The 138,506-nt window shown below is 41.6% G+C and overlaps 14 protein-coding genes and 1 long non-coding RNA gene across 30 annotated transcripts in view; 9 read left to right on the top strand and 6 right to left on the bottom strand.

Moving 5' to 3' along the window:
* Positions 1–4,293, top strand: part of septin5a (septin 5a) — an 11,039-nt gene extending 6,746 nt beyond the window's left edge. Inside the window, exons 6-11 of the mRNA XM_076099147.1 lie at positions 1,610–1,727; positions 1,820–1,921; positions 3,036–3,132; positions 3,221–3,356; positions 3,493–3,595; positions 4,231–4,293. Coding sequence (XP_075955262.1) covers positions 1,610–1,727; positions 1,820–1,921; positions 3,036–3,132; positions 3,221–3,356; positions 3,493–3,595; positions 4,231–4,293 — 619 coding nt within the window. The remainder of the gene's footprint in view (positions 1–1,609; positions 1,728–1,819; positions 1,922–3,035; positions 3,133–3,220; positions 3,357–3,492; positions 3,596–4,230) is intronic.
* A 28,317-nt stretch (positions 4,294–32,610) lies between these two features.
* Positions 32,611–43,650, top strand: dhx37 (DEAH (Asp-Glu-Ala-His) box polypeptide 37). 2 transcript variants are annotated; one of them, XM_076098811.1, is made up of 27 exons: positions 32,611–32,636; positions 32,879–32,994; positions 33,099–33,268; positions 34,359–34,471; positions 34,586–34,949; positions 35,042–35,190; positions 35,295–35,387; positions 35,499–35,595; positions 36,279–36,392; positions 36,508–36,724; positions 37,051–37,149; positions 37,245–37,315; positions 37,427–37,562; positions 37,658–37,734; positions 38,904–39,136; positions 39,225–39,336; positions 39,432–39,538; positions 39,815–40,003; positions 40,207–40,331; positions 40,664–40,780; positions 41,207–41,379; positions 41,473–41,587; positions 42,082–42,219; positions 42,311–42,405; positions 42,900–42,973; positions 43,099–43,196; positions 43,299–43,650. In XM_076098811.1, the coding sequence occupies exons 2-27, from the start codon at positions 32,892–32,894 to the stop codon at positions 43,373–43,375; spliced, it is 3,456 nt and encodes a 1,151-aa protein (XP_075954926.1). In that variant the 5' UTR covers positions 32,611–32,636; positions 32,879–32,891; the 3' UTR covers positions 43,376–43,650. The 2 variants fall into 2 exon arrangements, with proteins under 2 accessions (XP_075954926.1, XP_075954925.1); XM_076098810.1 differs by lacking the exon at positions 32,611–32,636 and having other exon boundaries at positions 32,654–32,994.
* A 734-nt stretch (positions 43,651–44,384) lies between these two features.
* ufd1l (ubiquitin recognition factor in ER associated degradation 1) lies at positions 44,385–49,230 on the top strand. Its single transcript, XM_076098813.1, has 12 exons — positions 44,385–44,523; positions 44,741–44,873; positions 45,833–45,865; positions 45,960–46,081; positions 46,187–46,317; positions 46,411–46,483; positions 46,575–46,643; positions 46,736–46,804; positions 46,882–46,932; positions 47,030–47,118; positions 48,276–48,360; positions 48,605–49,230. The coding sequence occupies exons 1-12, from the start codon at positions 44,521–44,523 to the stop codon at positions 48,677–48,679; spliced, it is 933 nt and encodes a 310-aa protein (XP_075954928.1). The 5' UTR covers positions 44,385–44,520; the 3' UTR covers positions 48,680–49,230.
* Positions 49,231–49,329: 99 nt separating this feature from the next.
* Positions 49,330–51,365, top strand: cunh22orf39 (chromosome unknown C22orf39 homolog). 2 transcript variants are annotated; one of them, XM_076098817.1, is made up of 3 exons: positions 49,330–49,566; positions 50,529–50,696; positions 50,853–51,365. In XM_076098817.1, the coding sequence occupies exons 1-3, from the start codon at positions 49,474–49,476 to the stop codon at positions 50,982–50,984; spliced, it is 393 nt and encodes a 130-aa protein (XP_075954932.1). In that variant the 5' UTR covers positions 49,330–49,473; the 3' UTR covers positions 50,985–51,365. The 2 variants fall into 2 exon arrangements, with proteins under 2 accessions (XP_075954932.1, XP_075954933.1); XM_076098818.1 differs by having other exon boundaries at positions 49,385–49,748.
* A 292-nt stretch (positions 51,366–51,657) lies between these two features.
* mrpl40 (mitochondrial ribosomal protein L40) lies at positions 51,658–53,807 on the bottom strand. 2 transcript variants are annotated; one of them, XM_076098816.1, is made up of 5 exons: positions 53,651–53,807; positions 53,438–53,521; positions 52,757–52,912; positions 52,257–52,338; positions 51,658–52,133 (listed from the first exon to the last, which is right to left on the bottom strand). In XM_076098816.1, exons 1-5 carry the CDS (start codon positions 53,710–53,712, stop codon positions 51,906–51,908), a joined length of 612 nt encoding a protein of 203 aa, XP_075954931.1. In that variant the 5' UTR covers positions 53,713–53,807; the 3' UTR covers positions 51,658–51,905. The 2 variants fall into 2 exon arrangements, with proteins under 2 accessions (XP_075954931.1, XP_075954930.1); XM_076098815.1 differs by having other exon boundaries at positions 53,438–53,539; positions 53,651–53,799.
* Positions 53,808–54,035: 228 nt separating this feature from the next.
* Positions 54,036–59,434, top strand: acaa2 (acetyl-CoA acyltransferase 2). The gene is made up of 10 exons (XM_076098812.1): positions 54,036–54,188; positions 55,559–55,725; positions 55,841–55,969; positions 56,150–56,266; positions 56,411–56,558; positions 56,669–56,844; positions 57,768–57,897; positions 58,021–58,091; positions 58,851–59,005; positions 59,136–59,434. The coding sequence occupies exons 1-10, from the start codon at positions 54,173–54,175 to the stop codon at positions 59,215–59,217; spliced, it is 1,191 nt and encodes a 396-aa protein (XP_075954927.1). The 5' UTR covers positions 54,036–54,172; the 3' UTR covers positions 59,218–59,434.
* Positions 59,435–60,574: 1,140 nt separating this feature from the next.
* On the top strand, positions 60,575–63,707 carry rpl6 (ribosomal protein L6). Its single transcript, XM_076098903.1, has 6 exons — positions 60,575–61,473; positions 61,572–61,670; positions 61,840–61,983; positions 63,064–63,112; positions 63,225–63,409; positions 63,524–63,707. The coding sequence occupies exons 1-6, from the start codon at positions 61,327–61,329 to the stop codon at positions 63,674–63,676; spliced, it is 777 nt and encodes a 258-aa protein (XP_075955018.1). The 5' UTR covers positions 60,575–61,326; the 3' UTR covers positions 63,677–63,707.
* Positions 63,708–64,175: 468 nt separating this feature from the next.
* On the bottom strand, positions 64,176–66,296 carry dynll1 (dynein, light chain, LC8-type 1). The gene is made up of 3 exons (XM_076098905.1): positions 66,165–66,296; positions 65,296–65,434; positions 64,176–64,557 (listed from the first exon to the last, which is right to left on the bottom strand). Exons 2-3 carry the CDS (start codon positions 65,425–65,427, stop codon positions 64,420–64,422), a joined length of 270 nt encoding a protein of 89 aa, XP_075955020.1. The 5' UTR covers positions 65,428–65,434; positions 66,165–66,296; the 3' UTR covers positions 64,176–64,419.
* Positions 66,297–69,169: 2,873 nt separating this feature from the next.
* On the bottom strand, positions 69,170–74,160 carry polb (polymerase (DNA directed), beta). Its single transcript, XM_076098902.1, has 14 exons — positions 73,956–74,160; positions 73,584–73,641; positions 73,180–73,246; positions 72,919–72,993; positions 72,751–72,809; positions 72,408–72,457; positions 72,186–72,237; positions 72,009–72,063; positions 71,854–71,926; positions 71,704–71,774; positions 71,493–71,579; positions 70,723–70,790; positions 70,393–70,532; positions 69,170–70,252 (listed from the first exon to the last, which is right to left on the bottom strand). Exons 1-14 carry the CDS (start codon positions 74,014–74,016, stop codon positions 70,158–70,160), a joined length of 1,011 nt encoding a protein of 336 aa, XP_075955017.1. The 5' UTR covers positions 74,017–74,160; the 3' UTR covers positions 69,170–70,157.
* A 111-nt stretch (positions 74,161–74,271) lies between these two features.
* On the bottom strand, positions 74,272–77,248 carry enkd1 (enkurin domain containing 1). The gene is made up of 8 exons (XM_076098906.1): positions 77,123–77,248; positions 76,543–76,633; positions 76,134–76,358; positions 75,764–75,936; positions 75,533–75,676; positions 75,229–75,371; positions 74,961–75,097; positions 74,272–74,865 (listed from the first exon to the last, which is right to left on the bottom strand). Exons 2-8 carry the CDS (start codon positions 76,625–76,627, stop codon positions 74,705–74,707), a joined length of 1,068 nt encoding a protein of 355 aa, XP_075955021.1. The 5' UTR covers positions 76,628–76,633; positions 77,123–77,248; the 3' UTR covers positions 74,272–74,704.
* Positions 77,249–78,152: 904 nt separating this feature from the next.
* On the top strand, positions 78,153–86,547 carry vdac3 (voltage-dependent anion channel 3). Of its 3 annotated transcripts, XM_076098899.1 has the most exons (10): positions 78,163–78,239; positions 81,778–81,894; positions 82,752–82,823; positions 83,041–83,090; positions 84,048–84,200; positions 84,299–84,351; positions 84,479–84,706; positions 84,841–84,991; positions 85,357–85,414; positions 85,520–86,547. In XM_076098899.1, exons 2-10 carry the CDS (start codon positions 81,780–81,782, stop codon positions 85,609–85,611), a joined length of 972 nt encoding a protein of 323 aa, XP_075955014.1. In that variant the 5' UTR covers positions 78,163–78,239; positions 81,778–81,779; the 3' UTR covers positions 85,612–86,547. The 3 variants fall into 3 exon arrangements, with proteins under 3 accessions (XP_075955015.1, XP_075955014.1, XP_075955016.1); XM_076098900.1 differs by lacking the exon at positions 81,778–81,894 and having other exon boundaries at positions 78,153–78,239; XM_076098901.1 differs by lacking the exons at positions 78,163–78,239; positions 81,778–81,894 and adding an exon at positions 81,906–82,383.
* Positions 86,548–86,626: 79 nt separating this feature from the next.
* On the bottom strand, positions 86,627–104,519 carry ikbkb (inhibitor of nuclear factor kappa B kinase subunit beta). The gene is made up of 22 exons (XM_076098898.1): positions 104,375–104,519; positions 103,123–103,243; positions 100,834–100,928; positions 97,686–97,806; positions 96,936–97,005; positions 94,989–95,077; positions 93,469–93,558; positions 93,247–93,371; positions 92,478–92,585; positions 92,258–92,387; positions 91,814–92,008; positions 91,606–91,720; positions 91,012–91,135; positions 90,768–90,919; positions 90,528–90,589; positions 90,227–90,327; positions 90,082–90,131; positions 89,880–89,979; positions 89,333–89,480; positions 88,599–88,696; positions 88,040–88,133; positions 86,627–87,925 (listed from the first exon to the last, which is right to left on the bottom strand). The coding sequence occupies exons 2-22, from the start codon at positions 103,222–103,224 to the stop codon at positions 87,866–87,868; spliced, it is 2,229 nt and encodes a 742-aa protein (XP_075955013.1). The 5' UTR covers positions 103,225–103,243; positions 104,375–104,519; the 3' UTR covers positions 86,627–87,865.
* A 7,907-nt stretch (positions 104,520–112,426) lies between these two features.
* LOC142957271 (uncharacterized) lies at positions 112,427–117,416 on the bottom strand. Of its 5 annotated transcripts, none has more exons than XR_012956093.1 (4): positions 117,297–117,416; positions 117,090–117,169; positions 116,737–116,821; positions 112,427–116,654 (listed from the first exon to the last, which is right to left on the bottom strand). It is a non-coding gene; the product is annotated as an uncharacterized LOC142957271 (long non-coding RNA). The 5 variants fall into 5 exon arrangements; XR_012956090.1 differs by having other exon boundaries at positions 117,099–117,169; XR_012956094.1 differs by having other exon boundaries at positions 117,308–117,403.
* On the top strand, positions 112,493–124,919 carry plat (plasminogen activator, tissue). 7 transcript variants are annotated; one of them, XM_076098959.1, is made up of 15 exons: positions 112,493–112,634; positions 117,376–117,457; positions 118,032–118,074; positions 118,358–118,498; positions 119,243–119,353; positions 120,718–120,892; positions 121,342–121,433; positions 121,526–121,700; positions 121,806–121,891; positions 122,036–122,101; positions 122,213–122,417; positions 122,530–122,666; positions 122,950–123,090; positions 123,250–123,398; positions 123,525–124,919. In XM_076098959.1, exons 2-15 carry the CDS (start codon positions 117,401–117,403, stop codon positions 123,690–123,692), a joined length of 1,746 nt encoding a protein of 581 aa, XP_075955074.1. In that variant the 5' UTR covers positions 112,493–112,634; positions 117,376–117,400; the 3' UTR covers positions 123,693–124,919. The 7 variants fall into 7 exon arrangements, with proteins under 7 accessions (XP_075955074.1, XP_075955072.1, XP_075955077.1 ...); XM_076098957.1 differs by having other exon boundaries at positions 118,032–118,155; XM_076098958.1 differs by lacking the exon at positions 112,493–112,634 and adding an exon at positions 116,001–116,157.
* A 1,555-nt stretch (positions 124,920–126,474) lies between these two features.
* On the top strand, positions 126,475–136,333 carry LOC142957715 (uncharacterized). Its single transcript, XM_076099669.1, is given in 20 exon segments — positions 126,475–126,532; positions 126,645–126,706; positions 130,503–130,528; positions 130,622–130,656; positions 130,748–130,779; positions 130,930–131,029; positions 131,125–131,192; positions 131,298–131,349; positions 131,439–131,540; positions 132,296–132,324; positions 132,573–132,609; positions 133,555–133,633; positions 133,887–133,917; positions 134,071–134,107; positions 134,262–134,367; positions 134,494–134,531; positions 134,706–134,749; positions 134,852–134,920; positions 135,242–135,400; positions 135,510–136,333. Coding segments are annotated over 20 exon segments (1,287 nt in total). The 3' UTR covers positions 135,633–136,333.
* Positions 136,334–138,506: the final 2,173 nt, after the last annotated feature.

Raw genomic sequence — 138,506 nt, 5'->3', positions numbered from 1 at the left:
CGGACCGTCTTGGTGAAGAGGGAGCTGAGCCGGAAGGCAAAGCTCTCAATTTACCACTCGGTCTACGTTCCTACCCTCACCTATGGTCACGAACTCTGGGTCGTGACCGAAAGGACAAGGTCGCAGCTACAAGCGGCCGAAATGAGCTTCCTCCGTAGGGTGGCCGGGCTCAGCCTTAGAGATAGGGTAAGGAGCTCGGTCATCAGGAGGGAGCTTGGAGTCGAGCCGCTACTCCTTCGCGTCAAAAGGAGTCAGCTGAGGTGGTTCGGGCATATAATTAGGATGCCTCCTGGATGCCTCCCACTGGAGGTTTTCCAGGCACGTCCAACTGGGAAGAGACCCCGGGGAAGACCCAGAACACGCTGGAGGGATTACATCTCCCAGCTGGCCTGGGAACACCTCGGGATCCCCCAGAATGAGCTGGAACATGTTGCCGGTGAGAGGGAAGTCTGGGTCAGCCTGCTTGGCCTGTTGCCACCGCGACCCGACCCCGGATAAGCAGAGGAAAATGGATGGATGGATGGACATCCAAGACTGCATGCTTTTCTGGCCACACCCCACTTAGTGATGTCACAGCAGGTGTCCTCCATCACGTGTCACCCGGGGTACATCCCAAGTCTCTTAATTGTCATTTCCTCGCTTGAACCAGAAGTTGTTCTGCGCCGCCATATTGACGGCCATCCCAAAGCTCTTATTTCTGCTCTGAGGAACGAGGAGCGAGGAGCGAGGAGGGATCTCCGAGGAGCCATGAGCGAGGACCCACGAGAACAGACTTCCAGGAAGTGTTTTAACGGCCGACACGCCCCCTCATTGTTCATCAGTTATGTGATTGGACGCTGCAGCTGATCGGACTGATCTGATTTTTCTTAATCTCACTGGAGTTTCATACCAGAGTGAAGACAGATCACAGATTAAACTCTAGTTTTATATTTGATTAGTTTTCTGATTCACCATCTGGTTTAAATAAATGTTCATTGTAGGACTGAACAACAAAAGAACCACAAACAACTTTTTTCATTTATTAGAAAGATTTGTCCTTTCATGATTTAATATTTCCCTCAATAACTTTTATTACGGATACAATTAAAGTGAGAGAGAGCTGGAGAGACTAAAACACTTTTAACATCATTTATCATCATTTCATTCAGTCACGTGAGGCTGATCATTCCTGAGTGTCGGGTTTGATGAGTTATATCATTTCAATTACCCCCGAAACATTGAGCCTAATGAATTAATTCCAGTGTGCAAAAAACACCATAATCATATTCTGGGTTATTTAATAATTATGTCACAATCAGAATTTCAAAACGTACAGATGCAAATAAGTAATAAATATTACGCAATACGTCGGTAGAAACCTGGTGGGAGGGACTAAGATGCAAGGAAAAGACGCAAGTGAAGGAAACGGGGATGCAATTAAGAGACTTGGGATGTACCCCAAGGACACCCAGCAGTATTTTTGTGTTAATCTCACTCTTATATGGCTGAGATCGGAGCAGGAAACACCTTTTCTACCTTTGTATTTTATGCATGGAGTCGTCCATTCAAACAATTTCAACAAATTCAATCACTTTACTTCCTTCTCACTCCGGGGTTTTCTCCTCCACAGGCTGCGTCCGGTGGACGTCGAGTTCATGAAGGCTCTGCACGAAAAGGTGAACATAATTCCACTCATCGCAAAAGCTGACTGCCTCACGCCCAACGAGATCAAAAAGCTCAAAGACAGAGTGAGTCCCAGAAGTGCAGCTCCACAGTGAATTCAGCATGTTTTACCGTCTGCAGGTTGGTCACTGTAACCATTCATCTGATTCATCTTTAGATACGAGAGGAAATAGACAAGTTTGGGATCAAAGTGTACCAGTTCCCCGAATGTGACTCTGATGAGGATGAAGAGTTTAAACAGCTTGACAAAGAGCTGAAGGTGAGTCTGAGCAATCGGATACCTGAGACAGAGTCCAGTTATTGAACTGGTTCACTGTCAGTGGAATAACTGTAACTTTGGCCTCAGATTGGGGTCATTTCACTTGTAATATGTTTACAGGAAAACATGTTGTCTCACTCGGGGTCAATGCCAGGATTTTAGAGTTCACCCAACACGCCCTCTCTCAGAAAATACTGACGAGACACCAAAAGGAATGTCTGTCTTCATATTATTATTTGGATTTTCTATATTTATTTATTCATTTTGTTGGCTTAAAGGGACAGTGTGTAGCAATAAGGAGGATCTATTGGCATAAATTAAATATAATACTATTAAACATCTTTTCTTAATTGTTTAATCACCTGTAAATAAGAATCATTGTGTTTTCGTTACCTTAGAAAGACACGTTTGTATCTACATATGAAGTGGGTTCTCTTCACGGAGCCTGCAGCCATCTTTCTACAGTAGCCCAGAAAGGACAAATCAAACTCTGGCTCTAGATAGTCATTCGCGTTTTCATGTTGGCCACCATAGTTCTCCTCTACACTTGGCACACGAGAAGTTTCAGTTAGTGGCAATCTGCAACCTCACCGCGAGAAGTCACCCAATCCTCCACACTGCACCTTTAAGAGTAGTCAGATATAAATATATTGAGTAATAATACTGGAATCAACTAATCAGACACTTCTGCTGATGACTAAAACTATGTGTGAAAGGATGTCACTTCCTGCTTGAGGGATGTCAAGTCATCCAGATAATAGTTTTATGTGCCAAGATGTTGGATATCTGCCTCTAAATCTTTATCTATGTGACCTTTAAACCCTTTAAGTGATCTCAAAACAAAGTGTAAGACCAGCAAAGTTTTTGGTTTGTGACATGAATCCGCTGATCGGCTTGAAAAATTTGTGTTAGAAAATTATACAACAACCTGTTTATTTTTATTTTTACATGTCTCAACAATTACATTCTTGCCTCTGAAGGTGCTCAGTGGGTTTTTGTGAATGTGTCTACCTGTGTGAATGTGTACCAGGGCCCAGCATGCTCAGGCAGCTTTCTCTGGATAGATCAGGGTTAAAAACAAAACAACAAGCCACCTTCATGTCTCTGTGTGCAGGAGTGCACCCCGTTCGCTGTGATCGGCAGTAACACAGTGGTGGAGGCTCGAGGGCAGAGAGTGAGAGGGAGACTGTACCCCTGGGGAATCGTTGAAGGTACGTCTGGACGTCATCCGCCTGTTATTAGAGTTTGAACGTCGTATACGTCGGATTATTCATTCGTTCTACGTTTGTCTTTCCTCAGTGGAGAACCAGTCGCACTGTGACTTTGTGAAATTGAGGAACATGCTGATTCGTTCACACATGCACGACCTCAAAGACGTGACCTGCGACGTCCACTACGAGAACTACAGAGCGCAGTGCATCCAGGAGATGACCAGGTATGTGAAGACGGGAGAGAGAGAGAGAATGTTTAGGAAACATCTGCTGATGTTTTCAGATTTTTGTACAGATGTCTGCTTCACCTCTCCTCCTCCTATTTTTCTTCTTCTTCTTCCTCCACTTCGTCCTTCTCAGTAAACTGGCTCAGGACAACCGTATGGAGAGTCCCATCCCCATCATGCCGCTGTCCACTCCAGATGTTGAGACCGAGAAACTCATCAAAATGAAAGATGAAGAGGTAAGAAGCAACTTTTGCTGTTTTGTATTGATTTCTGTTTTTATTTGTCATGAATGTATCCTAGAAGAGTCAGAGATCTTTGGAGATGAAGGTTTAGTACGATGTCCCCGTCTCAGATCGTGGCTAACTTCACTGAGCAACGATTGCATGAAGCACATTCACCACTGAGAGAATATTTCATGTAACTTTAAAGTCATTTAATGGTCCAACTAGTAACACATGTGTGACTAAAAGGATCTTACTTGAACTTAATGTCTGAAGTCGTTCAATGATTTATTATTAAAAAAGAAAGAAAGAAATATACTAAGTCATCATGTCCGTTTCTTACTACAACCTGCATGTATATGTACACATTTTATACAGTTCATTTACACACAATACCATACTTTCCCCATTTCAACTCTTCATCAGTAACACCCTGAATGAATTCATGTATTTACTTCCAGTATTTCTGAATTATTGGTCAGCTCCATATAATATATGTTTTCCCTCCACATATTTAAATCCACAGCAGTGATTTTCACCTTTTAAATCAGAGTCTTCATGATCTTTAATCTATTTTAGGATTAGACACACACCAGCATCAGATTCAGGATGTTTTCAGGAGTTTAACCAAACGTCCTCTCTGTCTGCAGTTGAAGAGGATGCAGGAGATGCTGAATAAGATGCAGCAGCAGATGCACGACAAAGACCAGTGATCGTCCCCCGGAGCAGAGCTGGTCTGCAGCGCCACCTGCTGTTTCTCCTCTGAACGGCAGCGAGACCTTCAGACAACACGGGTCTCACGTGTCAAGTGGCAACTCTGGCTGTACATTTATCCTCAGTTTGGTGCTTTGTATAGTTTGTCTGCCTGGACGGTTGTTTGTATGAGACGTTTTCCAGTTTGCCCACTTTGATCCCCTCGCTGTGGTTTAACAGTCTTAACATATATAATATAAATGCATACCGTATTTTCCGCACTATAAAGCGCACCGGATTATAAGGCGCACCTTCAATGAATGGCCTATTTTAGAACTGTTTTTATATATAGGGCGCACCGGATTATAAAGCGCATAGAATAGAATAGCGTCGTAAGCGTGTCTCTTGAAAGGTGCCATTTTGGGGTCTTTATACACACAAGTGGTGTTGGACTAGGAGTAAGCACAGTACCGGTGTTTACCGCGGTGCGGCTTTGTAGTTTACCAGTCGTACTGAAACATTTTGACAGAGCGCCGTGTACAACCAGTATGGATCAACCAATTAACCAATTGATCCATATATAAGGCGCTCCGGATTACAAGGCGCACTGTCGTTTTTTGAGAAAATTAAAGGCTTTTAAGTGCGCCTTATAGTGCGGAAAATACGGTAATTTAAATTACTACTCAGTGTGTCTAATTTATAAATGCAATGCTCAACTTTTTGGGGATATTTTGACAGGGTATGATGTGTGCTACCAGATGTTTTGTAAAGAGATTTAGGTTGTTGGTAATGTTAAGATTTGATGGATATTGTTTTTTACTATGTGTTTGTGAGTGTGTGTGTGTGTGTGTGTGCGTGTGTGTGTGTGTGTGTGTGTGTGTGTGTGTGTGTGTGTGTGTGTGTGTGTGTTTGTGTGTATGTGTGTGTATATCAAGACATTTCCTCCAGGTATCCGTCCATGAAACTCTCTTTCATCCACAGTGACTTTACTTTTGTTTATTTAAAGCCAACTTTTGCTCTTGTTGATTCGCTCTCTGATCCTCACAAATAATTTCATGTGACATTATTTTCACATATGTCAAGTCAAAATATTCTCTCCCAGCATTTTTATATATGTGTGCTGGCTGAGCTGAAAATGCACTTATTACCAGTGGCTAACTGTGAATGGAGAGCCTTTGACATAACGAGAGGGTTGCTGCAGAGCAGGGTGCGCGTGTGAGCATGCGCTCTTTAATCATATCCGCTAAATGCTCTGGGCCTATTTTTTACTGCTTTATAGCCGATGCCCTGCGCTCGTGTTCAAATGCATCATGACCTCCAGTTTGCTTTGTTGCCACTGCGGTAAAAATAGATCAACAATGAGGAGCGAATACTGTGTCTATGCTTCTGTTTTAAATCTCTCTCATTGGAAATGAGTCTCTGCATTCTGCTCGTGAAGATGTGTGTATGTGTGTGTGCTTGTTTATGTATGTATGTGTGTGTGTGTGTGTGTGTGCTGATGCTGAGGAACAGTACATATTTTCGCCTGAAGGCTGTGAGCTGAGCCCCGTTTATAAAAGTGTGACAAATAAAACTCTTGTTTTCTCGTCAACCTGCATCGTTTCTCTCTGAGTGTTACGGAGTTAAAGCACATTAAGGTCCAGTGAGCGAAGCGCCGACGTCCTCCGTCACTTCCGGCTGTCAGAGTGTGAGCGGCAGCGCTCAGAGCTGGAGCCATTCCTCCTCTGCACACTGCACACAGCATCTTCTCCCTGCCAGTCAGAGCGGACATCAGTATGAATGAGAGACATATGTGACTCACACATTTTGCGATGGGAGAAATACTCAGATCTTGTACTTCTCTACAAGTAGCACTACTACAATGTAGAAATACTGAAGTAAAAGTCCTGCTCTCAAAATTTTACCGAGTGCAAAAGTAATAGCATCAAAAATATACTTGAAGTACCAAAAGTAAAAGTACTCACTATGCACAATGGCTCTTTTCAGAATAATGTATATTAGATTATTAGATTATAATTATTGATGCATTAAAGCTTTAATGTTGAAGCTGGTAAAAGTAGAGCTCATTTTAAATACTTTATATACTGCCGGGTAGTTGGTTCCCCGTAAGGCTCAATAAACTTATCTTCACCTATAAAGATACATCGTAAGTTATTTCTTGTTTTTATTTTGTGTTATTTGTCAGAATCTACAAAGTAACCAGTAACTTAGGTTATCAAATAAATGCAGTGGAGTAACAAGTACTATATTTGCCTCTGAAATGTATAAATGGAAATACAAGAAAGTACAAGTACCTCAAAAGTGTACAGTGCAGTAAACCACCACTGGTAATAATCCATATTACACTTGATATATCTGACATGTATCATGATGAAGGACGTGTTTTCTTCTTTGCTGTATGATCTTAACTTTAAATACAGTTTAGATTACAGATCTGTAATTTTCCCAATAATCTAAGAAATAACATATCTGATGCTAATTACAGGGAAAATAGAAAAATGTCCTTAAAATAACTTCTTCATTTAAACCCATGTAAATATTCCTAAGTATAATTTATCCTCCTAAACTTTATTCTTCCCACATGTCATGTTTAGCTGCTGTAATCTGACTAAAAGGCTCTCTAGGTTACATAATGAATTAAAGATGATAATAACTGTAACTCATTTAACACGGTCTCTATTTTACCTCTAAGTACCAACCGGTTCTTTCCAGAGAGCTTCCTGCAGTAGAAAGTCATTCGAAATGAACGACCCATAAAATAAACACTCACTCTGCCTCTCAGAGCGATCGTAGAGACAGTTCTCTCCTGAAGACACGCAGCACTGAAGGTAAATGACTCCTCAGACCTTATGAAGACTTTTTAGTTCTATAGCTGTCTTTTACATTAATGACATTAAAACAGGGTTTCCTGACCCATCACTCACTTTATTATTAAAATATCACAGAAAGCTGTCAAGTCGGGAAAGTTCAGTTTGGCAGAATGACTCTATTCTGTTTGTAAGAGCAGGAAGGAGATTGTAAAAGATACATATCAAATGTGTTATCTTATTAAAAAAGAATCAAACTAAAATATATTTTAAGTATCGGTGCTTTGTGCCTCTGTCTGCTCATCAAGCGACCTCTCATGAGGCCTCGGCCACAGACTGCATCGTCCTGATCTTAAGGTGACAAAATGTGTGTGGACGTTCATCAGACATGAAGGAAATTTATTTTCTGTCAGTGCACTGGATGAACAAAACATCCAAAAGAATGTATTATTTGTTAGATATGTGAACACATAATGTCAATATAATAGCACTTTGTATGTGGTACTTTAGTAAATCGTATCATGTACTTGTTCGGTACTAAACTATTGGTAAACTAGTTTTAGATTACACATTAGTATACATTTATATTTGATTGTATGAAATGGATGTGAAATATTATATTTGTTTTGAAGGACATAACGGGACGGGTTGTTTGAGGGCCCAGCCAATATAGCATTCTAGCAGATGCACACTCTGCAATTGTAACTGTGAGTAGCAAATCATGTCCCCTTCAAGCCCGACAGGTAATACGCCTGCAATGAGATCTCTCCATGACAAGTGCATCTTGTGCAAAATTCATGATAAATTTATCAACAAAAATAAAAAATAAAAAATCATTTTTGATGTTTTAATCATGGTAAATGTCCCTTTCAATGATTTTGACTAATAATGTAGAAAAACAAAGATTTTAAATTCAGAATGGTCCATATTTATTTCAGGACGGCTTAGGTCAGGGGTATTCAATTAAAATTCCAAAAGGTCCAGATTGAGAATATCTCTTCGTGCAAAGATGCGGAACATTACAATAATATCTAACTTGCGCTATTTAGACAAGCATAGTTGTAGTTAACAACGTCTCTGTGTAGTCAACAACTGTCAAATCAAATAAAGAAAGTACACATCACTTATTTTTCTCAGTTTTCACATTTAACTGGATGGATTATAAATAATACATAGAAATACATGAATAAATGTTTATACCTTGGTATTGCTACTTTAACTATCACTCAGCTTTATTAACATCTCCTTATGATAAAAGATCAACGCAATCTACATTATTAAATATGAATCAATGCGATGAAAAGATTCAATATTTTTTGTTTTTATTCATTTTTATTGTCATGAGGTGTAACCCAAAAAGGAATATAAATGAATTATATAATAGCAGCTGCAGGTCAGCTGATACTGGAACAAAGACTCCTGCAGCGCCTCCTCAAGAGCAGGAAGGGGCTTCTCCTCAGGAACAATGCTGCAGTGTCTTAAACTTGCATTCTCTCTACTGGACAGCAGGGGGCGACTCCTCTGGTTGCAAAAAGACGTCTGATTATATAGAAGTCTATGAGAAAATGACTACTTCTCTCTTGATTTATGACCTCAGTAAACATTGTAAACATGAGTTTATGGTCTCAATCTCTAGTTTCAAGTCTTCTTCAACACAGCATGATGCTCATTTAGTAAATGATGGTCCACTTCTGATCCACTGATGGCGATCTCATCCCATCAGCATGGTGTCATCTGAAAACTTACATTGCAAACTTGAGACAGAGTTAGCTCACTAAACCCTGAGTGTGTAGCAGAATGTGTGTTGCTGCTGTTGTTTTCCCGTTAAGCTAGTTAGCGTAGCCACCCAGAACACTTGTGGAGCATCAGCGTTTTTTTGTTGTGGTTTTTTCTGTTCCGGTTCAGAGGTCACACAGCCCGTTGTCTCCTACATGAGCGCAGAAAACATTATATTTCTCACAATTTAAGCTTCTGCATTTTCCAAATGCACTAGTATTATTCAAACGTATTGTTCGGTTTCTAAGCCTCGTACCGAACGGTTTAATACGAATACGTATATATTCCTAGAAACTAATAATAACCGTAGCTGTGGCGCCATCATGAGGTTATAAGGTGGTATTTCAGCTGCAGGACAGCAGTGAAGGCCCAGGTATAAAATGCACGGCCCGCCACTGCATTTTGGTGACCTCGCCTGATAAAAGTAATATAATAAAAGTGCTTTTCTTTCAGGCGAACCTGAAACTTTTCAATTTGAGCTGTGTGCCATCTTCATTTAGTCTTAACCAGTAACATATACACTGATATTTACACATCTGAACAAATCTCACAAGTGTTACCTTTATTATAACATCAAAGTTATTAAAAACGTAAATACAACGGCCCATTTCCGTTTTGAAACGAAAAACGAGAATACATGGTATTTCCGTATTCTCGTTTTTTCGACTGAACGGTAAAACAGACTATCAAAACGTACGTGGACCTTGTACGTTTTGATAGTCTGTTTTACCGTTACAATATCAAGATTAAGAATAGGGCACAGCAATCTACGCAGTACACTACACATGATAGGGAAGCATCCAACCGGTCTCTGTGAGCACTGCCAGGCACCAGAAGCTGTACAACATGTTATCGCCTCCTGTATTAGACACAGCTCAGAAAGGAGGGGCATGCTGGGAGAAATGCAAAGACTAGGGATGAGAGGAAGAGAGTTGAATAATATAATTGAGTGGGGATCTAGTAATCTGGGAAGAAGGTGCTTTACAAACTTTTTGCGAGCAACGGGTCTGATGGTGAAAGTTTAGTAGTTGGGAACATAGGAACTGACTGAAACCGGAAGATGGCAGTAATGCAACAAAAAGGATGCAAGCTGCCGTTAAACACAACAGAAGAAGAAGAAGAAGAAGACATTTGAATCGAAATAAGCGGGGATTTATCCGTTCTCTTCACGAAATCAGCTCACGGTGAGGTGCAGTTATGATTATTATTGATAAAGCGGTTTGTGGTTCTGGTGCTTGTTTGCTCATAGCTCTGTAATGGTTTCACGGAGAGAAATTTGGAAGATATCTCTGGAATCTGTGTCGAATTCTCTTGCTTTCTGATGTATTGGTTGTCCGTGTTAGCCTTTAGCTGGTGTTCATAGCTTTGTCCGGAGTGCGTAACTCGCCGACTCATGGCGAAAAATACGTGATATTGTGGTACATCTTCTAGTTGATTATATTAGTTAAGTATAATTGTGTTTGGAGTGTGTACAAATGGCTTCCATGATTATGGCTTCCCCATAATCTCTTCTTTAATGGGTATATAAAATGTGTGTAACATTCATTATATTCGTTCCTGAGAAGTGCATTGTATGACACGCTGTACGCTAAACTTTCTCTGTAGACCCCCCCTGGGGGGGCTCTCTGGTCACAAATACATTTCTGAAAAAGTTGAGTTGAGTGAAGCATTAGCCTTGTATTCTGCAGAACACTGCTGTTGTTGTTCTGCACTCTGGTTATTAATGTTTCAAAGAGTACTGTCGTTCACGTTGATGATTTAATAAGCCTGTATTGGTGTTGTGTACATTGACAGGAGGATCAGTGAGTTAGGAAGGTTCCACGAGGGAACGCAGAGATTCTATTCGGAATGTTCCGTGTTCTGGTGCAAATCAGCATTCTTCACAATCGCTGTGTCTTTAGCCATAACCAAACAACCTTTGGATAGAGATGCACCATTACGGGAGAGAAACACTTTTTTCCACTGAGACAAACGGATAGAGACACAGTTGCTCATCTTCAACACAAGGAGGAGATCCAGACGATCCACATCTTCACGACTCCAGTTTGGAGAAGCAGACAGGAGTACCGGCAGGTAAGAAAAGTAATGTATGCTGTAGACGGGGTAAACATCAAAATGTATTTTAGACACCTGAAATAAAATGAATATGCGTGTATTTTAGATATAGTAGCTTCTGTGGTCTGCAAGCTAAAATGTCAAGAGTGTAGCATAGCATCTTGTATGACCAGACATTTGTGATCTTGGAAGGAACCTGTTAAGATTTCTTTGTCGATATTCACAATGAAGCCGACTGCAGTCAGTACACAGACTATCAGAGCAGGTTGGTGTAGAAAAACTAACAGAAATCCTATTATACTGCGATATACGGGCAATGCTGGAATACATACAGTATACACCTGAATGAATCAAGGAATTACATTTATTCTCTAGGAGCAGCTGCTTAATTAACCTTGTTGAGATCACCAATTCTCTAATAATGTTTGAATGCATTTGAGAGCTTATTCATTAATGGGGATAAATGAAGCGGTTGACCTGCTGTGGTTCTCAGAGACAGCAGGTAGGCTCTTGTGTCCCTCGGGACATGGCTGATGATGGGCCATTTCTAATGGCGGCCTATGGTGGATAATTCTTAGATTAGGACTGTACATCACTGAGTCATTTGTGGTGGGTCTGTCTTCAAAAAGGCCCTTGTGTCCAAAACATCATTACTTCAATAATTCAACTGCAGAGCTAATAATGTGTGTGCAGGAATTGACACTTTTTCTTTAGGTTAACATTGGAATTCTAACCTTAATGCATTTCTTTGTTGCTTTTCTCTCCACTAACTTTGGATCGTTGCTCAATGGGAACATCCATCCATCCATCCATTTTCCTCCGCTTATCCGGGGCGCGGTGGCAACAGGCCAAGCAGGCTGACCCAGACCTCCCTCTCACCGGCAACATGTTCCAGCTCATTCTGGGGGATCCCGAGGCGTTCCCAGGCCAGCTGGGAGATGTAATCTCTCCAGCGTGTTCTGGGTCTTCCCCGGGGTCTCTTCCCAGTTGGACGTGCCTGGAAAACCTCCAGTGGGAGGCGTCCAGGAGGCATCCTAATTAGAAGCCCGAACCACCTCAGCTGACTCCTTTCGACGCGAAGGAGTAGCGGCTCGACTCCAAGCTCCCTCCTGATGACCGAGCTCCTTACCCTATCTCTAAGGCTAAGCCCGGCCACCCTACGGAGGAAGCTCATTTCGGCCGCTTGTAGCCGCGACCTTGTCCTTTCGGTCACGACCCAGAGTTCGTGACCATAGGTGAGGGTAGGAACGTAGACCGAGTGGTAAATTGAGAGCTTTGCCTTCCGGCTCAGCTCCCTCTTCACCAAGAGATGTTCAATGGGAACACAGGAGCTTAAATGTCTGGGACAGCCAAGTTCACCTTCATCTTTTGATGGGTCGCCGTGTCAACCAGCCAGCATCTAACCTGGACATTATGCAGATCCTCCAGAAACTGCCAGCGGACCGGTGAAGACTCACATCCTAAAAGCAGGTTCCGTATCAGCAGCCGCATGTAGCCCAAAGGTCACACACACTTAGGATTCAGTTGCTGACTGCTGGGAGTATGACGATGGGACTCCAGGGCACATTGCACCCTAGCTCTGTGTGTGTGTGTGTGTGTGTGTGTGTGGAATAAAAAGTCCACGCCTACAATACAATGGTGAACAGAAGTTAGAAACAGTGGAGCCAAACACTTTCAGATGTAACTTTACTACATATTCAACTTGACAGTCTTCTTGTTTCTGCTCCGCTCTACTGCTTAACAGATATCGTAATATTAGACTAAATCATGGTAATGCCACTACTGAATGTGAACAAACAGTTGGTTTGGAATAACATTTGGACTTGTGACACAACATTACTTCTGAATGTGATATCTGAATATAAAGCCATGGAAGTTTTGACACTACTGAGTAAGTCGTGCCCAACATCTAGTGTTCGGAGGAGGAAGTGAATTCTGTGATGAGTTGATTGTGCAGAGAGACTCCTACAACCAATACAGTGTTTAGAATCGCGTCATCTACCAACTGTGCAACAAATATACTGATTTAGTTAGTTAGAGGTAGAAGAGAAGGGATTTTATCATTACTCTGATATGAGACGTCATGACATTCTGTGCTAGCGCCACAGTATGTTATTGTTAAAGACTAATTAAATGTATTTTAATGACATTTTTATGTAATAATATATTTGACTATCCTTTTTTTCTCTATCCGTCTATCTCTCTTTCATTCTCTCTCTTTTCTATCAGTCTGACTTTCTGTGTGTCTCTCTGACTGTCTGTCTGTCTGTCTCTCTGACTGTCTGTCTGTCTGACTTTCTGTCCGTCCGTCTGTCTCTTTGACTTTCTGCCTGACTGTCTGTCTCTCTGACTTTCTGCCTGACTCTTTATTCATACCATAAAAGAGAGATTGATAGTTGATAAAGGGTTGCATATGACTCCCTATTAAGTCCCTAGATTAACTTCTATGAGCCTCTGGTGGTGGTAGGACCTAAAGAGGACTTTTGCAACTGTTTTATAAGTCCCTAGATTAACTTCTATGAGCCTCTGGTGGGGGTAGGTCGGATAAAGAGGACTTTTGTAACTGTTTGATACACAACACAATGATTACAATCTCTGGTTGACTGTCTGTCTCTCTGACTTTCTGCCTGACTGTCTCTCTGACTCTGTCTGACTTTCTGTCCGTCTGTCTCTGACTTTTTGCCTGACTTTCTTTCTGACTTTCTGTCTGTCTCTATCTGTCTGTGTGATTTTTCTGTCTGTCTCTTTGACTTTCTGTCTGTCTCTTTGACTTTCTGTCTGTCGCTCTGATTTTTTGTCTGACTTTCTGTCCGTCCGTCTGTCTCTGACTTTTTGCCTGACTCTTTATTCATACCATAAAGGAGAGATTGATAGTTGATAAAGGGTTGCATATGACTCCCTATTAAGTCCCTAGATTAACTTCTATGAGCCTCTGGTGGGGGTAGGTCGGATAAAGAGGACTTTTGTAACTGTTTGATACACAACACAATGATTACAATCTCTGGTTGACTGTCTGTCTCTCTGACTTTCTGCCTGACTGTCTCTCTGACTCTGTCTGACTTTCTGTCCGTCGCTCTGATTTTTTGTCTAACATTCTTTCTGACTTTCTGTCTGTGTGATTTTTCTGTCTGTCTCTTTGACTTTCTGTCTGACTCCGTCTGTCTCTCTGACTTTGTCTGTCGCTCTGATTTTTTGTCTGACTTTCTGTCCGTCCGTCTGTCTCTGACTTTTTGCCTGACTTTCTTTCTGACTTTCTGTCTGTGTCTCTATCTGTCTGTGTGATTTTTCTGTCCGTCTGTCTCTGACTTTCTTTTTGACTTTCTGTCTGTCTGTCTGTCTGTCTCTGACTTTTTGCCTGACTTTCTGTCTGTGTCTCTGTCTGTCTGTGTGATTTTTCTGTCTGTCTCTCTGACTTTCTGCCTGACTCTTTATTCATACCATAAAGGAGAGATTGATAGTTGATAAAGGGTTGCATATGACTCCCTATTAAGTCCCTAGATTAACTTCTATGAGCCTCTGGTGGTGGTAGGACCTAAAGAGGACTTTTGCAACTGTTTTCTAAGTCCCTAGATTAACTTCTATGAGCCTCTGGTGGGGGTAGGTCGGATAAAGAGGACTTTTGTAACTGTTTGATACACAACACAATGATTACAATCTCTGGTTGACTGTCTGTCTCTCTGACTTTCTGCCTGTCTGTCTGTCTCTCTGACTCTGTCTGTCTGACTTTCTGTCCGTCGCTCTGATTTTTTGTCTGACTTTCTGTCCGTCTGTCTCTGACTTTTTGCCTGACTTTCTTTTTGACTTTCTGTCTGTGTCTCTATCTGTCTGTGTGATTTTTCTGTCTGTCTCTCTGACTTTCTGCCTGACTCTTTATTCATACCATAAAGGAGAGATTGATAGTTGATAAAGGGTTGCATATGACTCCCTATTAAGTCCCTAGATTAACCAGTGTAGCCAAACACTTTCAGATGTAACTTTACTACATATTCAACTTGACAGTCTTCTTGTTTCTGCTCCGCTCTACTGCTTAACAGATATCGTAATATTAGACTAAATCATGGTAATGCCACTACTGAATGTGAACAAACAGTTGGTTTGGAATAACATTTGGACTTGTGACACAACATTACTTCTGAATGTGATATCTGAATATAAAGCCATGGAAGTTTTGACACTACTGAGTAAGTCGTGCCCAACATCTAGTGTTCGGAGGAGGAAGTGAATTCTGTGATGAGTTGATTGTGCAGAGAGACTCCTACAACCAATACAGTGTTTAGAATCGCGTCATCTACCAACTGTGCAACAAATATACTGATTTAGTTAGTTAGAGGTAGAAGAGAAGGGATTTTATCATTACTCTGATATGAGACGTCATGACATTCTGTGCTAGCGCCACAGTATGTTATTGTTAAAGACTAATTAAATGTATTTTAATGACATTTTTATGTAATAATATATTTGACTATCCTTTTTTTCTCTATCCGTCTATCTCTCTTTCATTCTCTCTCTTTTCTATCAGTCTGACTTTCTGTGTGTCTCTCTGACTGTCTGTCTGTCTGTCTCTCTGACTGTCTGTCTGTCTGACTTTCTGTCCGTCCGTCTGTCTCTTTGACTTTCTGCCTGACTGTCTGTCTCTCTGACTTTCTGCCTGACTCTTTATTCATACCATAAAAGAGAGATTGATAGTTGATAAAGGGTTGCATATGACTCCCTATTAAGTCCCTAGATTAACTTCTATGAGCCTCTGGTGGGGGTAGGTCGGATAAAGAGGACTTTTGTAACTGTTTGATACACAACACAATGATTACAATCTCTGGTTGACTGTCTGTCTGTCTGACTTTCTGTCCGTCTGTCTCTGACTTTTTGCCTGACTTTCTTTCTGACTTTCTGTCTGTGTCTCTATCTGTCTGTGATTTTTCTGTCTGTCTCTTTGACTTTCTGTCTGTCGCTCTGATTTTTTGTCTGACTTTCTGTCCGTCCGTCTGTCTCTGACTTTTTGCCTGACTTTCTTTTTGACTTTCTGTCTGTCTCTCTGACTTTCTGCCTGACTCTTTATTCATACCATAAAGGAGAGATTGATAGTTGATAAAGGGTTGCATATGACTCCCTATTAAGTCCCTAGATTAACTTCTATGAGCCTCTGGTGGGGGTAGGTCGGATAAAGAGGACTTTTGTAACTGTTTGATACACAACACAATGATTACAATCTCTGGTTGACTGTCTGTCTCTCTGACTTTCTGCCTGACTGTCTCTCTGACTCTGTCTGACTTTCTGTCCGTCGCTCTGATTTTTTGTCTAACATTCTTTCTGACTTTCTGTCTGTGTGATTTTTCTGTCTGTCTCTTTGACTTTCTGTCTGACTCCGTCTGTCTCTCTGACTTTCTGTCTGTCGCTCTGATTTTTTGTCTGACTTTCTGTCCGTCCGTCTGTCTCTGACTTTTTGCCTGACTTTCTTTCTGACTTTCTGTCTGTGTCTCTATCTGTCTGTGTGATTTTTCTGTCCGTCTGTCTCTGACTTTCTTTTTGACTTTCTGTCTGTCTGTCTGTCTTTCTGATTTTTCTGTCTGTCTCTTTGACTTTCTGCCTGACTCTGTCTGTCTCTTTGACTTTCTGCCTGTCGCTCTGATTTTTTGTCTGACTTTCTGTCCGTCCGTCTGTCTCTGACTTTTTGCCTGACTTTCTGTCTGTGTCTCTGTCTGTCTGTGTGATTTTTCTGTCTGTCTCTCTGACTTTCTGCCTGACTCTTTATTCATACCATAAAGGAGAGATTGATAGTTGATAAAGGGTTGCATATGACTCCCTATTAAGTCCCTAGATTAACTTCTATGAGCCTCTGGTGGTGGTAGGACCTAAAGAGGACTTTTGCAACTGTTTTCTAAGTCCCTAGATTAACTTCTATGAGCCTCTGGTGGGGGTAGGTCGGATAAAGAGGACTTTTGTAACTGTTTGATACACAACACAATGATTACAATCTCTGGTTGACTGTCTGTCTCTCTGACTTTCTGCCTGACTGTCTCTCTGACTCTGTCTGACTTTCTGTCCGTCGCTCTGATTTTTTGTCTAACATTCTTTCTGACTTTCTGTCTGTGTGATTTTTCTGTCTGTCTCTTTGACTTTCTGTCTGACTCCGTCTGTCTCTCTGACTTTGTCTGTCGCTCTGATTTTTTGTCTGACTTTCTGTCCGTCCGTCTGTCTCTGACTTTTTGCCTGACTTTCTTTCTGACTTTCTGTCTGTGTCTCTATCTGTCTGTGTGATTTTTCTGTCCGTCTGTCTCTGACTTTCTTTTTGACTTTCTGTCTGTCTGTCTGTCTCTGACTTTTTGCCTGACTTTCTGTCTGTGTCTCTGTCTGTCTGTGTGATTTTTCTGTCTGTCTCTCTGACTTTCTGCCTGACTCTTTATTCATACCATAAAGGAGAGATTGATAGTTGATAAAGGGTTGCATATGACTCCCTATTAAGTCCCTAGATTAACTTCTATGAGCCTCTGGTGGTGGTAGGACCTAAAGAGGACTTTTGCAACTGTTTTCTAAGTCCCTAGATTAACTTCTATGAGCCTCTGGTGGGGGTAGGTCGGATAAAGAGGACTTTTGTAACTGTTTGATACACAACACAATGATTACAATCTCTGGTTGACTGTCTGTCTCTCTGACTTTCTGCCTGTCTGTCTGTCTCTCTGACTCTGTCTGTCTGACTTTCTGTCCGTCGCTCTGATTTTTTGTCTGACTTTCTGTCCGTCTGTCTCTGACTTTTTGCCTGACTTTCTTTTTGACTTTCTGTCTGTGTCTCTATCTGTCTGTGTGATTTTTCTGTCTGTCTCTCTGACTTTCTGCCTGACTCTTTATTCATACCATAAAGGAGAGATTGATAGTTGATAAAGGGTTGCATATGACTCCCTATTAAGTCCCTAGATTAACCAGTGTAGCCAAACACTTTCAGATGTAACTTTACTACATATTCAACTTGACAGTCTTCTTGTTTCTGCTCCGCTCTACTGCTTAACAGATATCGTAATATTAGACTAAATCATGGTAATGCCACTACTGAATGTGAACAAACAGTTGGTTTGGAATAACATTTGGACTTGTGACACAACATTACTTCTGAATGTGATATCTGAATATAAAGCCATGGAAGTTTTGACACTACTGAGTAAGTCGTGCCCAACATCTAGTGTTCGGAGGAGGAAGTGAATTCTGTGATGAGTTGATTGTGCAGAGAGACTCCTACAACCAATACAGTGTTTAGAATCGCGTCATCTACCAACTGTGCAACAAATATACTGATTTAGTTAGTTAGAGGTAGAAGAGAAGGGATTTTATCATTACTCTGATATGAGACGTCATGACATTCTGTGCTAGCGCCACAGTATGTTATTGTTAAAGACTAATTAAATGTATTTTAATGACATTTTTATGTAATAATATATTTGACTATCCTTTTTTTCTCTATCCGTCTATCTCTCTTTCATTCTCTCTCTTTTCTATCAGTCTGACTTTCTGTGTGTCTCTCTGACTGTCTGTCTGTCTGTCTCTCTGACTGTCTGTCTGTCTGACTTTCTGTCCGTCCGTCTGTCTCTTTGACTTTCTGCCTGACTGTCTGTCTCTCTGACTTTCTGCCTGACTCTTTATTCATACCATAAAAGAGAGATTGATAGTTGATAAAGGGTTGCATATGACTCCCTATTAAGTCCCTAGATTAACTTCTATGAGCCTCTGGTGGGGGTAGGTCGGATAAAGAGGACTTTTGTAACTGTTTGATACACAACACAATGATTACAATCTCTGGTTGACTGTCTGTCTGTCTGACTTTCTGTCCGTCTGTCTCTGACTTTTTGCCTGACTTTCTTTCTGACTTTCTGTCTGTGTCTCTATCTGTCTGTGATTTTTCTGTCTGTCTCTTTGACTTTCTGTCTGTCGCTCTGATTTTTTGTCTGACTTTCTGTCCGTCCGTCTGTCTCTGACTTTTTGCCTGACTTTCTTTTTGACTTTCTGTCTGTCTCTCTGACTTTCTGCCTGACTCTTTATTCATACCATAAAGGAGAGATTGATAGTTGATAAAGGGTTGCATATGACTCCCTATTAAGTCCCTAGATTAACTTCTATGAGCCTCTGGTGGGGGTAGGTCGGATAAAGAGGACTTTTGTAACTGTTTGATACACAACACAATGATTACAATCTCTGGTTGACTGTCTGTCTCTCTGACTTTCTGCCTGACTGTCTCTCTGACTCTGTCTGACTTTCTGTCCGTCGCTCTGATTTTTTGTCTAACATTCTTTCTGACTTTCTGTCTGTGTGATTTTTCTGTCTGTCTCTTTGACTTTCTGTCTGACTCCGTCTGTCTCTCTGACTTTCTGTCTGTCGCTCTGATTTTTTGTCTGACTTTCTGTCCGTCCGTCTGTCTCTGACTTTTTGCCTGACTTTCTTTCTGACTTTCTGTCTGTGTCTCTATCTGTCTGTGTGATTTTTCTGTCCGTCTGTCTCTGACTTTCTTTTTGACTTTCTGTCTGTCTGTCTGTCTTTCTGATTTTTCTGTCTGTCTCTTTGACTTTCTGCCTGACTCTGTCTGTCTCTTTGACTTTCTGCCTGTCGCTCTGATTTTTTGTCTGACTTTCTGTCCGTCCGTCTGTCTCTGACTTTTTGCCTGACTTTCTGTCTGTGTCTCTGTCTGTCTGTGTGATTTTTCTGTCTGTCTCTCTGACTTTCTGCCTGACTCTTTATTCATACCATAAAGGAGAGATTGATAGTTGATAAAGGGTTGCATATGACTCCCTATTAAGTCCCTAGATTAACTTCTATGAGCCTCTGGTGGTGGTAGGACCTAAAGAGGACTTTTGCAACTGTTTTCTAAGTCCCTAGATTAACTTCTATGAGCCTCTGGTGGGGGTAGGTCGGATAAAGAGGACTTTTGTAACTGTTTGATACACAACACAATGATTACAATCTCTGGTTGACTGTCTGTCTCTCTGACTTTCTGCCTGACTGTCTGTCTGTCTCTCTGACTCTGTCTGTCTGACTTTCTGTCCGTCGCTCTGATTTTTTGTCTGACTTTCTGTCCGTCTGTCTCTGACTTTTTGCCTGACTTTCTTTTTGACTTTCTGTCTGTGTCTCTATCTGTCTGTGTGATTTTTCTGTCTGTCTCTCTGACTTTCTGCCTGACTCTTTATTCATACCATAAAGGAGAGATTGATAGTTGATAAAGGGTTGCATATGACTCCCTATTAAGTCCCTAGATTAACCAGTGTAGCCTAACACTTTCAGATGTAACTTTACTACATATTCAACTTGACAGTCTTCTTGTTTCTGCTCCGCTCTACTGCTTAACAGATATCGTAATATTAGACTAAATCATGGTAATGCCACTACTGAATGTGAACAAACAGTTGGTTTGGAATAACATTTGGACTTGTGACACAACATTACTTCTGAATGTGATATCTGAATATAAAGCCATGGAAGTTTTGACACTACTGAGTAAGTCGTGCCCAACATCTAGTGTTCGGAGGAGGAAGTGAATTCTGTGATGAGTTGATTGTGCAGAGAGACTCCTACAACCAATACAGTGTTTAGAATCGCGTCATCTACCAACTGTGCAACAAATATACTGATTTAGTTAGTTAGAGGTAGAAGAGAAGGGATTTTATCATTACTCTGATATGAGACGTCATGACATTCTGTGCTAGCGCCACAGTATGTTATTGTTAAAGACTAATTAAATGTATTTTAATGACATTTTTATGTAATAATATATTTGACTATCCTTTTTTTCTCTATCCGTCTATCTCTCTTTCATTCTCTCTCTTTTCTATCAGTCTGACTTTCTGTGTGTCTCTCTGACTGTCTGTCTGTCTGTCTCTCTGACTGTCTGTCTGTCTGACTTTCTGTCCGTCCGTCTGTCTCTTTGACTTTCTGCCTGACTGTCTGTCTCTCTGACTTTCTGCCTGACTCTTTATTCATACCATAAAAGAGAGATTGATAGTTGATAAAGGGTTGCATATGACTCCCTATTAAGTCCCTAGATTAACTTCTATGAGCCTCTGGTGGGGGTAGGTCGGATAAAGAGGACTTTTGTAACTGTTTGATACACAACACAATGATTACAATCTCTGGTTGACTGTCTGTCTCTCTGACTTTCTGCCTGACTGTCTCTCTGACTCTGTCTGTCTGACTTTCTGTCCGTCGCTCTGATTTTTTGTCTAACATTCTTTCTGACTTTCTGTCTGTGTGATTTTTCTGTCTGTCTCTTTGACTTTCTGTCTGACTCCGTCTGTCTCTCTGACTTTCTGTCTGTCGCTCTGATTTTTTGTCTGACTTTCTGTCCGTCCGTCTGTCTCTGACTTTTTGCCTGACTTTCTTTCTGACTTTCTGTCTGTGTCTCTATCTGTCTGTGTGATTTTTCTGTCCGTCTGTCTCTGACTTTCTTTTTGACTTTCTGTCTGTCTGTCTGTCTTTCTGATTTTTCTGTCTGTCTCTTTGACTTTCTGCCTGACTCTGTCTGTCTCTTTGACTTTCTGCCTGTCGCTCTGATTTTTTGTCTGACTTTCTGTCCGTCCGTCTGTCTCTGACTTTTTGCCTGACTTTCTGTCTGTGTCTCTGTCTGTCTGTGTGATTTTTCTGTCTGTCTCTCTGACTTTCTGCCTGACTCTTTATTCATACCATAAAGGAGAGATTGATAGTTGATAAAGGGTTGCATATGACTCCCTATTAAGTCCCTAGATTAACTTCTATGAGCCTCTGGTGGTGGTAGGACCTAAAGAGGACTTTTGCAACTGTTTTCTAAGTCCCTAGATTAACTTCTATGAGCCTCTGGTGGGGGTAGGTCGGATAAAGAGGACTTTTGTAACTGTTTGATACACAACACAATGATTACAATCTCTGGTTGACTGTCTGTCTCTCTGACTTTCTGCCTGACTGTCTGTCTGTCTCTCTGACTCTGTCTGTCTGACTTTCTGTCCGTCGCTCTGATTTTTTGTCTGACTTTCTGTCCGTCTGTCTCTGACTTTTTGCCTGACTTTCTTTTTGACTTTCTGTCTGTGTCTCTATCTGTCTGTGTGATTTTTCTGTCTGTCTCTCTGACTTTCTGCCTGACTCTTTATTCATACCATAAAGGAGAGATTGATAGTTGATAAAGGGTTGCATATGACTCCCTATTAAGTCCCTAGATTAACCAGTGTAGCCAAACACTTTCAGATGTAACTTTACTACATATTCAACTTGACAGTCTTCTTGTTTCTGCTCCGCTCTACTGCTTAACAGATATCGTAATATTAGACTAAATCATGGTAATGCCACTACTGAATGTGAACAAACAGTTGGTTTGGAATAACATTTGGACTTGTGACACAACATTACTTCTGAATGTGATATCTGAATATAAAGCCATGGAAGTTTTGACACTACTGAGTAAGTCGTGCCCAACATCTAGTGTTCGGAGGAGGAAGTGAATTCTGTGATGAGTTGATTGTGCAGAGAGACTCCTACAACCAATACAGTGTTTAGAATCGCGTCATCTACCAACTGTGCAACAAATATACTGATTTAGTTAGTTAGAGGTAGAAGAGAAGGGATTTTATCATTACTCTGATATGAGACGTCATGACATTCTGTGCTAGCGCCACAGTATGTTATTGTTAAAGACTAATTAAATGTATTTTAATGACATTTTTATGTAATAATATATTTGACTATCCTTTTTTTCTCTATCCGTCTATCTCTCTTTCATTCTCTCTCTTTTCTATCAGTCTGACTTTCTGTGTGTCTCTCTGACTGTCTGTCTGTCTGACTTTCTGTCCGTCCGTCTGTCTCTTTGACTTTCTGCCTGACTGTCTGTCTCTCTGACTTTCTGCCTGACTCTTTATTCATACCATAAAGGAGAGATTGATAGTTGATAAAGGGTTGCATATGACTCCCTATTAAGTCCCTAGATTAACTTCTATGAGCCTCTGGTGGTGGTAGGACCTAAAGAGGACTTTTGCAACTGTTTTATAAGTCCCTAGATTAACTTCTATGAGCCTCTGGTGGGGGTAGGTCGGATAAAGAGGACTTTTGTAACTGTTTGATACACAACACAATGATTACAATCTCTGGTTGACTGTCTGTCTCTCTGACTTTCTGCCTGACTGTCTCTCTGACTGACTTTCTGTCCGTCGCTCTGATTTTTTGTCTAACATTCTTTCTGACTTTCTGTCTGTGTGATTTTTCTGTCTGTCTCTTTGACTTTCTGTCTGACTCCGTCTGTCTCTCTGACTTTCTGTCTGTCGCTCTGATTTTTTGTCTGACTTTCTGTCCGTCCGTCTGTCTCTGACTTTTTGCCTGACTTTCTTTCTGACTTTCTGTCTGTGTCTCTATCTGTCTGTGTGATTTTTCTGTCCGTCTGTCTCTGACTTTCTTTTTGACTTTCTGTCTGTCTGTCTGTCTGTCTTTCTGATTTTTCTGTCTGTCTCTTTGACTTTCTGCCTGACTCTGTCTGTCTCTTTGACTTTCTGCCTGTCGCTCTGATTTTTTGTCTGACTTTCTGTCCGTCCGTCTGTCTCTGACTTTTTGCCTGACTTTCTGTCTGTGTCTCTGTCTGTCTGTGTGATTTTTCTGTCTGTCTCTTTGACTTTCTGCCTGACTCTTTATTCATACCATAAAGGAGAGATTGATAGTTGATAAAGGGTTGCATATGACTCCCTATTAAGTCCCTAGATTAACTTCTATGAGCCTCTGGTGGTGGTAGGACCTAAAGAGGACTTTTGCAACTGTTTTCTAAGTCCCTAGATTAACTTCTATGAGCCTCTGGTGGGGGTAGGTCGGATAAAGAGGACTTTTGTAACTGTTTGATACACAACACAATGATTACAATCTCTGGTTGACTGTCTGTCTCTCTGACTTTCTGTCTGACTTTCTGTCCGTCGCTCTGATTTTTTGTCTGACTTTCTGTCCGTCTGTCTCTGACTTTTTGCCTGACTTTCTTTTTGACTTTCTGTCTGTGTCTCTATCTGTCTGTGTGATTTTTCTGTCTGTCTCTCTGACTTTCTGCCTGACTCTTTATTCATACCATAAAGGAGAGATTGATAGTTGATAAAGGGTTGCATATGACTCCCTATTAAGTCCCTAGATTAACCAGTGTAGCCTAACACTTTCAGATGTAACTTTACTACATATTCAACTTGACAGTCTTCTTGTTTCTGCTCCGCTCTACTGCTTAACAGATATCGTAATATTAGACTAAATCATGGTAATGCCACTACTGAATGTGAACAAACAGTTGGTTTGGAATAACATTTGGACTTGTGACACAACATTACTTCTGAATGTGATATCTGAATATAAAGCCATGGAAGTTTTGACACTACTGAGTAAGTCGTGCCCAACATCTAGTGTTCGGAGGAGGAAGTGAATTCTGTGATGAGTTGATTGTGCAGAGAGACTCCTACAACCAATACAGTGTTTAGAATCGCGTCATCTACCAACTGTGCAACAAATATACTGATTTAGTTAGTTAGAGGTAGAAGAGAAGGGATTTTATCATTACTCTGATATGAGACGTCATGACATTCTGTGCTAGCGCCACAGTATGTTATTGTTAAAGACTAATTAAATGTATTTTAATGACATTTTTATGTAATAATATATTTGACTATCCTTTTTTTCTCTATCCGTCTATCTCTCTTTCATTCTCTCTCTTTTCTATCAGTCTGACTTTCTGTGTGTCTCTCTGACTGTCTGTCTGTCTGTCTCTCTGACTGTCTGTCTGTCTGACTTTCTGTCCGTCCGTCTGTCTCTTTGACTTTCTGCCTGACTGTCTGTCTCTCTGACTTTCTGCCTGACTCTTTATTCATACCATAAAAGAGAGATTGATAGTTGATAAAGGGTTGCATATGACTCCCTATTAAGTCCCTAGATTAACTTCTATGAGCCTCTGGTGGTGGTAGGACCTAAAGAGGACTTTTGCAACTGTTTTATAAGTCCCTAGATTAACTTCTATGAGCCTCTGGTGGGGGTAGGTCGGATAAAGAGGACTTTTGTAACTGTTTGATACACAACACAATGATTACAATCTCTGGTTGACTGTCTGTCTCTCTGACTTTCTGCCTGACTGTCTCTCTGACTCTGTCTGACTTTCTGTCCGTCGCTCTGATTTTTTGTCTAACATTCTTTCTGACTTTCTGTCTGTGTGATTTTTCTGTCTGTCTCTTTGACTTTCTGTCTGACTCCGTCTGTCTCTCTGACTTTCTGTCTGTCGCTCTGATTTTTTGTCTGACTTTCTGTCCGTCCGTCTGTCTCTGACTTTTTGCCTGACTTTCTTTCTGACTTTCTGTCTGTGTCTCTATCTGTCTGTGTGATTTTTCTGTCCGTCTGTCTCTGACTTTCTTTTTGACTTTCTGTCTGTCTGTCTGTCTTTCTGATTTTTCTGTCTGTCTCTTTGACTTTCTGCCTGACTCTGTCTGTCTCTTTGACTTTCTGCCTGTCGCTCTGATTTTTTGTCTGACTTTCTGTCCGTCCGTCTGTCTCTGACTTTTTGCCTGACTTTCTGTCTGTGTCTCTGTCTGTCTGTGTGATTTTTCTGTCTGTCTCTCTGACTTTCTGCCTGACTCTTTATTCATACCATAAAGGAGAGATTGATAGTTGATAAAGGGTTGCATATGACTCCCTATTAAGTCCCTAGATTAACTTCTATGAGCCTCTGGTGGTGGTAGGACCTAAAGAGGACTTTTGCAACTGTTTTCTAAGTCCCTAGATTAACTTCTATGAGCCTCTGGTGGGGGTAGGTCGGATAAAGAGGACTTTTGTAACTGTTTGATACACAACACAATGATTACAATCTCTGGTTGACTGTCTGTCTCTCTGACTTTCTGCCTGACTGTCTGTCTGTCTCTCTGACTCTGTCTGTCTGACTTTCTGTCCGTCGCTCTGATTTTTTGTCTGACTTTCTGTCCGTCTGTCTCTGACTTTTTGCCTGACTTTCTTTTTGACTTTCTGTCTGTGTCTCTATCTGTCTGTGTGATTTTTCTGTCTGTCTCTCTGACTTTCTGCCTGACTCTTTATTCATACCATAAAGGAGAGATTGATAGTTGATAAAGGGTTGCATATGACTCCCTATTAAGTCCCTAGATTAACCAGTGTAGCCAAACACTTTCAGATGTAACTTTACTACATATTCAACTTGACAGTCTTCTTGTTTCTGCACCGCTCTACTGCTTAACAGATATCGTAATATTAGACTAAATCATGGTAATGCCACTACTGAATGTGAACAAACAGTTGGTTTGGAATAACATTTGGACTTGTGACACAACATTACTTCTGAATGTGATATCTGAATATAAAGCCATGGAAGTTTTGACACTACTGAGTAAGTCGTGCCCAACATCTAGTGTTCGGAGGAGGAAGTGAATTCTGTGATGAGTTGATTGTGCAGAGAGACTCCTACAACCAATACAGTGTTTAGAATCGCGTCATCTACCAACTGTGCAACAAATATACTGATTTAGTTAGTTAGAGGTAGAAGAGAAGGGATTTTATCATTACTCTGATATGAGACGTCATGACATTCTGTGCTAGCGCCACAGTATGTTATTGTTAAAGACTAATTAAATGTATTTTAATGACATTTTTATGTAATAATATATTTGACTATCCTTTTTTTCTCTATCCGTCTATCTCTCTTTCATTCTCTCTCTTTTCTATCAGTCTGACTTTCTGTGTGTCTCTCTGACTGTCTGTCTGTCTGTCTCTCTGACTGTCTGTCTGTCTGACTTTCTGTCCGTCCGTCTGTCTCTTTGACTTTCTGCCTGACTCTGTCTGTCTCTCAGACTTTCTGTCTGTGTGATTTTTCTGTCTGTCTCTCTGACTTTCTGCCTGACTCTGTCTGTCTCTTTGACTTTCTGCCTGACTCTTTATTCATACCATAAAGGAGAGATTGATAGTTGATAAAGGGTTGCATATGACTCCCTATTAAGTCCCTAGATTAACTTCTATGAGCCTCTGGTGGGGGTAGGACCTAAAGAGGACTTTTGTAACTGTTTGATAAACGACCCAATGATTACAATCTCTGGTTGACTCTGTCTGTCTTTTTTTCTGACTCCGTCTGTCTGACTGACTCTTTGTCTGACACGATACCTTTAACACACATTACTAACTTTGCTTCTTCCCCAGAGTCTCTGCTTTCTCGCCTCGCAGGTTTCCGTGGATCCTGGTTATACCTGGACTATGGTCTTGCCTCCTGCCGTGGTTCTGTCATATGTGTTGTAACTCTGTTATGCTATTCATTCTGTACACATGACATCTATTGCACTTTTGTCCATCCTGGGAGAGGGATCCCTCCTCTGTTGCTCTCCCACAGGTCTCTCCCTCTTTTCTCCCCGTTAAATGGTTTTTCCTGTTCCGATGTGAGGGTTCCGGGACAGAGGATGTCGCATGTGTACTGATTGTAAAGACCTCTGAGGCAAATTTGTAATTTTGGGCTGTACAAAAATAAATTGAACTGAATAAGAGAAAAACTGTCAACTGTGTTCAACTGTGTAAAAATACTGAACAAGAGCAAACTAAATGAGAGAGCTGAAACCAGTTTTCGGAGAGTCCATCCATCCTGTCTTTCTTTCTATCCGTCTGTCTACTGTAATGTCATGAGAAGTCACTAGGGCAGGCTAGGGTGAGGTGGTGCAAGGTAATTAACAAAAACAGAGAAAAATCAAAGGTTCCTAGAAAAAGGTGACGTTTTATTCTTCTGTTACTAGGCAACTCAGGTATCTCTCTTTATCTAAATCAAAAGTCCAAAACAAACAAAAGCGTTCAAGTGGGGATAATGGTTCGTTAAACTGAACAGTATTAGAAAAAAACTCAACTTAGAATGTCTTCGCTTTCACAGGCTAGCGGGTCTTCTTTCTTTCAATCCTTCTCAGTCTGGTTCTGTACTGGACTTTATGCAGTTCTCCAGTCCAAGTTTGTTCTCGGAGCTCCTTCCAGCCGTGTGCTCTCTCCCCATCTCCTCTGCCTCCTGCAACTCTTTAGTCCTGCCTCAATTAGGTGGCTTAAACACCCACACCTGGGTGAGTGGTGAGGCATTCTGGGAGCTGTAGTATGTAGATCGGCGGCCATTTTTATGGTGTGGCTGCTGATCTACAAAGGGAATGTAGCACCCCTCCAATACCTGGCCCCTTGTGATGCCACACTATCTTATCCATATATCTATCCATCCATCCTTTCAATCTGTCTCTTTCTGTGATGAGTTGCTTTGCCTCAAACTGCTCCTCTCCAATAGAGATCACAGTACACTTGAGGCATATTTACTTCATACATGGCTGAATTACCCACAAGGAATGTGCGACTGCCCCAGGACACCAAACCCTCCCGGGCCGCAAGGCCCCAGGTGTATGTGTAGCAAAAAGTTTGCTGTTATTTGACTAATTGCTTGTCTGTATTAGACACATGGAGCCCATTACCTCCTTTACACAAAATATACACAATGATATGATGCCTCCTGAGGCTCTGTGCATATATATCTATATGTCATACATTTCTCCATTAATAATTTGTCAGAAAAAAAACATTTATTTCAAAATGATATGGTTTGCACAGCATAATGTCTGTCAAATAATTTAACTGCACAAATGTGTTGACTTTCAACTCTTTAGTGAATATTAGTGAACCACAGAGAAAGCTAGGAAGTGCTCCTATGTTAAGAGTTTATATTGTTTTTTTAAACGACTATTCAAGGGGAAGAATGAACTTTCACACTTCGTGTCACAGAGAATGTGACATTTATCACTTAAAGTGTTACGGGCAGCATCTTAATGGTGATTATGTTCCTCATGATCTTTGCACCACTTTCATGAGGTTTTTCTTCTTATGTATTTGTTTGTGTGTCTTTTACTGCCTATGCGTTTTATTTGACTTACAAACCCTTAAAATCCCAAATTCTGATCAGCTGACAGTGAAGTTTCAGATGAGTTTCTCCCTCCCTCTGTGCTTATTGTGTAAATAGAACCAAACCGGAGAATTAAAGAAAGTGCCATTTATATTTCTGTCCCCAATCCGTGCTTTTCAGATATGCCACGAAGAAAATGTGACAGTTTCATAAATCATCCTTGATATGATTCATTTATCAAATGTATTAATACACCAATGCACTGTATTCCACATGACCATGAGGTGAATCACCCCAGCAAATGCACACATAAAGCATTACCTGATTTAAAAAAAAAAGGTGACTGTGCATTTTCCATTTAGTTTCAAATTACAGGTGCGGCAAGGAAAATGTGTTGTCTGGATAGGAACCAAGTGATTGGAGTCGTTGTCACTGTTTTCACGTACTGTTTGATGTGTAATTGTATAAATATGAAAATGAAAAATAAAAGAATGGCCTGGGTTGCAATTGCTGTGTAATTCTTAAATACTATATGAATGAAAGATGAATCATTTTCCTTCACATGTATTTAATCTTGGATTCTCAACAATAAATTAGATTCCAGCAGCCCGCTGATAGCCTTTTGCTGCATGCATGCTTAAGCCTTCATAAGGTTGCTTTTGCACACACATGTAGTTTCTTTCTATCCAAGACACATGAACAAGTTGTGATAGGAATCACAAGAGATCCTTCCCTCCTGCGTAAAATGCTGCAGTTACCGTTTGTCTGGTCCCGACGGAGGGCTTCACATCTCTGGGAAGCAGCAGCAGCGATGGGGTTAGTCCCCTCTCAGGTCCTCCTACTGTGTGGGTCAGCTCAGCCTACCCTCTGCATCACAACAGATTGCCCAAACACAGAAGTGTCCTGCCTCACTCAAACAGCAACAGCTAGTGTTCCTCCACAGAGAAAGCAGCCGTGATTTATCGGGACCGGATAAAGATGTGGGGCAGCTCACTGCCTCAGTTCTAAATAACGGTACTTATGACAGCTGTAATTCATGGGCTTTATGGTTCATGGGATGTACTCTGGCGGAAAACGTATAATTGGACTTTACTGTAAACATCCCTCCCTTCTGCCAGTGGGCTTTGAAATGAGATCTGTCTGTGGCAGATGGGGAAACAGGATTGTTCGGTATCAATATGTTCTATCTCCCATTGTTTTTTGGATCATAGCTGGATCTTCTCTCAGTGTCTGTGTGGGTTTGGTGGATTAGAAACTCTAGACTAAGAATGGGTCACAACTAACAGTTCACTTTACTACTTCTTCAGAGAAAAACAAATGCGATGTTTGATTTGAGCCACAAGTGGTCAGTGCTGCCCCATTTTATGCTTCTGATGAAAGGTGCTGCAAAGGGCCATGGGTTGTTATTGTTTTTTCAGGGTATTTAGGGACTGTTAGTGCAGTTTACATTTTATAATTAAAAATTACACAACTAAGCACAATAAGTTTGTAAAATAAGGATTTTAATTCACCACTATTCAGGTAAAAAATAATGAAGAGATGCGCACACGCATGAATACAACCATTTGTATTTATGCAACCATCAAGCAAAAATAAAATGTAAGCAAACAGTATCTGTGATTAATAGTTGTTATAATAAAAAACTATATGTGACAGAGTGATGCTGAAAAATGAATACATGCACAAAAAATAATGACAATGAAGAAAAAAAAGGAATACAAACAAAACTGATTAGCAAAGATTTGGTTGCTCCATAACTCCTTTATTATAGTTTAACACACAAAGCAAATTGTTTCTTGCGCTCTGTTCAAGGATGCTGTCAGTTTACACAATGTGGCTGTTCAACATGTAGCCTACTGCACCCTCAGAAAACAGAGGACCAGTTTGATAGCACCATTATGAAAGGCACAATAAAATAGGATTCACACACACACATTATTGTGCGCAACGTTGTTCTTTAAAACAAGGAATAAAACTGTAAAAAAAGACAAAAAACAACAGTAAGTAGCTAATATCTGCAACTCTGTCTGAACGGGGAGAAAAATATTCTTTGGTTTGGGAGGTAAAGGAGACTGGAGGGTCAAAGAAAGCAGCTGCCTCATGGATGACGGAGAACATAAAAAAAGATAGTTTGTCCGGGGCAGGGCCTGCTGGGGGAATCCACTAGGATGGAGATGTGTAGTGATTGCTGGGCTGCAGATGGTCCGTCTGCACTGCTTTGTCTTTACCTGTGGGTCACCTGGTTGTTGAGGAGGCCTGGGAACGTCTGTTCTGTTTCAGTGCTTAATGAGCCACCTAGCAGAGACAGAGAGAGTTACCACCTCCACTCTTAGTCCTTGTTTCACATTGGATACGAACAGTTTTAATCACCTCCAGTGATAAATGTGGGGGATGTCTGCACTGCTAATTGCTTGTCTTCAATGTGATATAAATCAGAAAATCATGTGAATTTTATACTGTCTCGCATATATATATATAATACTAGAGCGTAAGTTTAATAGTGACACTCAAGGTCTACTTTTTCCAGAGCTTTCAGCTGCATTTCACAGTCTTCACTCAAACTAATTTAGGGTTTACTATCTCCTTTCCACCACCTCGTTTCTCTCACATGACCTAACTTTCATACAGGTCATGTGATGACAGCTGAACCGACTCCATGATAACTGAGCAAACTCCCATCTGCTGATGAAGACCATGATATGGGTTTGAGAAGCTTCAGAAAAAGCAAGTGCGTGGACCTTGAGTAAAATGTCTTTTGTCAAATTATATAATTTCAAATAACTTAGTAAAATCAGTAGTGATCAGTAACACATGAAGTGTCAATTGGACAGTATAATATGTATTCCTACTGAAAGGAGTCATAGTCAAAGCCATGGCATGTATTTTGTGTTTTTCAAACTCAAATGTTATACATTTTATGAATGTAAATTAATTCCACATGACTGTAATGCGCCAAAATTGCATTTAGTAACATCAAAATCAATGTAGCTACTACATGTGCTTATCACTGACATGTATGTTACATTCATGATTTAACAGTTGAATATGCATAACGGGTGCACTGTGCAATATCTGGCCACATGCTCAAAACAAATAGGGGGCAGCATTTCACCTCTACTACTGACTCCAGACAATCTAAATTTAGGGGAGGACGAACACGAAAATACGAGACATTTGGTTGTTTCTGCCACTTTGGATTTAATCCAATAACCGAACTATTGAAACGTACACACACACTGTACTTTCCACGTGATTGACCAGCTCTCGTCTTGTAACACCACTTGGGGCACAAGTGGTGTTACAAGACGGTACGGGCCGGGCCTGGGCTAGCTGGTTATCATGGTCAGTTCATTAAATATCTCTGCAACACAAAACATAGACGTCTTTGACACACTGTAAACTCTTCACGTCCTGTTGATAATGTTTTGAATGTTTTAAATTTAAATTCTGGCCAGATCTTATACATTGCACCTTTAAATTATTTGATCATCAACATTTCATAGATCCATGAAATACATCCATAGTAGATGTTACGGATATTCATCAAAATAACTGAAAGTTTTTTAAATTCTTGCATTATGGATGAAATTAAAGACAAAATTCAATAGAAAAATTCGATGCACTTTGTGTTGATTTTTAGATCTTTCCCTTTAAATCGGCTGTGTAATTTAAACAGACTCATTTTGTTCTCATCAACAGCTAACAAAACATATTCGTCCTTTAATTATTATCGACAAACAACACGTGTGTAAAGCAATAAATGCTAGTTGGTAGATATTGGGGTTTATTTCGTCTTTGTAGCGGAACCTTTATGCTGAGACTAGGTTTCAGCGGCGGACAGTTTTAACTGATGGACCGTCGTTTGTTTACACGTGAGGTTTGTACAGGGCTGCAATTTCGCACGTGAATTGTTTAAATTACACATACCGTTGTCTGACCTGTTAATATATAAATATTTGTATTTTGTAATATTCATAAAGAGTAATTTACATTTTTACTGGAATGGTTCAGCTTCAGTTAGCTAGTTAGCTCGTTTTAGCTCGTTTTTCGGGCTGTTTAACATTACAAGTTATCAGGTGGTGGTATTATACACACCGTTTGTTATTCATTTATTGACAGACCTCAGTTTAAAATGGGAAAACTAAGGAGGAAACACAACTGGAAGGGAAGACAGCAAAGTGACACCCAACCAGCAGCAGAGGAAGAGAAGACAAACGTCGTTGTGGAACTTCAAGGTAAGAATTCACAGATGAAATCTATAAACTGGTGAAGTTAATTTGGTCTTTATTGCCACTTAAATGTGTTGTCAGTTTTGGTTTGTAACACTTGTTGTCATCAGATGGGGACAGGCTAAAAGGTGTAGACCAGAGCAACGCTTTGGTCCTCCCAGCCAGCAAAGCCAACAAGAAGAAAGCCTCAGTGACACCTGTCTCCACCAGAAAGGCCCTCACCAAGAAGCAGAGGAAAGAGCTGCAGAAGGTCCTGGAGCGCAAGGAAAAGAAAGCTCAGGTGAGACACAGGTTGATGCTGCAGCAGGTTCACTCAAGGGTTTAAGAAGACAGGGGGTCCCCTGATCAGGTTTCACAGTCTTTTTAATCTGGGCCAACTTTGGTCCAGTTCATACGTACACTGAAGCAAATCTAAGGAGTTGCAGCTTTTCTGTGTTTTATTTAACTATAAATTGAATATCTTTGGGTTTTTCGACCATCAGTCAGGCCAAAAAAATGTAAGACTCTGGGATCTTCTGATGACTTTTTAGTTTTTTTTAACTTTTTATAGGCCCTAATGATCACTAAAACCATCACTAAATGTTTATCTTATCAAAAAGATTGATTACAGCTGAGAGATTGATTACAAATCCAAACAATTAATTAAATCACAGTCTTGTTTATTAATACATATACATGAATCTTAACTTGATGGTAAAATAGTGATGCCTAAAATACCACATGTCTTTGGAAATCTTCTAAAACGTACCCAGACTGTAGATATTAGCGCTGGGTATTGAAGCAAAAGGCAATTTTGAAGTACAGACTTTAATGAGCACATATCAAAGTAGAGTCGTAAGTTGGCCTTGATGGTCTGGTCAGTCATGTAGTCTCGTTTATTTATTCTTTGTCAGATAGTTCCTGATTTAAATTACATGTTTTCGAATTTTAAGGAGCTTTTGTACGGCTGCTTGTTCAGACAACGTTTAACTTTGGTTTCTTTTATTGAATGAAAAAAGGTTTAATAGAGAAATGTGTTTCTTATCACATGTTGACCTGAGATGTTCTTTGGGGCATTGCTTTTATTACAGACAGTAAAGAGATGACAAGAAATGAGGGAGAGAGAGAAACAAAGATAAAAAGAAAGAAAAATAGTTTTCTTATATCAGAATTGGTGTTACTACTGAAAATGTTCATATGATGTCCAGCCCTAGACACACGATTGAACCAATTTATTCCTACCCAGTTATTCACAGTAACTCACCCTGCATAAGATCATTGGGTATACTGGATTTTGTCAATTGTCATACTTTTAGTAACTCTGTCAACAAAGGAGATATTAAGGACTAGATCACAACCCACTCACCTGGTTTCCTGTCTTTCTCGTCCAGAGAGCAGACATCCTGATCAAACTAGCCGAGGTGCAGCTTCCAGAGTCCGAACTGAAGCTGCTGTACACCACGTCCAAACTGGGATTGGGAGACAAACTTTACCAGACCAAAGAGTAAGTGCACAGATGCAACATTTAAGCGAAGAAAAGCAAAAAAAGGTATTTTTGTCATTGGAAGATGTGGAGAAGGTGGAGTCAGGGGTCTTACTATTTTTGGGGTATTTTTAGGTTACCAGATGAAATAAAAGATGGAGAGTCAGGACCAAAGATCAGCAGTCTCAGTGGAGCAAACAGAAAAAGAAAATGGAAAGAAGAAGAGGAGGACGAAGAAGAGGAACGAGAGGCGGAAGAGAGCAGCGATCTCGACACCTCGTCAGATGAGGAAAAGGAAGATGAAGAAGTGAACGAGACCACAGAGGTGACCACCCCTCCTTGTCAGGAGACGGGGGACAAACAGGAAGTGAAGGAAGAACAGCCCAAAACGGAACAAGACGGACAGAATGAGAAGACTTCAGATCAGGAGAAAGTGGACACCAAGACGCCGCCCCAGCCGGCTGTCTTCATTCCTGTCGACCGATCAGCAGAGATACAGGTGTGTGAAAACCACAGGGGTTCTATTCAGACAGGTGTGTGTGGTTTTAGTTTGTGGGTGTGCTTTAAGTGCGTTTCAACCTGCTGCTACAGGAGGCTCGTCTGAAGCTGCCCGTGCTGGCGGAGGAGCAGGTCATCATGGAGGCAGTGAGAGAAAACCCCTGCATCGTCATCTGTGGAGAGACAGGAAGTGGAAAGACCACTCAAGTGCCTCAGTTTCTGTATGAAGCTGGCTACGCCAGGTAGGCTAATGTTTACCTGGTAAAAACAGCTTACACGCGGATGCACATTCGTGTGTGTGATATCATGTGGTTACTGTTGTCTTCTTGCTTCTGGTTTCCTGCAGCGGCAGCGGAATAATCGGCATCACAGAGCCAAGAAGAGTGGCAGCTGTCAGCATGTCCCACAGAGTGGCCAAAGAGATGAACCTGTCCACACGGTAACAGACACTGAAGATATTTCAAATGAAACTGACTTGGGGGGGGTTTGCTTTTCACAGAAACATTTAGTAAATGTAGTGTGTGTTGCATGTTTGTGCGTCCGTGTTTAGGGTGGTGTCATACCAGATTCGATACGAGGGGAACGTGACCAGTGATACCAAGATCAAGTTCATGACAGATGGTGTTCTGCTGAAGGAGATTCAGAAGGTATCATTTCCTGAAATATATTAGTAAACATGACATGACTTTTGCTTACTGGTGTATCTGATGCCATTTTGACAATGAAACGAGGCGGTGGAGAAACATCCAGGTAGATGCTGCTTTCCTTCATGACCACTGAGTGATGGATAGCGAAAGTCACAGGGAGAGTGATGAATGTGTGATTATGTTTAGTCTGTCTTTAAGAGAACCCAGCTTTTTCATTATGTAAAATGATTTGAATCCTCTTTTTCAGTTTCGACTCGGTGGGTTTAACCTGAAACATTTTTCTTCTTCTTTTCTGTTTTGATGGAACAAATGTTTTAGTTTTTTTTCAAGGTTCTTATGAGTGTCCTTTTTGTTGCTCATTCAAAAGGAATCGATGGGAAAACATAATTTGTGAAAAATATATATGTAGTAAGATTATATCACATTTATACACTGAGCGCTTCAATCTTTTGAAGGATGATGTGAGAGATTTAAGAACCTCATATGAGGATATTGAGACGTAGTGTTTTCAGTCTGAAATTCAACTAAATGAGCTACAAAAATCGCAACTTCAATAAGCCATGATACGGTAGTTTTTTTCAGTGTAAATACGAGTAATGGGAAAGCATTTTCTTTAATTTAATTTCCTTTTAATTACCTTGATGTTCCTGCATTTCATTCAGTGTCTCTGTCTTGTCTCATAGGATTTCCTTCTCCAGAGATACAGTGTGATAATCATAGACGAGGCTCATGAAAGGAGTGTGTACACAGACATCCTCATCGGACTGCTGTCTCGTATCGTCCCGCTCAGAAACAAGGTGAGAGACTCTGCTGTAAAAACACCCTGAATGTTTAAAGGATGTACAGACAGCATGCATCACAGGACATTATCTCATCTTCATCTCCCTGCTCCCACTCTTCACGTCTCTGCAGAAAGGTCTGCCCATGAAGCTGCTGGTCATGTCGGCTACTCTGCGAGTGGAGGACTTCACAGACAACGCCAAGCTGTTCAGGACGCCGCCGCCTGTCACCAAGGTGGACGCTCGCCAGTTCCCGGTCACCATACATTTCAACAAACGCACCCCGATGGAGGATTACACCGGAGATGCTTTCCAGAAAATCTGCAAGATCCACCGGATGCTGCCTCCAGGTGCAAATACACACACGTGACAGATATCATTTTTGGCTCTTACATGACCTGAAAGATGGGCTCTTATTTTCTGGAGGGGAAGCAGTTTAACTGAACATTCTGAATTTGATCAGATTAAAGAAGGAAAGAGAATCTTGTAGCTTCACAGCATCGATAGATGTGTTTGTTAAGATATTGTGGTGGGATGCCTGAAGAATTACACATTGTACATTTTACAGTGTAGTTTCTAAATGTGAACTGTAAGTAAGCAGGACAGGAGTTTTACCTTCACACACACACACACACACACACACACACCACCCTGATGCCTCGTCTCTCCCCTTCAGGTGGGATCCTGGTGTTTCTGACCGGTCAGGCAGAGGTTCACAATCTGTGCAGAAAACTGAGAAACGCTTTCCCCTTCAGGAAGGGTAACACAACGACAGGTGAGCCTGAAACACACCTGTTTGCCCCCCTCAAAAACTCTGACATATATACATTTCTGAGTATAATTTTGTATATTACATGTTTTTGTGTTTAGGTGAAGACGAGGAAGCAGAGACCTCAGAGGCGATGAGGAAGTTTAAAAAGGCCAAACGGAAGAAGGCAGTCGTAAGTCTGCTTTTAGTAAAATACCCCTAAAAGCCACCGTAAACTAGAACATTTCTTCTTTTGTAAGAGTGTGTACTTGCATATTTTGAGAGTGTTATCTCTGTCTTTCAGTCTCTGCCCCGAATCGACCTGGACAACTACTCTGCCCTCCCGCTGGACGAAGGGGACGAGGACAGAGAGGCAGGTATCGGATACGAGGACGATGACGGCTCTGACCTGGAGTTCGGAGACGATCCCGCCGGTGCAGGTGAGCTGCTCCAAATGAATCCTTCTTCAAATCCAGCTGGATGTGTTTCAGATGAGTGCTTCTACTAATTCTGCTCTGTGTTTTGTTTTTTGCAGAGGAGAAGGCCGACCCCTCTATTCCCCTCTACGTTCTCCCTCTGTACTCCCTGTTGGCTCCAGAGCAGCAGGCCAAGGTGAGATTATTATCTTATGTCAGCACTAAACTAATCCATGACAAGAAGTTGGGTTGCTTTTGCATACACAGACAGAGTTAAAGATTTGGACTTGTGTCCTAAATTTCCCAGCAACAGTACTTTAGCTGCATCCATCATGGACATCCACTGCACTGCTAACGTTGTAAAAATATTGGCTAAATATATAGCATTTGGGGTAGAAAATGGAGGATGTTTTTAACCCTCTGAACCCCTAAACCAGCAGGCGGGATGGAAAAGCAGGTTTTCATGAAACACAATTGCCAAAAATACACCGTTTATCTTTGCCTGTAAAAACAGACATCTTCGTACGATTTTCAAATTTCCAACGGTCCTTAATGACATCATGTGTGACGCTTCAGTCGGATGACACAACCAAATTGAAGCTTAAAATTGTGATATTTCATCAAAAAAAAAAGTTATTATGTTATTCTACTTGTCTCGATTCAAATTGTATAAACCGTTTGCACTAACCAGATCAGTAGAGGTTGAAAATATGTAGGTAGTTCAATATAATTAGCACATCGAGCCTCAGTTTTGTTCCAACATTGGTAACACTTGTGGGCACTCGAAAAATGTTGTATACATAGATTCCATTGTTTTCCAATTTTTGTAAATTCAATTATCAAAGAAATTCAACTTGAGCAAAGAACTCCCTTTAACTGCTTTTATTACATTGCAGATTTGTGCTGTTCCCACGACTGGTTCTAGTTTCTAGCTCAAAGCATCTTGACGTGTAGATTAAGAGGCTCAGGTTTTTGCCTCCTTTGTGACAAAGTAGTCCTTCAACCTATTAAGTGAAGTCCCTGTTATGTCCATAACAAAACAGGATTTTGAGAGTGTGTACTTGTCTTGATGTTTCTTGTAAAAATGTGATGTTTGTACAGGATATAAATTAGTGTGATAGAAGGCAGTTTTATGCATGCCTACCAGTACACAATAACGTAACAATTCAAGGCATTGTTTTCCAGAAAATAAATTTGATTTTGACCTAAAAATACACAAAAATGAATATCTAAAAATGTTTTTGTACAAATTTAAGGTTTAGCCAAACCGTTAGCTGTTCTCAGCCCTCGCTGTCCAACAGTTGAGGTGAGGTTTTTTGAGGTGTCAATAAACGTTTACAGTGATATCTTGTATCTCACCTGCAGGTGTTCAGGCCTCCTCCCCCTGGAACTCGTCTGTGTGTGGTAGCCACCAACGTGGCCGAGACGTCCCTGACCATCCCCGCCATCAAGTACGTGGTCGACTGCGGACGAGTGAAGAAGCGCTTCTACGACAGAGTGACCGGAGTGTCGTCCTTCAAGGTCATGTGGACCTCACAGGCCTCAGCCAATCAGAGGGCGGGTAGAGCGGGACGAACGGAGCCGGGACACTGCTACAGGTCAGGGCTTTGAAACCGCCACGACTGGATCCCATGGTTGTTTTCTTCTCTTGAAGATTCACAAATGTTGGTCTCTGTGTTTCTATAGGTTGTACTCGTCTGCAGTATTTGGAGACTTCACTTTGTTCTCAGAGGCAGAGATCACTCGCAGGCCTGTGGAGGACCTGGTTTTACAGATGAAGGACCTCAACATAGATAAGGTCAGTAAAAGGTTAACGGAAACTCACCAGCAGGCCTTTGAGTGAAATGCTGCATCTTCTCATAAAAACGGCTTTGTTCTTTTCTGTTCGTGCAGGTGGTCAACTTTCCCTTCCCCACGTCTCCGTCGGCCGAAGCTCTGGTTGCAGCAGAGCAGTTGTTAGTCTCATTGGGAGCTCTGAAAGAGCCGCCTCGCACCGGAAGGTAACTACTGTAGATGGGATACCCTATCTTTACCTGCCTTATAACTGTTGGAACAGTTTGGGTCATGTTGAGGGACGTTTCTGAGCTCTGAGTTGCCTGGAACGCAGCATTTGACACTTTTATGTGGACATTTCAGTAACAAAGCCTTTTATATTTTTATTTTTATTTAAAATGTTGACTCTGTCTTAGTTTACCCAGTGTGGTGAGACAGATTGAGCTAGTTATTAGTCGTGTCACATGTCCACACTTGTAAACTGTTTTTGTTTCTCCTCTCAGTGTGAAGGAGATGGAGCGAGCGAGGCTGAGCTGTCCCATCAGCCCCCTCGGCAGAGCGATGGCTTCGTTCCCCGTGGCGCCGCGTTATGCTAAAATGTTAGCTCTCGGTAAGCAGCAGGATTGCCTTCCTTACGTCATCGCTGTGGTAGCAGCCATGACAGTCCGGGAGATCTTCGAAGACCTCGACAGGTGAGGACGCACGTTTGCTCTAAAGATATCTGTTTATAGATGTTTCAAACTGGAATAGGGGCTTCTGAGGTCTTGCTTTTAGAAATAGTTGTGTCAGAAGGGCTAAGATTAACTGACACAAATGTGAGGTCAGCTGGCTCCTCAATCACACTGCGTACTTAATTTTCTTTTCATTCTCGTAACACAGTTCTGTTTTTCCTCAGACCTGACCGTAGTGAAGACGAGAGCTCCAAGCTCACCCAGCGTCGAGCTCGGCTGACCCAAATGAGGAGGTTGTGGGCTGGGCAAGGAGCACCGCTGCTGCTGGGGGACCTCATGGTCATGCTGGGTAAGCTGTTTTTGTTTTTTTCACAGACCTAATTTTCTTCCAGGTTCCAGGTGAGACTTACGAACATCAGAAAACATTTGATTTGAGGGATCTAACTGGGACCGGGTCTCTGGTTTGTGGTGCCCCAAAAGTCTACAATTACATTTATTTTTGGATACAAACTTTTGTTTTCACCTGATTGCGAGATGCAATAGCAAAAAATGTCAGAGTAAAGAGTGGAGTGAGATATATATATATATATATATATATAAACAGATTTTATCGAACAAAATGTTTTATATTAAGTACCTTGATATGGTTGTACTACAGTTCTGTATACATGTGACAAACAGGTGCTGTTGGTGCTTGTGAATTTGCCGGTTGTACTCCCAAGTTTTGCGAGGAGAACGGCCTGAGGTATAAAGCCATGGTGGAGATCAGGAAGCTCAGAGGACAACTTACCAACGCAGGTACAGAAACACACACAGAAAACTAGGGATGCATCCATACCAATATCTGGCCAATGCTGCCTTAGATAGCTGGATCAGGTGTTGGTGACAATGGGGCCTATTCAATTACATTCTATGTGTAGATACGGTATTCATTGTATACTGGAATTTTGATTCCTGTTTAGGATTTGACAGATTTGTTGCTGCATTTAAAAGTTTTACATGAATCGCAATTCCTTTTAATTTTAAAGATTTTTTTCACCAAGTTGCTGGTTTACAATTTATTATTTTAATCATAAATAACAATTCAGTAAATGTGTACGTTATATTTTGTTGTACAAAGTTAGGATCTGATTTTGCCTTACACATAAAATAATGATCCCAGTCAGTTCCACACAGTGAGGCATGCAGCTGATGAATTAATCTCTGCGTTCTCTCTCATCCCAGTGAACGCAGTTTGTCCAGAGGTGGGAGTATTTGTGAATCCCAAGATGACTCCACCGACAGAGCACCAGGTGGTTTGCTTGCGGCAGATTGTTCTGGCCGGACTGGGAGATCATCTCGCAAGGCGCGTACAGGCAGAAGATTTACTGGACCCCAAATGGAAGAATGGATACAAGGCAAGTAGCTCCGAGGGCTGTAGTTGTGATTAAAGAAGGGAGTTGACTATAGCTCTCCTTCATCATCTCATCTTTATCTGTTTTTGTTCATAGACTCCTCTCCTGGACGACCCGGTGTTCATTCATCCCAGCTCCGCGCTGTTCAAAACGCTGCCGGAGTTCATAGTCTACCAGGAGATCATGGAGACCACCAAGATGTACATGAGAGGTGAATGAGCTTTGATTAAACGCCACATGTGGTATCCAGAGTGCTTGATTTTCACATGGAATTATCTGTGAGAATTAAAAAATATATTTTTCAGATGTGCAGTGGAAAGTTAGAGGTGAACTGAATACTAAGATTCAATGTCAGACTTTAAAACCCCCTGTATTAGACAAATCAAAGGATCTCTGGTGTGATGTTCTCTTTGCTTCACACGGCTGCGAAAAGACAGTTTGGAATTCAAATGTTCTGACACGATTTCCATCAGCCAATCATAACTTGTTACAGACTTCCCTATTGGACATTATTGATTGACGGACAATGTTTTGCTCATTTTTATGTTCTGCGTTTCTCCTGAAAATGTTGCCGAAAATGCAAGATTTCTAAACTGCCATGTTTCAGGACGCCAAAGTTCGCCTTGAACTGTGTGAATTGAATCGTCTAGATTTGCAGGCTGATGGTTTCAGCTGGTGAAATGTCTTCCTCTCTGTCTCCGTCAGGTGTGTCAGCGGTAGAAGCAGAGTGGATCCCAGAGCTTCTGCCCCAGTATTGTCATTCGGGCTCCCCACTGGAGTCGCCATCGCCATGGTTCTGTTCGTCCACCGGCACCATCAGATGTCACCGCCCCAGCATCTTCTGTAGGTTTTCCACAGCTGATTATCATGCCTGTCTTTGTGCCAAAAAGGTGTCTCTGCTTACGCTTGTGTGATTGTTGTGCTTCTCCTGCAGTCCGTGTAGGTTGGCCGCTGCCAGCAGTGGAGATGGAATATCCAGACGACCTCGATCGCTACAAAATGTTTGCAAGGTTTCTGCTTGAGGGACAGGTACTGCAGCACGTTTTATCAGCTCTGTTCAGTCGTCACTCAAGCTTCAGTTAGGCTTGAACCTGACCACTCTGTCCAATCCTTAACAGTCCTGATCACTGCTAGAGGACAAAATAATAACAGTATTATTATTATTAATAATAATAATAAACTATCCTAAAAACTCCTCCTCCCTTTTATTGTTTATTTGGATCTCCAGCAGTTATATTGGCAAAAACTACTCAGCCTTACTTCTCTTAGTAAAATATACAGCATTATCAACAACTCCATAATAAATTGAACAGTTTACACTATCACCTCCACTACACCCAATAAAATAAAATACAAAACAAAACTGATCATGAATACAAATCAAACCAAAAATGAATTCTAAATTCAAAACATTTACATTCTTTAACATATTAACCATTGCACACTTTAAAAGTTGGAAGAATGCTGCCGGCAGCTGACCAAACCTGACAGGAACTGTGATGTTTGCTTTGTCTGGTCCTCAGGTCTGTCCTAAACTAATGAAACACAGCAGCCTCCTCCTCTCAAACCCCTCCATCATGCTGAAAACGTGGGCAAAGTAAGTCGGCCCTCTCACACACTGATCCGCTTTCTCCATGCCAACTTTCCATTTTTGTCAAACTACAAATGAACTTGTTTCAAAGAAAGGACTTTTCTCTTACTGCTGTGTCTGTGCTGCTTTAGGCTGCAGCCGAGGACGGAGACTTTGCTGGGAGTGCTGGTGTCAAAGAGGGTCGACTGCAGAGACGCCCTTCTCTCTGTCTGGAAAACTGAAGATAAATGTGAGGATTTCATTTAATTGGCATGGCTTTCTGCTCGAGTCTGATTTTTATTTGCCTTTCATTTTTATCTTGTTTCATTGTGTATTTTTCTCCTCCCTACAGTCCTGTTGTCTGCATACTGCCAGTGGTTACCTGAAACCTTGCATCAAGAAGTGGCCAAAAGTTGGCCCCCGATATGAAGAACTACATCTAAATAAGAAGGCAGAAATGATGTTACACACTTGTTCAGAGACTCATGTTGATCTACAAATTCGTAGAACTCCCTTCTGTACCATCAGAGTTTTTAAATGTTCTCTCAAAGTGCAACTACAATACCACAGCACTGCCTTTTCTTAGTTTTGTATTTTATATACTGTATAACGACTTTTAACTTGTTATCAGTGTGCTGCTGTCAGTTATGTTTGTCTGATTTGGTCTTCATAAGACTCAATAAAAACTGCTTGGCTTTGAATAAGGCTGCTGTGCGATTTATTCATGCTCTATGTAAACTGGTTGGTAAATATTAAAGGGCAGCTCCACTGATTTTACACATAAGTGACGTTTACTAGGCACGAGGAGTATAATGCTTAATAATAGTAATCTCAGTTTGGGCATGGACATGAACAACAGGCTGTGTCTATTGAGAATATAATTGGTTGAAAATGAATGTGCATTTTTGTAGCTTTTGACCATTTCATTATCTTCCTCAGCAGATGGGTGTCAGAATTCTAGATGTTCAAATTAAGATTTGAAATTGTCACGACCTTGGAAACCATCAGTTCAACAAACGGACTCACCACAAAGTATTTAGTAGAAAAATCACAAGAAACCCCCAAATTAAAATGCCGTCTTTGCAATAGCATAGTCACGTGAGACCTAAAAACAAACGCGTTTTGGCATCAAGCCCTCGTCAGTTTAAACTCCAAAAACAGGTCAAAGTCAGGATATCTCAGCCTCTGTTGCTTCTTCTATTTTGGCATTTTATTTTTTAATTCAACTTCATGGAAGTGCTATTTTTGGAGAAACAATATAAAATCATTTTTAATATTACAGAGGCTAAATGGGAATTGGTTTTCATCTCAAAATACCAAATCCTCCATGAATTTGCAGGAAACATTTAATAAAAAATGCTAAAACTGTTATTTCAATGGGCTTCTGTGATTGGATAATGTCTCTCGTGTCGTCATTTCCTACTTGCAGCTCGTACACTTCCGGAAGAAGCGGAAGACAACAGTGGACAGTCACAGCTCAAGCACAACACAAGCAACATTTTCAAATAAGAAGAAAAAGACCGAAAGCCATTTTGATTTGAGTCGTTTGACAACCAAAGACCAACACTGTCGACATGGTGAGTGACACTCCGCTTTGGCTCAACGTTAACGAAACATTCAACGTTCTATCGAAACAAACCGTACTTGGAGCAGTTTAGCTAGCGAGCGAGTGACTAACAACAACACGACTTCAGCAGGAAGCTGCTCTGTCATCATGGACTTTAGGTCCTGGGTGGATTGTACCAACTCACGTATAATTCATGTTATTTTAATAGGATTTGGTTTGTTCCACAGTTTTCCTTCCACGTATTCGACCACCCGATGTCTCGGGGGTTTCAGAACCGCTTCTCCACTCAGTACCGCTGCTACTCTGTGTCCATGCTGGCAGGTCCCAACGACCGCTCCGACGTGGAGAAAGGAGGAAAAAGTAAGTATTATTATTGTCACAAAATATGCCCCATATTCTTCAATACACTGCCTGTAAAATCGCGTCTTGGTCAAATCAAATCTCAATCAAATAATTCAATTGCAAACATAGGATTTTGTTTGTTGTAAATACAGAAATGCTTTTGAGTCTTCTCTTTATTGAATCTTTTAAATGATAATAACTAACTGAACGGAAATAATAATAGTAATAATGCCTTCATTTATATAATACAAAAGTTACAAAGTGCTCTACAAAGACTAAAAAACAAGAGTTACAGGTAAGTAACGAATACAATAGAATTGATAAAGTAATAATGCCAAGCGAGGTAGGAATTACTAAAACACAGTACATACAACAAAAATAAAACGGAAGAATACACAATTTTGAGATAAAGCAATTCTGAAAAAGTGCATTTTTAAGATGTCAAACTTTGATTCTTCAGTCCACAATGCGTTTTTCCCCACTCTGCGATAGTTCACTCCTTCTTTTTTTGCCCCAATCAAACCTAATGAAACCTGTATGAATGCAGTGTTTCCCAAATGTGATGGGGAAATTCAGAATAATCATAAAGTCACAAGAAACCTGAACTACCGTACCAGTGAGTCATCTCTGCTCTCTTGAGCTGCCAACCTATCGTTATGTAAGCTGTAGACCCCTGTGAACATGTCTGTGGATCTAGTTTTGTTAAAGGTGTATCAGTTCAAGCTCTTTCCTATTTCTAAAAGTAAAAAATGCTAAAATCAGCCATAGTTTTGAAAGATACATTACATTTTACAGCAGTTTCTCTGTAATTCCTCAAAAATAACGGTGGTTTGCCCTTTTGTTTGTACGGTGATAATTCACAAACATTATTATAAAATGTTGCATCTTGCATATCTTATGTGTCCAAATACTTTGAACCTGAAGCAAAGATGTTTACATGATGTGTTGTCTCAGCTAATGGGCGGTTTCTTTTTCAGTAATAATGCCACCTTCAGCCCTCGACCAGCTCAGTAAGTGCAAGTTAAATAAAACACCTCTTCATTACAAAAGTCCCGTATGAACCGTCCATGGATCTTAACCTTTCTGCTCCTTTTCCTTGTACAGGCAGACTTAACATCACCTATCCAATGCTGTTTAAGCTGACCAACAAGAACTCCGACAGGATGACACACTGCGGCGTGCTGGAGTTTGTGGCAGACGAGGGAATCTGCTACCTGCCTCACTGGGTGAGAAAAAGAAACTGTCTGAATTGTTTTCTGTTGATTTTAAAGCCACTCTGTAAGTATCCACCAAGGCAGCACTGTAGATCTGCTTCTTTCTGTTTGATGCAGATGATGCAGAATCTCCTACTGGAGGAAGGTGGTCTGGTCCAAGTGGAAAGTGTTAACCTCATGGTGGCCACTTACTCAAAGTTCCAGCCACAGAGCCCCGACTTTCTGGACATTACAAACCCCAAGGCAGTGTAAGAAATAATAGTTAGGAACATTGAATTGACCCGTTTTCACATGTAGGTTTTTTAACTATAGGGAGTAACTAAGTTGTCACTTTATTTCAGACTGGAGAATGCACTGAGGAACTTTGCCTGCTTGACAACTGGTGATGTCGTAGCTATCAACTACAACGAAAAGGTGAATTCAATTATTCAAATTGGTGTCGGACTAGTCTTTGTTTTTGCTCTACTTTATACGACTACTAATGGAATCTGTGTTATTGTTTCAGATATACGAGCTGCGGGTGATGGAGACCAAGCCAGATAAAGCCGTGTCTATCATCGAGTGCGATATGAACGTAAGCTCCTCGAAAGCCGTGATTATCACAGACAACAGTGAAGTATTCTGCCGTGTTCTCCGCTTTAAATGTGTTGTGACTCTGTTTCTCAGGTGGATTTTGACGCTCCTTTGGGTTACAAAGAGCCCGAACGACGACCCCAGCCCCAGGAAGAACCAACGGTAAGCACCGAACCCTAAAGGTACATGTACAGTTTGTGCTCTGAACAATTTGATAAAAAAAACTCAATTCTTCACAGGAGGAAGAAGCAGATCCCACCAGCTACGCCGACATGGACCTGGGATTCAGAGTGAGTAAATGTTGCTGTGGGTTAGAGACAAATAAGCCGCGCTGATAACCGTAACAACTGCAGCTAATGTAACTTCTGGTGTGTTTCCTATCCTCAGGCTTTCACCGGCTCTGGCAATCGTTTGGATGGTAAACTAAAAGGGATTGAGCCCAGCCCCGTCCCTCTTGACCCAAGTGACATCAAAAGGTGATGTTCAGTATTTTATACATGTACACATGAAGTGGCCAAAAAAATGGAATATTGTAACATAATGTTTGAACTATTCAACATGATAACGCTGCAACATTCTTAAGATTTTGGGGAATGACGTAAAACCAGGGCCCGATCTGAGGACGTTTATGGCCAGCACCTTAAATGTGCTAAATTAACATTACTACAGCAACTTTTTCCCATGTAAATATATTGTGGAGTCGTGGCATCCTGAGCAGAGAAGGAAGTCGGTTACACTGTGTGTGTTGTAATCCGGGCTTCTCTGTGGGTTTTTTTTTTTTACGTGCCCCACTGGCTAGCTAATCGCCGCCACTCTGCACTGCGCTCATACGGCAGTTAGCGCCGATAACGTTGTCGCGGGAGTGTATCGCACACCCACTGGTTCATCCTCAGGTTTGCTCTGTCAGCACTGTTGCTGTTGTTTGCACTGTCCGGGCTGTTGGCACAGTAAGTTGCTTGCCGTCGCCATGTTGAGAGCCGTGTGGAGGCAATCCCTCGATCATAGATTTGCTCTGAATTTAGTACCTTTCAAGCTCTAAGCCAGCTGGCACCCCACACGAAGTCTTCTTGGCCCTTTGGCTATATTTGACAAGACGTCTCAAAAAAAAAACCGAAATCTTCCATGAGTTGGTTGTAGATCGGTTGGTGAGCTGAGTTTTGACATAGAATGTGACGGGTGAAGCACAGCAGATTGCGTTGTGGACTGACACATTTATTTTTTCCTGTGAGTGAGTACTGACCACTATGGTACAGTACAGCAGGAGATGATATAAGGCTATGATGATGTTTGTGAGGTCTTTGACAAACAGCTGGAAATAATAAGTCTAACACCTGCTGGAGAATTGCCTGTGTAATTCATAGTTTGGCCATTTAACAAATTGCTAAATCTAACAATAGACTTGCCTCACTTTGCAGTGTTTGACTGCTAGAATGTGTCAAATTGTCTTTTTTTTTTTACTGTTGCACAATGGGACATTCATTTATGAATGGTCAGAGTTCCACAGTGTAAGGAGACACTCAAGCTGTTCAATCTTTATTTTACTATATGTCACTCAACATTGAACCATTCTAGCAGTGTGTTTTAGCCTTGAGTGTAAATTCTTAACCTTGAACTCTGAACTTTCATTTCACAGAGGCATTCCCAACTACGAATTCAAAGTTGGCAGGATCACCTTCATCAGAAACTCGAGGCCTCTGCCCAGGAAATTTGTAGATGATGTAAGAAATGTGGAGGATTTAATCATACATTTGTACATATTACACTAGGCTGTATTTACAGTGTTTCAGTTTCTCACACTCTTTTCCGGTACAACCTTTTTGTTCATAGCACTGGAACTAAACAATTTTATTGTGTCATTCATTCTATTTGTCTATAATGAATTCTCTAAATACATTTTCTTGTCAAACTCATGCTGTAATATTCCAGTCATAACTATTAAAATCTCTTTTAACCCCCCCCCAGGATGATGCCCTGAACAGATTCATCGCCTTCTCTGGAGAAGGACAATCACTACGCAAGAAGGGCAGAAAGCCTTGAAGGATTCTAAGTGGAGAGACTGGATAATGTGCACGGACTCACCATATCAATTGTTACCTGCAACAGCAAAGTAAAAAAAAAAAAACTGGCCTTCAGGTGCACTGCTGGGATTTTATTTGTGTCCCTTTGAAATGTTTCTGCTGTTGAGCTGGGATTCTATAGAATTAAAACTCTGACAGTAATATCTTTGTCAACAAAAGCCGAGCTCCGTAAATTGCGGCCTGGAGTTTGTGGAATAAATATGAATAAATTATATCACCACACCACCAAAGAAAAAGAATAACTTGTGGAGTGTAGTTGTGATATTAGAACATTTCCCCCCTTTTTCCATGATTGTTACATTTATACAATTTACTTTAGGTATACTGTTATCTAGAGTCCCATTCTTATAAAATGGGAGCAATAATAGCTCAATACTTTTGTTTTTAATTATAATGAAAATCATTTTATGTTTGGGTTTTTTGAGTTAAATGAGTAATTTTCGATTCCCCCGCCTTTTTTATTTTTTTCTTGGTTTATTTATAGACAAATAAAGGATTGTTTGAAATTGATTGTCACTAATAGTTCATTTTGTAATGTCCAAGCATGTAAACAAACTACATAATGAAACTAGTATATAATAGGATGTTCCTATGGCATTTTTCTTGACTTGGAATTAGACACATTTATTTCCAAAAAAGCAGATATGTCTGGTTGTCCAGTTCTAATTAGACAGTGTAATGGCAGGATGAATTGACGAGTAATAAGCAAGTAATGCATACTTTATAACACCAACAGATGGCGGAAAAACAAAGATGTCAAAGAAGAAATGTCCATATTTGTCCAAAACAGGTTCTTGTCTTAACAAATGCAGGGTAATCATGGTTACTACAACGAGGGGATGTTTGGTTAGTGATGACTAGTATTAGTCATTCATGTTTTTGTTTCGTTTTGATGTTTGCTGTCCGAAAGTGTTTAGTGAGTATTTCTTAATGGGCTTTTATTTTGAAATGTACTCGAACCGGATGTTTTGTCGGTGTATTTGCTAGCGCGGCTAGCAATGGACCGGTCTGGTAAAGACGCGTGGAGGGTAATTTTACAGTTCTTGTGTTGTTAGCTCAATTTTATGATTTACTTTCATCTACCTTGTTTTTGTTAGTCCTGATTATGAATGACAAATGCCAAATCTGACCCAAAATAGTTACCACGGTGATTAACATTAGCTATCGTTGCTAAATTGCCCTTAGCTAGCAATAAGCAATGTCAGGTAAACGAGGAGGTCTTAACAGAAACGTTGCTGTTTAGCGTGATCTGATTCATGGTTTGATTTGAAATCTATTGTTACTGATCTACAAAAAACTACATGTAAATGTAGTTAGATACTTGTAACGCTGGATCAGCCACAGACCAAACTGAGGTTCATACACATTAGCGACCTAAGGGAGGTGCTGTCAGACTGTTTATTTTCCTTTTTTCTTCTATTGAAAGTAACGTTTAGTCAACACTATTGCATTTTTAAAAAGTAATGAACAGTATTACATACAAACGATGTTTACGATAGCGTCTTTGCTAGTGGACGATTCATTAACTAGCCCCAATATATCTATTAACTTCATGTTTTAAATAAGACATTATGAAATACATCATATGAATAATAGACAAAATAAAGACTATAAAAGCCTTAGCCAGCTCCACAAGTTAGGCACTCCCCAGGTTAATCCTTTATTATGTCTTGCACGAGCTTGTTAGATGTAACCAGAAAAGTGGAAGTGATGCAGTCACTCTCCAGAGACACAACATTAGAGGGTCAAAATATAATTTGGAACAAGTTGTACTTGGTGATGAGTCCTGCTTTTGTCTGCTTGTACAGCCGCCCCGAGCCTGTGATGACTACTGGAGTGAATTCAGACATTGCAAAAGCTTGAAGAACCGTTTTCACCACTATTACACGTACGGCACCTCGCCATCCTGCCAGCAGTGGAAGGAGGACTACCACACCTGCAGAGAGTGGGAGAAACACAGAGCTGCTGAATCCAAGGTACAGTGTCAGAAAGTCACGTGGTTTCAATTGTAAAAACCTGTGATCAAACTGGTAATATTCATGGTGCCTTAATCTGAGTGACCTGAAGAACCAAGAAAAAAAATCTATAGCTTGAAATTATGATAGATTTATTTTACGTAACCTGTGTTGCAGGAAGCCTTGCAGAAGAGTGAAAGGAACAGAGTGGCAGAGCAGAGAAACTTCACCCCGGTGTGGGAACTGAGGCGAGAGCCTCCCAGAGACTGGCACATGCCGCTGAACCAGGAAAAGCCTCAGGACTCATGATGACCGGTCACTATTGACCTGACAGAGACACTGGTCACTTGTTGCCATGTCAAGCTGTATTCAGTGAGCTGCTGTGTGAAAACAAGCATGCATGTTTAAACAGCGGTAGCAGCACCTAGTGCTCACTGATGAGTATGACAGCATCTGTATTTATCCAGCAAATTACAAGATGATCTCTCCGAAGGCATTGTTGTTTTTTGTTGTCATAAATGATTAATTCTTTAAGGCTCGTGTAAAAATACAAATGCACTCAGACTTGCTGTAAATGAGTTTAAAGAGGAGTTTCCTTGTTTTTCTGTGTTAAGCGTGAGAAATGCAGAATATTGGGTCAAATAATGCAATGGATACATTTTGAAGATTAAATGTATTTCACCCAAGTAATGAAGTATCTGTTGTGTTTCCATAAGGCTGAGATTAATAATTACTGCTGCACTAGAAAACACTTTTGAAGGCATTAAACAGGAGTTGGCCACAGTAAGCCTGTCAACATTTCCCAGAAGCACCGTAGTCTCTTCAGTTTGTGCTGTAGATACTTCTGTGATTAATGTATTATAAATGCAATAATATAACAAAATTCAGCTTTACAGCTTCAACTCAGAGCAGTTTTCTGTCTCATTTCTGTGATAGTTTTTCCTAAAATTACACGAGAGGCTTAAAAATATTTTTGAACAAATTTGATCAATAAAAAGTGGTTTTATTTCCTGTTTCTTCCATTATGTTTTATACAGAGACTTTAATGTGGAGGAAAAAGAAAACCATGCATGCTGTTGCATTTGATAGACATGAATCAACTGAGGTGACCAATTCAAGAAAGGAAAAAACAACAACATTCACATGAAGGCAGCATGTTGGCTTAATAAATCATGTAAAAACAAGGACACTAAATACACACAGGCTGCACCCACAGCCCTCCCTTGTCCATCACTGTGTGTAAACTTTAGTAATGTTGTTGTATTTCCCATCTGGAGCTTCATATTTGCTCTTCGGCGGTGTGTAGACAGGACCGTCGTGAGTGAAGGGAAACAGAAGGGGGTCTGGCTTCAGCGCCGCCTGGTACAGCTCCTCAGACTCCAACTTCAGCTCCTCCAGCGCCTCCCTCTGTGCTTCTAGAGAAAGCTCAACAGCCTGCACTTCAGCCATGTGCTGCTCCTGCAAGAGCAAAGACAGAAGAGCACATCAAATATAGCCCACTTAGTGCGCATGATGGAGGTCAGAGGCAAGATTTTTCCATAAAAGCTTAGGCGATGGAAGTGTTATCGGTTAAGTGGTGACCTGTTTGTATCGACACCACTCCTTCAGCAGCAGGGCGCGACCCTCGCTTTCTTCAAATGACAGCCTGGGTGCAGAGCGTTCCCTTTGTACGAGAATAAGAAACATCAATTTACAGCACTTTAAAGTCAGTGAGCACTAAATAGCAAGGAAAGAACAAAAAGGTACAGTAAGTCAAATAAAAAGGAGGACGAATGATACATAAACAGCAAATGTGTCCATAAAATGTTGTTTTAATGCCTGCTAGCCTTAATGCTAGAGGACTTTGTGTAGTTAATTTGCTGTTTGGAACCGACAATATGATCTTGTTCAACAACAGTTGTGGTGTAATTTATGTCACATCCATCCCTAAACCCCTATATCCTAGAGGTGATCAACAAAAATGTAAAACTTTTAGCTATCTTCAGCCTGCCCCAAATAAACTGATTTTTACACATTAAAACTCAAGAGTGTTTTGAACTCTGATGTCAACTGAATCTTTGGAGAACAGAAATGAGCTGTACCTTGTTTCATCCAAGCATTTGGCCGGAGTGATGAGGTCCTCTATGGGGATAAACTCAGGCGCGACCTTCTCCAGCTTCTTCAGCTTTTTTCTCATCCTCTCCTTCAACATCTGCTCCCTTCTTGGGTCCACTTTTTTCTTCTTCTTGGGCTCCGCTCTTAAACACAAAGCACAGCTCTGTGAGCATAATAAACCGCAATATATATTTTAAATTAAATCTGGGAAACATATTGATACCGTGACATGAAACATGACATTGTCTGGGATTTTCATAGTGATCTAAACAGAAACAAATGCCGTCATATCAAGTAGTTTTCAGTGTTGACTTGAGCGTAAATTGCGAATTATTTTGATTGTCAGCTGTTTGGGTCATTATGAGGCAACACTGCCATTCTCTGGTTCCAGCCTCAAATGTAAAGACTGCATCGCTTTATTTGCTTTTCTCCATTTTATATCATCATAAATGACAGTTATGACATCAAGACGTCCCTTTGGATTCTGGAAACTTGAGGTTGACAGTTTTGAGCATTAATTGATTTTTAAAAAAGAGATGATCAATTAAATGTAGGATCTGTCTCCATTGAAAGTGGGTTTAAGTAATGCATGTTCCCAACAAATTAGCAATTCATCAAACAAACAAAAAACAATTGACATGCAGACAAACCGGGACTTTTGCTCATACCTCAGTGGAGCAGATGTCTTCAGTGTCCTCACTGGTGCGAACCAGGGACTCTGTACAGCATGATGATGTTCTCCCAACAGGAAGCTGTAAAACGACGAGCGACTGTCAACCACAGAAGTGATTAGCAGCATTTCTCTACTGAATAACCTTAGCTATGTTAGCACTAGGTAGCTCGTACCTACATTGTTAACCGGTCATACCGCAAACACTCACCTTGACGGAGCGGTCTGTCGGGACAACACCCTGCAGAGACAGCGCGATAAAGCAGCAGACATCTCTCCACTGTTTCACTTTAAACACCCTTGCTTCGCCTGTCCCCCAAGGATGTTGTGCTGTCCCCTTGCTCGAACGATAGCCAGACGTGGCGCGAGAAGATGACGTTGTCGAGCTGTCACGCTCACAATTTCACGGGCGCACTTTCGTGTATTTTGTTTGTGCAAATAATTACATAAAATGCATTAAATACAGAATACTTTGTAAATAAAACCAATTATAAAATGATGCAAGACGTTACTGTTTTTTAACAGTTTAATATTGTCGTAGTTTGAATATATATATATGTAACATTTTTGTCGAATCTTACTGGACGAGTGGAAAATTGGCGGCTGAAGTATTTAGAGGAAAGGTCGCGTTTTTTTTCCTCATTCACCACGGACTCATCCAGAGCACAGTGAAACAAGAAGACATCAGTGGAAGAGTTTGATCCTGACAGTGGTGTTTTGATAATTCTGCATCATGGCGCTCCTCAGAGGTAAACAAGCTTGTTTCAGTTCAGCGGGAGGCGAAAAAAAGCAGGTGGACCTTTGAAATGGTTAATGTTGGGGCTTAATTTCTCCTATTTGTGTCTCAGTGTAGGATTACTAGTGACCTAAAATTAATGAAGTTATCTCTGAAAGTTGATTTTATGTAATTATATGTCAGTAGATATGTTTTTCAAATCACAACGTCACTGTGAAATAGGTGAAAGGTGACAAGATGGTGTCAAGATCATTATCAGCTTGTCGATAGTTTGTCCACAGTTACCTTTCGATCCACTGGAAAAATAATAATATTAATCTCACTTAATTACCTCCAGTGATGGAGGGAAGGAAAGGAGAAGTAAAACTATTTACAGAGCGACCTATGAAAGTGAATATTAGTTAAGATGTATTCCACTTAGAATTGTCTGCATTTTATTATTTAAAATTAATTGACATTAACTTTGGTAAGGCATTACATTATCGTTACAAATACGGTATTGGATTAAAAATATTGTGTCACTACCGTGTAAGCAGCTGCGTGGCAGGCGTGGCAACTTGCACCACACTAACCACTTCAGGGTAGTTGAATCTAGAGCTAGTCTGAATACAGGTTTTTAATGTAAAAATTAAAAAACAACAACGTATTTTTGAGTAACTAGTTGTAACAACAGATCTCAGATAAATGTAGTGAAGTAAAAAGTACAATATTAACCTCTGACATTTAGTGGAGTGGAAGTGTTAAGTAACTTAAAAGGGAAAAACTCAAGTAAAATACAAGTACTTCTAAACTTTAATATAGTTACTTGTGCAAATACAACTGTACAACTTTCACAACACTAAACACACCCCTCCAGCACGAGTCAGCTGTTGACTCAGGACATGTATCATGTCCTGAGTCAACAGTTCAATGTCTGATTAAACACGAGAAGGCATATCAACACAGTATTTCAAGATAACCATCATACTCATAATACCTAGTGACTTGGGTTTTATGAAAGGATTGAATGCAAACACATACTTGTATATAATAATAATAGGACATTTTAATTACTTATTTTCTTTTTCTGAGGATTTGCACATGAAGCAAGTTGCAGAAGATTTAAACCCTTTGTTTAATATACAGTATGTTTCTTATAAAGAAGTTCCAGTTTCACTGTTCTAGATGTAGTTACGTACTCCTCTTGTCCCTCCAGTCCAACTTTATCCATCTGATGTTATTTTCCCTATAATACTGCATCTTCATCTTCTGCATCTCAGTGCACTGGCTGTGTCAACCATCTCTGCAGTGTGCACCGCCCAGTACGTCCTGACCCCGTGACCCTGGCTGTGGCTCAGTGGTGGGTGCTTTAAAGTCAAACTCTGTTTGGTTTTATCTCTGCAGGTGTATTTGTTGTAGCTGCCAAGCGCACTCCGTTTGGCACCTATGGTGGTGTGCTGAAGGATCACAGTGCAACAGACTTGGCTGAGCATGCAGCCAAAGCCGCCCTCGCAGCAGGGGGCGTGGCTCCAGAACTTGTAAACAGTGTCATCATGGGAAATGTCATGCAGGTACCCAAAATCTAACAGATCCACAGCTACAATTAATAGATCACTACTACAATCACGTGAAAATCTTGACGAGTGTATTGATGCTGTTTAGTTTCATCTACCCCCCTAATTTCAGAGCTCAGCTGATGCACCCTACATTGCTCGTCATGTGGGTCTGAGGTGTGGTGTTCCGATCCCAGTGCCCGCTCTCACTGTGAACAGACTGTGTGGATCTGGTTTTCAGTCCATCATCAATGGTGCTCAAGTAAGCACTCCACCGAGAACAAAAACATTCTGGGAGAAATACAAATGTAGAATGAATCATAATATTATGCACTATGGACACTAATGTATATGTGTAAAAGTACATGCATTAGTAAGAGCACAATATATCAATTGCACATAATGTGTCTCATCTTTGGTCTGTTACCTTGTGTGCTTGTAGGAGATTTGCCTCAGGGAGTCCGAGGTGGTCCTGTGCGGAGGCTCAGAGAGTATGAGTCAGGCCCCGTACGCTGTTCGCAACATACGATTTGGTACAAAGTTTGGACTCGATCTCAAGGTTGGCTTCTTGTTGATTTTTCTCTGCTCTCTAATCCCCAAACACTTGACACAAATGTACATGAGACGCTAAGACCGCTTGTTTTTAAACTCCAGAAGCTTTTGCTGCAAAGATTAAAAAAAACTTTCCTCGTCTTCCTGACAGCTAGAGGACACCCTGTGGGCGGGCCTGACTGACCTGCACATCAAAATCCCAATGGGCATCACAGCAGAAAACCTGGCAGAGAAATACCAGATCACACGAGAAGAAGTTGATAACTATGCATACCAGACACAACAACGGTGGAAGGCAGGTAAGACGGGTTTCGTTCTTTGATATCTTTTCGAAATATTCACAATCTGATCACCTCGTTAAGAAGTTAACTCATTCTTAATAGTTAAATCGTACCTGTTCTATTCACAGCTCACGAGGCTGGTTACTATACAGCGGAAATTGCTCCCATTGATGTGAAAGCTAGGAAAGGCAAGGTGTCCATGACCCATGATGAACACCCTCGTCCACAGACCACTATGGAACAGTTGGCCAAAATGCCTACTGTCTTCAAGAAGGGAGGGACTGTTACCGCTGCCAACGCTTCGGTGAGTTCACGCCTTACAGCCACATGTGTGTGTTACGGGCACATGTCCTCCGAGTTTTTAAACTTTAAATATAATTCTTACTCGTTCCGTTATCTTTGCTCAAGCTTAACTAAACAGCCTGGCTGAGAGTGAGCCTGGGAATTTAGGGAGCAGTGTTTCCTACAGGATTTAGCAATACTGTGGTGGGTGGACCTCGGACCCCAAAGTGGGGGCTCAGGGGCATGCTCCCCCGGAAGAACGATTAAATGCATCAATCTGGTGCACTTTGAGCGCAAAATGATTGGGATAGATCTTTGAAGAACTTTGTGCTCTTGTAAACAATTGTGTGCTTTAGTAAACAATGTAATCATAAACACATTTGTTGTATGGATATGAATGGCATGGTAAAAAAGTCGCACCCAAAAAGCGAGATGGAAGTCACGCTTGAAGCCCGAGGGCCTCTAGTAGTTCACTTTTTAAACACCAAGGGGCCTGGGGGCTCTCACACTGAAAGCGCTAAGGGGTCTGGGGGGCCCTAGTGGTTAACTCGCGCTATAATCACCCAGGGGTCTCTTGGGCAGCTTGCACTGTGCACACTGAGGGCCCTGGAGTTCAGATTGCGCGGCCTGAGGCTTAGAGGCCCCTTGGCAGTCTGAGACCTCGAGGCACTGGCCCCTCTGGCCCGGTCCACAACTATAATCCAACAGTGCTGTCTTAACTTCAGGATCTGAGGTGGTCCGTTTCTGTTTTGTGGTCTGTTTTACTTCATTTAAAATAAATTTAATTTAGTTTTTAAAAGGACTTATGACTTGTGTCAGTTTCCTTTAGAGTTCCACAGTTTGATTTACAGTAAAACAAATCATGCAACTATTGTTACTGTCTGCCACCATGGTGGGAAGTAACTGACTATTACTAAATCTACCCCTCTCTCCTTTAATCTCCAGGGTATATCTGATGGTGCTGCTGCTGTGGTGATTGCAAGTGAAGATGCGCTGAGTGAACACAAGCTCACTCCTCTGGCCAGAATTGTGTCCTATCATGTTTCAGGCTGTGACCCGAGCATTATGGGAATTGGTAAGGGACACCACTGTTTTGGAGATGTAATTTAATCCCTTTGAACTAAAAGGAATGAATGACTGTTGTGGTATTTGGTTATTTTAAAGAAAGAATTTCTCTGGTGTCTTTTAAACATCTTAGGTCCCGTTCCAGCAATCACAGAAGCTCTTAAAAAAGCCGGTCTGACTCTCAACGACATGGATCTTGTGGAGGTTTGTTATCAGTGAAACACTAATCATTGTGACTTTCTCCATCAGATTGTGTCATACATTTCATCAGTGTTGGAAGAAGTACTCAGACCTAAGTCCAGACTTAAGTAGAAACACCAATACGCAGTCTAAAACACATTCCATTACATGTCCTGCATTTAGAAATGTACTGATATAAAAGTACACAAGTATTATCAGCAAAATATACTTAAAGTATCAGAAGTAAAAGTGAAATGTCCCCTGAGACTGATATACTATTATCTCCGCCTGGGAGGTCATGCGTGCACGTGCGTGTGTCCACCCCTGTGTCTGTCCACGGCTAATCTCGCACTCTGCTGCTGCAAACGGCAAAATATTTTGGGTGCACAGTTATGGCTGCATGTTCAAGGACCTCTCTTGGTTGTGGTTAGTCACAGTTTCTCAAAACACCTTTCATTGCCTGTTTATTCCTGCTATTGACTGACTGCTGACTCCTCACTCACTGAGTGCATCACCAACCTCCAGCCAATACTCAGTGACCAAAGACACAGTTTGCAGTGTGTATTTGGCTAACAGCTTACAGGTGTACTATATCTATCATGCACTAACTGCTGGGTATTGGGACCGCTGCTCTGCTGCTGACTTTTATTGTTTTATACTGTGTGTTTGGCTAACTGCTAACAGAACTACTACTACACATATTGCTGTACCTCGCCGCAACTCAGCCACTGCTAAGTGCACTTTTCTAGTTGTTGTGTCACTGATGTAATTTGCTTTGCACAGGTCAACGAAGCGTTTGCCCCTCAGTATCTGGCTGTCGCTAAGGCTCTTGGACTGGATCCAGCGAAAAGCAACGTTAACGGTGGAGCTATTGCCATCGGTCATCCTCTCGGTGCTTCTGGAGCACGTATCACTGCCCACCTGGTTCATGAGCTCAGGTAATTTTGTCTTTTAGTAATTAGAGTTGTTGTGTACAGTTGCGGCGTTCGCCCAAAATATGTGGTTATTAGTATCAGGTGATATGTCTGCATATTAAGTAGCTTTAATTATGATCTTTGTTTTTGACAGGCGACGAGGAGGCAGGTACGCTGTTGGCTCTGCCTGCATCGGGGGTGGTCAGGGTATCGCCATCATCCTCGAAAAGTACTGACCCAAGAAGCTGCCCGTATCAGAAGAAGTACTGCTGAAGAATGTCTTGCCTCACCGTTGAGATTTTTTGAAAAACCCTTTCACATACACATGAAATGTCAAATGCTGGTCTGTTTTTCCCTAGTACAAAAAGATGACTCAACATTAATTTTTTGCTGCTTACTTTTACTTCTTTCAATGTAATTGTACAAAAAAAGTGTAATAAATGTTTCAGTCCATTATTGCGTTGGAAGCCCTGTGAAGATAAAGAGCTACTGCACATTTCTGTGCTCGATGCCCGAGAGGGCAAGAGACTGTTTGTGTATGTGCCCGAGACACAGAGCTAGGTTCTTGGTTACATTAACATGTGTAGCATATTATTAACTCATAGATAAGAGTTTGTGTTACATTATAGTAGAGTTAGAAAGGGACTCTGAACTCTCATGTTTTTCTTTACAATCTTCTCTATCACTCCATTAACAGGGATCATTATTTCCAGAACATGTGTCTGACCTGTGATGGCTCCAGCAAAAACTGATTTTGTAAATCTGCGTCAAAGAATCGCAATAAATAACATTTGCAAAAAAGTGTGCTTTTGAAGTTTTCATGATCAGCCCATGGTGGCAACCAATGCTATTTTTTTCTAGATTAGGAGGGAATTTTAAGATTAGGATTTAACAAACAGACACTACTTGTTCTTATTTTAGTGTTATTCTAAATATAATAATCTTTACAAAAGTAGTTACCTTTGATTGTTGTTATATATGCTCAAAATGGTGTTAGGAAAACTGATAACATATCACTATAGAGAAAGGGGAACTGAATGTACTGAATGATACGAGATATTCATCTTCTCAATTAGTGGTAACCACCATCAATTAGTAACCACTCCCTTAAAACATTTTTTAAAAGTTGACAAAAGTCTGGATTTGATGTGTTTGACTTGATCTGGGAAAATATGTTATCCTTTGCTGTCACTGAGAATGTTTAAGGATTTAAGAAAAGTACGACGTTACATTGTTTGTTGTCCTTTACTTATGTTTTTTATTTATTTAGAAGCTCTATGCAAGCATTAATTGTTTTATTGTTTGTATCAGCAGACAAACCAATACTATATAGAGATAAATGTGTTTACTAAAGCAACTGAAATCTAACTAGAAAAATATGTAATAATGTTATTTGTTGAAAACAATTTCAATGTTGATTTTATTTCAAATTTACAATGAGAATTAAGGGGAAATATGTGCAGGACTACAAGGACCAACACATCCTTGAAACGCGACGCAATTACGTAAACGTCATCGTGCAGCGTCAATATATACGTCACATCCCCGGATGTCGTTCTTTTTTCCGTAGCAAAGGTAAGACAGGCTGGCCTTCATGTTTCTGGTCGAATAAAATCTGTGTTCATCTGCGTTATAGAATAAAAATATTCGTCTCAAAACACCAGGAAAGGAATCCTTGTATCAAGAGGATACGTTATCCATCGTTATGGCGGCGATTTGTCCGTGGTGTTTCTGTGATAATGAATAGTTTGGTGTATCTGCAGTCCTAGGCCGCCGGCTAGCCTTCGTGCTGTAACGCTAGCTAGCTAGCTTATAAAGCTAAACGTGTTGTCGTTAGATGCGGTGCTGTTAAGCCGCACAATTCCTCGCATATTACGTTCTCTTAGAACATTAAAGTTAAATTGTAACTTTGAGAAAACTAAGTGGTTTGTGAACCAGTAAGGCGACCCGTCTGTGCAATGTTGCTAATTGCTCGCGAACGTTACATCTCATGCTTGTTGTGCATTGGCGATGGCTGTGGGGTTGAGCACTCAATCAAACGCATTTGACTTAATAACGTAGTCGTTTGACGTTAACCCGGTTATGTTATCTTACTCTTTCCATGTAAAGTAATGTATTGTCAATTAGGAACACTATTTCCATAACGGCTGTAGTAGTATTAAATGTAAAAGCTAGTTGTCTCTACGTGATACCAGAACCATTGAACTACAGCATACAATGTACTATCCAACCAGAGCTGGAATAATGTTATTAAATGTGAATTATTTCAAATAAAACCCTTTGACATTGTTACACGCAATATTGCAGCAGTTTGTGTACTAACCTGTTATACTTTTCTCTGTCAGATGGCAGAGGGCGACAAGAAAGCTCCCAGGAAGAAGCACGGGAGCCGGAACCCGGTTCTGGCCCGGGGTATCGGCCGTTACTCCCGGTCAGTTATGTATGCCCGCAGGGCCATGTACAAGAGGAAGTCAAAGATCACTGAGACCAAGGTGAGAGCAGATCTGTGACGGCCAACAAAATGATTAATAAAAGAATACATGTCACACTTTCTTTATCTAGTATTGATAATAATATGCTCTTGTTTCAGATGGAGAAAAAGGTTAGGACGAAGCCTCAGGCGACTGTTGTCAAGACAGTTGGAGGAGACAAGAATGGAGGCACTCGTGTGGTCAAACTGCGCAAGATGGTAATTATTTCCTATTCAAATTATTGTGAGCACAAATGGCGTGCAGAGTTTTTATTTCAGGGACAGTGAGTCAGTCCACATCCCATTACAACTTGTCATACGAGCTGATAAAGCAATAGCGTACTGGATTTAAAATGCTAACATGTATTTTCGTGTGCTCCTGCTGTAGCCTCGCTACTACCCCACAGAGGATGTCCCCCGTAAACTGAAGAGCCACGGAAAGAAACCCTTCTGCCAGCACAAGAGGAAGCTGCGCAGCTCCATCACCCCAGGAACGGTCCTCATTCTGCTCACTGGGCGCCACCGTGGAAAGGTGAGAACAATTTCTAGCACATCTCGACAATAGTTTCCATGTTCTTAAGGATTAGCTGAAATGGCCCGACACAGGTTGTAAAACGTACAAAAGTATAATGGGCAAAATGTACCTGCAACACAATGCTTCTAGTTCTTTGGATAAGATCAACAGGTGAATATGTAATAGCCCTTGTATGATGGAGCAGCCATCGTGTCACACAGGATACGATTAGAGTCCAATGTTAGGTTTTATTTATCTTTTGAGTTTGCTTCTAGGACTAAAAGAGGAGAATGTTTAACTTTATGTTTCACAAAATTAGTTTGACAGATTATTGAGGATAAGTATTAGTAATTATGATCTACAAATATGGAATCTGTGAACCATATGTAAACAAAAGGACCTCGGTGTAGTCGCCCACAATGGCAAAAAACTATTTTGGATAAGTACATTTATATTGTGAGATGCAGGTGTCATCCTTTAAAATCTGTTGTTGAGGTTAAAAACACAACGGATTGAGAGAAATGCCACCTCGGCATTTAATCTAATCATGTGACACTTCACTGTACACCGTTGCTAACACACACTGGCTGTATTCTGGCTAATTGTAATAGAGGTGGACTTGACTTTTTTTAATGAGCTACATGGTGGCAGTTCAGCGTTCAAGAGACTCCTAGAACACACCGTATCGAAGGCTATTGTGCCCCCTTTTAAAAAGGAAAAAAATGGTGCATCTTTATTCTACATGAAAAAATATATTTTCTAGCGTGTGTGACACATCTTTATAATCACACCCTCGGTACCACAGACATTGTCCCTCTCTCCCACACTAACGCTACATGGATAAGTTATGGAGGCATGCTAGTGTGCCCACACACACTTTGAGCAGTAGCTGACCTAAATAATGTTTCAGCTGTGAATCTGAAAGGCAGAGAGCGCTCCTGGTGAATTAAGTGTCAAGTAGATGTATTTTTCTGTCTATAGCTTGGCATCAAAGTGGATTGCAGATATTAAATTGGCACACGTGATTATGAGGTCATTAGTGAGCAAGCCCTCAATAAAAGAGCTTCATACTAAAGTGAACTTGTTTTTGTTCTATAGCGCGTGGTGTTCCTGAAGCAGCTCTCAAGTGGTCTCCTGCTTGTCACTGGTAAGGATGACTGTTCTTGGTGGTTTAGATTGTTAGATAGTAACTGTAGCACAGCAATATGGCCATTTACTTTACTCCAGCTCTAATGGTTTTATTTTTTGCATACTTGTAGGCCCTCTTGCTTTGAACAGAGTACCCCTGCGTAGGGCTCACCAGAAGTTTTCCATTGCTACCAACACCAAAGTCGACATCTCTGGCATGAAGATCTCCAAAACTCTGAACGACGCCTACTTCAAGAAGAAGAAGCTGAGGAGACCCCGTCACCAGGAGGGGGAGATCTTTGATACAGAGAAGGAGGTGAACTAACTTGAATATTGTCTTAAATACCAATAGTAATGATAATACTAATACCATTTTTAATGACATTTATGATGCATGACTCATTGGTTTTCTCCTCGTCTCGGTCTGCAGAAGTATCAGCTGACAGAGCAGAGGAAGGAGGACCAGAAGGCTGTTGACGCTCAGCTCCTGCCCCTCATCAAGAAAGTACCTCAACTCAAAGGGTACCTGCGCTCTTCCTTCTGCCTGTCTAATGGTGTCTTCCCACACAAGTTGGTTTTCTAAATGTGTTGTAATAAAGAGAACCACCATATAATACCCTCTCCTGCCTCGTTTGTGCAAATTACAGTGCCTATAGATAGCTTAAAGGTGTCCTAGCATTTAAATTGCAGCCATCCTGCAACAGATTAAAATGCATTATATAAAGTATTTTAACTGAAACAAATGGCACTTTGAATGTGTGAATTTACCGTCATCAGGGTTTATGGTGTCATGCAGGTGAAATTATTCTTGGCAACTAACTGATATTCTGAAGTGGGTCTTGAAGGTTTGTGCTGTTCTGAAACAGCTCACAGGAGCTGCCTGCATGATAAAGTGACTAATATTGATTTAACAGTGTAAGACCCCTGATGTGCCAGAGGTTTTCTACCCTATATTTGGCTTTCCAGACAAAATGTCTGCAAATATTTACCATAAAGTAATCTATACATATCAAAACATGACTAGTATCTGGTCCTGGTTAAATGTTTAATGAAGCAGTGCAATTAAATGACATCACCAGACATTGGACCAAGACAGCTTAACAGCTACGCTTTAATTAAAAAAATGACATGTCTAATGTAACAACACAAAAATAAATACAAGTGTTTCATCTCTTTAACATGGCCACGTTTTTATCCTCAAAAACAGAACAAAGTAGAAAGCAGCACAGAAAAAGGCAGCGGCCCCTTGCCAAGGAATGATAAGTGCCTTTGTCGAATCAGTCAGTACTGTATTATGGTCAGCTGGTGTGGAGGAAATGCCTTCCCTCAGCCAGACTTAAACAGCAGAATGGCCACCTGACCCAAGTAGAAGTAAATGAAATGCTTGGTCTCATGGGTCACGTAGCTGCCAAAGTTCCTCCCAACGATGCAGTGCCAGGTCGGGTTGTATTTCTTGTCAAACTCCTGCGGGGGGGGGGGAATACACAATTGTGTTCGTCAAACACTTATGAGCCGACATGCTGGGAGGTGTGAAGAAAAGATGAGAACACGTTGCTTAATGATCACCAAGCAAGAGCTAAAACAGACTCCTTTCTATTGATTTAAATGCTACATCTTAACTAACAAGCGAAACTGTTTTCTGCAGATATTAAATTGTAGCTCAGAGAAGGTATCGGTATACTATACTAGTTTCACCTCAGAACATGCATGTATTACTCTTCCAAGTTGAGACTAAATACTATATGTCACTATTGAGCAAACCCAAAATACTTTATCACTCAATGTTACCGAGTAGAAATACATATTTTTACTATGCAGCCCTAACTTGAGCTGGATGATTTATTGGGAGAAGTCCGTGATAATTCTAAAATGGTAGCTCATTCGTTTTGTTAGATTTAAATAAATAAAATACATTTGCTTGATAAGCTACAGTATTTTACCCTGAAAATAATTGAAAGAAAAAAAAGTTAAGATCATATTGCAATTATAGAAACTTTAACAATTGTTGCTTGTTGTCCCAGTCAAGAGTGGAAACGTTTACCAATAGCAGGCTGGGTGTTCAACATCAATTATGCACACTGTGGTTGGTCAGTGCGCGCAACATAGCCTCACATCACTGGTTGCTGCTCATTTTATTAAAGAAAATACTAGATTTCAGTCGGTCGGTTGGAGTGAAGGGGGATGCGTCAGCAGCGGTTTTACCTTTTTGATGTATGCAGCGATGTCTTTCTCGATGTTGTACTTCTCCAGGGCCTGCGTGGCGCACTCCACGGCGTCCTGCTGCATGTCCTCCGACATGTCGGCGTTCTTGATCACTGCTTTTTTGTCAGACATGGTTGCCCTGGGAAACCAAAACACACCGGAGGATTATCATCTTCACGGACGCATTGGCGCGCGCGCGCACACACTAGACTCTGGCCCCTGAGCATCCCAACAGTCATCGATTGACCAACACGAAACCGTTTGGAGCACATAGCGTTACAGGCTCGATAATAAATAAATAAACGGTTAATTGGTGACGATGTTGTCATTACATAATAACTGACACATAATGTGTGAACTGGCCGTTTCTACAAGTGTTGCATAACAACTTCCATCAGCGGAGAACTCGGTGGATGCGCGCTCTGCGTAGTTTCTATGGATACAAGACATTTGAGATGATCGTCTCCATATTACCCGAGGTTTAGACTCCTTTGACTCATGAAGCTGCGAAAGAAAAGCACATTTTACAACTGCCTGAGGCTAGAGAGCGGCGATAGAGCCAGCCTCGCTTTAACACGCAGGAGGACCAAAACAAACACCACATCTTCATACTTATAATGTAGCGTTTGCCGTGAAAATGATTCAACAATAACAATATCCGAGTCAAGGTATCACGGGGTGAAACATCGTCACATGCATATTCGGAATGTGAGCTAACGTTAAAAAGCTCGATTACTAGCAGCACATTCATCCCGCGGAAGGAAAAACACCGTCTAACAGTAAGCACGGATGATACCAGTTCAACGACGCTTACAACTGAATAAATGAACCACCATACAACTTTCTACATGCCAAATTCTTCCATTTACCTTCTAGTCTTCCGTTTATAGTGTTTGTCTAGCTTTAAATAGACGACCGCTCCTGTAGTGACAACTCCCGCGAAGTGGTTGACACAAAAGTAGTGTGGGTGTGTTGGGCTGAGAGCTGCTGCCTCGACGTGTTCCGATTGGCCGGTATTATTGCACAGGGCACTGTCATTGGATCGTGCAGGTCTCTCTTTCGGGTGTTTCTGCCCGGGTTTTATTTCAGACCATCGTGCCTTGCGACACGATTGTTGCCGGGGCGACCCCTGTAAATAACTTGCTACGGGCAAGTTATGAGCGAGGTCGTCCATGCCTACTATGTTCCATGAGTCATTGGCAATAGACCGTGGCAGGATATGGAGTGGATTTATTTCATATTGTTGTATTTTGCACACATTGAGCATACTAACTTTATTTTTAATTATTTTATTTATGAATTATCCTTTAAATAAAAAAAAAATGGAAATAAAGTAAATGGAAACGCAGGTCGACCTAACATTAAATTACTTTGTTGCGAAAAGTTATAAATGACATACCAGCGTATTTCAAACTGGGAACGTTTCTCATATAATATATAACTTATACCTAAGGTGTATAATTAATGGGTTATTTCATAATATGGTAGGTCATAAAAAGTATAGTATAGCGTTCCATAAAAATGTCCTTAAAAAAGTTATAATATACTACCATGTTATAAAAAAGTAATAAAGGTTAAAGTATTTTTAAAAATATTAATATTAACAGATATAGCATACTTTTCACAGAAAGAAGTCACTGTAAAGTATGTCATAAAAATGTTGTATAAAAAGTCTAGTATGCCATACGTTTTTCCTAAAGAATGTCATAGTGTGTGTCATAAAAAAGTGCATAAAAAAGTCATAGTAGCCTACCCATCAGTCTTTAGAGTGTTAATACAAAATGATTAGCTAAAATATTTGCTTCCTGTCTGGAAAAGGTTCTTCTTACTATAATTTCGCCAGATTAAACAGGCTTTATTAAAAATTGATTTTTATTTTCCAATCTTTGCCGACAGAATAAACTAATGTATTCCTCTAACCAGATCTGTCAACCTCCAGAAGTTCTTCTCTTGCTAGACACTGAAGGCCTTTGACCAGGTCTAGTGGGACTTTCTCTGCTCTCCAAAAGTGTGGATTTGGGGAAAAATTCATCCTCATAGGGTTAAGCTATTATATGTCTCTCATTTTGCTTTGGTCCAGAGCTCTTCCTTCACATCAACATACTTCCCCTTACAACAAAGGACGAGATCAGGTTGTCTCCTCTACCCTTAACTATTTGTGCTTGTTATCAAATCATTGGCTATTGCCCTGCGCTCCTTAAATGGCAGAGACGGGGTCCTGTGGGAGGGCGGCACAAAGTCTCATTATATGCCGATGATTTATTGTTGTACATAACAAATCCAACCAAAAAATTACCAAATGTCTCTTTTGAGGGATCACGGTCGGGTCTCAGGTTACAAGCTGAATTTGTTACAGAGTGAAATGTATCGTATAAATACCAAAGCCCGGGGTCTCTAATTTTCCCACCATGTCGAAAAAGTCAAATGAGCTCAAAGTGTAGGATGTTGAAAAGTCAAAGTAGAGTACAGTATGTCCAAATAAAGTCATAAAAATGTATAGTACAGAATGTCGAAAAATGTCATGAAAAAGCTACAGTAAAAATCATAGTATAGTATGTTGAAAAAAGACAAAATAGTTTGGTAGAAAAAGTCATATAGTATTTCGAAAAAAAGCCGTAGTATAGTATATCATAAAAAGCAATAAAAAACATTTAATGTCAGAGTATAGTTTGAAAAACTCACAAGTCATAGTATCTATCAAAAAGAGTCATAGTGTAGTATGTCAAAAAAAACATATTATCGTATGTCACAGAAGCAATAAAAAAAATCATAGTATAGTGTGTCTAAAAAAGTCATGAGAAGTCAGTTTAGTATGTCGAAGAAAGCCATAAAACAGACAGTTTTACAGAACAGACAGATAGTATAGCATATAGAAATTGTCAGAAAAATACTTTGTATAGTAAGTAAAAAAAAATCATAAAAAGTAATTGTAAAGTATTTTGAAAAAAGTCACAGTATAGTATGTTGAAAAAAATCAGAATAGTATGTCAAAAAAAGTCATAAAAAGTATATGTCGAAGAAATCATAAACAGTCATAGCATGTCAAAATACTATATGGTAAATGGGCTGCACTAGTATAGCCCTTTTTAGTCCACTCAAATCGCTTTAACACTACTTGTCATCATTCACCCATTCACACACTGATGGCAGGGGCTACTGCCCATCAGGACTCTAACGAATCAGTCATAACCATTCACAGACCGCAGGAACAGCCTGCGGGAGCAATTTGGGATTAAGTGTACAAGGGAACATCGACATGGACTAGCAGAGACGGGGATCGAACCGCCGAGGAAGGAGGACCCTGCTCTACCACGGAGCCACAGTCGCCACTATTCATATGTAGAAAACAGTCAAAAAAGTATGCAACAAAACAAGTCACAGTATATAGTACGCCATAAAACAAGTCACAGTATATAGTACGCCATAAAACAAGTCACAGTATATAGTACGCCATAAAACAAGTCACAGTATATAGTACGCCATAGTAAAGTATGCCATAAAACAAGTCAGTTTTATTGTACCATACGAAATGTGATAAACGTCATAGTACAGCATATCATTCTTTCAAGCATGAAAACTAATTTTAGGCCAAATGTGATGTACCAGATGTTACTCTAAAATTCCACCCTTGACAACAAAACAGTTAGTTTTTAACCCCACCAGCATTAAGTATCTCTTTAGATCATTTTTGTTACAACACAGTTTCTTGTGATATTGAGAAAGAACATATTATTGGTTTTAACTTTTTTTCTTATGAAGCCAAAATGCTCTATCCCATTTTTGTGAGAAGGGTCTATATTAATGCTACAACAAACTCATTTACAATTTGATAGTTAAAAAACAAAGTGAAAATTGAAATAAATGAAAATTGTCATTGTATGATTGGGTTACCAATTTATTTTTATTTTCTTAAATATTTCCAGCAATATTTGCAATCCTCCACATACAAAACTGAATCGACGCCCTAATCCTAATACACAACTTCTGTGTTACAGATTAAGATCTGTACCAGCAGAGTACACTGTAGCAGTATTTCAGTGACCTGGTCAATATTTATCCATCACTTTCAAAATGCCTCACACAACCACATGAAGTCTACTAGTATAACAGTCATATTCACATATCAAACAATAACTGAGGAAAAAAATACTCATTTATCTAAAAATCAAATAAAAATCAATGACCTTTATGTCCCAAATTAGCATCCATAAGCAGAAACTCAGCTGTTTGCATCTTATTTTAAATGCATTAGTTTGCCCCAAATTGGAAGATAAATACTACAGGTTTAAAAACACACTCTTGAATGTCCATGGGGAATGAGATTTTTTTTTTTAACCTAACTACTATTAACTACTAACATAAAGTAGTAACACTGCTGTGTTGACTGACACAATGAACCATTAAAAAGCCTCAGCTCAGCCAGTGTGTTAAAGGGAACTACGTTCAAGGCTAAATGCCCCGATGATAGTGGTTTGTAATGGACGGATGACAACTGTAACAGAAGCTAGTCCACTTTAAGATTAATCCTCTTATTATCATTATGGTATAATCTGTTTTTGGCAATTCAAAAATGAAATGTACAAGTGTGGTGGAAAAGATAATTAAAAGAAGATACATGACCTGGAGAATTAACCTGTTTATAACAACAAAATATCAATGTTGTTGAGTGTGTGTTTAGGTACAAATGTCATTAAAGGGGATGATGTCAACTCAAGAAAGAAGAACACAGCAAATAAATTGAAATGACTTTCACAGTCGTTTTCTTTTCAATAACATAGTTGAATGGTATACTAACACACACATATGTACACGTGCTTCTGATCTCAAAGCTGCAGCTTCAAATGAAAGTGTAAACATTTGCATCACTGGCTGCGGTCCTTTGGCTCTCTGTATTTGTAGTGGATGTATTCAAAGATGTCTCTCTCACTATCCACCAACAGAGGCTCCCCTGCCACACCTACAGAGAGATCCACAAAGAGAAATAGCTGATATATTAAAAGCTTAAAGCACAAATCATTGGTGACCGACTGAAGCCAACAGAGACACAGCTCTGGAACAGAGTGGAGCGGGATCACGTCACGTTTGACTGAGACTCACCAGTGACCCCGAGTGGCCGTATGGTGTACTCATTAAGAGTGAAGCCCTTCTCCAGCGCATGAGTTCTCATGGTTTTATTGAAGATATCACTTCCGGTGAAATAGAGAACTCCACAGTAGTACTGGTCCTTGGGGATTAACCTTGGGGAACAGGAGAAAGGATCGTTAGAGAGCAGGAACATGCAGGCGGTTTGAAGAATAAAGACATCAAAACACAGGGTTGCCTCTTGACTGTTTTTGCATCATTACTGGGCCTGTTTTGTGTTGTTGTAGGTAGAGGCAATGTTTTCATTTGGAAGACCGTAGAGCTGAGCAATAGAAAGTAGGGCACCTAATATCAATACGCCTGTGAAGGTATTCTTCCTCATCTCCATCACTCTTCTGCAGCTGGCAGACTCCCTAGAAAACAAGATCCAGCATAGTGACCACAGTCGTGCACTTCATGTGTTGGGTACATAGACTGAATGGTTACTGTACGATCACACACAGAGCTGAGCACACCAGAGGAAAGACGAGACAAGACGTGACTGTATTTATCCCAAAGGAGACTCTTGTGAACAAGAAGAATACAAATATAAACATACATGAACAATAGAGTAAGATAAATATAGTTTTACAAAAAAATCAACTCAAATAGAAAAAGAAAAAGATGATAAAAAAAAAGATGTTGGGAAAAATCTAAATGCCAAAATTATTGTGCATTAATAATTAGTGAATGTTACACATTTAACATAAGCTCATGTCCTCTGTGAGTGTTTAGAGCTGTGTCCTCAAATGGTTTCGTGTGAACTTTCTGTAACACCAGTCTCAGCAAATGTTTAGTCTATTAAGAAGCAGTTGACGGCCGAAAGAACATTTCAAGCTGTTTACCCTAAATAAGCCATAATAAACCTGTCTTGCGATAATTACGCCGTGTGAATGCAAAATGTGTGTGCGTTACCCTGTGCCAGCCCATTGCATGTTGCTTACTCAGTATAAATATCAGAGACTCGGAGACAGATCTCGGTGCATCACATTGAAAGTCATATCGTCAATGATTTGTAATACCTGAAAAGTGATGAGCTATATTGCCACTATAACATAAATGAGCAGAGGCCTCACCATGTACTTAGTGTCTCCTTTGGACATGGTGTCGGTCACAAACCCAATGGACTCCAAATGGTCGACCACGGCATGAAGGAGCTTGGGCTGGAAAAGAAAAAGGTGAATAGAACAAAATGAATTGTAAAACTAAATATATACAAAGTCAAACTGCAATTAATAACAACATTAATGTTGCATCCATTGATGCGTGAGCTGCAGTAGAGTTTACCTGCTTCTCAGTCTCAGAGGTGTAGTCCGGGTGGGTCAGCAAAATATCAATATCACCACTCGATGCTGCGCCTGGAAATTATGAATTAATACAACAAGAGTTTGACCTGCCGTCATTAACCGAGCATCAACGTGAGGGGGAAGGTCTTACCTCTCCTGTAGCTTCCACAGATTGTCCCAATATATTCTGTACCGATCTCCTTCAGCTCTCCAACAATATAAGTCTAAACAGAACACACAGCGTAAGAAAACTCTCCATAAAAAACAATAAGCAGACAACAAAAAACGTAGATGCTTCATCGTCACCTCCATCTGTTCCATTTCAGCACGTGGAATCCTTTTCTCAAACTCCTCAAAGTACCTGAAGGCAGCAAAATAATTCACGACACACACAACTCAGGTATCACTTCAAGATATTCAGACATTTTGGTAGAAATGAATAACACATTTAGTAAAAAAAATAGAGTATTCAGCTGAACTTACTTGAGTCCGATCTGTTGATGATGGTTGAGCTTGTGCTCGATCTTTTTCAAATCTAAAAACATTAAAGAGCATTGCTCATTTCAAATCACACCAAATCTACTTTGTGCACATCTATCGAGCATGCAACGTACTCTATGTCAAATCAAATGTGAAGTGCCAAGGACCACGAAATAAAGAGTAAAGGTTCTTTTAAAACAATTAGAATAAACAAACTTAACAAACCTTCTAATGTCTTCACCCCGTCTTCAAAAAACTTCCTGGCGGCCGCGGGGCTGAAGTCAAGAGAAGCAGTCTGTTACACGAAGCTCATAACATACAGTAAAACTACACAAACATCTTTAAGCTTTCCTGCATCCCTCATGCCGGAGTCCACACCTGCGAGTATAGTCATGTTACATATAAGGCATGTCTTCTCAATGTCGCCCGACATCTTTTAACTCGCTCCGCTCTTAAAAACACCAGCACAAAGTTGTCTGTCACGGCAGCCAATCACCTGTCGTCTTAGAATTACGTTAGATTCAGGTGTATGCGTTGGTGGCTAGTGATTGGTTACTGAATGACATACCCGATTCCAGTGACTCTGGTGAGGAAATTGATAGAAGAGCTGGTGTCATCGGTACGGATCTAGATGAAAACGTAAAAGTAGCACATCAGTGTTGTGTAATACATTTAAATGGAGCTACTATTAAACATGTATGGCATGCATCATGTATTACCACGTCCCAACACTCACCTTTTCCAGTTTCCGTAGCGTGCCAGTTTGTAGGAACTCATCAATCTTTTCTGCTATTTTAGCTCCAACACCTTCCTGTTGACAGGTGAGACAAGCATGAGGGTGCTGAATAGTGGGATTTACTGCCGTTATGTTGGTTGTGCAGAGTAGTGCTGCTGACAAACAGCATCTGGACCATTTGTCACCAGGTCAAACTTCCACATGTTGTGTGATGCCTTTCTTTAAATAAAGACATCAACTGAAGACCTTTATTGCACATACCAGTTTCTTGGCCTCTTCGCCATTTTTGATTTTGTTTGGGTACTTGGAGATGGTAGATGCTGCTTTCCTAGACAGAGAATAGGCACAAAAAAAATGGTTGAAATGAATGTCAAAGACAAAGTTTGTAAAATAATATGGTGATAGAAAGCTTCTGTCAGATGCCTCAACAGAACCTCTGAACAACTTCTATCACAGTTTCTAATCAACATTCTTCTCCACATGGCATCAAGTGTATTATACACCCAGATGCCAGTGTAAAACAATGCGATCAATACAATGTATTAAAAACACGTTTCAATCTAAAGTGACTGTGACATTGACGTATTGTTTGGACATTACGTTACATTAGGCATCACATCTGGCTGTTTCAACCCTCCTTAAACAAAGCACACCTCCCTGCTCACCTGTACGCGTTGGACTTGTGTATTGCCCTGTTGACGTTCTTCTCATAATTGGCCAGCTCTGGAAACAGAAGTAACACATCTCATGGCTTCATATTCACCTCGTACTCCTGCAGTTTATTTAGCCACTATTTTAAAAAAACAGCCAACTCAGCTGAAGGCATTTAAATGTCAACTCTGACTTATCAGAGCAGAGAAACTCGGATAGTTTCAAGCAAACGCGAGTCAGAAACATTATCATTTAGCATATTTGTTTCACAAATATACACTGGCGTTACTTATGCAAAGTTATTTGGATATTTTGCTTATAAACAGAACCCGAGCGTCCCGCTAGCTACTGTTAGCTGAACGCAGCCGTCTCTCTGCTGCACTTACCGACCAGAAAGTCAGTTATTCCCTCATTCGGGGATTCCTGAGGCGCTTTCCTCTTGCTCATTGTGTCTTTGGCGAGCTCTCAAATGTCCGCTGTACACTTGAACGACTTAATATGCACGCGTGTAAAGTTATAAACCTGTGTAATCTCTGCCAGCCTCCACCTAGCACGTTAGCTTTAGCACAGGCTGAACAATGACCGAAAGACGTTGAGAGGGGGGGGGGGGGGGGGGGGGTGGGGCGTGCGTCACACGTCATACAAACTCAAGAGTTGTAACGTAGAAATTCAAAAATGACTTATTCAGCACTCTGCAGCATACTAACTGTGTACACACTGTACTGCACTGTACGTTTTAATACGCAAAAATGTAAAAATATTTATATACAATGACTTCACAAAAATATTCATTATTACAAAGCGCCAGCCAGTTTTACACAAAGACTAAACCAAACACATCTCATCAACTACTCTCTCATTAACTAGCAGTTATTAACAGTAAATGTACAGACAAGAATGACAGTTTTGCAGTAGCATTGTTCAGTAGCATGTTTACTGTTCTTAAAATGACTGATTAGCAGATTATAATTTAATGCATGATAGTGATGATTAAACAATCATCTGTTTTACAAGGTTCAGCGTTATGTCACTTAATGCAACTACAAAATAAAAATGAATCTCAATAAAGCTGTGGATTTACAGGACCGTATCCTCCTCTTCCCTCTCTCCTCCTCCTCCTCCTCCTCCTCATGTGTTAGGAATCAATTTTTACGTAAACTCTGTCCCTGGAGAATATTTTAACGGCCTCCTCGATTTCAGAGAGCCTAGAATCGAGATGAGCCCGACGTGCTCGAACGCTCAGACTGTCAGCTTTGAGAGGGAGGGACAGCAGCTCCGCCACGAGGGAGCGATGGGCTGAGGAAACAAAAAAAAAAACAGCAGAATTAGAGAAGCAAATATTCACTATGCGTGTAGCACGCTAACGTAGATGAAGAGCCACAGAGACGTACTCTCTTTGAGGGACTTCAGAGTTTCCTGTCTCTCACTCTCGCGCATCAGGGTGTGACCCGCTGGGACTGTAGGATCAGGTGCGTTCCTCCTCCTCTCCTCCGCCTCTTTATGCCACTGCTCCTTCCTTTCCTCAAGACTGAGTGTGTGTTTAATAATCAGTGAGAGGGAGAACAGAAATGAGCAACAGCAGTAAAAGTGCACCTGTGTTTTCACCAAACTGATTGTGAGTGCAGGTAAGTAGGTAAGATACGACATAAGAATACTCACTACTGAGGCACCTGTCCCTTGACTGCACTGGGGACGGGCTTCTCTTGAAGGTTTGTCAGTGACTGGGACCGACGCAGCACAGTTTTTCCTGCAGACCGGGCATTGTGTTTTACGAAGTCTATCGACTGGCCTTGAACCTGTAACTGTATCCACACACAACAACGTATGGAATCAAAACAAAAAAGGAAATGTTGCAGATAAAAAAAAATGCATTCCACGTCATCGCCATGCTCTGCTCGTCAAGATCAATATATTATACCTATTATTGTCATCATTGACATCAATATTTATTGGCAATTCTCACTTGCAAGTTCTGGTCCTGTATGGAGCTGCAGGAAGCCGGGCGCCGCAAAGCTACAGGAGAGGTTTTGGAGTGCGACGCTGGCGGCGCAGTAGAGTGGGCCTTCAGGAAGCTTTGACACTGTGGTTTAGTAGTCGGACTGGAAACCTGCACGAAGGAGACCGGATTAAAAGTGAGCCAGAGGAAATACTGATAACTCAAGGACTTGCATCGTTTGCAGACTTGCTTCCTTGCCTGTAGCTGGACCATCACCCTGGATGGGACGTTCTGGTATTTGGAGGAGGTCCAAAGAGCTTTCACTGGAACCGGACGAGCGTGTACTCTCTCAGCCTCCTGCTCCTTGCAGCGTCTCTGAATCTCCCTGAGCCGACGCACATTCTCTTTACCAAAGTCGTGTACCCGCTGCTCTGAGGGTCAAGTATTGCAAAAGTTGGCTCACTTTAAAAATGTTTGTTTGGGGTTTGTGGGCTCTATCAAACTTTGACTTCTTATAACAACTTAAATATGTAAAAGGTAGAAATGACATGTGACACTGAGACCGTCCTTTAAGACAAAACAGAACCGCTCTTTTAATTTACGGACCTGAGAAATCAATTGCCCTTACTCTGTTTGGGAACAGGGGTGATGGCGACTCCGTCCAGTTTGAGCAGCTCCCCCACTACCCCTCTCCGTCCTCGTTCCAGAATATGAGAGGCATTAGGGCCGATACGGGGAGGGTGCGCTGGGGTACGAGCGCTGTAACAGCCGGGGTACAACACAGGATCTGGAGCGAGGGGCCCCGAGAGCAGGGCCAAAGTTGCATCGGGGTTTCCCTCTAAACGGCCACGTGCTGGACAAAGAAAAAAAAGTTAAACAAGGTCAGGTGATGTGATACCTAAAAAAAGGGAGGCATTAGATTTAAGCTTATAGATATTAAGTTTACGGCCCCAAATCACTGGAAAACAACACAGAGTGTTTTAATTTGGGGGGGGGGGGGGGTAATAATATAGCTGAGCCCCGTGACTGCATCTAACCTGAAGCAGGTCGTCTGTAGTACTGGGGAACCAGTGAAGGATCCGGGGGGATTGGCCCAGATATTGTTGAAGGTCCCTCACACATCTGAAGCTGCAGCGTAAATTGTAGGGGGGGGGAACAACAACTGTTGAAAGCTACAGTAGCAGCTAAGCACCAGTCAAACATTAATTTTTCACAATGATGAGGCTTATGATTGGTTAGTGTTTGAAAAGCAAGATAGTAAAATAAACTAAGAATTGATATAGTAATAACTGCATTGTTTTTCTTCTTCAGGCTCATAAACCAAATCACAGACTGAATGAATACGACTATGCAGAAGTGTAGTTGCTTTAAGTTTATGTTTTGATAGTTGGTATGTGTGGTGTGTGAAATGAATGAATGAATCATTCTTTAGGTTATAGCTATGAAACACCCTGTGCAGCTAACGTCGCCTAACGCTAGCTGGTTTGTTGTGAAGTTAGCTAACGTCACTATTCCTCCTCAGACGAGCCTTTAAAGTAGATTAAATACATTGTTTTTTTCTGACAAAATGACTGCAACCGGTTAAGATGCATAACGTTATCAAGTCAATTAGCGTACCTGTAATATATCTTCGTGTTTATCAGTTGAGGATTTTCCTCACGCAGACTGATGACGCTGAGGTATAAACCGTACCAACGCTTGTTTCAGTATTCCTCCCCATGGCAACGGGGCACCTGCGCACAGAACTAGACCTAATAGAAGAGAGACGCCCCCCCCCCCCCGCCAAAACAGTAACCCACTTCTATCAACATTTCATCCACATTTGTACAAATCATTTAACTAATAAACAGTTGGGGGTTAAACACAAATTAGACACCGACACAGCGGAAGACTAAGAGCAGCCTACAGTGTGTTACTGCGCAATAATTCATAATCATTGTGTCGCATTATTTTGGTGACGAGCCTCAAAGGGATTGCTGATAATTGTAATAATAATGATAATAATGCATATCAAATTATTATTAATACGTAACTCACAAGTCATGATTTAATGGGGTAACACACCGGCACTGACCTGAAGTTTAAAGTTCTAGCAGGTGTATTTCTATTGTAATCCTGCTGGTGACTGTATATTAGGTTCTTGTGTTCCCCGAGTGTTGCCTTGCAGACACATTCAATTAAGTGCGACTGCCACACCTAAACCACAACTATAGCTGTAATCTTAACTTGTCCTACCCTGAATTCAAAATATAACCATTTGATTGCTTGAGCTTGTTGAGGAGGTAATCTACACTGTACTCATTCTGAAATGAAGGTCTGCCTGACATGCTTTCATCAGTGTACACACACGAGAATCATTAGTGATATTAGCTAGAGGTCATTGCCCCCGAGTGGTGTAAGAGTGTTATTACACCAAAACAAACTCCCACTGTTGCTATAATATAATATAAAATCATATATTATAAAATAGATAGATTCATAAATAGATCTTCTCAATATTGTGTCACAATGTGAACCCGGTGTACACGTGTAAATATTTACGAACAGTTTAAAACTAAGTATACCATATTAGTTGTTTCTTTTTGCTCAATGTCAACTGCACAACGGCCCCGCCCTCGGCCGGAGGTCTGACTCGCGCCTGCCCAGTGTGTGTAGTCTCCGCTTTCTCCTTCACTGTGCCCCGCTGCTCCGAACAGCGCCGTCAGACTCTGCACGCTCCGCCCCACAAATAAAGGTAAGAAGCAACTGACTTCAGCAAATTGTTATTTTCAAAAAACGTATTGTCTATATGTCGGTTCATTTAGCTGTTGACCACTGTCGCTTTTGACTGTCAGTGAGAAATCCGTCACACATATAAGGGTGTGCGTGCAGCAGCAGCCGGTAGATATGCCAGGGTTTTAAACCAGTTCAGGCCTGTCTGTGTGCCATTAGTGTAAACTGTAAACAGCCTAAAAACCCTCAAAAGGGAGTTTTGCTAAATGTTTTTGCGTAAATGTGATGCGGAGAGGTGGCATGTGGGGGTCCCACTGTCTGTTCTCTGTAGGTTTTAAAGTAGCATATAAAATAGCATATTTAACCACTGCGGCGAAACATCCAGAAACAGCTGAGATTAGATTCTGTGTTTGAAAAAAAGTTCGCTGTTGCAGTGATGGAAACAACTCCGCGGACACCAGAAGTCTCGCGGACGCACGGACTATGGAAACCAGAAGTGGACGCATCTGGACGATAAGAATACTCGTCCACTATGTTACAGGGCGACGTGACGCCACACATCTTACATCACCGTCTTATCTGGATGTCTAGAGGGCACAAAGTCTATGAACAGCTTCTTAACAAGGACCGCTATCTTTGGCCACTGTGGCCATCTTTACGCACGCTCCTCCCTATGCAATTACATAGTAGACAGAGAGCGGTGTAGTGACCCACGCTGAGTATTTATTAGGTAATGTACCTGCTTTCTTTAAGAGCGTTGCTCGCCGCCTCAGAGCTTAAAGACACTCTATATCTATATCTATATCTATATCTAGGCTGCTGCAGTGAGCACAATGAGCCCAAAAATCATCACTCACACCAGTCTGAACTGTTGTCAATACACGCATTGAAGTGCACTGGATGCCGGAACGGATCCGGTACAAATCCATCCCTACCTCATGCTCCTATAAGCTATAAATTGTCTTAGTGTAACTTGAATGCACTCGACTTTATCTCACAGCCACACATTCCTCCCGTTATACACTTGCCTTGGTTTCACCTTATCTGAGGGTTCGGCCAGTGTTGGGTAACTGCCTGTTTACACGAGTCTATAGGTTCTTTTTTAGTTCAGCGTGCTCATTAGCAAGAGGGAGATTGTCAGGGTTTGTCCCATATTGAACCGAGAAATTCTCGCTGTTCTTCAACAGTTGAATAAATGTCAAAATGATTGCTAAACGTGGAAATTGTGACGGCGTTGAATAACCAATACCATTTTTTTGTTCAGACTATTAAATTAGATTCAATTAAATAAAAACATCCAACACACTGGCTTCACCTTCACGAATACAAGACGTTGGTGGCTTTTCACCAATTTATATCGGCACAAATTAGACACCTTTGATTTTTAATCCACTTGCTGTTGATTTTGATATTTCATAGACAGAGGAAGGAAGTATTAAATAATAATTTTCAACAGATTTCTAAATAACAATAGTTATAGGTCGTCAGAATCAAGGGTAGCCATCTATTCATATCATGAGTTGATGTCACACAGAGCTGCTCTGTGAGAGGACAAACAGCTCTCTAATCAGTCAACACTTGTTTTGAGATATATATATATATATATATATGAATATATATGAATATATATATGAGACAAACATGGAAAAATAGCAGACTTTGTACTGTTTTAAAGATATTATCTGTCTGTGTTTGATCGTTGACAGCCACACAGTCCCCATGTTGTTGTTTGTGTGCTGGCTGTTTCCTCTCACTCACCACTGTTGATCACGGGCGTCATTTTGACCTTTGAGCTCAGTCAAGGCCGTCGGCTGGTTGCTGCCCATAAAAGTGTAAAGACCAGTGGCAGCAGTGTGTTTGTGTATAAATACAGCGTGGAGGTACACTGAATCTGTTTTCCTACGGGAAAGGTTGAACCTGTAGGAGGACACATGCTGAGGCTCCTGGGGTGGCCACACTGTTTTGATTGTGGGCCGCATACAGAAAAATGTAAGGAGTCACAGGCTGCTCTCAAATTAAATTTAACTTAATTAAATACTTTTATACTCACAGTGTATGGTTAAAATATTATGATGTTATGTGTAAATCTGTAAATCTAATATTAAAAGGTAATTTACAGAACAGGCATGAATGGGAAAGTATTGGTTTCTTTACTAGGAGGTTAAATGTCACTAAATTCAATTGACGTTTAGTGTTTAAAGTAGGATGTGCAGCGTTCATGCAGTGCAATTTATTAGAAGTATGTTCAATCCATATTCTAGTTTATTTTAAAATCGGGCAGCGGGCCGCAGCTTGCCCCACGCGCCGTAGATTGGCCACCCCCAGCCCGAGTCACATGTGCTGTAGTGTTGGGTTCACCTGGGCTAAATTTAGAGCTACGTGTTTGAGACTGAGAGATGAAGGCCAGGAGGGAAAGGGTCAAACATGGTGTGCGAGGTGCAGTGGAGCAGGAGAAGGAGAGTATCTCGGGTGAAGTGACAAAGACTTGCACCTGGTCAGCGAAATGCGGGTCAGCTGGCAACCTTTTGCTTTGCGTTTGAGGAATGAACAAGAGCGACACTGAGGCAGCAGAGATGGACAGGACTGCATGACGCACACTGTGGGATTCACGGTCGGGTGTTTGTGATGTGAGAAAGATGGAGATCTTAAAGGCCCTAAAAAAACATTTTTCTCAACCAGTGCCTTACTATGAGAGACGGGGTCCTACAAAACCACACAGCTTGATCAAATGTGGTTATTTCACCCCAGACATTTCTGTATTTGTCTTTCTGATTCTTTAGCTGCTTTAAAGTGGGTGGGGCTTAGTTGAAAAAAAAAGATGATGCTACAATAGTTTAGCAGCCCCTAAATCAGAGTCTGATGACAGCTGTGCAGGAGACAGATATTTCTCGCAGGAGTTGGTAGAGACCAAAATAGAGCTAAAAGAGAGAGTGAGACATTCACCAGGTGCCCAGAAACAAGACTGGTGGATGTGTAAATAAGCAACTATTTGCTAAGTTCACCATATCATCATGAAAGGTAATGATATGTCAATGTTTATAGGACTCTGCTCGTCTTGCCTATAGGTGACATGTGACATGTCGCTTTGACGTCTAGTTGCATCACAGCTGCGTTGACGTGCTGTTGATGCAATACGTATGGACACGTTAAGGTGGTATGATGTGCTGCCTTTTTCCTTTTTTCTGTGTCCTTGTAAGGGGCAGAGAGGCTTCTATATTTCACCACATCATCGTTTTCTACCCTTAACGCCAGTAATCAGTATTCCTTGTCTGATAAAAAAAAAAAAAGTCACATCTCAGCCTTTATCACGTTCAAATGCGGCGCACAGAGTACACGCGTTCATCACCTGCTGGCCTGTGCACATATACGGAACAATGTGATACAATGCTTGGCCAGTTCTCTGCATTTAAAAGAAGGAGACTAGCTCTGACTGCATGCTGAAGGAACATGCTAACATTCACAGCCAATTCTCAGACAAGCCCACATATTGTGCACAGTGCTGGACTTCTTGCCAAAAGTTTCCCTATTGTCCCTCCTTGCATTTCCTGTCCTCTGAGGAGACATGGCAGAGAAAGGAGCGGGGTGCGAGGTCCAGCAGGACGAGGCAGGAAAAGGCAAACAGGCGGTGAACAAAGGCCACTGTGGGACATGTCAGCACCGCACACCCAAGGGACATGGTGAGTGGGACAGACGACAAATCATCAGGGCCCCTGGATTGAGTTTTGGCCGCAGTGACATTAATCTCGTGAGGGCCAATATTTGCAATGCGTGTGACATTTTTTCATCTTTGTCAATTCCAGTGTTGACAGATGTTTAGATTTTCTGAGAAAAATTGAGGTTGCATTACCCGAAGCAAAGTCTGCACCCTCTGCAAAAAAAAATAAAAAAGGAGATTTGATTGGTGAGATTACTAGTTGAGGGAGCGATCAGGACAAAAGCACAGACAGGAAGTCGAGTCACTAGTAAAACATTAAACCAGCATTGGGTAATAAGTGAATGTTTCAGCAGTCACCTCGTCAAAAATGTCGTCTTCTTCTTCACACACACACACACACACACACACACACACACTGAGCCAGGGGACCCTGATGACCGTCTGAAGCCGGTGCAGTGCAGTGGTGTGCAGGACTCGTAGTTGCTGACTAACCAAAGCTGCTGCTGCTTAGGTTAGCTCTACCGCACTGGCTTGCATATTTCGTACACAACATATATTTCTCTTTTCCCACACAAGCATAGCATAATGGGAATGTTGGTCATGTTAGAAGACAGCAGAAAGAAATGTCTCTGTTGGATGGCTGTGTGATCTTTTGCTCCTGTACATTTGGAGTCTCTTCCTCTTAGAGAATCAGAATTAGTTCAGCAAAATCCGCTGCTTGCTAATGGACCGCTGCCAGGCAATCAATAGGGTTTACATGGAAGAGGGGGGGGGGGGGGGGAAGAATCAATTGCTGGAGTATCCCTTTAATTATGCTGTTTTTTTATTGCTGTGAAGTGTGTGCTCTTTGTTTCATAACCTGAACGTCTGTTCCCTCAGGCACAATGGCCGTCCCTCCTGCATACACAGACTTGGGGAAATCTGCCAAAGACATCTTCAACAAGGGCTTCGGTAACGCAACAAAGTTCTCACATAAATATACTTTGTATGATATGATGTCGCTATTTCGTTGTAACATTAGAGAGCACACTTGTTTGCCCTGTGTCACTTTGAATGTTTATTCCTGCTGCAGCTGTTTAAGAGCCATGCTGTGCAGCACAAGGATGTTATTTTTCCACCCTTTTTTTCTTTTTTTTGTTGATATCCATAATTTCCTGTTCTTTCCCAGGATATGGAGTTCTCAAGCTGGACGTTAAGACCAAGACCCAGAGTGGTGTTGTGAGTACGGCTGTTTGTCTCTGTTAGCCTGATGTCTGTAAGTTCCATGTTCATGGCCTCTCACTCGGCGAATTACCAAAATCGCTGAGCCACGGCCTTCGCAGCCCTTCATGTCACAATGTGTTTGCTGCCTGATGTGTACTCAGAGTAACCTACACAGTCAGCAGATTAACACTGTCTGCCAGAGTTTACTACTTTTGCCTCAAACATGTTGTATCATGATGGGGGGGGAGTGCCGCATTTCAGAGTGCTTAGTTTGCTCCAGACATGTTGTGTGTCTGTGTTGCTACAAACCGGTTGCCATGGTAAAACCATAATGAGCATTCGCAGACAGAGTTTCCCACATGCCGCAAAACTCAAATGGAAAAAAAAACGCCGCTGTAAATGTCTTCCCTCTGTGTCAGGTTTCTGCTTTCCATTTTCCCAGTGAGCATGTAAACTCTGTGCGCTTCTCCTTAACTTTCTCTCTTTTCTCTTTTATTTTCCTGCTTCTTCTTTGGATCTTCCTGTCAGATGGTAAGAGAGAGAGAGTGTGTGTGTCTGCATAAGAACCGATAGGGACACAGGTGCACCGTCCAGTGATACCGGTTATGTGTTGTGCGCACGATGGGTTTTCTCTGCAGCGGTAGCTCGTCCAAGCGACACCTTTTACCCCGACTGCCGCAGCAGCGACACTCACAACCAACCTCTCCCTCACAGTCCCCAACTCGTTTATCCATCTTAAAGTGTAGTTTGTCTTTTAAATAACCAGCCATGCAAATCTGAGAGGGGTTGTGTGTCAGAGGCAAGGCTCGTTTCCCTCACCTTTCGTTTTTCTTATTCTTTTCTCCCTGTATGTTTTCTCTCCCTTTCCTGCTTATAGTTGCTATAGTTGAGCTCTAACGTGCCTTTCTGCTTACCTTCCCACCTCCATCTCCCCCGTCATCACTTCATCCCCCCCCCCCCCCGTCCCTACAGGAGTTTGCCACCTCCGGCTCCAACAACACCGACACGGGGAAGTCGGGAGGCCACCTGGAGACCAAGTACAAAGTGAATGAGCTGGGCCTAAACTTCATCCAGAAATGGAACACAGACAACACTCTCACCACAGAGATCACCATGGAGGACCAGGTGGAGTCCAACGTCACAATGTTCAAAACATACAAACATTCACTTTCAGAGAGAATATTATCAGCTCACGGCTTCTTTGTCTGTTTATCCGCCTGTAGCTGGCTAAAGGCCTGAAGCTCGGTCTAGACGCATCATTTGTGCCCAACACCGGGTAAGAACAGTCCTGTTCATCCTCAGTGGTTTTCAATGTCTTAATTAAATGTAGTTAATAAATACAGATGTTTATACATTACCACTATCGAAATGAATGCCCCCCTTTTTCTATATTCCTTCTGTAGCAAGAAGAGTGCCAAGCTGAAGTCCGGCTACAAACGGGACTTTGTAAATGCGGGCTGTGACCTGGACTTCGACATGGCCGGTCCCACCGTCCACGCAGCCGCCGTGCTGGGCTACGAGGGCTGGCTGGCGGGCTACCAGTTGGCTTTCGACACGGCCAAATCCAAACTGACCCAGAACAACTTCGCCCTCGGATACAAGGCCGGTGACTTCCAGCTTCACACCAACGTGTGAGTCACTGCGTCCCAGCAAAGAGAGGCAGGAAATGGAAGTGACACATCGGATACGGACAGCACACAGAGAGTGGAAGCGCTTCCCCCAGGAGGAGACGTCAAGTTCTAATCTCCACCTTTTTGTGTTTCAGAAATGACGGCACGGAGTTCGGTGGCTCCATTTACCAAAAGGTGAACAGCAACTTGGAGACAGCGGTCCACCTGGCCTGGACGGCTGGCAGCAACAACACACGCTTTGGAATCGGAGCCAAATACCAGCTGGATAAGGACGCCTCCCTGTCTGTAAGCAATCACTCCGAAACATCACGGACAGCTTCGACTCAATGACTGCCATGCATTAAGATTTGTACATATTCAAATTTGTGAGAAAACAGGAGAAACGTCCTGGAAATCGGAGACTTGCTTTGAGCTAAACGCACACCCTGACAACGTTAACATGCTGAAGTTTAGCGAGTATATTTGTTCACTGATTACCCTCTTAGTTTAGCATGTTGACATTTTCTAATTGGCAGCAGTTGTTAACCCGAGGCTGCTGTATCCATATGTAATAAATTATGTAACCGCATCCAGCATCCCATCCATCCACTCTCCTAATGCTGCGCTCACGATTGTCTCACCCGTCCATGACGTCTCGTTTCTCCTCACAGACCAAAGTCAACAACGCTTGTCTCGTTGGAGTTGGATACACACAGACCCTCAGACCAGGTTAGCTGATTGCTGGATTTATTTATTTTTTAAACTCTTTTTGTAACAATACAAAGAGCAAAGGCATTGCTACCTGGTACATAAATCTGACTGTCCTCCCCGCAGGAGTGAAGGTCACCCTCTCGGGTCTGCTCGACGGGAAGAACGTGAACGGCGGCGGGCACAAAGTCGGCTTGGGTTTCGAGCTGGAGGCGTAGAGAGGTCAGCGGGAGGACGGACACCAAGGGAGAAGGAAAGCAACACGGGACAAGAAAGAAAGAGCCCAAATGTGAAAACGCAGCAGAGGTCCACTCAGCGACCACGTCAACACATCGTCCTACACACACACACACACACACACACACACACACACACACACACACACACACACACACACACTCGTTGGCCTTATCCCTAAAACCCCAAGCCAGTCTCCAAAACCTCCAGTGCTGTAGTTTTAAAAGAATCAAGCAATATTTTTGTGATGGTTACTTTTAAATTTGACATCATTAAAAAAGGCTCTCACAGGCAACCTTTGAGCACATCTCACCAGAACACAACAGAAGAACAGACTCGTGTGCTGCTTACGACAAAGTGCACTTTTAAAAAGAGCATTTGTGTCTTAAACATGTTTTCTTTCCGCAGTAAGATTTTAAGCACCTTGTAGTTTTTGACTGTGTGGTCAGAATGTTTTTGTTCAGATATACTTTGGGTTTTAGACATTTATATGATTATTAGAGGACGCTTGTTTTCGGTATATTGTGGTTTTGTTGCATGCTTTCGAGGCTAGAGACATGGGTTTGTTTTTCAACTTTTCAATGAAAGTTGGGGAGGATCGAGCAGAAAAGACGAAGAGCAGCGGATCCTTCTCGGATTCAGTCAGCTGATTCCACCCTCTGACCTCTGTAACGCGGTTTTAATCTGTGGACCTTCAGCTGCCTAAATGTCGGTTTTTCAGGTCCTTTTTCGGCGAAATTGCCGACGATAATTTGAGACTCTGCGAACCCTCTTCGTCCTGTCTTGTGTCCTGTACCTCTTCGACCTTTACCACTACATTTCACTTTCTGTGCTGTGCTTTGTGTAGGAGAGTTAGGCAACAATTAGGACCTCAAACCGATTTTATTGAATTAATGAATAAAGAACGTTAAACACTATCATTTGGAGGTGTGTATGCTTTTAAAAGAAAAAGGTTGGTTGGAAATTTAAATGAAGCAAAGAAAACATCACTTGCAATAAAGTCAAATACTGTATTCAAGATAAAACAAATCACTTTTCACACTTCAGCATACAGTGTGTTCACAAATAGACAAGATATCACAGATACTTGACATTATGTAACATCTCTCATCACTTTGTAGGATCTACACACAAAGACTACCAGTGGTTGGAATTATATCTATAATACACCAATTTAAATGTAATGGGGGTAAAGCCAATTAAAATGTTAATTTAGTTAGTTTTATAGCAGTTTTACAGTTTTGCCACAATCCATAAATTTAACTCTATTTTTGCATTTGCATCGTTTCAGCAAAACAAAGAAATGTTTTAAACCCTAACTTTAGACCATAACTCATCTTTTTTAAATTTAAATGAGTTCAACATGAGCACTTCAAATTATTGCAGGGATACTAGGACTGCACAATATTGTAAAGGTGTTGCTGTTATTGTGTCCACCCGCTATATAATTATTAGTAGATGATCGTCATTTTACAGTTACAAACATTACCCATTCCGTTCAACGATTGTCTTACTAAAATAACATTTGCAATTAAAATATAGGTCCAGTGAGAAACTGGATACATATTTACATGTAGGCACATAACACACATCTTCAAATATAATATGTATTTTTCTGATACTAGTTCACCACATAGTTTCAAAATGTAAGAGAAATATTTTATATATTGTCCGTCAATTTTGGTAAAAAAAAAAAGAAGTAAATGTACATTCATGATTTCTCTCACTTCTAGATTTGAGGATTAAAGTAGCTCTGTGTGCTCCAGCTGTTTTGAGGAGCGTACAGTAACACTGCAGGAATGTATGTCGGTGAGATGTGGTTGGGATTTTTCTAAATGGTTTGAGTCATCTGGTTCCATCCGTGATGCCAATGAAGTGGCTGATCTGTGCATTATGAAGTGCAACTTTATCCCCAAAACATATTTCATGTTTTGTTAAAATGACAAATGGGTAAAAATATAAGGTCCAGTTTTAATAAATCCCCCTGATGCTAATCAAAGATAAATCTGCTTGACTACGCTAACAGCTTGTTCATTTTCCTCTTTTACAAGTTCAGACGGGAGTCCTGAGTAGGCTCACCCACTCCTTAATCCCATTAAGCAAATATATGCCAGCAGCTATTACTCCATTCACATTTTTTCCAAAACAGCTACTACCACTTGCTCCGGTAGTTTGGCATCCCATCCACACAGGGGCAGTAGAGTACCACATGTACGCAAAGAATGAACCCCAAACTCAGGAGAGGTCGCTGGAGAAGTTCTGACCGCCATGCAGCCACGTCCACTCCCTCAACACCTGGGACAAAAGCAAAACGTGGCGCTTTTAAGTAGTCATTACACATAAAAACATTTTTTAAATGATCATAAACTACACAACACAGCGGCTTGGCGTCACAACAAGTGTTAGTACCTCCATACTGCTCTGCGAATCCTGGATGGTGTCGTGCAGCAGACTCTGGAGTCGCCCCTCAAACGTCCTGCTCTCCTCCACAAGAGACTCGTCACTGCGGACACACCCAAAGTGATTCATGCAGACTCACAACGTTGATGATAGTTCATCTGCGTATGCACAGGAAATGTAATTGTGCCTTTGTATTCCCCAAAAGGTTCCGGGGATGATGAAGAGCGGTGTGTGGAAGCTGAAGTAAAGTAGTGTGTTTGTAGGAAGATCGTCGGCATACAAAGAAAACGTCCACAATTTTGACTTGAGTAGCCGGCAGGTGTGTGAAAAACACAGAGATGTAGTGAATTAAAAACATTCAGAGTTGTGTCTCTGTGTGCAGCTTTGCTGATATTTGTGTGGATGAGAGACTACTTTCTGTAGTCCTGAACAATATTTTCTAAAGATGAGTTTCAGACTCTGAAGGGAAAACATCCTTTAAACCCCAGTGTGTGGTATGTGTGTATGTATCTCTGTGTGTGTATGTACATATGTCTGTCTGTGTGTGTGTGTGTGAAAGTGCACTCACAACTGCTGCAAGCTGTGTCTGGGGGTCAGCAGAGGCGGCACTGAAGAGGGGGTTGGTAATCCATCCGGGCTCCCACTCACCGGGCTGCGAACTTTACTCTGCACAAGACAAGCGCATCCTTGATGAGTGTCGTAGCAGAAAACACACTGAAAAAAGCGGTGCTCGAGAATTAAAGCCCCAGTGAAACACACGGAAGTTGGAGAGCCTTCTGCAGCTGTACTGAACGTACCCCACAGTGAAACGGAACATTTAATGGGTGCACAGTTACAAGACGGATTAAAATAAAATCCGTTGCATTTGATTGGACCGTTAAAAAGTGGGCGGGCCTAGGATGTTGCGCCATATGGAGCTACCGTCACACACACCTCCCTTGTCGCTAAACGTTGCAGATTGATCGATGGATGGATGTTATTTTAATTTTATAAATTGGTTGGTACTAGCTTCCGGAAGCACACGTCATAATCTTACAATAATAATCTTTTCTTTACAGGAAGAAAAGTGGACTAGATTTTGATATAAGAAATAAAAATCTTTTACACACCTGCTGCTGTTTTATGAATATTATTTGTATCGAGTCCAAAAATACATCCCCCAAAAAATGATATGCAATATATATATATATATATATATATATATATTATTTATTAATATGCAATTTAGGCATCCCTAAAGGGAGAGTAAGAGTGGGAGAGAGAGTGTGTGTGTGTGTGTGTGTGTGAGCAGTGCATCCTCACACAGGCCACTTTGAGCAGGTTCCAAAGCTCCCTCTGTCGTTTCTCCTGCAGACTCATCAGGACCTGCTCGCTCTCAGCCATGCTCTCGACCACGCCCTCCACCTTCGGCAGCAGCTCCATCACGCGCTGACGGCACACTGCGGTCTTACTGCGTCACGAACCACAGCGGCGGTGCGAATACAGAGGCACAAGGAGAAAAGAAGATGTGAACAGGAAGTGTCCCATCCCGCGGGTTATTCTAGCCGGGCTCTGTATAGCATCCAGGGCCTAGACCGTCTATAAATTACTTTACACATCAGGAACCGCAGACCGGATGGCTTCAATTAAAAGGAAATCTTTCATTGATAAAAGGTTGTGATATTTTACACTTCTTTACAAATACTGGCATGCCCTTAATTAAGAGTTGCAAATGTGACACCTTACACTTACGCCATCACATTATAGTCACATTGCAGAAGAATTTCTGGCGAAACAATCCCTGCTCTATGTGATCTGGGAACTGTTTTCCAAGACTTGAATAAAAATGTGGCGATTGTCTTTGGAGTACCTGAGGTGTGTGTAGAAGTCTCGGAGCTTCCTCTCGTAGAACTGCACGGCCTGAAGCACCAGGCGCACCACCTCATGACTGTCCCCTGGGAGCCTCTGGTCTGAGCAGGGGAAGGAAAAGAAGAGGCAGGTTTATTTTCTACATGGAACCACCGTAGCGCTGAGTGTTATGCCAGCGGTGAACGGACGCGTGGCATCCAAACCTCTGGGTTTCTCTCTGAGTTTGCGGAACAGCTCCATGGCTTTTCCTTCGCTGAGGAACGAAAAGGGGAAGAAGAGAGGAGGGTTCAAGATCATCACTTGTTTTTTTTGTTTGTTTTTTCAAAGTTGAGTTTGGTAGAGACTTACAGCGTGTCCAGAGTCTCTCCACTCCTCCACGGCTGCCGCTGCACATCCACTATGTCCGGCTGCAGCTGCATCATCTCATCCTCCAGCTCGCTCACCTTGGCCTAGACACCCACACACAAGGGTCATTTTAAAGCACAAGTGGATACTCCTTCCCCTTCCCCTTACACACACACACACACACACACACACACACACACACACACACACACACACACACACACACACACACACACACACACACACACACACACACACACACACACACACACACACACACACACACACACACACACAACTGTACCTGACCACAGCTGACAGCAGTCTGCTCCATCTCCCTCCACACGCCCATGAGTTTCTCTGACGCTAGAACATGTAAAAAGACTATCATTAGCCAGTGGCAAACTAAAGTGTTCTAGACACTTTCCACCAAATGAAGCTATAAATAATTACGATTAAAGGGCCGCTTTAATGCCATTTTGCCCGCTGTAGTGTAAACTTGCCCTCTATCTACCAACGTGTTTGTTTTTTTGTAACATAGTACCGATCCCGGTGGCTGTCTGCTCCTGGTATTTGTCCATGTCGATGTGAAGGCTGGTGGTGAAGAAGTCCAGCTTGGCCATGAGTCTCTGGTGCATGGACACCATCTCATTCTTCTGTTTGGACAGTGAGGAGTTGTACCTCAGGAGGCTCATGCTGAAAGACAGCGGCAAAGACACGCGTTTTGTTTTTGTCAAACAGTTGACGTATGCCGTGCGTGGGAGTTTTGAGAGTGTGTGTTTTCCTACATGGCGGCTTTCTGCCCCTGCTGCAGTCTTTGCCAGTCCTCCTTCAGGGAGCGGATGGTGTGCCACGCCTGGCCACAGGTCCTCCTCAGAGGGCTGTAGGCCAGAACATGTTTATGGCTGGATTCTGTGACAAAGACAAGGTTGCATGCTTATTGTTATTCTATTTATTACAGTTTGTAGCTTTCCCGCAGGAAGGTTTATTGTTCATGTCAACATAAAAATATTCCATTCTAATTATACCTGGAAGTGACCTTAACCATGGATCCGGAGGGTTAGGATGTTTGTTTCTCTGTGTACTAACAGTGTGTGGTTTAAATATGGTAAAGTGAGTGCTGAGATTATTGTTTTCATTTCATACGTCTTTATTTGCTACAGATTATGTTTTCTTAATTCAACAATAAACCCTGAATGAAGCATACATCCTAGTTGGGCCCCATAAGGAAATCATTGCTCGAGTGCTCAATTCATTTGAAAAGTTTTCGCAAAAGTGTTCACGGTGTTTAGACCACTGAGGCAGATTCAACTGAAATCAACAAAAGAGACACAGAATCACATGTGCAGACGTTTTTTAAATACTTGTTGTTGTGTACTCACGGATGAAGCGGATGTTTTCTGGAAGGGTGCGCGGAGCAAACTGAGGTTCATAGCTGCAACAGGAACGATCGAACAGGAAGACCAGCGGAAAGTCTGTCCGTCGCCCATCTATCTCCTACAGACACAGACAATGATAGTACTTTACTATTATTTACCATTATTACACCGTGCCATTGACTATTGTGTGAAGGTGTTGTTAAGACGTTACTGTGTAATCAACGGCGCACTGCGTGGCCAGTCCGTGAGGCTCCAGGGCTAACCCCGCCTCCAGCAGCAGCTCCTGATTGGCCGCAGGGATGTTGGAGTCTTTCTCTATCCTCAGCTGCAGGTCTGACACGGTCTCTTCGTCCGAGACGGAGTACGTCAGGATTTTAGCGGAGATCATGTTCAGGACATGAACCAGCTGGGGGGGGGGGGGGCAGAGTGCAGAAAGAACAAGTAAATGTGTTGGTCTCAAATCTAAAAGGTGCACAATCCAAAGTTGAAACGAAAACAACAACCTGAATTTACAGCGTGACCTCAGAAACACAGCTGTAAGCTCTATTGACAAGTTATATTTGAGTATTGTTCAGCTGAAAGTACTAAAAGATGTCCACATGGGCAATGAGATGAGACAAAGGGAAATGATAACTGACTTATTTACTCAATTGACCTTGAGCTGCAGAATGACCTCCAGCTGGGAGAAGCAGTCCATGGGCGTAGCGTCGGGGTCTTTGCCTCTCTCCTGAGGAGACCACTTCAACATCAGCCGCAGCCACCTCTCCAGCCTCTCTAATAGCAAACTGTCAAACACCAGTCAACACGTTAGACTGACTAAAGTCCTGATTTAGATTTTTTTTTGTACATGTGTGTTTGTCACAGATAGAAATCACCAGTTGAGGTCGTTGGGCTGAGGCAGATGTTTAGAGAAGCGGACTTCCCCCGAGAGGTCCTCATAGACGACGATATCATCCTTCTGCTTCATCTTCAGTTTGTTGTGCCTAAAAAAGGATACAGATGGATTATATGAGAGAAAAGCCCTAAAAAATATCTTGTATACCCTTAAACCCCCCCCCCGCTTTATCCTCAATTTAATCACGGTGAATTCCGACCTGTGAACGTACGTGCCAGGAACTGAAATTGCAAGTAAGGGAGGGTGTTTTTGTTCTATGTAATCAGACCCCCTGGAGTTTCATATCTATTATTCATCGTATTAGTGAGGCACAAGGGGCATTGACGTGGGCACAACCCACATATCCTGCGATTCTTTGCTTTGGCAACCCATGTACATTATTATATTCCCTGTGAGTTACAATCCAGTTACGTAACAATTGTGTGTTCTTTCAAAAACCTCATTGTTAAGCTTGTTTTGCAAAAGAAAAAGAAAAAGAAAAAGAAGAGAAACATTTGATTTGAGAAGGGAGAAATGTTTGAAACTAGTTTTGGAAAACATAACTTCACTTCCTTCATGATAACTTTTGTGACATTTAAACAAATCACCAGTCACAGTGTACTGAAACAGCCCGAAGTTCACTTCTACTTCACTACAGCCAGCAGTAAGACGTTCGACCACTAGAAGCCAGCAAAAACAAGATTTTCAGCTGGTGTAAAGTTGCTCTTTAAAAAAATGAAATAAAGGGAATTTCCGAATGGTAGTACTACCAAGGAACGGGTTGCCAGGTTGGTAAGAAAGGGCGAAATCCTGTGATACACTCAAACACCAGAGTCCCGAAGCTCCAGTAGTCCACAGTGACCGTGTACTTCTGTCTCTCAATGAGCTCTGGAGCCTGGAAGATAGAGGGAAAACGCATTCTGCTGTTACTGTCCAGAACATGCTGAGAGGATGGTGTGGAAAATGTGTCCACTCGGGTTTTCATCACTTACCAAGTACTGAAGTGTTCCCACAAATGAGGTGCAAAGGCTGCTCTGGTCCAGCTCTTTGGCATAGCCGAGATCTATAATCTTGTGGATCAGCTAAGATTAAGAGAGAGAAGAGAAGTCAATAAAAAAAAGTCAATATGTTATCCTATAATTACAAATGGACAACTTAAAGAGATAGCTCATCCCACCCCTCCAGTATAATGGGACTATATGGCATATAGTATAGAATCGAAAAAACTCTCGCTCGCCAACTGATCCGGTCGGTAGCGTTGCTGCACATGCGTAAACAAGTACTACTCATTGCTACATTGTGAACAACAAATCGGTGCTGAACTCGGCAGACGGAGAGCTAGTTAACGTTAGCTGTTAGCAGCCGGAGAGCAACTCAGTCCTGCTTGGCTAAATAACAGAGCTAACAGCTGTTAAAGGAGGTTCCATTGAGTTACGTTATGATGCGTTCAAACTGAGTAAAAATGAGTTTTGGGCGAAGGTAAATTATAACGTTATCATGATGTGTTCAATGCAATCTAGTTAAGTTTAGTTTTTGCTGGGAAACTTGAATAAATACATTCGTCTGAAGGAGATGCTTTCACAGCAATGTGAAATAGATATTAGAGAGATAATTAAGACCTGTTTAACTTTTGCAAGTTCAGGCATCAGAATTTGGAAAGAAAAAATTGTTTCAGACAAACAAACAAGATACAACATGTTAATAAGTGAGCTTTAAAGGTGCCAGCCAGGCAGATTTTGCTGCTGTTCGACAGAGCCAGGCTAGCTGTTATCCCTGTTTCTAGTCTTTCATGCTAAGTTAACCGGCTGCTGACCCTCTACTGTACTCAATTGACAGATATGACAGTGGCATCATCTCATCAAAGTCTCCAGCATAAAAGCGAGTAAGTGCCAAAATGTCAAACTATTCCTTTAAATCCTTAAGTATCCAAGAATCCATGAGTCAATTCAATGCTTTTCTGTCCATTTGTATACAACCGTTTAGTCTTAACCCTCCCACACAAACCAAAAACTAAGTCTGTACATTGGATTTACTGTTTCTCTGGTGTGCCAGGTCATGCAAAACTATAAACTTTGTGCAGATAAGTCTGTTTGGTTAAATTTCTATAAACAGCAGTGAGCATAAACATGAATATATAAGCTCTTTAATATGTCTGGCCTCATTTATATAGCATTCTTCATTTCCCTGTGTCCTACTGCAGGCTGGAGGATACAATGAACAAAATAAAGGGAGGCCCAGAGCAGAAGGTAAGAGCAAGTCATTCCCAAACGTTCCTTGTAACTGCAAGGATCAGCTGAAGGATTGTGTTTTCCACATTAAATAATCAGTGCAGCAGAGCTGTGCTCGACTGGTGATGGTAAACATGTGAACTTGAGAGAGACCAGTCTCCTGCACTTAATCCAACATAACCCACAAAAAGGGGAGAAAAAAAAGCCTTTACTGTATATGTCCTCTTTGTTGTGGTTTGGGTGTATTTGTCATAACAAGATGGTTCACAGGGTATTTAACTCACTCTCTTCTCTCCCTGCTGCAGCACAATGTTTTCTGGTTTCAAATCTCTGTGGATGATCCTCTTCTTATGGAGGTAGGTCAGAGCCGACGCTGAAGGGAGAGAGAAGAAGAAGAAGAAGAAGAAGAAGAAGAAGAAGAAGAAGAAGAAGAAAAAAGTAAAAATGCAGAAGAAGAAAAAAGTAAAAATGCAGAGTTAGAGTCCCATGAGTTGTAAATTATTTGCTGAAGATTCCTGGTTTACTCTCATATGAAAGAGGTTAACGCTGCATGTAAACTAGAGCTCTACCGATAAATTGGCCAGGCCAATGTATCAGCTGACATTAGCGTAATTTAGCACCGCACTCCTTTAACATCGCCGGACTCATGACTTGCCCTCTGCCAGATTGTGGGAGATTCAGTTGTGTTATGCTAGTGGTGGCTAACGTAGCCTCAAGGCGCTAGCCTCAAGCAGAGATTACTTAGTCTGGTAAGACCTCTTCTTTCTCATTTCTCCCCCAATTCTGTTTATTTTCTTCTTCTTCAGCCTAACTATCAAGTGACATTACTTGAGGTAAATCATCAGACCTTTCTCAGCTTTAAAAGCTTTACATAATTTTTCTTTATATATGCAATAGTTTTCCCCAAGACCTGTAAACAGACTCAAAGCCCAGGCTGAAAAGCAGTGATTCACTGCCCTTGCTGGTTGAAAGTTTCAGTTTCAGTTTCACATGGATGTCATCAGAAAGTGTGCTCTGCTTCATTAAACAGTGATGTCACAGTGTACTGAAACAGCCCGAAGTTCACTTCTACATCACTGTAGCCAGAAGCAAGAAGTTAGACCACTAGAGGCCAGCAAAAACAAGATTTTAAGCCGGCGTAAAGTTGCTCTTTAAAAAAAGTTAATAAATCGTGTTTCTAACTGCAGTGATGTACAGGTGTACTCCAGGATACTGTGACATCACTGTTGGGTTGAGTAATGGTCAGACGTAAAACAGATTTGACAATTTCAACCAGAGGGCAATAAAACACTGCTTTTCAGCCTGGTGTAAAGTAATTATTTAATAAGAACGTAGGAGGATGAGACTCATTCTGTAGCCATTAATCTGTAGATAGATTAAAATATTTCTTGTCTCAATTTACAGCTGAAACTATAATGTCGCTTGATTTATGCGTCAAAGGGTGACTAGTGTGTGTGCTGGCAAAGTAGGTTCAACGAGGCGGAACTCATGACCTTTGGGCACCTGACTGTGTGAGTGTGTGTGTGTGTGTGTGTATATGTTCGTGTGTGTTTGGGTGTGGATGTGCATGCCTCAGTCTTTACCCTCACTCATAAAGCAGTTTAAAGAGGATCACTCATTATTAGGAAATGTCCACCAGTGGGTAACAGGAAAAGGAGTTTCTATGTTCCGTGTGTGTGTGTGTGTGTGTGTGTGTGTGAGAGAGACTCTCTACTCTCCACTCCAGCTACATGTGATCCATACCATACGGCATACGTGTCCTCTCTCAACCTTATTTATACTACGTGTAATATACAATGTGTTGTTGATGAAAGCATTGGTACATTACGTCAGCGGTCAGAGCGTGAATGAGTCCGATCATTGACGTAAACCTCCTCTTTGAGTGTGCACTGTCGCCATGGTGACTAAGAGTTTGGTGGGTCATCGGTGACATCACGATACTGGTCACCATGATCATTTACCATTTCCTCCCCACTACAGGAAACTAATCACACTGCAAGCTCAATCAATCTATCACTCTCCCAAACACGCACGCGCGCACACACACACACACACACACACACACACACACACACACACACACACACACACACACACACACACACACACACACACACACACACACACACACACACACACACACACACACACACACACACACACACACACACACACACACACACACACACACGCTTTAAAGTGGTATCACAGTGGAGACGGGGTTTACTCACAAATGTCCCGTAACAGGATCAAAACGGAGCCCTCCCTCATTCCACAGCAGTTCTCCAAGAGGTTCAGATACTGCAGGAGCACAAACACAGACACTCAACACAATGAATAGCATCAACCCGTCTTCTTTATTGATGCTTTAGAAATGTATGCTCTTCAATAAAACAGATGCTCCATTAAGAACATTGTGTTTGGAAGAAATCAGACATACAGTGGAGGTCCTGAACAGGCACAGATTTTAAGCTGAAAACAAACCACTGTCCACTTTCTCTAATACGCGAGTAGAGGTTTTTCTCACAGGGCATTTTTGCACCATTCTTCAGATTTTTAAGAGCATCCATGGCAGCGATTTTAAACTAAAAGAAGTTTTTGGGCCATCTGGGATGCCTTGAAATTTTAATGACACTGCGGTTTTTATGACGGTTGGCATTTTCCTCCTCTACCATGGCTGCCTGGTGCCAAACTTGTCTATCGCCTTGAATCTACACACTCAAGTCGTTTTCGGATTAAAGAAAAGGCTCCAGATTTCACCCACAGAAGAAGTGCAAACAAGTCACATTCATGGGTGAGCAATAAGGCCGAAAAATAGTGAAATATAAGCAAAAGTGACATTTGTGTATTCTTTATTTCACAAGGACCTCATGATTGCCGCTCCTTGATGAGTTATTATGATTCAGCAATTTGACCTTAAGGTCTATGGGTTTTACTCCAGTGTCCTAAACATAAACATAAAACATAAAACAGACTTTTACCCTCCTCAGATCTCCTCCCTGACAGTACTCCATGGCCAGCAGCGGCAGGTCATTGATGGTTATCATTTCGTGCATTCCCTCAGGAACCTCTCTGGCTGCAACCACGTTAACGTGATCCAACCTGTGCGAGTCAAAATGAGCAGATATCAGTCAGTGGGGCGGAACGATGTATTCTATCAGATTTGTTCCAGTGATGACAAAAGATAATTAAAGAAAAATGTAGAAATCTAAATCTAGACCAGTGTTTTGGGATTGTGACCCATTCAAATGAAGCGATGTCTGCTTGCCACCCTGGTTGAAATTGTCAAAAAGTTGTGAGAAGTTCACCTCCTCACTGGTGATTTCTTTCCTTGTCTTTTTTGAGTAGGTTTTAAAGGCCTGAAGACATAAAAGTACCCAGTAATTCACAAGAAAACTAAAATGACTGGTCGCATATGCCTTCGTCACCCAAACATGTTGCAGTTTACATCCATGTCCGTAGAAAAATTAAATAAATTGTTATGCCAAATTTAAAGAAATTCCCTCCAGACGTTCCCAAGATATCCCGTTCACGAGAGCGGACCAGACGGATGGACGGACGGACAACCTGACAGCATAATAGAGTGCTGCTGCAGGGATGGTTTATTTCTGTCGGCCAACCCTGGAAGTCAGCATCACACTGGTTTCCTCAACAAAAAGCCAATGGGTTTTTTTCACTGGATTTTGGAGCTCCGTGGCAAACAAACGTTTGTGATACTTACAGGTTTTTTTAGCAAGATAATCTTCGCAAAGGACACCGCTTTTATGATTTGTGAAGTGCGAATGCAATCAGCAGCAGTAAAAAGCGTTGCGCTATATACGAACTATACCACGGTCACATGAGTGTACACAACAAGGCTGTGAAGGCGGACTTGTCGGCTAGATAGCGTCATTTTTAGGGTCATTCAGCCATTTTAAGACACGTAAAAGCTTCAAAACTCTGACGTATTTTACGTTGTAGAACTAAACGTTACAAATTATTTATCTTGCGTAACCACAGACTTTATTTCAGGCATCTAACCAAAAACACATTCAAAAACCCCATTGACTTTGGGACGTGTGAACTGGAAGTGAAAAAATAACTAATTTCCAGGTTTTAGGACTCATTTCTGCAGCACTCTATTAAAAAATAACAAAAAAACTAGAAAAAAGTCTGAAAAAATGAGCAGCATTTTGTTAATTCTGTTCATCGACTTCCCAGATTTATCTTGCGGCCCCACCCCCGAGCTGGGTGCAACTTATCCAGACTTTTTTTGAGGTAACGCAACACAGTATTTTGTTATTATATACCTGCATTAGGCATGTAGAAATGTAGATCAACACTGTGTCCACCTAATGTATCTAAAATGGCATGCTCTCACAATTAACGTGCAAACCTTCCTATCACCTTACTCCCTCTGCTCTCAGACCTGCTCTGTTACGTTCTCTGTTTCTCACTCTTTCCTGTTTCATAACTCTGATTGAAACGATGTGTTTCTGGTCGAGCCCTCTTTGAGAAAACAAAAGGAGAAATATAATAGATGAGTAACTCAAACTGATACCAGATGCACCAGGAAGATGACTGGAACTGCACCATTGAACAACATGCAACAGTGTGTCAGAACGGCCACAACAGCAGGAGGTATATGATAGTCATCACTAGAATAATAAGCTGTGGTTAACTTATTATCATCCATTAACGTGATATATTCCCCTGCAAAAGCCAACGTGAATGACGCGGGAAATATTCCCCTCATCTTTGTTCTGCCTCTTTTCAGCTTAGATAAAAAATAAAAAGAGTTGGGAGGGAATAGCAAAACATGAACAAGATTGTTGGATAAATATATTTTACTAAACCATTCAGCAGATGAAAAAAGTGATGCAATATAATTTCTATAAACAGATCATAACAAACAAAAACATTGCGAAAGTGATGTGTTTTTGCATAAGCATGCGTACATCTGAGTTAAGTAGCTGTAATAATATAATAGTAGGTTGCCATGTACGTGTCCCCTGCCCTGTGGTTTTTCACCCCCGAGTTGAGCGTGGGTGCACGGGAGGGCTGTGGTCGTGACCAAGTCTGTCTGAAAACAACACACTTGTTAAACTGGGACGAGGAAAGAAATGGTTTTATACTCATGTTTGCACCAGCAAATGACAAAACACACACACATACACACACACATCTGACAAAAAAAAAGAAAAATCGAAACCCGCAGGAGATGCCATTCAACTCCAGTGACCCGACTGGAACTACTAATAGACAACACAGGCGTGTGGAAATGAAATACTCACTCCAAAGCAAAGCAGAATGAGAAGGCGGCACATTAACCCGTCCAAAATAACCACCTACAGACCAAAATAACCCGAAACGTCAATGCCGTTCTAATGATTTAATGTCTTTTTTGCTATTTCGGGATGCAAATTTTGTATTTTGAGAAAATTTGAGAAACAGACGGGTGCATTAAAGTCAAATGTCAAACTCGTAAGCGCACCACTTGTCATGGAATGTACCACGGTGAGTCACAACACGTCTGCCGGGCCAAAGAAAGAGCTTTAAGGAAACGCGTGAAAGAGTTCGGACGGGAAAAAGAATCAGGGGAGAAAATCACCAACTTCTCCAGCCGAGGTAAGACACCAAGATCCATCACCGCGGGAAAAAAAAGACACCCCTGGATCAGGAGACAAGCTTTGTCAAGGTGCCCATGGTAAAAAAAATTAAAAAATTGCGCTTCTTCATTTCCTGCGTGTTATCGAACATCTCTGCTTTTTTACTTGATCCCGAGGGCACAGGGCTGCGTTAAAAATCAAGTTTATGGCTTTATTATTGCAGTAAATGTCACGCTTATATGGTACACAGTTCCACATAAATTTCTGTTTATAGCACAGGAACACTTGTTGAAACGTGTGCTTGTGTCCTACTGGTGAAGACACAAACACACAACAGGAAACTTTGCTGCAAGTCACCCCCCCCTCTCTCCTCCATGTTGCCAATAAATGGCAAGAAAAGAATACAGGTTGGCATCTGGGAAGGATATAATGAAGCTGCTATGTGCCTGCATGGCGGTGGGACTCGAAGGGAACTCCATTTTTTTATTTTGCTCTTGGGCCCTTTAGTAGGTGGATGCATGCATGCGAGCGTGAAACTGACCTCTTCATGATCTGGATCTCCAGAATCCATCTCTCTTTGTTTCTCTCGCTCAGCTCCTGACGGCACTGCTTTATGGCGATCTGTTCCTCTGTGTCCTGAAATCACACACACACACACACACACACACACACACACACACACACACACACACACACACACACACACACACACACACACACACACACACACACACACACACACACACACACACACACACACACACGTTTGAGATATTACCTATACGCATTATGTACGAAAGGGAAATTAATGTTGGTATTCAGTAGCGACCACTAAAAATATTCAGGTGGTCATAATGTAAAGTCTGTGAGGAACTTTGAACTGGTTATGAAACCGTCTTAATTTAATACTGATGCATCTATATGTGTCACATAAGTAAACTAGACCATCAGCGAGAAGATGATTTCTTTATAGTTGTTCTCAAAGCTCGTCATCGGTGCCACCGCGTCAGATTCTGGCAAAATCAGATGGAATCATGCAGGTTCACCAGAAACTCATTCAGCTCAGATTCCAGTTGGGAGAGCAACACCGACACCACGCTGCTGGCGACCCAGGCCGATGGAGGGAAGGGAGGCACGGGAGAACCAGAACCAGGACTGAGAGGGGCAGACTGTCAGACCCGGCTGCAGTAAAATGAGAGGTTTTCTAAAGGGACTCTGGTGCTCGGAAACATTACCACTTTCGTCCACGGGGACCGCCAAAATCTACACAAAGTGAAAGTTACTTGTAGTAACTAGTAATAATTAGTATTTATATTCGTAATAATAGAAAAAGGGAGAGTGAATGCAGCACAAACCATGACACGGATACAAATGCATGCTGATACCTTTTCCAAAAATGATGAGCAATCTCACTGCCCATTTCTCATGGCATCATCCGGGACAAGGCCCCCACCCTGCTTCCCATAACTTGATCTATGAGCTAATAATAGCCCACAGCGTTGTCATTAACACAGGAAGGCGGGACATTTCCTGTTGAGGAAGTTCAGTCACACACCCTTACCTGCCGTGGCAGCGACGACCAGCAGTGCTTCGCTGTGATTCGTTAAACAATACATCGTTTACTCCTGAACATGCCTTCCTTGATTACTATAAACAGTGGTAGAATTATATCATATGACAATCTAACTTCATTGTAATCTTCAAGACAATGAATTTCACACACAATACAGGTGGGACTCAGGCTAAATTATACAGATATACTCAATGTAAACAAACACACAACGGTCGGGAATGCGGCCACCAAATGGTTAACAGGCGCTGCTTGTCTATGTTAAAAAAATAATTACATTTGAAACTGAAAAAGAAAACTTTTCCACGGTATTATACTCATGAGCGCTTCCCAACAATTTCTGACTCTCCATCTTTTGTATATCCACACTCCCATGATGACGCGGCCCGGCTCAAAGCCAGCTCTGAGTTTGCCTTGAAAGTTTTGTGTGAGTAATACAACGAGAGAACAGTTTTAGAGAGAGGAAGAGGAAGGTCCACTAAGCGGGCGTGTTCCTATTCCCCAGAGTGTCCCGATGCAACTCTACAATGCTCTCATCCTGTGACTAGCAGTGAGTGATATAGCTTGGGGCACAAAGAAGACCGCTTCCTGGACTGATGTCATACTATTCGCAAAGACAGTTAGTTTTCAGTAGTGAAGTGTTGTCATGTCATTCGGATTATGTACGACTGATTTTTTGTTGTTGTATCAATTCCAATTCCCCGTTAAACGCAGGATGAGGAGGGAGAAATATGAGCCGTGATCTGCATTAAAAAATCTTTAGTAAAATATGAACGCACAGACATGATACACATATGTTTAGATTCAGCGTTTGGCATACTTTTAATGGTGCCAATTTGGCACAATGTAAACAAATATATGCTAAGTGGTTAATTTAGAAATAGGAAAATAAAGTATTGTATTTGTGATATGTACTTGTTGTCAGTATTGTATTAGTTTTATATATTAGTTTACTTGACAAAAGCCTGATCGACCTTTAGATTTGATCAGCGCTACAATCATTTCTCTTTACAGCTTTCATTTTGATGACATTGCACTGATGGCGAGGGTGTTGATGTCTGCTGGGGAACGTTAGCAGAACAACTTTAGTTCTTGTCCGTCTGTCTGCTTAAAATGCTCAATCTTTTTTTTTGTCACTATAATGATCTGTTATCTAAACATCCTAATTGTTTTCCCCATTCAGTCTACTATCTTGCCCTATCACAGCCACACATATAATTGTACGGATGATAATGGGCGTTAGAATAGTGTGCCATGTACCTTGTTTTGCCATCGCGTGACGTTCCCAAAGCCTCCGGTGCCCAGTCGCTCCTTCAGCTCCCAGGACCCACAGCTCTGCTGCTGCAGGGGTACTCGATTCATGGCCTCTCCTCCGCTGGCCCTACAGCCAACACAACAAACAACAAGAATAAAGTGAAGTCTGCAGATATACTCGAGGCACTGCCAGACAAAAACATTGGATGAGTAGAAAATGGAGAATACAACTTTGCAACTCTGAGATCATTACAACATAAAAATGTTAAATTTGGCCCGAGGGTGCGCTTATAGAGAAATGGCTTGTTGTTATGTAAAGAGCTAACACAGCGGATATATTAGGACTCAGGCTGAGCTCTACGTTGTCAACCCTTTGCCCATATTTCATGTGTCTAGGCTGTACTTTGTGCTTGGTACAGGCTTGGCTGGTCTTTGAGCATTGCTAACATCATTACCGTGCTAAAAACGTAAATGGAAATTGGTATGTTAATGTACTACTGTGAAAGTTTAGCATGTATTTACAAAGTTAATTTCAGCATGTTAGCAGTACTCTCAAAGCACATGTACTCTTGTGTCAAAATTAAACACCAAAACAATTATAATAAATAAGCAAGTATCAAGCTAAAAAATACTAAACATTCTTTGCTTCAAACTTCTGAAAATGTGTACTTTTCCCTCAGTTTTATATCGTTGTAAATTGACCCAAATATCTTTGGGTTGTGGACTATCAGAGGACAAACGTGGGGACCTCTGGGAAACAGTGTCATTTTCTCACATAGTTTGTTTTTATTTGCCAAATAAGCACATGTTTTACCACGTTTAGCAAATACTCCAAAAAATGTAAATAAATAAAATATAATAAAAATACAACTAAACTAAACTCATTAAAATATTGTGAAACAAATAATCAACAAGTAAATTGATTAGTAAAATGAGCATTAGTAAATTACATGGAGTGTCTATGGAGGAGCGGTGTAGTTGTATGAAGCGTTCCTTGTCTACCTAACGTTACATATCTAGTTATATACTGTAGAAACAGGAGGTATCACACAGGCGGTGTTATCTTGCTGCTTTTTTGACTCAACCTCTCTGCTCATAACACAGTTAAGCACAGAAACAAGATAAAAACACTTCCCTTCTGTTTGTGTTTCCTGTTGTCTGAAGTTATCTCAATGCAAAGCAACGTACATGTTTTCGGCTTTTTATTTTCATGCAGAAAACGCGCTTCAACTGAATTATTATTTTAACTAAAACCTACCTTAAACTTCGTAGGCAGCTGTAGCACTTGGTGTTTCTTTAAACACGGTGCGTGTCCGGTCTTTAACCGAGTTCAACTTTGAACGTTTAGTGGTTATTTTGGCAACACAACAAATCTCAAGAACTTTCTACTTCCTGATACTCATATTTCCTGTAAACCTGGCGGGACCCGCCCACGAGGAGGCAGAATCCGCTGCTCGAGTCTCGAGCATCAGTCTCGAGCTGCTAGCTTCATGGCTGGTTTTTTTCAACCAGATATTCACACGTGATTTTGACCATGAATGATGAATCTGTTTCAAGACGATTTTATGTGAAAACCAGGACGTGTAAAATATATTTTAGGCTTTGTAAGGGGAATTTATTTAACTTCTAGTCTGCAGTTCAATTTACACAACTCAACTTGAACTGTTCCAGATGAAAAAATATTGAATAAACAATTCTTTAAGTTGAAGACATACTACTAAAAATGTTTATTTAAATGTTTCATTTTTAATTAATTATTATAAAATAAAAATACCATGCTATAAAATTGTCGATTCTGATTGGTGGGGAAGTGTCTATTAATTACTCGTAACTGCAGAGTATGTATGGTGCAAGTTTTGTTCTCGGCAGTTCTAAATCAATGTGCCAATAATAAACTTTAGTTAAGGACAACAGCATCAATAAACATATGACATGTCAAGTAATATTACATTACATTACATTACAGTCATTTAGCAGACGCTTTTATCCAAAGCGACTTACAATAAGTGTATTCAACATCGGTTTTCGAGAGAACAACTAGTCACCAGAAGTAATAAGTGCATGTCCTTACCTCAAACAAGCATCTAAGAGCATAAACCAGAGCCAACGTACAGTGCAGAAACAAAGGAATGCAATAAGTGCCACAAGCTAATATAAAAACAATAAGTGCAATAAGCTAGTATGAATACAGTAGATGCTAGGTAAGTGCTAAGCGGAAGGGTAGGCCTTCTTGAAGAGGTGAGTTTTCAGCCTGCGCCGAAAGATGGGCAGCGACTCTGCCGTCCTGACGTCAGTGGGGAGTTCATTCCACCACTGTGGGGCCAGGACAGAAAACAGCCGCGACCGGGTCGATCGGCCGCAGGGACCTCTGAGCGACGGGGCAACCAGTCGCCCCGAGGTAGCAGAGCGAAGTGGTCGGGCCGGGGTGTAGGGCTTGACCATGGCCTGGAGATAGGAAGGAGCTGTTCCTTTCACTGCCCTGTAGGCTAGCACCAGAGTCTTAAACTGGATGCGGGCTCTTACAGGTAGCCAGTGTAGAGAACGGAGAAGGCAAGTTGTGTGGGAGAACTTGGGGCGATTGAACACCAGGCGAGCTGCAGCTTTCTGGACAAGCTCCAGAGGTCTGATGGCCAGCGCCGGGGCTCCGGCAAGTAGTGAGTTGCAGTAGTCCAGGCGGGAGATGACAAGAGCCTGGATTAGCACCTGCGCCGTCTCATCAGTGAGGAAGGGGCGAATCCTCCTGATGTTGTAGAGCAGGAATCTGCAGGAGCGTGTAACCGATGCAATGTTTACTGAGAACGACAGTTGGTCATCCAGGGTCACACCCAGGTTTCTCGCAGTCTGAGTTGGCGTCACCACGGTATCATCAATGGTGATGGACAGGTCTCGGTGCGGGCAACCCTTCCCCGGGAGGAACAGTAGCTCGGTTTTGTCCAGGTTGAGCTTGAGGTGGTGTGTCGTCATCCACTTCGAGATGTCAGCCAAGCACGCAGCGATGCGTGCCTCCACTTGAGTGTCCCCGGGGGGAAATGACAAGACCAGCTGGGTGTCATCGGCATAACAATGGTAGGAGAAGTCATGCGAGCGAATAACAGAACCCAGAGATGTTGTGTAGAGCGAGAAGAGAAGGGGGCCCAGGACTGAGCCTTGCGGAACCCCCGTAGTCAGTATGCGTGGTTCCGACACAGAGCCCCTCCATGACACCTGGTAGGATCGACCTGTCAGGTAGGATGCAAACAGGGAGAGTGCAGAGCCTGAAACGCCCATCCCCTCGAGGGTGGATAGGAGGATCTGGTGGTTAACAGTGTCAAACGCCGCAGACAGGTCCAGGAGAATCAGGACAGAGGAGAGAGAGTTAGATCTCGCTGCATGAAGCGACTCCGTCACCGCAAGGAGGGCTGTCTCAGTCGAGTGACCCACTTTGAACCCGGACTGGTGAGGGTCCAAGAGGTTGTTTTGGTGGAGATAGGAGGATAGTTGAGTAAAGACAGCACGTTCAAGTGTTTTGGAAAGAAAGGGTAGAAGAGACACCGGTCTGAAGTTCTTGACATCAGAGGGGTCAAGTGATGGTTTCTTCAGAAGGGGGGTGACTCTAGCAGTCTTGAAAGCCGTGGGAAAGTATCCTGAAACAAGAGATGTGTTCATGAGGTGGGTGAGAAAAGGAAGGAGTTCAGTCGCAATAGACTGAAGAAGAGGGGAGGGGATCGGGTCAAGGGAGCACGTGGTGGGGCGGTTAGATGTAACAAGGTTGAGGACCTCGTTAGGGGAGAGGGGAGCAAGATAGGGTAAGATGGGGCATGGAGAGGGGAGGGAGAGCTGTGGGGGAAGAGCTGGAGATGGTAGAGAGGGAGAGGGTGGACAGGGGGGCTGAGAGAAGGAGGATCTGATATCGTTTACCTTCTTGTCAAAGAAGTTGGCGAAATCGCCTTATATGCCTTGCAAAATTGTTTATTAGCTACATGACAAAAAGAAGCAGGGACATTTTAATATTTGTCCTATAAAATGGATCCATCCATCCATCCATCCATTTTCCTCCGCTTATCCGGGGTCGGGTCGCGGTGGCAACAGGCCAAGCAGGCTGACCCAGACTTCCCTCTCACCGGCAACATGTTCCAGCTCATTCTGGGGGATCCCGAGGTGTTCCCAGGCCAGCTGGGAGATGTAATCCCTCCAGCGTGTTCTGGGTCTTCCCCGGGGTCTCTTCCCAGTTGGACGTGCCTGGAAAATCTCCAGTGGGAGGCGTCCAGGAGGGATCCTAATTAGATGCCCGAACCACCTCAGCTGACTCCTTTCGACGCGAAGGAGTAGTGGCTCGACTCCAAGCTCCCTCCTGATAAAATGGATCACTGTTGATAAATATATATTCATTGCTTCTTGTAAAAATGTAGAAGGATCTTTAAATTGTGTCCCTATGTTGTCTGTGTCGTGGTGCCCAAACTTTAGCTCGGGGGGCTTTTAACTGTTGTCCACTGTGCTTTAGCGGATCCCATGCATTATAGTTTAACTCTCTTTGTTTACAAAATGTGAAAATGAGCAAATTATATATAAACTAGAATGACCACCAACCAGTCATGTTGCAGTCCACATCCATGTCTGTCCCAAATGTCGTCACCCCTAATCATTCTATCCTCTCAGACGGGAAATTGTCATCATTTGCAAATTAATTCTTGAGTTATGGCCAAGAAATGTGTTTGGTGAGGTCACTGTGACTTTTGACCACCAAAATCGTATCAGTTCATCCTTGAGTCCAGGTGAGAGTTTGTGCTAAATTTGAAGACAATTCGCTCGAGGTGTTCCTGAGACGTCGCGTTCACGACAATAGGACGGGCGAGAGGTCACCTTTTGACCTTTGACCAAATATCATTCCTGTGGAATGTTAGTTAGTAGTTAATAAAGTGTTGTTAAAGCTTACATGTTGACGTTGTTATGGAGCATATTGGCTGCCCCTATTTTGGGAATGGAAATAAAACACTTGTAGGCTCAGTTTTACAACTTTTCGCTAAAGGTTGGAGCAACTTCCCAAACCATCCAGGATACCACAGTCACCCGCCTATCTGCTGTCGTGACCTGACAACTTTTACTTCACGTCTCCCTCTTGAATTACAAGAGGGAGACGTGTAAAAAGCTTTTTTTCAACTGTGCTTTTTAACATCTTTTCACAGTGTATCTTGTTTTGTAGTACTCGTATCAATTTACATTACACACAAGGTCCAAATACGTTGTCTCAAATGGTTTGCTAACACTATTTTGTAAATCAGATGTTATTATTTTCTTAGTCAGGTGTACCAGATCTACTTGTGTACATTTCTATGTGGATTGTGATTTTCACATCATCCAACGAGACGTTGATGTGCTTGACATCAAATATTCATTTCAGTATTTAACATGCTCTAACTTTGCAGTGTCATCATTGACGATCCAACGGATGTTGTACTAGGGGATGCACTTCAGAATTTCCAGAGAACAGCGCTGATGTTTTTTTATTTCATCACCTGTTATTCTTGGACGTACGCAGGTGAAAGCAGATAGCTCGCTCTGACTCAACCCTCGAGTTTTATCTGTATGCATTTACTCGTGTGCCTCTGACGTTAACTGTGGGTGTGTAAAACACACGTTATCAAATTGTAAATGTTTGTAAGAAAACATTCCTGTTTATACTGCGGGAAAAAAAACATGGTGCTTCCTGATCTTTTCCCAGTGAGGACGGTAGTGCACAACAGAGAAGTCAAATGGAACTCATAATGAAAGACCTTTGTTGTCTTATTTAGCTTCGTTTAGTCATGTAAACCTAGCCCGTGGAAACGGTTCAAATGTTGTCCTCAATTAGCCTCACGAGTGTTTTATTTTCCACGACATTCATGTTTTTATTCCGCCAACGACAGTCATTTTTCAGCTGAACATTGTGTTGCTGGTAGCAACCGTTACTTGCACAGTTCCACGTGTAGATACGTATATAGATACTCCCCAAATTCCCTGCATCATCTGTACAATTTGTGACTGTTGATGTGTGTGAGCTGCTAACCAAAGCTATAGGCCCACACTAGCCATGAGGCTAATGTGTTAGCTAATGCAGAATTGTGTCCCTATGTTGTCTGTGTCGTGGTGCCCAAACTTTAGCTCGGGGGGCTTTTAACTGTTGTCCACTGTGCTTTAGCGGATCCCATGCATTATAGTTTAACTCTCTTTGTTTACAAAATGTGAAAATGAGCAAATTATATATAAACTAGAATGACCACCAACCAGTCATGTTGCAGTCCACATCCATGTCTGTCCCAAATGTCGTCACCCCTAATCATTCTATCCTCTCAGACGGGAAATTGTCATCATTTGCAAATTAATTCTTGAGTTATGGCCAAGAAATGTGTTTGGTGAGGTCACTGTGACTTTTGACCACCAAAATCGTATCAGTTCATCCTTGAGTCCAGGTGAGAGTTTGTGCTAAATTTGAAGACAATTCGCTCGAGGTGTTCCTGAGACGTCGCGTTCACGACAATAGGACGGGCGAGAGGTCACCTTTTGACCTTTGACCAAGTATCATTCCTGTGGAATGTTAGTTAGTAGTTAATAAAGTGTTGTTAAAGCTTACATGTTGACGTTGTTATGGAGCATATTGGCTGCCCCTATTTTGGGAATGGAAATAAAACACTTGTAGGCTCAGTTTTACAACTTTTCGCTAAAGGTTGGAGCAACTTCCCAAACCATCCAGGATACCACAGTCACCCGCCTATCTGCTGTCGTGACCTGACAACTTTTACTTCACGTCTCCCTCTTGAATTACAAGAGGGAGACGTGTAAAAAGCTTTTTTTCAACTGTGCTTTTTAACATCTTTTCACAGTGTATCTTGTTTTGTAGTACTCGTATCAATTTACATTACACACAAGGTCCAAATACGTTGTCTCAAATGGTTTGCTAACACTATTTTGTAAATCAGATGTTATTATTTTCTTAGTCAGGTGTACCAGATCTACTTGTGTACATTTCTATGTGGATTGTGATTTTCACATCATCCAACGAGACGTTGATGTGCTTGACATCAAATATTCATTTCAGTATTTAACATGCTCTAACTTTGCAGTGTCATCATTGACGATCCAACGGATGTTGTACTAGGGGATGCACTTCAGAATTTCCAGAGAACAGCGCTGATGTGTTTTTATTTCATCACCTGTTATTCTTGGACGTACGCAGGTGAAAGCAGATAGCTCGCTCTGACTCAACCCTCGAGTTTTATCTGTATGCATTTACTCGTGTGCCTCTGACGTTAACTGTGGGTGTGTAAAACACACGTTATCAAATTGTAAATGTTTGTAAGAAAACATTCCTGTTTATACTGCGGGAAAAAAAACATGGTGCTTCCTGATCTTTTCCCAGTGAGGACGGTAGTGCACAACAGAGAAGTCAAATGGAACTCATAATGAAAGACCTTTGTTGTCTTATTTAGCTTCGTTTAGTCATGTAAACCTAGCCCGTGGAAACGGTTCAAATGTTGTCCTCAATTAGCCTCACGAGTGTTTTATTTTCCACGACATTCATGTTTTTATTCCGCCAACGACAGTCATTTTTCAGCTGAACATTGTGTTGCTGGTAGCAACCGTTACTTGCACAGTTCCACGTGTAGATACGTATATAGATACTCCCCAAATTCCCTGCATCATCTGTACAATTTGTGACTGTTGATGTGTGTGAGCTGCTAACCAAAGCTATAGGCCCACACTAGCCATGAGGCTAATGTGTTAGCTAATGCAGAATTTGACGTGCTAAAGCAATAGTTTGACATTTTTGCCAAAGATGCTTTTTTGCTTTCCTGCCGAGAGTTCGAGTAATATGAGAAGATCCATAGCACTGTCATATTTACTGGGATACTGGGATTTCACAGTGTGATATGTGTTATGTGTGTGATATAGCCATTAGGCCTTTATGTGTATCCTCCTTCTGTCCTGACAGATATAGAAATCTCTGAGAAACTCAACCAGGACAGATTCTTGTACATTCACTATACCTTGTTTATGAATATGGAGCGTCTAAGTCCGAGGAATTGTGAAAACATTCACCCACACATTAAGACAGCAAACAAAAGTGTTTAAAACTGTGGTTTGTCAAGTTTCTGGAATGCCTTTAATTACCAATCATTGCAGTGGGCAGTAAAACAAATAAAAAGGGATAATTGAAGTACTTTTTACATCATTCAAGGGAGGAGGCTTAAAGTATACGGTCAGTTGTGTTTAATGAATTTGATAGAGAATAACTCAAAGAGATAAGACTCCTGGCTGTGTTGAAGGAGCACAATGTAATGCAGAGCTTTCAGCCATCTGTAATAGATATGTAATACATTTGTGTGCATGCGTGTGTGTATTGTGTATTTGTGTACAGTTGTGTGATTTTCCTCATCAAGAAGTGGGGCTTTAACCTAACACAGATGGAAACAAAGGGGACAGGCGCCAAACCAACAACCACCGCCCATGACATCCTCAAGTATGTTCTCAGCTATTTAATGCCGAGTTAACAGACAGTAAAAAAAAAAAAAAAAATCAGATGGAGCTATTCTTGGGAGACTAATTGTGACTGATTTCCTGAGGAAGGGGACGGGTTGGATAAAGAGGCTTGTGGTTGTAACACAAATGACTCCTGGTGCCAGGTGGTTAACCTGCACAGACACAGATACAGTGTCACCCACAGCCCATCACAGACTGCAGATCAGTTTTTATGTCACTGCAGTGCACTCATCAGTCAGTTTAAAAGCTTTGGTGGCTGTAGAGTAGTTTGAAAAAACGACAATGCAATACATAATCAAATAGGCTGGATAATCATAATGTAGTATTCTGGTTTTATGAGATTACGTTCCTTATCCATAATATGCATAATATACTTATTTTTTGTATAGATTTACATTTTTATCTGTGTGGGATCAATGACATTTATCTTATCATAACAATACAAACAAATATGCTTCTCACAAATGTTCCATATAATATAAGAAAAACCTGATAGCAAATTGACTAGTTTATTTATATTTAAATCAATTAATTTAAATATAAAACTATATTTATATATTTTTCACATGTGTTGGTTGGTGGGCTGTTTGTCCTCTTGAGGAACAAAATATCTCTAAAAGACATAATATAAATAACACAAAATAGATTATATAAATACTGGCTGAAATATGAATTCCACAGGTCTATTTCCTAATATTTATCTTGCCCTTTTAAAGACTTCCTGATAAAATACCTCAGAGTAGATCTGGTCCAATTAAGTGTGTGATCCCCCCCCCCCCCCCCCCCCTCCCCCGATGTGCACCTCCTGGGGGGAACTTTTGGGACGGTCCGCCCAGCTGGCTGCATCATCGTCATCCGTCCGGCCAGCCGCGCTTCCCCGCTGAACCCTCCCCCTTTCACGCACCGGCAGAACCGGAGCGGTCCGATAAAAACTGAGAAGACAGGGGGCCACCGGTTCAGTCCAAGCCACGAGTCCTGCTGTAAAGACACCGAGGAGAGGTCAGCGATCCGGGACACTTCATTTGGTAAGAGCTTTTTTTTCGTATTCATCTTTTGCGGATCCACACGGAGCTCGTGCATCGGGCTGTTTTTCAGCTGAAATCTCTTATTGTGTTTCATCCTGAATCGCACCATCGCAGCTTCTTAATGTAGTTGTGGAGTTGATGGGATAGACTGAGATGATGATACCTCAAACATTCTTGCATGGTTGTTATTTGATTTGTCACGAGGAAATAGATTAAATGCAATTAAGATATTTTAACCAGTAGGCTCTTTTTTTTGGCGATAAGACCAATTATTATGGCTGGATAATATAATAATGTATAAAGCATTATAGTTGAAACTCAGACAGTTCTCCGACTTTATCTAATGCTAAATAGTGGAAATCAGATAATACAAATACAGTGGGGAATATTAAACATCAGTGCTTCCACGCTGCGTCGAGTAACCTGCAAGTCAGTGTAATTAACTATGGATTCATCATGACACAGTTTATATGGATGATATTTATTGTGATTATTGTGACATTCATGTGGTCCTCCGCCTGTGTGGGGAGGTGAAACTGTGACATCAGTAGCTCTCTCTCTCTCTCTCTCTCTCTCTCTCTCTCTCTCCCCATCCACAACCACAACCACCTGTTCCACCCGCAGCGGGAATTACCTCACCGCGTCACACACTGGCTCTTCACTCCTCGGAAAGCAAAACGTTTGCTTTGCAACACAAAATGTTACAAATGTTACAGGAACGCGGTGATTTTGTGCCCCGCTGTTGAACTCAGTGTGTGTGTGTGTGTGTGTGTGTGTGTGTGTTATAATATAAAGGAACATATTGTGATTCTGTGATTCATCTCAGTAAATGTATGTGTGTGTGTGTGTGTGTGTGTGTGTGTGTGTATCTGTGTACTACTCCAAAGCCAAAACCTGCACAGGATCACTAGCGTGCAGGCTCTTATCAGGCTAATGAGAGCCTCCCCCCCAGGAATCCGTCAGCGCTGATACTCTCCATCGCACTGATACTCTCGTGCTGGTCGTTATGTTGAGAGAAAGTAGAGTTTGTATATTCATTATCTGCTTTTCTCGGCAGTGTGGTCGGCTGTGTTTGTGTGACTCACAGGATCAGACGCTGTAACGTTAAGCGCGGGACGGAAGGAGGATAATATCAGACTGTGGGAACACTGAGCTGCAACTAAGCCAAGTTTTACTCGAACCAAAAAGAAAAAGACCCTCTTTCACTTCTCCATTATTCCTTCTGAACTGCATCTTTCATCTAATGGCCTCAATACCGGTTCTAAATCCCATCAATGCCTCCTTCTGTGTCTCCTCCGCCATGTGTCTCTGTGCAGTCCTGGAGCTGGGGTGACTCAGGGCTACTCACCGTCTTTCTGCTGACTTCTGGGATTAGACTTCATCTCCTCTTTTTAGTCCTTCTCTCTCTCTCTCAATCCTTTCATCTCCTTCCATGTTATTGTCATGCAGGCCTAAATTCTACAGTCATCACCTGCTCTCTCTACCTCTACTTTGTGAGTCTGTGTTTTCTGTCCGATAAGGAGTTCAAGGCTTCGTGTTGTGCACAGAGGGAAGCTTTAGTTAAGGACAACAATGCAGCCCTCTGTTCGTGGGGAATTTTTTTCCTGAGACGGATCGCAGCTGGTTGACCGAAGTTTGGCTGAAAACCCCCCTAAAAGAATGCATAATTCCTGCTAAGCAGTTTACAGACAAGACATCACATGCCATAATGCCTTACCGGCAAACATGCAGACCTCTTATTAACTGAAGGAACCACACCTAAACTGATGCTATTGTGCCGGTTGAATGCAAGTTCGGGGGATCCTGCAGCAGGTCGAGCGAGTTTAAAGGCGTGTTGCGAAGTTCAGATTTGCAGCTGCCGCCAACCAAAGAGAATGGCTTTAACAATCTCAATTTTCATGAATGTCGAGCTTTCAAAGAAGTATTGTGAGGAAACGAACTTCAGCGCTCAAAGGAAATAACACTGCAAGAGCTACAATGCTCACTGTGAAGGTGTTTCCTCTGCCAGTCCGTCCCCCTGGGTGCCAGCACTCTAAGAACTGACATCTTGCAGAGAGACAGGAAAAGAAAAAAAAACCTCAGCAATGCTTTAAAGTGTGCAGTGAACCATGACTTGAACTTCACAGGCAGACGCAACTATGCGTGGCAGCGCGCCGTCGAACCGTTCTCACCGGCGTCGACTTTTTTTTTTCCGGGCCTCGTTACTGGAAGACTAGAATGTCTCACCTCCGACCTTCACGGTCTCAGCGCGCCATCATCGTCATTACACATCCTCACCAATGGTGCCGGCAAAATTCACCGTTAAGATTGTCGGTCAGCGCTTAAAGACCGGTTTCTTTGAATATACTAATAGGAAATGAATGGTGTCGGCGTAAAACATTAACTTTCAGCCTTTTGGACATGAACAAATCCTGTGAGCTGCACGTGTTTCACTCTGCTGAAGTGGTGCGTCTTAAAAACTGCAGCGGTAAAGCTGCTGCTGACTCCAAAAGATGTTTTCATTTCTTCCATTTAAATTTGACCTACTGGGGACCCACGCTCTCCTCGGGCTGCATACATGTTTCAACTATTAACTGACAAACGCTCTAACCCCATCAGTGCCAGCGGGACAGGCCTCATTTTTTTGGCTCTTGTCATAAAGCATAGTGACATAGTTTGACTTGAGTAAAACCTGAATTATTTTGAGTTAAATGGTTGTTGCTGCACTGGACCAACACCTACAGATCAACAACTCTAATGAGTCATCATATTTGACATTTTCAATTCTAATAAACAACTTCAACATCAATTATTTCCTCATTTTCAAATAGCTCCACTTCCCTGAAAAAGACCATAATACGTCAAATGGTGAAGCTAGTAGGAGATTGTATAGAAAGTCAGATAACTGCAACTAACACACACAAAAAATATGTTTTGCCCAGCGATTCCAAGAGCTGATCACCTCTAAGAAGTTAGTTCCACTTTAAACTATACACATTAACAGAGAGGCCACAGTTTAATTAGACGTTGTCATGTTTATATTGTGTTTTCATGTGTGTTCACATGCATTAAACGTTGTAAGACTGACCACAAAACACAAAAGCTAAAACTCGGACTAATTGCATCATTGTGGGATTGTAAGAGGAGCTATATTGATGGCGCCCAAACAGGGCCTCTGCTCCTCAGATACCGCAGACTTGAAAAGAAGGGTGGGGTATATCTCCATATCTGATGGGTGCATGTTGGTGTGTGCTTTTTCTGCATGTGTTGATATGTTCGCACGTTTCCGAACTACACGGGGCCCCGCGCCCGCAGGGTTTTAGCAGGAAACATGTGTTTTTAGCTGACAGGGCCGGAGAGGGGGGGGGGGGGGGGGGGATTGAACAGGCTGAGCAGCTGCACAAAGGAAACAAAACTGGTGCGTTGTTGTCGCCCTGCCAGTGAGGCTCGGTCAGGGGGGGGGGGGCGTTTAAAAGCGCAGGACAACTGGGTTTTTTATTTGTGTGAGGTGAGGACTGCTTTCAAGGGACCCATCCTCTTAATGGTGAGTGTGCGAAAGCGTGTGCGTGTGTTTTACAAGTCAAATCCTGAGAGGGAGCTTTTTGTTCCATTGAACAATGAGAAGTCAATCTTTGTGTGTATGAGGTTAACGATTAGCTCCACGTTCCTGAACACTTTGTGGATGTGTGTGTGTGTTTGTGTGTGTGTGGTTGCCAGCGTGGCTGTTTTACTGATATATCAAAACACAGCCCTGTTTTCTATTAGGAGACTCAACCACAGGAGGTGAGTCAGTGGAGAACCAGCCGACACATGGTATGCACATGGTTGCTGCAGAACCATGTGCTGTAGAACAAGACTCTGATGGTTAACTTTTAATTTTAATATTGAGGTCATCTCTGCTTTCAGCCCTCATTGTGTGCAACTTTCTTCTCATTTTCTCCTCTACTCCCATGTCCTTCTTTGGTGACTCACGTTTACTCACACTTGACTTGGGAGCGACAGGCGCTTATCTCCGTACCTCTTTTCTGCACAACTTGACTCCTTTAAAAGCAAAGAAGAGGAACAGCTTTGTGATCAGACTTCCTTATCCAGGAGTAGAAAAGGGAAATATGAGTTTCGTTACTTTTTCTCGCTCGGAGCTTTCCCTTCTGTTTTCCTCCTCTTTAAAGTCCTGAGTCACTCAATCGTCCCCCAGCTGCCGCTTTGCTCTGTTAGAGAAGGAATGCTGTCAGGGTGCAGAAACTCTCTGCTGTGTAAGCCTGCTGTGTTCCAGATGATGTTGTTTGAAGTCTCATGTTTAGCTTAAAGTGAAGATGACCTGCTTTCTGATGATTCCCAGTGGGGAATTTATAGATTTATTATCATATTGAAAGGGACATTAATTGTCAAAATAGTGTTCCTATCAGACTGGACGGGTTGTGAAAACTTCCTGTCTTAGTCAATAAGTCAACACTACTTCAAGAACCTAGAAATGACCTTTCCCACCACTTTCCTCTCCAGTGGTCTCCTCGGGCGTAGGGGTGGAGGAAGGAAGGTGACCAGTCTCGATGGTTTTCCTGCAATTGTTGGCTCAGCATTAAAACAAAGGAGAAATGACAAAGGAGTCAGATGCACACATATACAACAATAAAATCCAGACTCAGTCACACAGCGCGCACATCTTCTCTAGGTATCAGTGCTTACATATTGCCCACCTTAACCGCATTAGCTTGTAAAATCTTCCGTCAGTTGTTTCTAATATGTATTTATATTCTACCTCCAGCAAACTGAAGACCACTTGAGAAGCCATGACCAGAACACTGCTATTGCTCCTGTCTGCTCTTTGCTGCTGCCTAGCGGACAATGTAAGTCCTACATCCTCGTCATTTCAGCCCATTAACTACCAACCCTACATACTTGGGAAGGCTTTATCTTAATACATTTGAATGTGTGTGGTTTATAATCCACGTGAGCAAACATTTAGTCTGATTTGATATTTTTGTTTTTGCATTTGTGTTTTTGTTGCATGGCGTGGTTTGAAAATGCAGCCTAGGCGCTGTCCCCAAAGTTAAGAGACTTAAGGCTGCGCTGTTGAACAACATTGTAAATGCAAAAACAACTTTAAGAAATGTTCAACCAAATATATATATGTTTTTTTAATATTAACTTGATTTTGAAACAGTATAGCTCACAAACTCACTGTTGTCCTGCAGCCAACTCTCACATCTTGGCTATTGGAGCACTACTGTATGTACTGTACTCTATGTGTTAACAAGTAATGTCTGAATAAAAGTTCAGAGCTGCTCGTGAAGCAAGATTCACGTTTCTGCAAGTTAATTTTGTTGTTTCCATTTGCTGCCTGGGTTGGAAAACCAATGCCATGCAACCAGTTCCCATTTTACTGCTGCCCTGTTTAACAGCATCTCTTCTCCGTTGCAGGTGGAGCTGCTCCGCACTAAGAGAGGGACTCGTTTTTACAGAGGTGAGCCCGACAGGAAGCCAGCGAGACGGACGCTTTTGATTATTCATATCAAGAAGCCTTCACCCTCCTTTGACACCTCCCGTGAGCCCCATCACACTCCTGTTTGTCTTTCCTATTAACACCACCACCACCACCACCCTCAGATTATATAATTCACGTGTTTGTGTTCCTCACCATTAATGCACCTTTTGTGTTTGTAACCGCTTTTACATGTGACAATGATTTCCGTTTGCTGTGTCTTCCTGTTTGGTCGGCCGTATACTCACTGTTTGTGTCTTCTCAGTACATTGTGTGGACGGTGGGAGTGGGACGTCAGCGGTGCGTAGTTTTGGGGACACTTGGCTGCGATGGAGGGGACAGCGTGTGGAGTATTGCCGTTGTGCGTTGAGAGGACGAGAGCGTTGTCATATTGTGCCCATCATCAGTGAGTGTGAATTTGTCTCTTTCTAATCAGACTTTTTTTGTTTGTTAATTTGTCTGTCTGTCTGTTTGCCCGCCCTTACTGACCTCTCTGTCTTTCATCATAACTTCATGTTACCTCTAACTTGCTGCTACAACCTCAGATGATTATTTTTTCTCGGTTGGCCCGGCTCGTGTGTCACAAGTCCCCTAGTCATTCCAGTGCGTCCAAATGAAGAGCCGTTGGGTTTCCTGTGTTTTTCGAGTGGGTGTAGTTTAGTCTGAGATTGTTTGAAATACTCTTGCCAGACGAGCCCTGGTGTGCACTTTCACCCCCATTGACGAATTCTGTGAAGCGCGATCGCTCTGCCCTCAGACTAATTACAGCCACATTTTTTTTAGCTGGCCAAGCTGCACCATCTGTGAGCTCATACCACTGGGAGCGAGTGGGGTGCTGTTATTCTGAACGCCAGACTTTAGGAAATGTTGAAATAATAAATGAAATGGGGATGGCATGAAACCAGTTCTGCTCTAGAAAGAACCCCATTGGCGTGACACAGTGTTTTTAAAAGCGAAGCATTGGAGATGGTTGAGAGTCGGGGTGAACCACGCACACAAACCTTTCTGCATAAGTGTGACACTCGAGGCCGAACCCCATAAATGTAATTCTCTGTATCAATCATATATGTGATTATATAATTAGTGCTGTGTTCTGAAGAACTGGATGACGTTTGACTGACTAACCCGGCTCTCTGTCTGCCCCTCCCAGACTGCTACGTGTCTCAGTGCTACAACGGAGGAACCTGTAAGGAGGCCGTGTACACTTCGGACTACATTTGCCAGTGTCCCCCAGGCTTCAGTGGGAGTCAGTGTGAGATCAGTAAGTGCTCAACAAACTCTTCAATCTACGGCGCAATTAACCTGCTTCTTTCATGGTTAATCGATCCAACATGTTTTGCTTAATGTAAGTGGAAGTCCAGTCCAGTCCAAATCCCCAAACATTTCATTTACAAATGCTAGTTTGGGGTTCAAAATGTACACCCCAGATCTTTCTATATGTCTAGTATTCAATTTTTCCCTGGACGCCTCCCACTGGAGGTTTTCCAGGCACGTCCAACTGGGAAGAGACCCCGGGGAAGACCCAGAACACGCTGGAGGGATTACATCTCCCAGCTGGCCTGGGAATGCCTCGGGATCCCCCAGAATGAGCTGGAACATGTTGCCGGTGAGAGGGAAGTCTGGGTCAGCCTGCTTGGCCTGTTGCCACCGCGACCCGACCCCGGATAAGCGGAGGAAAATGGATGGATGGATGGATAGTATTCAATTTGTTCGTCTTACTTCAAAGCCCCAACAAACCCAGTCATGTCCATGTCCGGTGACACAACACTGATCAAAATGTTCTACGTACTCGTAAATGACTCTAGATAAGGTCGCAGTCTGACCGTGTGACTCACACAGTAGGTGTCATGGGCCTGTGGTTTGGAGCGAAGAATCATAAACCATGGAAAGACATTCTGGGATATGAATGTTTTTGTTTCTGCGGGTGACCCCACCCTCTCAGTGGGATCATTATGCAAACCCCACTGGTCACAGCCAAGAGATTTCAGCCCAAGAGTAACGAGTTACGATTGGCCAGACTCAATAACTCTGATGGCATTGACGATCATCATAGTTTATGTTTGGTCATTGTTTCAAACCACTAATTGGGAAGAAAATACTATATAAACTGCATTGGGACACAAGTTGTGAGTTCAATGTCCAATATAAGAAATCACAATTTGTCCAAATTTTTTCCAGATCCAATAAACATGCTTTATTGGGTCACAATAAATGAATTGATCTCAGTCTCACATATAAATGAGTGACATTATATCGGCAATATATGAGTGCAAGACGGAGTGTGACGAGGACCTACCAATGAGTACTGTTATGTCAACTCCATTCAGCCTCGAGACATTGTCTTTTAGCTAGCTAGTAGCAGCACCGTTGCCGAGACTGTGGTGTATAAGAAGACGGTTTGGTAACGAGTTTTACCTCGCACCGTTTCATCATTCCGATGCTTTGAACCGATTCCTGTAAACAGACGAGAGCGCGGTTGAGATCGCGGCCGTCGGCATCGTTACGATTCGTTTGCTCTCAAATGAAAAACACGTTTCACGTAAACTGCTTCACTTCCTCTGATGTAAGGACAAACATCTCACAGATCTGTTTGTTCTAGTTTAACTCTGTCCTTTTCCCCAACAGACTCCAATGAGAAATGCGTTGTGGGGCAGGGTGACGGGTACCGCGGCACATGGAGCAGCAGCCATTCGGGAGCGGAGTGCATCAACTGGAACTCTACGTCTCTGAGGGGAAGGAGGTTCACCGCCAGGAAAGTGGACGCCAGCAGTCTTGGACTGGGCAATCACAACTTCTGCAGGTATGTTGTGACCACTTTGATCTGTTTAGTGCCGGAGTAAACTGCAAGTATTTATTGTGACCATGCGAATAAATCAAGGTGGGAAATTTGATCATCCAAAACATACTGGTCAAATATTATTAACCCTGGAGGAATGATGCATTTGTATCCATCAAGTTAAAGTCATGTATTGATCAGTTTGTGGCATTATAGCCGTCTTTGAATGGCACAAACTAATATACCGTCTTTGTAATGGAACCGTTTACTAGAAGAATGACTCACAGATGAGGCAGATAGAAACAAAGCTTACTGGGCCATAGAGGCAGAGGACAGCGACAGGTAGGAAACTGAAACAGGTAGTCAGAGTGGATAGACGATCTGAGTTTAGGACATGCCGTTTCACTTCATTTACGTGAACCATGAACATGCTTGCTCATTGTCCATGTCTTTCTTCCCCCTCTTGCCCCCAGGAACCCCGACAAAGACAGCACTCCTTGGTGTTACATCTATAAAGGCACTCAGATCGTCTGGGAGTTCTGCTCCATGCCCAAATGTCCAGAAGGTACATATTTACAAAAAAGCTAAGCTGAAATAGTACTAATCAAACCATTGAATTGCTTAAACACTTAGTTTCTCTGCTTGTTTTGGGGTTAGATGAGTACCAAGAATGTGTGCAGGGCTCCGGTGAGTCATACCGAGGCACGACATCTGTCACGAAGAGCAGCTCTCGCTGCCTCCCGTGGGACTCTCCCGCTGTCAAGCGCAAGCTCAACACCGCTTGGCGATCTGGCGCGTTGGAGCAGGGGCTGGGCAGCCACAGCTTCTGCAGGTAGACCCGCCCGCACCATTGTTCATGGTTATAGGTTCCCCTTGCATGTGGAGAGATCGGAATAACTCAGGTTGACATTGCTTTTCGTCTTCCTTTATCGAATAGGAATCCAGATGGTGACGCAGGTCCGTGGTGTCACACCTACAAGAGTATGAAGCTGACCTGGGAGCTGTGTGACATACCTACATGCTGTGAGCTCCTTTATTCATTTTGCAGCAATGTTAAAACATGGAAGTGAGATTATCAAGGCTGAAGCGAGAATTTAGTTGAGCAACTAAAATCCTCTGTGCATCAATGTGCTGTCAGACTTACTTGCGAATAATCGTCTCTTTTAGCAAGACGTCCATCCATCATCAGCACTCTCGGCCCACGTGCCCCCACCACTAACAACAATAACGGAGGTAGGAAATCTTCGCATCCAATGAAAATCATTCCATTCCTTCTGATGTGTTCAGTGTGCGATAATCTTACGGTTATTTAACCATCATCCTGGAAACCTTTCCGGTCCGTAGCAACATGTGGCCAGCGCTTAGACAACACGCTGAATCGCCCGGCGTTCCGCATGTTTGGGGGCAGACAAAGCGACATCACGGACCAGCCGTGGCAGGCGGCCATTAACGTTTACCAGGCCCGTCACAGAAAACACTTTCACCGATGCGGAGGAGTCCTCATTGACTCCTGTTGGGTCCTGTCTGCTGCACACTGCTTCGAGGACAAGTAGGAATGACGCACACACACACACACACACACACACACACAAATACATGATTCAACATGTTTGCCATGCAACATACAAACGTATTCATTGTCTCTTTTTTTTTTTTTTCAGCGATAAAGCAGAAAAATTAGAAGTGATTTTGGGAAGAACATTCCGGAAGCAGAATTCCAGCAGCGAGCAGATTTTCAAGGTCGAGAAGTACTGGAATCACGAGAAATTCAACAACGAAACATTTGACAATGACATTGGTGAGTAAACATTTTAAGAGACAATGATTTCATTGTTATTTTGTGCACATAATGATCACTGTTGATACTGAAAACAGCATTTTGAAACAGAGTTTTGTCACGCTATGATGACGATAATTGACCGAGACACTTTAGTTACCATGTCCTCCCCCAGCAGTGATGATATGGAACCTTAGGTGGGCAGCGAATGCTTGTTAAAACACTAAAATCATCCCTCAGTCGCCGTCCCTCATTTTCCCAGTACATTACCCTGACTTTTCCTCTGGTCACTTTCCACATGCAGCTCTCTTGAAGCTAAAGACGGATATTGGCATCTGTGCTGTAAACTCTCCAGAGGTTCTTCCTGCGTGTCTGCCTGAACGTGGGCTGGTTCTGCCCGACTGGACCGAGTGTGAGATCTCAGGCTACGGAAAAGACTCAGAATGTAAGCAAACATCTGGCACTCTTTAATTCCGCATGGGTACTATTGTGGCGTCTCTCTCTTGACTATACAGCAGAGGGCGGTGTAAGCTTTTCCACCAAACCTTTAACTGATTTAGTTTTTTGGGGATAGGAGACTCTAATTTCAACACTCTCTCCACAGTTGCTGCAGAGTTCTCCGAGCGCGTTAAGAGAGGTTACGTCCGCCTGTGGCCCAAAGAGCGCTGCGTCCCAGATGTGCTGTCCCAACGCACAATCACATCCAACATGCTGTGCGCAGGTGACACCCGAGGCCTGGACGACGCCTGCAAGGTGAGAACGCCTCGTTTTTGCGCTTCACCTCCTCATTAAATCGATGCTGATTTACTCAATCTAACTTTCCTTTCTCTCTCTCTCTCTTGCTCTCTCTCCATTTGGCTTCTTGACGTTCACCCACAGGGAGACTCTGGTGGCCCGCTTGTCTGTCGGAACAATGACAAGATGACTCTGATGGGTGTGATCAGCTGGGGCGATGGGTGCGGGCAGAGGGATAAGCCCGGGGTCTACACCCGTGTCACCCATTACATCGACTGGATCAACAGCAAAATCAAGGCAAACCCCGTCTAAAGTAAGAGAGGCTGCAAAGACAACGTTGCCGGATGACCATACCCATAACCTCAGTGTGTAAAGCAGCAAACGCAGATCTGTTGATCATTGTGAAGATTCACAAGAGAGAACCACGGGACTCTTGATTCTGTTGTTCATCTCTTGATCTCAATTCAAACTGATGGGAGGTTTTAAACCAGCAGAACCACTGCAACAGAGGCGCAAGGATCTCAATCATGAGTTTTCATTCTCAGTGTTCTCAAGTGTTCTGGTTGTTACTGTGTTGAATGTGACAGTACATGTGAACAAAAAAAACCCACAGGGAGTTTGCTCTCGTTCTAGGCCATCTTGATCGCATTATCGCGATAATGCGAGAATTTCGTGCCTTTTCTGAATATTTCATCCACCAAAACTGGAGGTTCGGGCAGTGAACAGGAAATATAGGGAATATCTGTATAATCCTCTGCCCTTTCTGGCTGCCTTTGTGCTGGTTTATACAAATAAGTCACAGTTGGTAGACTTCAGATCAGTAGCGCTTTTAATCCAAAAGCACACTCCAACTCAACACTGGCATTTACTTTGCACATCACAGTATGTCACATAGGATTATTTTTTATTTTTTTTTGTTTTGTGCAAAGATTGTGTCTTCTAGATGTGAGGTTGCGTTGCCTCAATTACAAATGTTCTGCATTTGCTCTCTTTGGGGCTTTAGGGGTTCCAGACCAAAACACAAAACGTATATCTGCTGGTTCAGATTATGCTTGTTTCTGCCGTTTGAACTCCTTTAGCTCCCCGCTGCCTTGTAGAGGGGATTACATTTGGACAGGTGGAAGCTCTGAGACACTCACTCCATTCAATAAACCCGTGCCCCATTCCTTTTTCTTACGATTTGTTTTTAAATGAGATTTCCGGAGCATTTCTCCACCAGACACCTGGGTTGAGCCCAGCATGTATATAACATGTATATTGTCTGAATATTACTTTTTATATTGCAAATGACTTAGGGCTGTTCTTTTATGTTCTATATTACAACTGCTTATTGACTGCACAACGTATCTCCTTAACAAACTCACTTTGTTCTGTGATTGGATTTTAGATGTATTTTTTACTAAGTTAATATTTATGTGTATTTTATTTTGTATTGGAGAAACTACTTTCGTAGTGTGTAGTTTGATAATTTATTGTCTCTGTCATTATAACCACATCTGGCAACATACTCCTTTGTCAATAAATAATATTTGGAATAAATCTTTTCATGCTCTGTGCTTTTTGACCTGTGGAATTTTATCATCTTCGATAAATTACTGATAAATTAGTTACGACATGACAGCTTAAAGGTCACTAAGGTGGAAAGGAAAAGGCCTCATGCTCATTCCTGGATCATAACTGACGAAACTCTGCAACATGTTAGAAATTAAGTAACAATGTTTTTGGTATAAATTGAGTAATTATTATTTTGAATCTTTTCTACATTTGTGAACCTTTACTGCAAGATCCATAAGTCAGAGAAGATAACATGGGTCCCCCCAGATTTCAGCTTTCTCTCTTTTTAGTCCCACGTACAGCTAAGGACCTGTGTGTCTGAGGTTGCCTCTCTATGTTTTGTGGATGACCTCATGGGGCCTTTGCCTATACCCATTACTCTTACAGAAAATGTTATCTTTTTCACTCAACAGTGTTCAAGGCTAAATGTATTCTTCCATAAAACATGGAAATTACATTTTAATGAACAATAAGAATGTAGTAAATAAATGGCCATAACATAAAACATAATAAAAACAACAGAAAAATACATTCCATAATAAAAACAAATGCAATATAAATTACAGTTTAAGTCCTCCAATCTTTCTGGTTCTTTTGTACGTAAAATAGACCACACAGATTTATTCAGCAATAACTTAGCAATGGAAAATGATCCAGTAATGAATAATAAGGTGCATTATTGCCAAAAAGAAAACAAATTGGGGTGGTATTAAAACCTGCACTTGGTTGCCAATTTAAAAAGGTACACCTGGCTAAAACTAATGCAGTCAAATACAACAGTGCTGCAATAAATAAGATGTTTCTCCCTCTCTCAACGAGTCATAGAGGAGGAGCCAAGTTTGAATGCAAACACCAACAAACAAATGTAACATATTACACCTTTAAAGATGTACAAATTAATTCATTGACATCTCACCTCCACAGCATTTAAGCATTTAAAACTTGTATCAGTGCTGTCTGTTATGCATGTTGACGCCTGAGCCAGCGCCTCGTGGCTAACGGTGCTAACAGTGCAAACCGTGGCAAACGTGCTGAAGAGCTAACAGTGCTAACCTTAGTGGGGGGGCACCGGAGGGTGGGTGGTTCGCTACGTCTTATCAGCTGTAATCGCCGTATGAGGGCAGTGCAGAGCTAGCCAGTGGGGCACGCGCACATGCACTAAAAAAAATGGTTATGTCAACAGAGCGCAGAGAAGATCAGATAACACACACACACAGAGGGAGAGTGACTTCATTCTCTGTTCATGCAGACATTACTGCACTACATCTTTACACAGCATGTAGTTGTTTGCTGCTATGCTCTAAATGTCGTATATTGCTCCTCTAATGACTGCAATAACCGCAATATACGACATTTAGAGCTTACTTAGCATCACTGATAGCATGTGTGTGTGTGTATCAAAGGTTAATAATTCATTTCCCCTTCTGATTGCAAATGGACTACAAATGAGATGCAATTTACCAGTTGCAGCAAATGATGTAAAACTCAGTTGGTTATGGCCATAAACAGTTTGCTGTAGCCTGTAGGGAAACTTGGAGCCATGTTTGAGCTGTGCAGTGGCTGCAGCTCATTTAAAGGCAGACAGTCCAGCAGCATCAGCAGGTGAGGCTGTCTGTCTGGCACGGTAGGAAATGCAAATGAGATCAGTTAGATCTGCTCTTTACATTCCCTCCGCATTGCTCACTTTCATTTTTCCAAAACCGTCTGCAGCTGAAACAAAGACATTTCCTCATGACTTGAGCTGAGAGACCGGACCCCAAATCATGGCAATGGTGAAGTACTGTTTTGTTTTTGTCCCACTTCAGTTTACGTTCTGATAACTTTGGGTGGAGTGAAAAAGGAAGTGAGCAGGTGTTGTTGATGGCACAGTTTTAGTTTTCGTAACAAAGCCAACTGTAAAGGGAGTTCTCTGAGGGAGTTCTGAATAAGGGAGAGACATGATGGCAGCTACACAGTTGTCATTGTGTGGGAGTGTGAAGCCAAACGGTAAAAATAACCCGGACCACTACAGGTATCAGCATTGTGCTTTACTATAGAATAAAAGGTCACAAAGGTTTGTTCGCCTTTCTTTTATGTTTGTTCTTTGCTGAACTGCTCCATAAAATCCATTTCTTAGTTAACTAAGTTGAATTTATTACATTTCACTCAAACATGTGTCACAATTGAATCACAGTTGATACTCGTGCGGGGGAAGTTTTGTCTGAATTTTAGACAAAGTACTACCTGTATTTTTTTTAATACCTGAAATGATTTGAACTATATTCTTATTTGAAATGTAGCTACTTTTGATACAAACATAAATCTCAGAGACTCTGTATCTGATTCTGAGAGGAGTTTGTTTTAACTTTTAATGTTGGTGGTGATCTTTTTTAATGGTTTTTATTCTTAGGTCTCGTGCAAATGTTCCCACATTTCTTTGCAGAGATTCTAGTGAGTCTCAGAATATGTCTGACTAAGGCTGGGCAATATATTTATATTATATTGATATCGTGATATGAGGCTGAATATCTCACATAAGTGTTGTCTTTTCCTGGTTTTAAAGGCTGCATTGCAGTAAAGTAATTTTCTGAACTTACCAGACTGCTCTAGCTGGTCTATAATTTGCTGTATTTAGTTATTGTATCCAAATTAATGATGATTATGTATCAAAAATCTAACTGTGTAAATATTTTGTGTAACCACAAATGGTCAACCTTAATATCGGAATATCAATAGAGATATTTGATCAAAAACATCATATCGGCATCCCAACATTTTAACATTTTTGCTCATATAGTTTTCACTCTCTAGCCCGTTTTATAACAAGGATGTCATTGTGTGTGTATATAAGTGATTTCTAACTACAGAGGTTTTTGGTTGGAGGAGTTCCCTGTATGTTCTCTAAAACAAACTTAAATTGAGGTAAGATCCAGTCTGTGATGTGTGAACACACTAAGACTAGTGTGGAAAAGGCAGCGCGGACAGTGAGAACAAAATATATCCCCCTTAAATATTTATCGATCTATGGAATTGTGTGTTTAGGTATACACAGTGTCTGTGGTGTTAGTTTAACACATACAGTATAGTATTGTATTAACTTGTATTTCGTTTTTTACTCTTTTCAAGTGTAAAAAACTAAATTATAGTCCTGTAGCTGGTTGTTATTCTTATCTGTATTAACATCTATAACTGCTTGTGATACAACAGAAACACTACTTCTACTGTCTGAATAGTGACACATTTGAATGACGGTCAGTGCATCCTTCTTTGCATCAGACCTCATTTCATGGTTACATGACTTTGTCCTCCAGCTGGCCTCCTGGGACACTGAAAGCCCTTTCCACACCTGACACACAGTTCATCAGAGAGAAGCTCCAACAGGCTGACACAAACCTGAACATTGGTCACTTTAACTTGACCCGGCTTTAAAATGCAGATATTTTGGGAGTTCCTGTCTGTGAGAGGAAAAGTTTGTAAATATCAGACCAGTAGCATAGTTCTCTTCGGACCTTTTTATCTCTTGCTCCGCGTTTATCAGCAGTACAGCGACTGTGACACTCTGACATTTTGTGTGCCAAGATAGAAACTCTGCAGTCCCTCTGTCCCTCTCTGTCCACCTTTAATGATGTACCTTACATCAACACTTCCTCTACGGCTGCCTGGCACTGTGGGAAAACAGAGATGCTGTCTCTCCACTTCCTGATTTTGCTTGATTTTGCTTGTCTAACTCCGCCTCCTCCGGCCAACCTCAGCCACATCCCTGCAGGTGAACTTTTCTGTGAACAGATAAGTGTTCACGAATCTCTGCTTTGAAAACACACTGATTGTGAATTAACTGTGGCAGCAACCAAAAGTTACAGAGATACATGAGGATAGGATTCACAAAGACTAAATAAGTTACAGTGAGAATACTGAAACTTGACCTTATATAACCTTTACCAGAAGTATATAAACAAACGTAGCACCCTAACACTCTACATCTACAATCAACCTGAGACTGGAATGATGAGATTTTTGCCTCCCTAGGGTAGCTACCAAGAAGGTTCACCTGTTTTGTGTAAAAATGATGATACCCTTCGGTGAAACAAAGAAACAGTCAAACTTTGACAGTTGATATTCAAGTTGACTATATGTTGAAATTAGACTCTTAAAGTAAATAACAAATAATAACCTTTGAAATTATGTATGACCTCTTTTTAAGTTATCAAATCAATTCATTGCTGGAAAATTAATGCAAAACTTAAATGGCTTATACAAAAATATTACCCCACCAAACTTAAAACCCTAAAATCACCTAAAAGAAAGGCTGACCAAAAAAACAAATCTATATCTGATTCACTTTAGGATTAATTTCATCCGACTTTATTTGGGACCAGCTTGTTTTTATCCCTTACTTTTACAAAGAGGCTACAAAAAAAGTCAGGTGGAGTAAATACTCAGATATTCTTTCTTAAAAGTAGCAATACCACAGTGAATACTGTTACAAGTAAATGTCATGCATTCAGTGTTTTGAGCATTAAAATATACTCAAAGTAGCAAAAATAAAAGTAGGCAGAACGTCCCATTTAAGAATAAGGTATTTATATCGTAATGTTTGTATTACTCTGATGTGGCAGCTGGTAAAGGTGGGGCTAATTGCAATCAGTTTATAAACTGCTGGAAAGCTTGTGAATTTCTCCCTGGAGGTAAATTAAGTCAGATTCAGAATCAGCTTCATTGGCAGTATTTGCACATACAATGCTCTCAATCTACTTACAAAAAACAGACATAACAGTTGAGAATAAGGCAAAAAAGCTGGACAAATATGGGTACAATAATGATCTTAACCTGTAAATAAACATCATCATTTATTTGTTTATTGTATATTGAATCAAACGTATTAATTGTAATCTGTGTAGTAACCAGTCGTTAAATTAAAAGTACATTTCCTTCAGAATTGAGGAGTAGAACTATAAAGTATACTTCAAAATTGTAAAAAATAATAAATTGATTTATGATAATAATATACTATAGACTATTATAGATAGGACATTTTCCAGTGATTAGTAATGTATTTGTCTAAACTATAACTCCTTTATATACAGTATATATATATATATATATATATATATATATATATATATATATATATATATATATATATATATATATATATATATATATATATATATATATATACTTATATATATATATATATATATATATATATATATATATATATATATATATATACTTATATATATATATATGCACACGCTGTATGCATATAAAATAATGTACTAAACCATTGAATACGTATTCCAGCACTCTTTACACTAACAGCTACCCTTGAATTATGTGTACACTTATGTACGCCTAACAAAAACATTTTGGACTTATATGTTACCGAGTAGGTGTTTTCACCTGGTGCACTAAATAAAGCGCTATTGTCCATCGTGGGGACTTTCCCCAAACAGCAGCCACTGACTCATGCCTGATGATGAAAGCGATGGATAAGTTAAAGTAAATGATTACCAGCCTGGCATGCAGTTAACTTTATTTTGTCTGTGTTAAATCCCTATACTGACCTGAGGCTTCTGTGTTTCTCAGAGCTTCTTTGGAAAACGGAAGAACCTGTAAGTATTGTGTGCATTAGCAAAACCCCATTAGTGTTGCTGTTAATGTATTATGCATGAAAAGCAGCTTCTCACAGCTCCTCTTTCCGTCAGAGACAGTGGACCTCCAGCTCCACCCAGGAGGACAGGTGAGATTGAACCTCACCTAATGAAGGGGCAACGTTTCCTTACTTGGTTCTATACATTGTTATCTATTATCGATGTATTTTTCCCCCCCAGATGACAATGCAGGGTGGCCACAGGAGGAATTTGTAAGTAAAGACAGCAAGTTCTTGAGTTATCAAAGCTGCTAAATGAGACATTTTTAAAGATCTTTATCTTATTTCTATGCCATTATTAGTACATTTCCCATTTTTTTGTGGGGGTAAAAATAGTTCCACTTTATATTTTCTAAATGGCAGGATGACGACGACGACGACGGTGACATGTATGAAGTGCCTCCCTGTGAGCGCCACACTGTGAACGTCCCACAGAGAGAGGTGGAGGAGAATGTCTATCTGGGTAACAGCACTGCAGATAGGGTATTAACGGTTCCTATTTAGCACGGACACCTTTTCACCTAAAATAATGTCCCTCGATCCTGCTTTTTTTAGCAGAGAGGCCGCCCAAACCCGCGCCTCCACAGAGGCAGGTTGTTCTCCCACCCAGACCGGCCAAACCCTCGGTAACAACAGCTCAGTGTCCCGGAAGTCTGTTTCTGTTTGTTCGAGACATTTAAAATCTGTTTAAAGATGAGGCATTTCTGTTAATTAAATTGTCCGTCACCCAGAAACCTCAACAACGTGCTGAAGATTTCTTCTCTGATCCCAAAACCAAGAAAGGTGAGTGATTCTTATACTCATTTGTAGCCACACAAACGTTTTTTTTTTTGTTCATTCACTGTATAACCTGCCTCTCTTCATCTCTTCAGCACCTGAGATAAACAGAACTGCGAAACCCGGGAGAAAGATGAAGCCTCCCCCACCGGTCCGCCCCGCTCCCGTTCCAGACCCTGCATCCAACACTGAGGAAGGTGCCGTAATCACTTCTACCACACACACACAAATAGTCCTTTCATAGAAGTATCATCAGCCTGTAAATGACTGTTGACTGAGAGGAATGTCTACGTATTAATGACGTGATAATGCAACCACATATTTGGTTTTGTTAGCCATGTGCCATTTGCAGCAATACAGTCGCTCCATGAAAGATTTTGCAATTGCTGTTGCGGCACGCATGCAGCAAAGAAAAAACAGTCATTGACAGTTGTGTTTAGCGTTTCCAGCAGCAACAGCAGCAGTTCGTGTGGAATGAATAGAAGAAGTGGGTAGTTAAGCGAAGATCGAAGCTGTGACTGGAACAAAGAAGAGAGCGCCACCTGCTGTTGTGCCGCTGAGCTGCACCTCGAGTGACACAATTTCATTGGCAAACCCATCTGCGAGAACCGTGTTGCCGAAAATTTGTAACATTTAAAAGACAAGGAACTTGTCACATTGTCAACAAAAGGTTATCTCCACACTCTCTGGTTGACCAAAACCTCAGGTTGAAAGTCATGAGTAATCTATTTTTGTGTCCTTGACATGTCTTTATTACACATTTCTGAATACCTGAAACCTTTCCTATTCACCCCACTAACAGCAGCAACAGTCAGAAGACAATGTAACGAAGCTGGAAAAACAGAACAAAATTATGTTCGACAGATCATTCAAATCCTGATGAAACTTACAAGATGACGGAAAGTCCTTTGAAAAAAAATGTGGTACAGTATTTTGTCTTTCTGCATTTCAGATGTGTATCTGGATCCGAATGAAGAACAGGTGAGTAGAGATAAATACATCAACAATACCAAAAAGCTTAACACACACACGGGAGGAGACAGCCAGAGAAAGGCCTTGGTGTGAAGGTGTAACGGGATGTAACGGGTTGTAATGGCCATGCACGCACGAATATGATTGGATGTTACCAGCCACACAGCTGCGAACGAGCCAATCATTACCAGGCACAAATGAAACTAACACTCTGCTTCCTGGCGTGTGTCTCATGTGTGTGTCATTTTGCATTTCAGGAAGACAACGATGACGTGTATGTGGAACCTACAGCTGGTGTGTTTACGTCTCGCTTCACAAGAACTGGCTCTGTACTTAAAGTTTGCACGTTTTTTTTTCCGTCGACGATGCTCAGCTTTTATGACTTATGTTAAAACTCAATACCTAACGGCTGGCTCAGTAACTGTTATCTATCCGACTCGTGGTGAGACACCACAGGATCTCACTATTAGGAACTCAGTAACGAACACACAGAACACAAGAGAGATTGGATTTCCTTCAGTTCATGCAGATTTATTTGCATCCCAAAGTATACGAGTAAACCGAGCTGTCCGGAGTCAACTAACTTCACAATAGCATTGTACATTACTTTATACCCCCCCCCCCTCGAAGATGTCCTCCTCCTCCTCTGAACTTTCACCTAGACAAGTTAAACTGTGTACCTCGGACAAGTCATAACAGAGGTTTTTGTGATTAACCACAGTCTCCTTCCCAACTCGTCTTCCTCTGATTTCGCTGCTGGCCGCCCGTCACAGCGACCGGCTCCTGTTCTTCCCCTGCATTAGAAATCTTGCCCCACTTGTTTATCTGCGTCATCCCCCCTCTATCTTCACCCGGGCTCCAAGGCTGCTATACTAGACTCCCTGTCTCATATGACAATGATACCGGCCAATATCACAGTATGAATGTGAATATACATGGATACATTTCAAATTATGGATATGATTGATTTTTCCCACATTCCCCTCTTGAGTGACTCGAGTCACTCATATTAGAAAAATGTTAGAACCTCCCGCTGGTCTTCAGGTCCTTGTACTTTACGCACAGTATAGAGAACCACTCATGCATGAGGTTACTAGCACCATGGTTTAAGTTTAAGCGATACAAGTTATATCTAAAAGAACAATAGGATAAATTGCCACAACAACGGTTTGCACAGTTTGCAAGACTTTTCTTTTCCAGATGATAAAATGATGAGTCCCCTTTCTTCCTGTTTCCCAGCTTGCTCTCTCACCCATCGTGCGCCGATGAGGATGCCTCCGCCTCCAAACATGAGGCTCGTACCATCTCCCATAATCATGTGAGTGCACCTCTCAACCTGGGTCCAAACCAGCCGCTGTCGACCCACTGGCAAACCAGAGCAAGGCCATATGCACTCACCGAGTTATTTAATCTAGTCTGATTAGCTTGCTGTTCCGTGACACATCAGACAATGAGCGATGCTGTGTTTTTGCATGCAAAATGCAAATGTCGCAGAGATATTAGTGACATTGCACAGTCAATTACTGGCACTTAACATGTAATGAAACTGAACTCTCTCTCTCTATCTGCAGGATGAAGCCTCCGGTTCCCAGAGCTCAGTCTGTGAGTGTGTCTATTCATCTCAGTGCGATATTGTTAAGGCCTGAATTAGAAACGGAAGTTTTCATTTCATTTTCATACCATTTGCTATGTAGGAAAAAAGAATCTCATCAGCAGTGACACGGTAGTAACATTTTTATATTTCCCTCCTTTCAGAATTCACTCTTGCCTTCCTTGAACGAGTTAAAAACAGGTAAAGACCACCGTCTTCTGTCCTCGCTAAAGCTGGTCAGCTATCAGTACACACACACACACACACACACACACACACACACACACACACACACACACACACACATCCAAAAGAAATTATTTCGAGCATGACCGTGCACATCTTGTCTCTGTAGCTCCTTCAGTCGAAGCGAGACGCGCCTCGTTTCCCGCCAAACCCCCCCCACCGAAACACCGTGTGAAGCCCTCTCTGCCAGCAAACCTGAAGGAAGTGAAGCACAGGTTTGTTAGACAGATGAAACATTAGTCAAAAATGTTAAAACTGCAACGATTTACATTCATTTCTGCAAACACATCAGCGTTAAATTCAGTGTGTAACATTAGCTTTTTTTTTGCTCTTGATTCCAGCCTTCTCAGCCCTCCTGTGGCAGACACTAAGCCTGCTGGTAAGCTCACATTTCTTTTCAAAAAGAGAGTATTTTTATTATTTTAATCGTCAGGGACGACTGTGATCATTTGGTCTCTGCTTAGATTCTTCATTTGAAGTAATATAAAACATTGCACGGTTTATACTCAAAAACCTGGGGAAACACATGACGGGCTTTTTATCTTTTTCTAAGCCTCCTCTGGTGGTATGAAGGCGACCAAACAAGGCGGGAACGAGGTATGGCATCAATCTGCGCAAATGAAAATTAAAACGAAAAATAAAAATCTAGTTAGGGTGGACTGTTTTACTGTTTGTTGATGTATCTCTGTCACATTACAGGACAAAGAGTGGTTTGCTGGGGATTGCAACAGGAAGACGGCCGAGGATCTCTTACGGAGGGTCAAAAAGGTGAGCCAGTCAACGGTTCTGTGTTTCATTTTTAAGGTATAATAATCGGCCAATCGGGTCATTTCAATTCAACCAAGCAACAGACAATGGGGACATTTGCTGAGTGTTTATGTGCATGTTGTTTGCTGGCACTCAAATAGAAGCCAAACCTGAGTCAGACACTTACGTACTTTGTATAATATGTTTTTACTCCACTTATTTCTCTTTCTCGCCGTTGTTCACCTATCAGAGTTTCCCAAAACATTTCTTCTCCATTCCAATTTTGTTTTGTCCCCTACTCTCAGTGTTTAATCTGGCTTGCTGTTTTCTCCCTCGTTGCAGGACGGCGCGTTTCTCATACGACACAGCTCGACGCAGGGCGGCCGCCAGCCGTATACCCTTGCCGTGCTCTACCGGCAGAAGGTGTACAACATTCCCATCCGCTTCCTGGGGGACGCTCGAGGTTACGCTCTCGGAAAAGAGGGCAAGAAGAACGAAGAGGTGGGGGGCAAATGAGAAAGACACAGAGAGAGAGAGAGAGGGATTCTGGGAGAATTTTAGGCTTTTTGTTCGATAAACCTCACTTTATCTTTCGTTCTCTCTCTTGCAGATTTTCGGCACCCTCGACGAGATGATTTCCCACCACAACAATAACCAGCTGCTTCTGATAGACAGCAAGAGCCAGGCCAAGCACACCACGTACTTAACGTATCCTGCTCGCCCTCAACACTAAGATGTGTTCATATGAGTTTTATGAGGACAACAGCTCAGTCTGAAAGTTTTCTGCAGGTCTACTAAACTGTCACAAAAACTGCAATTACAACTCTAACTGCTATGACATCAGCTAAACTGGTGTTTTCTTTATAAATTGACAATGCAAACTTCTAATGCACCGATAACAGAGATTACATGTCACAGACTCCAGCCTTGGAGATTACATGACGTGACTACGGCATATAGTGTCTGTACTATATTCATAATGCTATACAAATTACAGTAACTGACTGTTAAGAGGTTTTATTTCTTGAATCTCAGAGATGTTCCTGTTTTCTCTTCATTTTATAGCAACGACTGCAAAAGGTTGCAAAACTGTTCTCCAGTAAAAAAGGAAAAACGCATCGCTGTATGTTTCCGCCCCCTCGGGTACAGAAGTGATGCTGTTGCTGTCAGATCACTGAAATTGAACTCGCTTCTAAACATTCAAACCGTATAATTATTTTCGTTTGCAGCTAAAATGTTCCAGCGTCACTTTGTGCCTCCTGCTCATTTCCATTATGGTCATGTCTGATGAAGCGTTGAGATAAATGTCTCCATGATTTTACAAGTACAGATTGGCTGTGTATCTTTGCACAGGCTTAGTTTAGTTTGACTTTGATTTTTAATATAGGCCTACTCTATGTAACAGGTGTCTTTTCCGGTGTGATATTGTGCAATACAAAGTCAAAATGTATCATTTTTATTTCATTTATTTTACCGCAGTTTCCTTATATTTACTGTTGATGACCAGTAACAATGAGTTAATCTGGACCATGGTCTTTATTTGGGCTTTTTCTGTGGTGTGTTCGATGACGTCCTTTTGAGTAAACTCCAACCTTCTGCTTGTGATGGATCCTCGTCAATGAGGGTCAGTGTGGAGAGTGCAGGATTTATGGGTTTTACTGAGACACCGTGTGTGTGTGTGTGTGTGTGTGTGTGTGTGTGTGTGTGTACACACTGCCATCATATTTCCACTGACCAGATGCTGCTGGTAACACCTGCTCCCTGTCAGAGTGAAACCACCTTCTCTGTGACCGAACCATAAATCCTGGGCCTGTCATAGCACACAACATAGCAGAATCCTGTGTGAATCATTTTTACTCCAAAAGGTGTAAAAAAAAACGACATTTAACACATGTCAGAGTTAAATCTAACGCTGGGCTAACAACTAAGTAAGAACCAACACTTCAGGACATTTTATTGTATTATTGCGGAAACTTACTGGAAAACATTGTTGCTGGTACGTTAACGCAATTACCTGTTTACACTACTTTTACTGTAATTATGTTTTTACACTAAAACAGCTGTACCGTTATTGTGCTTTATGGTATAACTGCCCTGGTTTACAGTATGATACTGTAAATATGTTTTGGAGTATGATACTGTTGTTGTGTTTTATAGTATGAAACTGTACATTATAATATACTAAATATAGCCTACTAGTAAGTACTGCAAATGCAAACACAGATTTACTGTATTTTATATAAAAATATTTTACTTTAAAGAATTAAATTACTGGGGATAAAATGTTTAAATCAACAGGTAGGCTAACAAATTCAGTTAGCAATAGTCCTACCACACATAAAATGTGTGGGGGACTAATTAGTTGTCTTCATTTTATTTGCCATATATTGGAAAATGAAAACATAATTGTTTCATGACTCTTGTTCATCACTTGCTATTTTAAAGTACACCCTGGTTCGTCATTAATAGATATTTTAAATGTTGTGAATTATTGCAACCACTGAATTAAAGAAAGAAAAAAAAACATGCATACAAGAAATTCATAAACAGCCCAAGTTGAACCATTCAAATCAAATCCATATATGGGCACCACATTGAGTTAATGTAACCTTTCTACAGTAGCACTATTCGCTAGGTGTAACAGTACAAAGTACAGAAAGATACTGTAAAGACATAGCGTCTGCACTATATCCATGATGCTATGCAAATTACAGTAACTGTCTGTTACAAGGTTTTTTTGTAGGTTTATTGGGCATTTTGTGGCATTTATCTGTAAAATTACAGCAAAGGCTAAAGGCTATAGTGTGCTTGAAATTTGAAATGACTTACAGAGTGAGCATCATGATATTACAGTCATGTCTTGACTTATGTTTCTGCAGTAATAACGCAGTTTACAGTTGTCTTATCGTATTACCTGGTAGATTCCAGTGCAGGCCGGAAGTGCAGAGGCTCGTTCATCTATATACTGCTGTATTTGCATAGGCCGCTGGTGTAAATGAGTATAATAACTTCCTGGAGCCAGAATCATTTCGCAGGTGGGTGTCAGGCATCGTGTAGTTCTGTTACAGGATTAATCAGGGTTGAAAAACTATAGTACATCCTCAGTTTTATTTCAAAGTTGTTGTTTTTTTACCTTTATTGGGTAGTGCGAGGCGTTCCCAGCTGGCCTGGTAACGCCTTGGGATCCCCCAGAATGAGCTGGAACATGTTGCTGGTGAGAGGGAGGTCTTGGTCGGCCTGCTTGGCTTGCTGCCACCGCGACCCGACCCCGGATAAGCGGTGGAAAATGGATGGATGGATGGATGGGTAGTGCGAGTAAAAAGGATGACAGGAAATGAAGGGAGGAAGAGAGATGGGGGATGGCACGCCGCAGAGATCCCTGGCTGGACATTTAAATTACATGGCCAGCATCTTAGAGCCACTAGCAAGCCCCAAGTCTGAGATTTTTTATTCGTAAATATAATTGTTAAACTGAAATGTCATGGAGAACTATTGCAACAGGTTTAGAGGTATGATAACAAGGACTTAACAGATCCTCTGCTTTATTATCCACACAAAAATATATAAATCTATCACAATGAGTTTTTATTCTTAACGCGTTACTTCC

The sequence above is a fragment of the Anarhichas minor genome, unplaced genomic scaffold, assembly GCF_050575085.1.
Source record: "Anarhichas minor isolate MPS153535 unplaced genomic scaffold, ASM5057508v1 ptg000025l, whole genome shotgun sequence".
Taxonomy (NCBI): domain Eukaryota; kingdom Metazoa; phylum Chordata; class Actinopteri; order Perciformes; family Anarhichadidae; genus Anarhichas; species Anarhichas minor.
The sequence above is the reverse complement of the archived record's forward strand: the minus strand, read 5'-3'. Positions and strand labels throughout refer to the sequence as shown.

Excerpts from the sequence above, each read along its gene's own strand:
- dhx37 (XM_076098811.1), top strand. The coding sequence starts at position 32,892 with ATGGGAAAACTAAGGAGGAAACACAACTGGAAGGGAAGACAGCAAAGT. Across the intron at positions 35,191-35,294 it reads TATGAAGCTGGCTACGCCAG|CGGCAGCGGAATAATCGGCA; the intron begins GTAGGCTAATGT and ends GGTTTCCTGCAG. Across the intron at positions 36,393-36,507 it reads TCGTCCCGCTCAGAAACAAG|AAAGGTCTGCCCATGAAGCT; the intron begins GTGAGAGACTCT and ends ACGTCTCTGCAG.
- ufd1l (XM_076098813.1), top strand. Across the intron at positions 44,874-45,832 it reads CGTGGAGAAAGGAGGAAAAA|TAATAATGCCACCTTCAGCC; the intron begins GTAAGTATTATT and ends TTTCTTTTTCAG. Across the intron at positions 45,866-45,959 it reads TTCAGCCCTCGACCAGCTCA|GCAGACTTAACATCACCTAT; the intron begins GTAAGTGCAAGT and ends TTCCTTGTACAG.
- cunh22orf39 (XM_076098817.1), top strand. The coding sequence starts at position 49,474 with ATGTCAAAGAAGAAATGTCCATATTTGTCCAAAACAGGTTCTTGTCTT. Across the intron at positions 49,567-50,528 it reads CTACAACGAGGGGATGTTTG|CCGCCCCGAGCCTGTGATGA; the intron begins GTTAGTGATGAC and ends CTGCTTGTACAG. Across the intron at positions 50,697-50,852 it reads ACAGAGCTGCTGAATCCAAG|GAAGCCTTGCAGAAGAGTGA; the intron begins GTACAGTGTCAG and ends CCTGTGTTGCAG.
- mrpl40 (XM_076098815.1), bottom strand. The coding sequence starts at position 53,712 with ATGTCTGCTGCTTTATCGCGCTGTCTCTGCAGGGTGTTGTCCCGACAG. Across the intron at positions 53,540-53,650 it reads CGACAGACCGCTCCGTCAAG|TCGCTCGTCGTTTTACAGCT; the intron begins GTGAGTGTTTGC and ends TGTGGTTGACAG. Across the intron at positions 52,339-52,756 it reads AAATGCTTGGATGAAACAAG|GGAACGCTCTGCACCCAGGC; the intron begins GTACAGCTCATT and ends TCTCGTACAAAG.
- acaa2 (XM_076098812.1), top strand. Across the intron at positions 56,845-57,767 it reads TTACCGCTGCCAACGCTTCG|GGTATATCTGATGGTGCTGC; the intron begins GTGAGTTCACGC and ends TTTAATCTCCAG. Across the intron at positions 59,006-59,135 it reads CACCTGGTTCATGAGCTCAG|GCGACGAGGAGGCAGGTACG; the intron begins GTAATTTTGTCT and ends TGTTTTTGACAG.
- rpl6 (XM_076098903.1), top strand. The coding sequence starts at position 61,327 with ATGGCAGAGGGCGACAAGAAAGCTCCCAGGAAGAAGCACGGGAGCCGG. Across the intron at positions 61,474-61,571 it reads CAAAGATCACTGAGACCAAG|ATGGAGAAAAAGGTTAGGAC; the intron begins GTGAGAGCAGAT and ends CTCTTGTTTCAG. Across the intron at positions 61,671-61,839 it reads TGGTCAAACTGCGCAAGATG|CCTCGCTACTACCCCACAGA; the intron begins GTAATTATTTCC and ends CTCCTGCTGTAG.
- dynll1 (XM_076098905.1), bottom strand. The coding sequence starts at position 65,427 with ATGTCTGACAAAAAAGCAGTGATCAAGAACGCCGACATGTCGGAGGAC. Across the intron at positions 64,558-65,295 it reads TCGCTGCATACATCAAAAAG|GAGTTTGACAAGAAATACAA; the intron begins GTAAAACCGCTG and ends CCCCCCCCGCAG.
- polb (XM_076098902.1), bottom strand. The coding sequence starts at position 74,016 with ATGAGCAAGAGGAAAGCGCCTCAGGAATCCCCGAATGAGGGAATAACT. Across the intron at positions 72,994-73,179 it reads GCGAAGAGGCCAAGAAACTG|GAAGGTGTTGGAGCTAAAAT; the intron begins GTATGTGCAATA and ends ACCTGTCAACAG. Across the intron at positions 72,238-72,407 it reads CGGGGTGAAGACATTAGAAG|ATTTGAAAAAGATCGAGCAC; the intron begins GTTTGTTAAGTT and ends TAATGTTTTTAG.
- enkd1 (XM_076098906.1), bottom strand. The coding sequence starts at position 76,627 with ATGTGTGAGGGACCTTCAACAATATCTGGGCCAATCCCCCCGGATCCT. Across the intron at positions 75,937-76,133 it reads CACCCCTGTTCCCAAACAGA|AGCAGCGGGTACACGACTTT; the intron begins GTAAGGGCAATT and ends CTTGACCCTCAG. Across the intron at positions 74,866-74,960 it reads TCTGAAGTCCCTCAAAGAGA|CCCATCGCTCCCTCGTGGCG; the intron begins GTACGTCTCTGT and ends TTGTTTCCTCAG.
- vdac3 (XM_076098899.1), top strand. The coding sequence starts at position 81,780 with ATGGCAGAGAAAGGAGCGGGGTGCGAGGTCCAGCAGGACGAGGCAGGA. Across the intron at positions 81,895-82,751 it reads CCGCACACCCAAGGGACATG|GCACAATGGCCGTCCCTCCT; the intron begins GTGAGTGGGACA and ends CTGTTCCCTCAG. Across the intron at positions 84,707-84,840 it reads TTCCAGCTTCACACCAACGT|AAATGACGGCACGGAGTTCG; the intron begins GTGAGTCACTGC and ends TTTGTGTTTCAG.
- ikbkb (XM_076098898.1), bottom strand. The coding sequence starts at position 103,224 with ATGAATCGAGTACCCCTGCAGCAGCAGAGCTGTGGGTCCTGGGAGCTG. Across the intron at positions 90,920-91,011 it reads CAGGGGCAGAAAGCCGCCAT|CATGAGCCTCCTGAGGTACA; the intron begins GTAGGAAAACAC and ends GCTGTCTTTCAG. Across the intron at positions 87,926-88,039 it reads ATTCGCAGAGCAGTATGGAG|GTGTTGAGGGAGTGGACGTG; the intron begins GTACTAACACTT and ends CTTTTGTCCCAG.
- plat (XM_076098957.1), top strand. The coding sequence starts at position 117,401 with ATGACCAGAACACTGCTATTGCTCCTGTCTGCTCTTTGCTGCTGCCTA. Across the intron at positions 121,892-122,035 it reads GTGTGACATACCTACATGCT|CAAGACGTCCATCCATCATC; the intron begins GTGAGCTCCTTT and ends CGTCTCTTTTAG. Across the intron at positions 123,091-123,249 it reads CTACGGAAAAGACTCAGAAT|TTGCTGCAGAGTTCTCCGAG; the intron begins GTAAGCAAACAT and ends CTCTCTCCACAG.